Source organism: Staurois parvus, unplaced genomic scaffold (genome assembly GCF_062004578.1).
Source record: "Staurois parvus isolate SC_StPar_1 unplaced genomic scaffold, SC_StPar_1.0 ptg000455l, whole genome shotgun sequence".
Taxonomy (NCBI): Eukaryota; Metazoa; Chordata; class Amphibia; order Anura; family Ranidae; genus Staurois; species Staurois parvus.
The window spans coordinates 247,668-361,497 of record NW_028318251.1 but is presented as its reverse complement, the minus strand read 5'-3'; the positions used below and the strand labels follow the sequence as shown (position 1 = coordinate 361,497).

General features: G+C 47.1%; 1 protein-coding gene across 1 annotated transcript; it reads left to right on the top strand.

Annotated features, from left to right (window-relative positions):
* Positions 1–14,638: 14,638 nt before the first annotated feature.
* LOC149452914 (uncharacterized) lies at positions 14,639–96,236 on the top strand. Its single transcript, XM_089688816.1, has 9 exons — positions 14,639–14,770; positions 26,131–26,493; positions 45,956–46,276; positions 48,869–48,961; positions 56,493–56,597; positions 67,344–67,439; positions 72,725–73,135; positions 87,312–87,743; positions 92,206–96,236. Exons 1-9 carry the CDS (start codon positions 14,713–14,715, stop codon positions 92,280–92,282), a joined length of 1,956 nt encoding a protein of 651 aa, XP_089544942.1. The 5' UTR covers positions 14,639–14,712; the 3' UTR covers positions 92,283–96,236.
* Positions 96,237–113,830: the final 17,594 nt, after the last annotated feature.

The following is a 113,830-nucleotide window of genomic DNA, read 5'->3' as shown; positions in this document are numbered from 1 at the left end:
ATGTGCTTAGGGGGAAAGCCCCCCCCCATGTTCATGGAATGTGGCCTGGTATGGTTCAGGAGGGAGGGAGCTCGATCCCCTTCTTTCCTGGCTTGCTCGGCTGTATGCTTGAATAAGGGTCTGGATTTTGGGGGGGACCCCATGCCATTTTGTAAAAAATGTTGGCATGGGGTTCCCCTTAAAATACATACCAGACCCGAAGGTCTAGTATGCATTTTGATGGAGGGAGGTGGCATGGGGTTCTCCTCAAAATTCATACCAGACCCCTATCTGGACTCACTGGGAACAAGCATTCTTCCAATATAAACTGCCAGGACTGGAACAACCTCAGCAAGGTTTACCGAGCCTTTAGGTCAACTGAAAGGATGAGCTGCAACTAATTGTGTCCCAACAAGAAAAGCTGGGACCTCATTTATTAAATGTGTCTTCACAAACTGTTGGCGTTACCCAAAAAGCACTGATGAGATTTAAAGCATTCTTCTAGTCACCTAAATGTTGCATGAACTCCAATGCTATGCCAAAGATGACAGCTCCAGCTGTTATACTGAGTGCACCAGAAACCCCCAAACCTGAAGTCCAAATGTTAACCATCTCCTATGACTGACTGCCTGGACCGCCTCCTTTACCTAAATATTCACAAGTGAAGCTACCCTGTACATTAATGGGTCAGTAGTGAGTCTATGGAGGAGGTACATCAGGTTCTCCAAAACGGTCTTCACCACATGGCCATGGATTGGGAGTTAATCCCGAAAACACTTCCAGGATCACAAGAGCACCCAAAATATTTATCATTCAGCAAACACAGCCCACTGGTACATATCAACACTGACTGGAAGCTTTAGTCATTTTTCCTAAATCCTAATGTGAATTCTTTGGAGCCCATCAACAGAGGCTGGTTGGTAATCAGAAAGCGTAGGCAGTTCATCCATTGATGGTGGTTCCGCCTGCTGCAGCTGACGCCTACAGTGCACCACCAAACTCCCAAAGGTGTTCCAAAACAGATCCAATTAGCAGAAGGAAATCCATCACCTCCAAATATATACTCCATAACTGGTCCAGTTTACTCAAAATAATTCTACAGCCTCTGTATGAAATCATAAACCGTGTTTTAGAGGCTGATTGGTGATAATTAGAGATGAGCGAATCGAAGTAGGCGAAGTGGAAATCGGAGTCGAATATTGGAAAAATAGCCTACTTCGGACGCGCGAATCAAAATTTTTCCTAAAATGGCGGCGGACATGTGCGGCGACGGAGCGGGGATGTCTGGGAAGGCGCGCAGACAAGGCGCGCTGACCCATAATGCATTCCTTAATGACATGTGATCGCATTAGCCAATCAGCAGCCAGCCAGCCAGCACTGTGTAATGGTCGAGCTATAAATAGCGGCCATTTTAGAAATCTTCATTTGCCTCCAGTCATTCAAGAGAGGCAGACCGCTCTGTATTAGGGACAGAGTTAGGGCCACAGAAACGTTACTTGGGGACAGAGAAACGTTACTTAGGGACAGAGAAGCATTACTCAGGGACACAGAATTGTTAATGAGGGCCACAGAATCGTTACTTAGGGCCAAAGAAACGCTAGTTAGGGCCACAGAATTGTTACTCAGGGACAGACAGAATTGTTACTGAGTGCCAGAGAATTGTTACTTAGGGACACAGAAACGTTAGTTAGGGCCACAGAATTGTTACTCAGGGACAGACACAGAATTGTTACTGAGGGCCACAGAACTGTTACTTAGGGCCACAGAAACGTTATTAGGGCCACAGAATTGTTACTCAGGGACAGACAGAATTGTTACTGAGTGCCAGAGAATTGTTACTTAGGGCCACAGAAACGTTAGTTAGGGCCACAGAATTGTTACTCAGGGACAGACACAGAATTGTTACTGAGGGCCACAGAACTGTTACTTAGGGCCACAGAAACGTTAGTTAGGGCCACAGAATTGTTACTCAGGGACAGACACAGAATTGTTACTGAGGGCCACAGAACTGTTACTTAGGGCCACAGAAACGTTACTTAGGGCCACAGAATTGTTACTCAGGGACAGACACAGAATTGTTACTCAGGGACACAGAATTGTTACTGAGGGCCACAGAACCGTTACTTAGGGCCACAGAAACGTTACTCAGGGACACAGAATTGTTACTGAGGGCCACATAACCGTTACTTAGGGCCACAGAATTGTTACTCAGGGACAGACACAGAATTGTTACTCAGGGACACAGAATTGTTACTGAGGGCCACAGAACCGTTACTTAGGGCCACAGAATTGTTACTCAGGGACACAGATTTGTTACTGAGGGCCACAGAACCGTTACTTAGGGCCACATAAACGTTAATCAGGGACACAGAATTGTTACTGAGGGCCACAGAATTGTTACTCAGGGACAGACACAGAATTGTTACTGAGGGACACAGAATTGTTACTGAGGGCCACAGAACCGTTACTTAGGGCCACAGAAACGTTAATCAGGGACACAGAATTGTTACTGAGGGCCACAGAACCGTTACTTAGGGCCACATAAACGTTAATCAGGGACACAGAATTGTTACTGAGGGCCACAGAACCGTTACTTAGGGCCACAGAATTGTTACTCAGGGACAGACACAGAATTGTTTCTTGAGGGACACAGAATTGTTACTGAGGGCCACAGAACCGTTACTTAGGGCCACAGAAACGTTAATCAGGGACACAGAATTGTTACTGAGGGCCACAGAACCGTTACTTAGGGCCACGTAAACGTTAATCAGGGACAGACACAGAATTGTTACTGAGGGACACAGAATTGTTACTGAGGGCCACAGAACCGTTACTTAGGGCCACAGAATTGTTACTCAGGGACACAGAATTGTTACTGAGGGCCACAGAACCGTTACTTAGGGCCACAGAATTGTTACTCAGGGACACAGAATTGTTACTGAGGGCCACAGAACTGTTACTTAGGGCCACAGAATTGTTACTCGGACAGACACAGAATTGTTACTCAGGGACACAGAATTGTTACTGAGGGCCACAGAACCGTTACTTAGGGCCACAGAATTGTTACTCAGGGACAGACACAGAATTGTTACTGAGGGACACAGAATTGTTACTGAGGGCCACAGAACCGTTACTTAGGGCCACAGAAACGTTACTCAGGGACACAGAATTGTTACTGAGGGCCACAGAACCGTTACTTAGGGCCACATAAACGTTAATCAGGGACACAGAATTGTTACTGAGGGCCACAGAACCGTTACCTAGGGCCACAGAATTGTTACTCAGGGACAGACACAGAATTGTTTCTTGAGGGACACAGAATTGTTACTGAGGGCCACAGAACCGTTACTTAGGGCCACAGAAACGTTAATCAGGGACACAGAATTGTTACTGAGGGCCACAGAACCGTTACTTAGGGCCACAGAATTGTTACTCGGACAGACACAGAATTGTTTCTTGAGGGACACAGAATTGTTACTGAGGGCCACAGAACCGTTACTTAGGGCCACAGAAACGTTAATCAGGGACACGGAATTGTTACTGAGGGCCACAGAACCGTTACTTAGGGCCACGTAAACGTTAATCAGGGACAGACACAGAATTGTTGCTGAGGGACACAGAATTGTTACTGAGGGCCACAGAACCGTTACTTAGGGCCACAGAATTGTTACTCAGGGACACAGAATTGTTACTCGGACAGACACAGAATTGTTACTGAGGGCCACAGAACTGTTACTTAGGGCCACAGAATTGTTACTCGGACAGACACAGAATTGTTACTCAGGGACACAGAATTGTTACTGAGGGCCACAGAACCGTTACTTAGGGCCACAGAAACGTTAATCAGGGACACAGAATTGTTACTGAGGGCCACAGAACCGTTACTTAGGGCCACAGAATTGTTACTCAGGGACAGACACAGAATTGTTACTGAGGGACACAGAATTGTTATTGAGGGCCACAGAACCGTTACTTAGGGCCACAGAATTGTTACTGAGGGCCACAGAATTGTTACTGAGGGCCACAGAACCGTTACTTAGGGCCACAGAATTGTTACTCAGGGAAACAGAATTGTTACTGAGGGCCACAGAACTGTTACTTAGGGCCACAGAATTGTTACTCGGACAGACACAGAATTGTTACTCAGGGACACAGAATTGTTACTGAGGGCCACAGAACCGTTACTTAGGGCCACAGAATTGTTACTCAGGGACACAGAATTGTTACTGAGGGCCACAGAACTGTTACTTAGGGCCACAGAATTGTTACTCGGACAGACACAGAATTGTTACTCAGGGACACAGAATTGTTACTGAGGGCCACAGAACCGTTACTTAGGGCCACATAAACGTTAATCAGGGACACAGAATTGTTACTGAGGGCCACAGAACCGTTACTTAGGGCCACAGAATTGTTACTCAGGGACAGACACAGAATTGTTACTGAGGGACACAGAATTGTTACTGAGGGCCACAGAACCGTTACTTAGGGCCACAGAAACGTTAATCAGGGACACAGAATTGTTACTGAGGGCCACAGAACCGTTACTTAGGGCCACAGAATTGTTACTCAGGGACAGACACAGAATTGTTACTGAGGGACACAGAATTGTTACTGAGGGCCACAGAACCGTTACTTAGGGCCACAGAATTGTTACTCAGGGACACAGAATTGTTACTGAGGGCCACAGAACCGTTACTTAGGGCCACAGAATTGTTACTCAGGGACAGACACAGAATTGTTACTCAGGGACACAGAATTGTTACTCAGGGACACAGAATCGTTGAATTAAAGAGTATGTCAGACAACATGCAGAGGAGTGGCAGAGGAGGCAATGTTTTAGGAGCGAGCAGACGTGGCAGCAGAGGAAGGGGTCGAGGCAGCACTATTCGCAGCCAGAGGCCAGTGCTCCCGGTGTCATCCAGCGGTCGTGTCTCCACCGACAACCCTGCCGTCATCGATTGGTTGGCTCGGTCGTCTTCCTCTTCCCAGGTCACCTCTGACACCTACAGCCAACGGTCGGTGGGTACGTCAGACACAACCGTTAGTTGGCATGGCCCGGGAGCAAGCCCACTGAAATCACGTGTCCTCTACCTGCCCCTGTCCTTTGCTGTTCCCTCACCAAGCGAAGTATCGCATGCTGTGGGCTCAGCCCCACTGTACAGTAAGGAAGAGCTAACAGAGGGCGGTCAGGAACGGGGGGAGACATCCGCCTTTTCAGCAGCCAGGCGAAGAAGTACTGGCGAGGAGAGTGGCTCGGTAGCCGGTCTAGAGACAGGTCTGTCTCCTGACCCAGACGCAGCCGAGGGGGCTAGTAGTGAGGCGGAGACCCTACTTGATGATGAGGAGGTAGATCGCACTTGGCTGCCTCGTCGTCATCAGGTAATTTCTTCCGCATCATCAGGAGAAGAGGGTGCCAGTCGGTGGGTTGCCCAGGAGGCAGCAGGGTCGCATCAGTGTCAGTGGAGCCAAACGTCCACGGAGTAGAGCACCAGCTCCACTGCAGCCTACCACCACGGCCAGTAGTGGTGCCGGTGCGCACGGAGGAAGTAGCAGTCAGCCAGTGAGGAGTAGCGGGGGCAAAGTTTCCTACTCGGATGTGTGGCAATTTTTCGTCAAGCCGCCCGAGGAAGTAAATGTAGCCGTATGTCGACTATGTGGCCAGAAAGTCAAGCGTGGCCAGGGGGCCCATGTTGGGACTACAGCGTTGCATCAGCATATGCAGCGTCGCCATTTGGTGGCCTGGGAAAACCGTGATAAAGATACGGCGGTTCTGCCTGCCCCAGCCCCCGCTCCATCACCCGCTCCGTTACTTGCTCCGTCACCCGACGTCGTCAATTGCCCTCTATCAGCCAGTCAAGGCTCCAACACCTCTGCTGAGGGGAGTTGTCGCTCGTTGGCATCTTCCGCTCGTTCAGATGCTCCTTCTCCTGCTACTCCTCTTCTCGGATTCCGTCAGCAGTCTTTCTTGGAATCCGTTTCCAAGAGACAACAGTTTGCGAGCACGCACCCGACGGTGCAAAAGCTGAACGTCCTCCTGTCCAAGTTGCTGGTGCTGCAGTCCCTCCCTTTCCAAGTGGTGGACTCAGCACCTTTCCGAGAAATGATGGCTTGTGCCGCGCCGCGGTGGAGAGTGCCAAGCCGTCATTTCTTCGCCAAAAAGGCAGTGCCAGCCCTGCATTCACATGTAGAAGAGATGGTGGGCCAGTCTTTGAGCATGTCGGTCTCTGCCAAAGTGCACGGCAGCGCCGACGTGTGGAACTGTAACTACGGTCAGGGACAGTACATGTCATTTACGGCCCACTGGGTGAACGTGGTGCCGGCACAGCCGCACCAGCAACTTGGACAGGTCACGGCGCTTTTGCCTCCACGTTTGCACGTCCTTGGTCCAGCAAAGATGTCCGCCTCTACCACCTCTTCTTCCGCCGTGTCCTCAGCCGCCACCCCCGTGCCAAGTCCCATTACCCGACCGGCATATCACATGTGCAGGGCGCAACGGTGTCAAGCTGTGCTGCACCTGGTATGCCTTGGCGAACGTAGTCACACAGGGGAGGAACTTCTGAGTGTAATGAACAGAGAAATCGACAGATGGCTGTCTCCGCGCAAACTGAAAATCGGAACCATGTTGACCGACAACGGAAAGAACATGGTGTCTGCTCTGCGTCAAGGAAGGTTGTGCCATGCGCCATGCATGGCTCACGTGTTCAATCTGGTTGTCAAGCGGTTCCTAAAATCCACCATCCCACTGCAAGACATCCTTAAAATGTCACGTAAACTTTGCATGCATTTCAGCCATTCATACACCGCAAAGCACACCCTCATTGAGCTGCAGCGGCAGAACGGAATTCCACATCATCGCCTGATCTGCGACGTTGCAACAAGGTGGAATTCAACCCTACACATGTTAGACCGCCTTTACGAGCAGCGAAAGGCCATCACCGATTTCCTGATGTTACAAGCGGATAAAGGTACTCCCCTGTGTAACTTCGATGTCAGCCATTGGCAGCTCATGCGTGACACCTGCCGCTTGCTCAGGCCCTTTGAGGAGGCCACGCTATTCGTGAGTCGGCAGGACTATGGGATGAACGACGTCATTCCTCTGTTGCACGTCCTGGAACAAATGCTGTTAACAATGGCTGGTCAGGGTGCGGTAGACGTGGCGCACAGATCTCAACGCCACATGACCCCTGTGGGGGCAGGACAGGAAGAAGAGGAGGTGGTAGAGGAGGACATTTGTGCTCAGGAATTATTGAGTGAAATGGGTGGTTTTTCCACTCAGCGGACAGGAGTGGAGGAGCAGGAGCATCTGGTAGAGGAGGAGGAGACAGAGGACCCAGACGCACCGTGGCAGTATGCTGTGGAGATGGAGGCAGGGAGTCCCTCGCATTCCTTGGCGCAAATGGCCCATAGCATGCTCGGTTGCTTGCGTAGTGACAGCCGAATAATAACCATCAGACAGAGGGATGACTTTTGGCTGTCCACCTTGTTGGACCCTCGCTACCGTTCCAAAATGGTGGCCTTTTTCACACCTGCTGAGAGGGAGGCCAAAATTACGTACTATAAAAACCACCTATGTAGTCAGTTGGTCTCTGCCTTTCTGCGCCAACGTCCATCCTCAGACACTGTGGGCCCTGTGCGCTCGCGTTCCGCTGCCATGGCAGCAGGGGAGGGGTGGGGTGGTAGGAGCAGTGGCAGCTCCACCAGCAGCGGCTGCCTCAGTCTGCAGTCGATGATGAGTAGCTTTCTTCACCAGCGCAGTGAGGAAACTACGAACCAGCCGCAGCAGCAGCAGCAGCATCAGGTGGACCTGGAGCAGAAGCTCAAACAACAGGCTTGGGCCTACTTGGAAAGCACCCTGCCAACCGAGGTAGACAATCCCCTTGACTACTGGGCAACGAAACTTGACCTTTGGCCCCAACTAGCTGAATTTGCCCTTGAAAGGCTGTCATGCCCGGCCAGTAGCGTGGCATCGGAGCGCGTGTTTAGTGCGGCAGGAGGTATTGTAACTCCGCGGAGGACACGACTGTCCACCCAAAGTGTGGAGAGACTCACGTTTGTGAAAATGAATCAGGCGTGGATTAGTCTGGATTTCAAACCACCAGTTCCTGACACAACTGACTAAATCCGCCATGAATCATGCCACAAACATGTGCCACTTTCAGGTCTCCTCACACACTGCTGGTGTGTTCCATTTTTTGTCATAGGGTGCTGGCAGATTACGGGCCTCCTATAGCTGCTGCCAGGCCCCTAATCTGCCATGGGCCCCTATACCGCCTCCTCATGCTGCTGCCAGGTCCACAGTCTCTCATGCCATGTGCCACTTTCAGGTCTCCTCACACTGCTGGTGTGTTCAATTTTTTGACATAGGGTGCTGGCAGATTACGGGCCTCCCATAGCTGCTGCCAGGCCCCTAATCTGCCATGGGCCCCTATACCGCCTCCTCATGCTGCTGCCAGGTCCACAGTCTCTCATGCCATGTGCCACTTTCAGGTCTCCTCACACTGCTGGTGTGTTCAATTTTTTGACATAGGGTGCTGGCAGATTACGGGCCTCCCATAGCTGCTGCCAGGCCCCTAATCTGCCATGGGCCCCTATACCGCCTCCTCATGCTGCTGCCAGGTCCACAGTCTCTCATGCCATGTGCCACTTTCAGGTCTCCTCACACTGCTGGTGTGTTCAATTTTTTGACATAGGGTGCTGGCAGATTACGGGCCTCCCATAGCTGCTGCCAGGCCCCTAATCTGCCATGGGCCCCTATACCGCCTCCTCATGCTGCTGCCAGGTCCACAGTCTCTCATGCCATGTGCCACTTTCAGGTCTCCTCACACACTGCTGGTGTGTTCAATTTTTTGTCATAGGGTGCTGGCAGATTACGGGCCTCCCATAGCTGCTGCCAGGCCCCTAATCTGCCATGGGCCCCTATACCGCCTCCTCATGCTGCTGCCAGGTCCACAGTCTCTCATGCCATGTGCCACTTTCAGGACTCCTTACACACTGCTGGTGTGTTAAATTTTTTGTCATAGGGTGCTGGCAGATTAAAGGCCTCCCATAGGTGCCGCCAGGCCCCAAATCGCCAATGGGCCCCCGTACCGCCTGGTCACGCTGCTGCTGAGCCCACAGTGTGACCTGGGTCCCTGTACCGCCTCCCATTGCTCCCACTCTACCATGTGCCACTTTGAGGTCTCCTCACACTCCTGCGGTTTTCCATTTTGTCATAGGTTGCTGGCAGATTAAAGGCCTCCCATAGGTGCCGCCAGGCCCCAAATCGGCCATGGGCCCCCGTACCGCCTGGTCACGCTGCTGCTGGTCCCACAGTGTGACCTGGGTCCCTGTACCGCCTCCCATTGCTCCCACTCTACCATGTGCCACTTTGAGGTCTCCTCACACTCCTGCGGTTTTCCATTTTGTCATAGGTTGCTGGCAGATTAAAGGCCTCCCATAGGTGCCGCCAGGCCCCAAATCGCCAATGGGCCCCCGTACCGCCTGGTCACGCTGCTGCTGAGCCCACAGTGTGACCTGGGTCCCTGTACCGCCTCCCATTGCTCCCACTCTACCATGTGCCACTTTGAGGTCTCCTCACACTCCTGCGGTTTTCCATTTTGTCATAGGTTGCTGGCAGATTAAAGGCCTCCCATAGGTGCCGCCAGGCCCCAAATCGGCCATGGGCCCCCGTACCGCCTGGTCACGCTGCTGCTGGTCCCACAGTGTGACCTGGGTCCCTGTACCGCCTCCCATTGCTCCCACTCTACCATGTGCCACTTTGAGGTCTCCTCACACTCCTGCGGTTTTCCATTTTGTCATAGGTTGCTGGCAGATTAAAGGCCTCCCATAGGTGCCGCCAGGCCCCAAATCGCCAATGGGCCCCCGTACCGCCTGGTCACGCTGCTGCTGAGCCCACAGTGTGACCTGGGTCCCTGTACCGCCTCCCATTGCTCCCACTCTACCATGTGCCACTTTGAGGTCTCCTCACACTCCTGCGGTTTTCCATTTTGTCATAGGTTGCTGGCAGATTAAAGGCCTCCCATAGGTGCCGCCAGGCCCCAAATCGGCCATGGGCCCCCGTACCGCCTGGTCACGCTGCTGCTGGTCCCACAGTGTGACCTGGGTCCCTGTACCGCCTCCCATTGCTCCCACTCTACCATGTGCCACTTTGAGGTCTCCTCACACTCCTGCGGTTTTCCATTTTGTCATAGGTTGCTGGCAGATTAAAGGCCTCCCATAGGTGCCGCCAGGCCCCAAATCGCCAATGGGCCCCCGTACCGCCTGGTCACGCTGCTGCTGAGCCCACAGTGTGACCTGGGTCCCTGTACCGCCTCCCATTGCTCCCACTCTACCATGTGCCACTTTGAGGTCTCCTCACACTCCTGCGGTTTTCCATTTTGTCATAGGTTGCTGGCAGATTAAAGGCCTCGCATAGGTGCCGCCAGGCCCCAAATCGGCCATGGGCCCCCGTACCGCCTGGTCACGCTGCTGCTGGTCCCACAGTGTGACCTGGGTCCCTGTACCGCCTCCCATTGCTCCCACTCTGCCATGTGCCACTTTGAGGTCTCCTCACACTCCTGCGGTTTTCCATTTTGTCATAGGTTGCTGGCAGATTAAAGGCCTCCCATAGGTGCCGCCAGGCCCCAAATCGGCCATGGGCCCCCGTACCGCCTGGTCACGCTGCTGCTGGTCCCACAGTGTGACCTGGGTCCCTGTACCGCCTCCCATTGCTCCCACTCTACCATGTGCCACTTTGAGGTCTCCTCACACTCCTGCGGTTTTCCATTTTGTCATAGGTTGCTGGCAGATTAAAGGCCTCCCATAGGTGCCGCCAGGCCCCAAATCGCCAATGGGCCCCCGTACCGCCTGGTCACGCTACTGCTGGTCCCACAGTGTGACCTGGGTCCCTGTACCGCCTCCCATTGCTCCCACTCTGCCATGTGCCACTTTCAGGTCTCCTCACACTCCTGCTGGTGGGTTCCATTTTGTCATAGGTTGCTGTATGGCCTCCCATTGCTGCTGCCTCCACCGCCACACTGTGGCTCCAAACACTGGTTTTGGCCCCGTCACTGGCCAAATGAGTGAAGTGTGCGGTGATTCTAAGATCGACGGCACTCATCTGCATGTCATACTGACTGACAGTATTATTTCTCTTCCCCAGCAGACTCCAAGGGCATTTAAATTAAAGGTACAGTGTTCTGCACTAATATTAAGTCTCTCTGAAGCCTAGAAACACCCTTTTTTAAGTTAAATTCACAGCGAATATATTCGACTCGAATCGAATATTTTCCACGAATTCGCCGAATCAGTCGAATCGAATTTTTGAATACTTCGCTCATCTCTAGTGATAATAATGTAAAGTACCGAGAGGAACTCCTGTAATTTTGAAAAAGAACTCCAAGGCAACTTGGCTGTTTTCAGTCTCCAATACATAAAGGCCATATGCAGAACTGCTATAGAAAAAGGTGCCACACTTTGCAGGAAGCAGGTTTTCATGATATCACCCACTGTAACTGCATATCCTATCCAAGTGAAGGGACGCTGCTCAACCGACCCCAAGAGTCCAATGTTGAGGAATGGCCTGGTCATGTCCACTTCCGTGTTTCGCTCTGCCCACCAGGACTTGGTCACAGAGGTCACAGAGGTGACCGAGCCCCAGTGGGCGAGGTGAAACGTGTCAGTGGGCGTGGCAAGAATGACACCTGAGGCCATTCCTCAACTTTGGACTCCTGGGGTCATTGAGCAGCGTCCATCCCTTCACTTATATTGGCTGACATTGGAATCGCTCGGACTCACGCTCCCCTCTTCTCACTTCCCGATGGGGTGATCTTTTCCCTTCCATCCATAGCTTGGAGTGGCCCCATAAGGTATACTTTTCACTATGCATATCCTATCCGGTGTTGATGTCTTCGCAGGGTGTTGGTGGGACTTCTGCCACCTTCAGTCTCATCCATTTAGAAGCAAAAAACCCCCACTGATCATAATATTATCTCTCACTCTGGCAGTAAGTCAGCGCTGACGATGTGCTGTTGTGAATAGCGGTTTTAACCCCTCGCCTACAGGGCACGTATGCCTCCCTTCCTGCCCCCCCCTGGGCACTTCTACCCCCTTCCTGCCCCCCCCTGGGCACTTCTACCCCCTTCCTGCCTACCGGACACGTATACCCCCTTCCTGCCCGCAGGACACGTCTACCCCCTTCCTGCCCCCCCCTGGGCACTTCTACCCCCTTCCTGCCTGCAGGACACGTATACCCCCTTCCTGCCCCCAGGCCAATTTTCAGCTTTCAGCTCTGTCGCACTTTGAACGACAATTGTGTGGTCATGCAACACTGTACCCATATGAAATTTTTATAATTTTTTTTAGATAGATGGAGCTGTATTTTGGTGGTATTTAATCACCTCGGGGTTTTTTATTTTTTGCTGAACAAACCAAAAACCACTGAAAATTTTGAAAAGAAAAAGGTTTTTTCTTAGTTTTTGTTATAACATTTTGTAAATAACTGATTTTTTTTCCTGCACTGATGTGCACTAATGAGGCTGCAGTGATGGGCACTGATAGACTGCACTGATGAGGAGGCACTGGTAGGTGGCACTGATGGGCATTGACAGGCATCACTGATGAGCACTGAAAGGCAGCACTCATATATGGCACTGATAGTAGGCACTGACTGGCACTGATAGGTGGCACTGACTGGCACTGATAGGTGGCACTGACTGGCACTGATAGGTGGCACTGACTGGCATTGATAGGTGACACTGAATAGTAGCTCAGATGGGCACTGATATGTTGCACTGGTATGACACTGATGAACACTGGCAGGTGGCACTGCTGGGCTACAATGATCATCAGGGCACACTTTTCCTATTTACATGTGACCAGCTGTGATTGGACACAGCTGATCACATGACTGAGCCAAAATCGTTGGCTCTTTCCATTGATCAGTGATCCGCTGGGACACAGTGCACCGTCGATCACCGTGCTGTGCGCTTCTGGAGCCACGCATGCGCGGTGAGAATGGGATCACGTCATATGACGTCGTCCCAGAACGAGAGAACCGCCTTGTACCCGTCATTGTACTATATGGAGGGTGGAAGGCGGTTAAAGCCCAACTCTGGGCACAAGACAAAAATGACCCTTGCAGTGCGGAACTGCTCACGTTACTTTTCACTCCTGCAGGGACCTTTGTGACTAGTCCCGTGAAGCTTCCCCTCTAAGGGCCCCCCCCTTTACATACAATCCAGGACAAATGCCCCCATCCTTCCTTTACATACAATCCAGGACAAATGCCCCCCCCCCCCTTCCTTTACATACAATCCAGGACAAATGCCCCCCCCCTTCCTTTACATACAATCCAGGACAAATGCCCCCCCCCCTCCTTTGCACTGCAGCAGTTCAGGGAGGGGGCAGCACGGTTTGGAGTTCGGCCTTAAAGTGATAATAAACCCCAATCCAAAAATGTCATATATTGCAGTGTATCAATCATTAGATGTGACGGCTGCATTCATTTTCTTTTCCTTGGCTTTTCCCCTTCTGTTTTCTCCTGATCACCAGTAACACACCTGCGGTGTTAGTGAGATACGACTCTGGATGAAGGAGCACAGGAGGCACAGCACGCAGTGGCATTGTCAGTCTGGGGGGAGGATAGTGTTCAATGTAGTAGCAAAATTAGATACAGTAACAGATAGAAGCCAAACTTCAGCTCACACTTAAAGGTTTTATATAAATAATTAAAAGCTGATTTTAAACTGGTTGTAAAGGCTGGAGGTTCTTTACCTTCATGAGTTCTATGCATGATGGTAACAAAAACCTTCTGTGTGCAGTATTCTCCCCAGCCCCCCCAATACTCACCTTACCCCCTCTTGGTCCAGCGATGTGCATTGGGGTCTTGGCTATCCTGAGACTCCTGCTGCTCATTGGCTAAGACAGCAGTGGGAGCCATTGGTTCCCGCTGCTGTAAATCACAGCCAGAGGGGGGTAGGGCTGAGCCAAGGCTGCATGTATGAATGGACACACGGAGCAGAGGCTGGGGAGTGCGCATGCTTGGGTGCCCCTCCATAACAAGTTGTTTGCTGTGGGGGCACACGACAGGAGGGAGTGGCCAGGAGCGTGAGAAGAGGAGGATCCGGGCTGCTCTGTGTAAAACCACTACACAGAGCAGGTAAGTATAGACATGGTTGTTATTTAAAAAAATAATAAAAGTAAGCCTTGATAATCACTTTAATAGCCCCTGCCAGTGGTAAATGGTTTGCCTAATTCCTGTAAACTGATCCAATCTGCTGGAGGGCTCGTGCTTTGAAAAACAACAGACTGGTTTACCAGATGAAAATAGAAGAAAGAAAGCCTAAAGAAGAAAACTAATGCGCTGGTAAGCTACAACGTAATACATGTTTGATTTTGGGTTTAATGTCAATTTAAAGAGCTTTCACTGAGAAACAGAAGGAGAGGCAACATCTTAAAGCTGCAGCTAAAGCAGTAAAACAACGACCCTGTTACAAGTATGTAGCAAATTGTTATAGCTTTGTTTTTTTTGTTTTTGTTCTTTTTTGTACAATTGGTATGTTCTCTTCTATACCGTTGTCTCTGTGTTCTTCTATTTTGGTACATGTACAGTATAACAGGTTATGCGAGCATTATGTGATCAGAGTCTGATTTGTTTGGAAAGTGAAACAAAGTTCAGACAACTCTCACTACTCTGTACAGCTCAGACGTCTTTCACAGTTCTCTTGGACTGGATCCGACACGGATGGAACAATGAGGAACGGGTTGGAAATTCTGCATGTGATCTCCTTTCTTCTCCTCCTGGGATCAGGTCAGTGTCACTCTTCTGTGTATAATGTCCTTGTACCTGAGGATACATTACAGAGCCGGACAATGGAGGTTCTCAGGCAATGCAATCAGGGGCGTATTTGCCTAGGGAGGCACTTTTCAGGGGGGAGAGAAACCCCCTTTCCCACGGAAGCAGGGGCAGATGACCATTTGGGAACTTCAGTAAGGTCAGGGACAGATTGTAAAAAATTGTGATTTCTGTGAAATTTGTGATTTTTACATCTGTCCCTGAATGTTCTACGGACATATAGGGGTTTATTTACTAAAGCTGGAGAGTCCAAAATCAGACTCCCTTCTGCATAGAAACCAATCAGCTTCTAACCTCAGCCTGTTCAATGAAGCTTTGGCAATGAACATGGAAGCTGAATGGTTTCCATGCAGAAGGGAGTCTGATTTTGGAGTCTGATTTCCCCAGCGCGCCTTACCGTAACTTTATCGCAGGAGGTGTAGGGGCGAGAAAGGGGGAAGCAAACAATCTACGGGGGGGGGGGGACAAACGTCAGACTGCTAGCAGATCTGAGCAAAGTGTAGTCTTGTTGATGGTGGGCAGGAGGTGGGGGGGAGACTGTGTTCCCTCGTAGTAAGGCTCCTGGTTCCGAGGCTGGCAGATCGATTTTCTGTGTGGGAAGAACTGCACTGCTTCTGGAGGAAGGACCTGTTGTGAACTTCCCCAATCTCTGCTCAGTACCTGCTTCCCAATACACAGGCACAGCCTCCTCTCATGTAATACCACCTCCTGTGTCTTTGAGCTGCTGGGACACCACAAGTCCCAGCATGCCAGGAGCTGAGCGCAGCAGGAATGTGTCAGACCAAGCTGATTTTGAGATGAAAAGTGCTGCTGTGTGTTTGTCTCTGTGTGTGTATACTGTATATAAAGTGTGTGTATACTGTGTGTGTGTATATACAGTGGGGCAAAAAAGTATTTAGTCCCCACCAATTGTACAAGTTCTCCCACTTACAAAGATGAGAGAGGCCTGTAATTGGCATCATAGGTAGACCTCATCTATGAGAGACAAAATGAGAAAACAAATCCAGACAATCTCATTGGCTGATCTGGAAAGAATTTATTTGCAAATTATGGTGGAAAATAAGTATTTGGTGAATATGAAAAGTTCATCTCAATACTTTGTTATATATCCTTTGTTGGCAATGACAGAGGTCAGACGTTTCCTGGAAGTCTTCACAAGGTTGGCACACACTGTTGCTGGTATGTTGGCCCATCCTCCATGCAGATCTCCTCTAGAGCAGTGATGTTTTGGGGCTGTCGCTGGGCAACACGGACTTTCAACTCCGTCCAAAGGTTTTCTATGGGGTTGAGATCTGGAGACTGGCTAGGCCACTCCAGGACCTTGAAATGCTTCTTACGAAGCCACTCCTTTGTTGCCCGGGCGGTATGTTTGGGATCATTGTCATGTTGGAAGACCCAGCCACGTTTCATCTTCAATGCCCTTGCTGATGGAAAGAGGTTTGCACTCAAAATCTCACGATACATGGCCCCATTCATTCTGTCCTGTACATGGATCAGTCGTCCTGGTCCCTTTGCGAAGAAACAGCTCCAAAGCATGATGTTGCCACCCCCATGCTTCACAGTAGGTATGGTGTTCTTTGGATACAACTCAGCATTCTCTCTCCTCCAAACACGATGAGTTGTGTTTCTACCAAACAGTTCTATTTTGGTTTCATTTGACCATATGACATTCTCCCAATCCTCTTCTGGATCATCCAAATGCTTTCTAGCAAACTTCAGACGGGCCCGGACATGTACTGGCTTAAGCAGGGGGACACGTCTGGCACTGCAGGATCTGAGTCCCTGGCGGCGTAGTGTGTTACTGATGGTAGCCTTTGTTACGTTGGTCCCAGCTCTCTGCAGGTCATTCACTAGGTCCCCCCGTGTGGTCCTGGGATTTTTGCTCACCGTTCTTTTGATCATTTTGACCCCACGGGGTGAGATCTTGCGTGGAGCCCCAGATCGAGGGAGATTATCAGTGGTCTTGTATGTCTTCCATTTTCTAATTATTGCTCCCACAGTTGATTTGTTCACACCAAGCTGCTTGCCTATTGCAGATTCAGTCTTCCCAGCCTGGTGCAGGTCTACAATTTTGTTTCTGGTGTCCTTCGACAGCTCTTTGGTCTTCACCATAGTGGAGTTTGGAGTGTGACTGTTTGAGGTTGTGGACAGGTGTCTTTTATACTGATAACAAGTTCAAACATTGCCATTGATACAGGTAATGAGTGCAGGACAGAGGAGCCTCTTAAAGAAGAAGGTCCAGGTCTGTGAGAGCCAGAAATCTTGCTTGTTTGTAGGTGACCAAATACTTATTTTCCACCATAATTTGCAAATAAATTCTTTCCAGATCAGCCAATGAGATTGTCTGGATTTGTTTTCTCATTTTGTCTCTCATAGTTGAGGTCTCCCTATGATGCCAATTACAGGCCTCTCTCATCTTTGTAAGTGGGAGAACTTGTACAATTGGTGGGGACTAAATACTTTTTTGCCCCACTGTATATACTGTGTGTGTGTTTGTATACTGTATATAAAGCGTATGTATATATATACTGTATGTGTGTATACTATATATAAAGTGTGTGTATACTGTGTGTGTGTATATATATATACTGTGTGTGTGTGTTTGTATACTGTATATAAAGTCTGTGTATATATACTGTATGATCCATATGTGCGCACTGCCAATCAACAGAAGTCGATCTATGGTTTGATTTCTGTTGAAAAGAGCCACTCGATTAGTTGCCAACTGTCCATACATGTCCATAGACAGGAGAAATATGCCCATAAAAAATACTTGGTCTCATTCTGAGCCAGCTGAATGGTGAACTGCTAAGCGTGGCCACTGACCTGGCAGCAGGGCAGGTCTGGGTGTTCACCTCTGCGATGACATCATGGCACCCATCAAACATAGCTTTTGTTCACATGCCTCACTGCCTGATTCGAGGCCGAGCATGGCAGTTCACCATTCAGCTGGCTCCACAATTGCACATGTGCAGTTCAGAGTCAGCAACAAGTGGATTGTTTTTAAAAGCCTTTTCCTGCCAACCGCCTGCTACACCAAGGACCAAGGTGAAAAGGCGTGTGTAAGGTGGCACTGTGGGGGCTCTGCTGCAAGGTATCTCTCTGATGTAAGGGGGGACTCTGGGGGCTGTGCTGCAAAGTGGCATTGTGGGGGCTCTGATGTAAGGTGGGCTGTGATGTATAGGGAACATTCTGAGGAGTTTGATGTAAGGGAGGACTCTGAGGTGAGCATGACACTCATCCTGACTGCTTCACTCTACATTATACTTTACATAGAACTGATGACGTTCTTCTGTAAGGTAGGATCAGTAAGACAGAAAAATCCTTTTTTTTTTTTTTTGGTGCATAAAAACATACCATGGAAATGTTTATTATAAAAACAAATGATCCTTTGAGATTTATTTATTCTGTGAGACTGTCAGTTGTCATCCAGTAATTAGTATTTTGTGGATAAAAGGCCTGTGGTATATGTGTTCAGTGTATACAGCAAACAGATTCTGTTCAATCCTCCTTTAAGACTCTCCCACTGACTATGCCCATTGTTCGCCATGGCGCTCTATGTGTGCTGCAGGCATCATCTCCTTGGTAGGGGCCCCAGAGCATTACTTTTCCCAGGGGTCCATGATGCTGTTAAGGTGGCAATGCCCATGAGAGGCTCCTGGTCCCTTTATTGATTCACCAGCTTTAAGTCTCCTGCCACTCTGCATGTCACCAAGCTCGGTGCCACTCCTTGCAGGCCTGCTGCATTAATGTTGCTTCACAAGAATGGCTGCTGCATAGTGGCCATCTTTAAAACTGGGTCCTCATGATTTCCTATTGCCCGGGGGCCCCATGAGTTATCAGTCCACCCCTGCACGGAAGGGACACTTCCGTGGGAAAGGGACAGTGGCTGGTGTGTCTTACCTGTGTCCGTGACTCCGTGTCCCACATCGATCCGGTCCACAAGGCACTGCTGGAGGAGGGGTGTAGAGGGTGTCCGTCCGGTGTCTTCATCTTCCTGGATCTTGATTGCGATGTGGGTGGGATGAATCTGGCCACACCCCTCGGATCACTGGGCTACCTATGGCAGCCTGTCCCTCCCTCTGCAAGCTCCGCCTCCTCACCGGTGATTGGCTGCCAGATCTGTAGCTCAGAAAAGGTACACAGGTGACCAATCACAGGCGAGGAGGCGGAGCTTGGAGAGGAGGAGCTGAGCAGCAGCGCGAAGATTGAAGATCGAGTGAGGGAGCAGCTGGAGCCGGTGAAGAGGAGGAGAGTGGCTGGAGAAAGAAGACAAGTGATTGGTAAGTGTCTGTGCCTGAAGGAGGGAGCCTGGGCTGGAGCAGGGGTCAGCACAGCAATGTAAGTATAATTGGTGTCAGTGGGAGGAATAGTGCCCCATCATTGGTGTCAGGGGAAGGAATAGTGCCCCATCATTGGTGTCAGTGGAAGGAATAGTGCCCCATCATTGGTGTCAGTGGGAGGAATAGTGCCCCATCATTGGTGTCAGTGGGAGGAATAGTGCCCCATCATTGGTGTCAGTGGGAGGAATAGTGCCCCATCATTGGTGTCAGTGGGAGGAATAGTGCCCCATCATTGGTGTCAGTGGGAGGAATAGTGCCCCATCATTGGTGTCAGGGGAAGGAATAGTGCCCCATCATTGGTGTCAGTGGAAGGAATAGTGCCCCATCATTGGTGTCAGTGGGAGGAATAGTGCCCCATCATTGGTGTCAGTGGGAGGAATAGTGCCCCATCATTGGTGTCAGTGGGAGGAATAGTGCCCCATCATTGGTGTCAGTGGGAGGAATAGTGCCCCATCATTGGTGTCAGTGGGAGGAATAGTGCCCCATCATTGGTGTCAGTGGGAGGAATAGTGCCCCATCATTGGTGTCAGTGGGAGGAATAGTGCCCCATCATTGGTGTCAGTGGGAGGAATAGTGCCCCATCATTGGTGTCAGGGGAAGGAATAGTGCCCCATCATTGGTGTCAGTGGGAGGAATAGTGCCCCATCATTGGTGCCAGTGGGAGGAATAGTGCCCCATCATTGGTGCCAGTGGGAGGAATAGTGCCCCATCATTGGTGCCAGTGGGAGGAATAGTGCCCCATCATTGGTGTCAGTGGGAGGAATAGTGCCCCATCATTGGTATCAGTGGGAGGAATAGTGCTCCATCATTGGTGCCAGTGGGAGGAATAGTGCCCCATCATTGGTGTCAGTGGGAGGAATAGTGCCCCATCATTGGTGTCAGTGGGAGGAATCGTGCCCCATCATTGGTGTCAGTGGGAGGAATCGTGCCCCATCATTGTCAGTGGGTGAAACTCTAATGGGAAGTGGTGGAGCCTAAATAGGAAGGGGTGGAGTTTGCAGATGAAGGGGTGGGACAAATTTAGATGCGGGGACAAGTTCCTTTGACGGAGGGGGTGAAGTATTGGGCAAAGTAGTGATATATAGTTTTTTATATATATATATAGTATATATGTATAAGTGTGTGTATATGTATATATATGTGTTTATAGATGTATCTCCTAGATTGTAAGCTCCCAGAATCAGGGCCCTCCTATCCCTCCTATTTTATTGAACTGTATTGTTGCTGTATTGTCTCCCATTATATTGTAAAGCGCTGAGCAAACTGTTGGCGCCATAAATCCTGTATAATATATACTGTGTATATATATATATATATATACTGTATCTCTATCTATATATCATATTTTACTTATACAGTCTCGCCTTGACATATTCCTACACGGACATAACATGGTGTTATATATTGTTGCACTTCATTTCTTTTCATTTTCCCCCATCCTATTCCCTCTGCCAAAGAAAAAGTAAAAATAAAAAAAAGGGGGGGGGGGGATTATATTCTCTCTCCCATGCAAACTATTGTGCTCCAAACCACCACATATATATTCCCCCCTATTGAAAAAGCTGTCATAAATCTAGGCAATGCCCTTCAAAATGTCAGGCAGGCCTAAAGATCGATAAAGAGGTTCTTCTCACAGGGAGAGTAGGGGGGAGCGAGGTTCTGCACACAGGGAGAGTAGGGGCGAGCAAGGTTCTGCACACAGGGAGAGTAGGGGGGAGCGAGGTTCTGCACACAGGGAGAGTAGGGGGGAGCGAGGTTCTGCACACAGGAAGAGTAGGGGGGAGCGAGGTTCTGCACACAGGGAGAGTAGGGGGGAGCGAGGTTCTGTACACAGGGAGAGTAGGGGGGAGCAGGGTTCTGCAGGACAAAACGGTGGTTGAGGAGAACTATCTACAGGCAGGGCGGGTCTGCCTCTATTATCTCAGTGTGGCAAGCGTTGGATGGCTGATAAAGCCTTCCTCTTGATTCTCTTCCAAGGCATAAAACAACTGCTGTTACTGTGCCTTCTTCTTCTTCTTCTTCTTCTTCTTCTTCGTCGGCTAATATTGCCAAACTGGCAATGAGAGGTCAGCAGAATTATTTCATAACATGATCACTAACTTGCTTCAGGAGGATGATCTTGGTCATGTGCAAGTGTTCCTTGTTTCAGATATTGAGAAGATAGCACAAAGATAGACCATGGATGGAGAAGACATCAAAAGTAGGCTGCAGCTTAAGCTCAACGTGCTCCAGCATTGAAGGGGGGTGGACAGTGGGGGTCACAGACCATCTCTGGGTGTCACTGATTGGAGAGGAGGAAAGACTTGAAGAGGTAGAACAACATGAGAATATTTTGTGTAGGGGAAGGGGCAGGTTGGAGAAGACTGGAGCAAGCAGCTGTCCTCATCCAGCTAGTGGCCCAGCCCCACAGGCACAGGCTACTGCTATCCCCAGTGGTGATTTATTACGCATGAAAAATACATTAAAACTGAACATCCACCAAGGAGGCTGATATTAAACTCCAGAAACTCCATAATGGAGAGGTTGGTGGAGTATGTGGACCTCTATCTCCAGCCATTGTTGGCCTCTACCCAAACATTAAATAAAATAAAAGTGTTGTGCTGCTGTAATGATATCATATACCCAATGATGGAGAAATATTGTAAACCCGTTCTCTTATAATCATATAAGCAATAAAGTCTCATGAATAAAATTAGTAATTCGCTGGAACTATGAAGCGGCTAGCACCGAGGTATAGGTAACAACTCCTTATGGATAAATATATAGAAAGTGCAGCGCTAAAATAAGTGAATGATATTATAGTAAAAATAAAGTGCAAAGTCAATCTGACATATAGCAAAAGAAAATAAATAAATGTTTCAGCGTAACAGTCAAGTGCAGCATATAAAAATCAAATATAAAGGGGAGTGTCCAAGATGGCGACCGGAGCGGACGTCTGTTCTTGAGCTCCGGCGCCCTGAAGTTGAATCCGCTGCCATCCGGGTGACAGCTGGCCTTGCACGGTCACTGGAGGCTCTGCGGACCCTGCCTGACATCTGAGGGAGGGTATCGGACATTTTTGTCCCCCCTCCGGTCATTTGGAACGCCGGACGAGTTGCGGCCTACAGCGGAGCGTGAAGCCGCAGTCTTTCCTGCGGCCGGAACGCGGACGGGACGCTGCTGAGGCCGGGTCGGGACGCTGCCGCGGCCGGGTCGGGACGCTGCCGCTCTGCCCTCCAACCCCCTGCTATAGGGCCAGCTGCTGGGACAGTCTGTGTGGATCCCCCTGGCTTTTGTGTCAGTCCCAGGGGTCACACCAGGCCTACCTGGATTCCGATAGGGCTCGGAGGCCCATTGAAGTGGTTGAGTGGCCCTTGATAGGGGTGGAGGCTTTTCCCATCAGCCCCCCCTTCCATAGAGGGTGAATCAGGGGCTTCTGTGGCCCCCCCGGGCAGGCCTTCACTGTTCTTGACCACCTGGCTTGATTGGCGCAGATCCTCGCGCCCCACCGGCTGCCGAGATCTTGGGGCCTACGCTCGTTCCACCTGGGTGTCACGATATAAGGTCAGGTTCAGAGACCAGTTGCTATATCAGTAAAAGGCTTACCTGAAACCAGCAGTATAGGTACACCAGCGGATCCCCCTGGGAATGACGCAGGCTCACCTGAGGTGCGGGGTCTAAGTATTAACCGGTATTCACCAGAGCTCCTAATGGTGGAGATGGATTGGGCTGCGTGTTAATACCAGGTCGCAGATCTCAGGATCACCCCACCAGGGAATGAGCAGACTGGGAACCAATAGCGGATCAACAGGTTAGGGATCAGACGAAAGCAGAGTCAGTCACAAGCCAAGGGTCGGTCACAAATGGTAGCAGATCAATCGTAGTACGTTAGGATGAGACGAAATCGTGGTCAGAAACAAGCCAAAGGTCAGTAACGGAGGTGTAGACAGCAGCAGGAACAGTAGCGGGATATTGGCTGGAAAGGCACAATAATCTGGCAAGGAGGAAGTGCATGGACATGGCTTTTATAAGGAAGTTCATGGGAGGAGCAAGGAGTTCAAGGTTCAAGAGTAATCAAGGCATAAGGCAGGGTTATCCAAGAATTGTCAAGGGAGCTGTCCAGCATTCCAGATAGCTCAGTGAGAAGAGACGTTGCCTCTCACTGCAGAAGGACCAGGTTCCATCCCAGGCTCTGACACTGGGATTCCATCATCATTCTATGGAGGTTACTGCTACAGCTACATCAGCAGTCTGTTTCTACTCCTCCCTTGTCTCATGCCCTCAAAATCATTGGATTCAGGTGTTCCATTCCCCTCCACAAGTGTATACAATCAAGCCCCTAGACATGTAGACCAGTTCTACAAACATTTGTGAAAGAATGGGTTGCTCTCAGGAGCTCAGTGAATTCAAGCTTGGTACTGTGATAGGTGGCCACTTGTGCAATAAGTCCATCTGTGACATTTCCTGGCTACTAAATATTCCACGCTCAACTGTTAGTGGGATTATAACAAAGTGGAAGCAACTGGGAACAACAGCAACTCAGCCACCAAGTGGTAGGCCATGTCACATGACAGGGTGGGGTCAGTGCATGCTGAAGCGCAGAAGTCGCCAACTGTCTGCAGAGTCAATGGTAAAATACCTCCAAACTTGGTGTGGCCTTCAGATTAGCACATCAGCAGTGTGTAGAGAGCTTCATGGAATGGGTTTCCATGGCTGAGCAGCTGCATCCAAGCCTTACATCACCAAGTGCAATGCAAAGTACACTACCACTGGACTCTAGAACAGTGTAGACATGTTCTCTGGAGTGATGAACCACATTTCTCTGGCAATCTGATGGATGTGTCTGGGCTTGACAGTTGCCAGGAGAAGGGTACTTGCCTGACTGTATTGTGCCAAGTGTAATGTTTGGTGGAGGAGAGATTATAATGTGGGGCAGTTTCTCAGGTGTTGGACTTGGCCCCCTAGTTCCAGTGAAGGGATTTCTTAATGCATCAGCATACCAAGACATTTTGGAAAATTTCATGCTCAGAACTTTGTGGGAAGAGTTTGGGGATGGCCCCTTCCTGTTCCAACAAGACTGTGCACCAGTGCACAAAGCAAGGTCCATAAAGACATGGAGGAGCGAGTTTGGGGTTGAGGAACTTGACTGACCTGCATAGAGACTTGCCTTCAACCCGATAGAATACCTGTGGGATGAATTAGAGCGGAGACTGCGAGCCAGGCCTCCTCCCCCGACATCAGTGCCTGACCTTACAAATGTACTTCTGGAAGAATGGTCCAACCTTCCCATAGACACCCTCCTAAACCTTGTGGACGGCCTTCCCAGAAGAGTTGAAGCGGTTATAGCTACAAAGGGCGGGGCCAACTCAATATTGAACCCTACGGACTAAGACTGGGATGCCATTACAATTCGTGTGTGTGGAAAGGCAGGCGGCCCAATATAGTGTATATGCTTTTCCTTATATATAATCTTAAATGTGTGACTTATCCTTAAAACTTCCAATAAAATTCTTGTATGATCAAATTAAAATTTTCAAGATTTAATTGGGAGGGTATGTGAGGCAAGGTTAACTTTTTGCTAAAAGACTCACTTTAAAGTGTATACATAGTTCAAGCCTTTTTCTAGTTTTGGATGAAGTGGGAAAGGATTAGAACCCCTGCTGTCTGGGGCTCTGTTAGAGAGATATCCCCTTTCTTCTTGTGCCAGTGACAACCTTTTCAACAAACAAGAAGTGATGGAAATCCTCCAGCAACAACCCAGAAAGAAATAGATTCAATTTATTATGTTAAGTGGGAGAAGGCTAGGACCTCTGTCAGCTTATTTCTCTTTCCCTGGTACACATCTTCCCTCACTTCCTGTCTGGTAAATCGTTGTCAGCAGAAGAGGAAATGAGGGAAACATTAATTAGACAATATCTGCTTATCCTGAAGTTTAGATTTAAGATAATCCAATTTGAATAAAACAATGAAAGTAGTACCGAATGCCCCTCCAAACCCGTATCAGTTAGATCAGCACGTAAATAGACTGGTGCAAGACAGACAGGATCAGTTTATCAAGCTCCTATAGGCTTCAACAAAATGGCGCCCATCTGCACACAGACACTGACTCTCTGTTGCATAAACATGAATGAAATGGAGAAAAGATGGCTTCAGCTCCTGTTCTCCACCTATAGGAAACTCCTCAGATGCATTTTGTCCTTTTCAGTGCTTAAAGCAGAGTTCCAGCCCTTGGCCCCCCTCCCCCTAAAAAAAAAGATAAAAGTCAGCATCTACAAATACTGTAGCTGCTGACTATTAATATTAGGACACTTACCTGTCCAGGCATCCAGCGGTGTCCTTACCCCGAGCTGATTCTTTAATCAGCTTCGGGTGCTGGCGCCGCCATCTTAACAAAGGGAAACTGGCAGTGAAGCTCTGCGGATTCACAGCCGGCTTATTACTGCACATGGGCGAAGCGAGCTGCGCTTTGTGAATGGGCCGCAGTCCTCTGAGACCTGTGAAGTGTCCCAGGGAGCTGCAGGGGGTGAACTTCCTTTTCCATTTTCAGCTAGTCTATATTAGGATGAGGCACATTTGTACCTTTTAATTGCCCCCATAGTTACCACCCTGTGTTGGGAGCATCCATTTCCAATTTGCATTTCTGTAAAACAGAAATTTTTTTCCAGGCCCCATCTAGTGGCCAATTTTAATGTTGCTGGGAGAACATACATAATGAATATTAAGCCCCCCCAAAAAAGGTGAAACGCGTCTGATAAGTTCTCTACAGGTGGAGAACAGGAGCTGAAACCATCTTTTTTCCATTACATTCATATTTATGCAATAGGAAGTTGGTGCCTGTGTGCAGGAGGCCACCATTTTGTTGAAACGGGAGCTCACTGTCTGATTATAGCGTGGTCACAGTGTTTCCTGGATGGCATTAGTAGTTTAGTTTCTGTTGTCTTTATACAAGTGATCCTGTACAATTGTCATCACTCTTTTTTGTTCTAATTTTAGGTGATTTTCAAGTTAGGGAGCTGAGAGTCACTGGGAAAGATGGTCCTACTGAAGCCTTAAGAGGAGAAGATGTCACCATCCCTTGTCTGCTGTCTGGTGTCCCAATACCGCTGAATCTAGAGAAACTATCAGTTGTCTGGACTCTCAGATTACAAAATGGAACTGAACGTGAGGTTTATGGTTTTTATAGTTCCCGCCATAAGTCTTCGAGGATCGGATCTCACATGAATGACAAAGACCTCCAACAAGGCAATGCCAGTCTTTCCATACCCAACATTCATATCACAGATGAAGGGGACTATCGCTGCTTTGTTATCTTCACTCCAGATGCCGGCTACGGTACATCTACTCTGCAAGTATCAGGTACACAGTGATAACAGAGTGACTGGGAAAAGTTGGGTCCTTTCAGAGGCACCGTCCCATAAATGTATATAATATACAACACTAAGGATGTCTTACTTTTCATAATGTAGCTCTACCTTCTTCAGTTTTTGGGTCCCCCTAAGCTCTGCACAGCCAGGCGATACGCGTTTTCCACACTTTCATCCACAGTCAGTAAACAGTCAATGAGCTTGGTTTTTATTAGGGTTTAACAACTTGGATGGGGTCTAGGGGTATATGGAAGTGAACAACTTGTATGACAAACATCTTAAGGAAAAATGGCAAGAATCCAGCAAACAGCACAAAAAATGGATCCTAGACTCTCTACTCCTTCAGGAGTGGGACTTCTGAAAAATCAGCATACAGTCTCCACAAGGAGCACTTGGTCCCCTTAAATGAACCTCCTCAGATCCCAGATGAAATTCTCCTCATCCACCTGGCTGTCTTGAGAGTGTCATTAAACAAGGGATTCAGAGATGTACAAATGAAGTAGTCCCAGGGAGAACTAGTTGGGTATGGCACCTGACTGTCCTCTCCCTTCTTTAGTTCAGGGGATGTAGAAGTGCTCACACTGTCCTGTTCCTGTAGCCTAATGGTTAAAGCTGCTTTCAGGACTCACGCTGGACTGGCTCCTTCCCTGCTGACAGGCTGTCTTTCCTCAGTAGACTGTGGAACAGTGGAGGTTCTTCTTTCCAGCTGCAGCCTGTAGGCAGGTCTCCCTCCTCTGGGGCCCCCTCTAAGGCTCCACCCCAGCAATACTTCCTCAAACCATCTTAAAACCCAACTTCCCTGCTGGCCAGGCTCTCTCAAATTTAAGGGCTGACCTAGCCACCATGCCAGGCCTCCTTCCTGAGGATTGGCCAGATTTCCTTGCAGATCAGCCCCTGCAGCCTAACTTGAAGTAACCTCGTTGACTCACTCCCCTGCTGATTCATACCCAGGCTTCTAGCAAGCCTCTAACTAAACACAATAAACAAGCCTATATACACTGTGTGATGAGACACCTAGCTAACAGGTGGGAAGCCTCACTTTCCATATTCACTGTGTGCTGCTAGTAATACAGAGTCATATCAGAGCTTACTGAGCTTCAAAGAGGCCAAATTGTTGGTGCCGTTTAGCTGGCGCCTCTGTGACTGAAGTTACCGATTTATTTGCCACGTTGCGAAGTACAGTATTAAAGGTTATGACGGCGTATACGGTTTCCTGGAAAACGTCATCTGATAAGCATATGCGCGGTCAACAGGTGTCGGGAGTCTCAGCAGCATTTAGGAGGACTGGATGGGGAGGCGAGAGAGCTGCCCACCAGGGTTGGGACTCAGGAGTCTCAGCGGGGGGACTGTCTGGAAGTGTCAGACAGGAGGAGGAATAGGAATTACATGCTGCTGCAGAAGAGAGGAGGCACTGGTAAGGCAGCCAGGCCCAGGCAGTGGTGAGATATTAACTGTATGATGCCCACAGCCCCTAACCATTTTTTGTATTCTACCCGCAGCCTCTAACCTTCTGCTATATCCTACAATATCCTGTCTGCAGCCTCTAACTATCTCCTGTACCATGTCCACAGTCTCTGATCATCTCCTGTACCATGTCATCTCCTGTACCATGTCCACAGTCTCTGATCATCTCCTGTACCATGTCATCTCCTGTACCATGTCCACAGTCTCTGATCATCTCCTGTACCATGTCATCTTCTGTACCATATCTGCAGTCTCTGATCATCTCCTGTACCATGTCATCTCCTGTACCATATCTGCAGTCTTTGATCATCTCCTGTACCATGTCATCTCCTATACCATGTCCGCAGTCTCTGATCATCTCCTGTACCATATTTCCTGTACCATGTCCTCAGTCTCTGATCCACGCCTGTATCATGTCCGCAGCCTTTAACCATCTCCAGTATCCTGTCCACAATCTCTAACCATCTTTTGTATCATATCCACAATCTCTAATCATCTCCTGTACTGTGCCCACAGCCTCTAACCATCTCCTGTATCCTGTATGCAATCTCTAACCATCTCTTGTATCATGTCTGCAGTTTATGACCATCTCTTGTATCATGTCTGCAGTCTTTGACCATCTCTCTGAGAGCATGGAGAGGAATCAAGAGCTGGCCTCACAGGAGGAGTCAGACCTGTGTGGACTGTGGAGAAGAAAATATAGGATGAAACCAGAGCTGCCAAGCTCGAACCTGGAGAGGACCATCTCTCTGAGCCCTAAACAGTGCACCTGAGAGGATGTCTGTGACAGTGCCCCGCCAGGCCAGTCTTGGGGGGTTCCCCTCTATATCAGTAAACCTCCTTACCTTCGTGTATTCACTCTGCGGAAGGTGGTCTGTTGCAACAGTTTTCACTGGAGCAGGTGGTGAGGGAAAACCTTCACATGAGGACCTCCAGGCCTGGACTGGCCATGGGGCACACTGGGCATTTGCACGGTGGGCCAGGCCCCCTGGTTTGTGGCCTGTTGATGACCATGCTGCACAGCGGGAGGCAGGCCTGGACTGGTCATAGGGCACACCAGGAATTTGTCTGGTGGCTGCCCAGTCCGTGGCATGTTGATCACTTGGCTGTAGAGTGGAAGATCACCACTCACCTCTCGCTATGTGGCTATGCCTGTGCCAGGTCTCCCGTCCCACCAAGATGTCATTTGGGACCAGCAAGTGGGTTGGATGTGGACATACCACCTAAAGCTCAAGATTGACATCCCACCCTTCCAATGGTCATTAACACCTCTGTGTAATCGGCAAGAGCTAATTGATGATAGGCTGTCTGTGTGCTGGATAGAGAAGAGGAATCTGGTGGCTATCTTGTGTTTCCCACACAGCTAATAGTGGTGGGATGGTGGCCCAGGCCGGCATCTGTCATTGGCAGTCAATGAGCAATGGGCTGTATGATGGATCTTTTCCTCCAGGTGTGAGCACAGCAGTGTGTGTGTGTGTATGATCTGGGCTGATCTTCCTGGGGATAAAGGTGTGCATAGCTCAGCATTTGTCTGCACATGTGTTTTTTATCTACTTTTACATTACTTAATTACATTTGTTTACACATTGTTTATTGTTTGATGGGGTATGGACATTCCCGACCACCTCTTTCATCAGGATTATAGACATTCCCGACCACCTCCTTTATCAGGGGTATAGATATCCCCGACCACCTCCTTCATCAGGGGTATAGACATTCCCGACCACTTCCTTCATCAGGGGTATAGACATTCCCGACCACCTCCTTCATCAGGGGTATAGAACTCCCCGACCACCTCCTTCATCAGGGGTATAGACATCCCCGACCACCTCCTTCATCAGGGTATAGACATCCCCGACCACCTCCTTCATGAAGGGTATCGACATTCCCGACCACCTCCTTCATCAGGGGTTTAGACATCCTCGACCAGCTTCATTCTACATCTCATCATTATATCAGCAGAGCAGGGGGCAGGAGGAGCTGGACATGGAAACTTGCAGGAAGCGCAGGGGGTAAGAGCAGGCTCGGTGTTCTCTCCATCAAACTCCCCACCCCCCAAACCAACCCATGAGCAATGGACTGGAATTTATCTTCTGCTGTCATAAATATGAGATCATATTTATGGGCCTGGAGACATCTGCTGAAAGCAGTTTGAATATTGATTACAGTTTCGGCCACTCCAGGACTAAATGATTTTCTATGTATCTCTTGCAGTAATTTTCACTGGAACAGGTGGTGAGGGGAAACCTTCACACGGGGACACTTGTGCGTCTGAAAACTGATGCAAGATCGTATAACCACTTCCCGTCCGGCCGCTGTATATAAACAGCTGGACGGTGGCAGTGCAGGGGCGGGTTGCCATTCATAAACAGCGCCCGCCATTTTGGATTGTGTGTTTCCGGACACAGCGGAACACTGATCGCTGTACAGGATTGCTGTGTGGTCCCAATCATGTGATCACTGATTGGCCAATCAGTGATCACATGAATAGGTGTAAGCAAGATGTCACTTCTGATATCATTGTTTACTACGTGTGAAATCTGTGAATGATCACAGAGATCACATGGTACAAGGCTATTTACAACAGGAAATAGACTGCTTTATTTTAACATAGATACAAGATATATATACAGGGCGGGGAAATACACACCCAGACAGGAAACACATCAGCAGGCCGTCCCATGGGGGAAGGGCTGCCGGAAACATTACATCCCATAATACTTTGCTAGAACAATGGGATGCACCATGTGGCAGTAGACAATACACAAACCCATACATCCCATAATAGTTTGCTCTTAAGCAAGACACATAAAAGAACAATGGAACAACCACCTGGCAGTAAACAATGAACAACCCCCACACCCTACCTATACATGCCTACACAATAGCAGGACAGATCACCCTGTACCCCTAACAGGCACAGGGTGACTTACACATAAGCGGGATTTGGGGGGCTGAGACAGGGGTCTCCCCAACCCCCAAAGTCACTCCGGTCACAGGCGGCATATACAGTTTCTGGGAAACCGGCATCTGATAAGCATAAGCACGGTCGTCATGGTCACCTGACTGCAAGAGACAAAAGGACATTGCACAGGATTGTGAGCCGGAATAAGAAAACAACTGCTGCAAAGGTGGCTGCAGAGCTCAATCTCAGTCTTCCAAAGCCCATGTCCACAAACACTGTGTGGAGGGAACTCCATAAGCAGAACATTCATGGGTGGGCTGCATTTGCCAAACCACTAGTGACCGATATTAATGCTTAGAAGAGGAGAGAGTGGTGCAACGCCCAAAAGTCGTGGGCGAGCGACCAATGGAAGACTAATATGCTCTGATGATTCGCGTTTCATACTGTTCCCAAACACCGGCCGCGTTTACGTGTGACCAACATTATCCCAAGCTGAAAGTCAGGCCTGTCTTGTGCCAACAGTAAAGCATGATGGTGGCACAGTTATGGTTTAGGCAACCCTATCGTGGTATTCTGTCAGGACCCATTATCAGCTTGAAAGGTAGAGTCACTACCAGTGACTAGGTACAAATGTTGGCCGACCATTTGCATCCCATGGTGCAGACGGTTTTTCCCGAAGACAGCGCCAATAGCCAAGACGATAATTCTCCAATTCACACAGCTGGTGTTGGAAAATCATAGTTTGAGGATCATGCAGATGAACTCTCGCACCTTCCCTGGGCGTCGCCGGACTTCAATATCATACAGCCACTATGGTCAGTTTTGGAGGACAAGGTTCAGGCTTGTTTTCCACCTCCAGCATCTCTGCGAGAACTGGAGCAATTTTTGAATGAAGAGTGGCATCAGATTCCATTATCTACCATCCGATTTGTCAAATCCCAGGAAAATTCAAACCGTCTTGGATGCCAGCCCCATATTAGGTAACAAGTTCGTCCTATGCATGAATAAACTACAAGTCCTGTCTGCCGCCATAGTATCAATGTGGTATCAGCACATCTATAGTTCATTCACACTGCCTACAGTTTCGGGAACTGTCTGCCCATCATACAGGGTGTGACAGTATGAACGGCAAAGTGATGGATGGACGATATGTGTCACCTCGCATGAGGTCATATTGTGAGGTGTAAGGTGGAGTCCACTCCGGGTTTTTGGGGCCGCAATGGCAGAGGTGGTTCCGGACCAGAGTTTGGGCTCCACTGATGTCCACCCACAGGTGATATAAAAAGGGCAGGGCTGGAGCAAGGAGTTGCTCGTGGCCTGGGACTCAGAGGTATTCTGAGAGAGCTGTGTGTATGGACTATACCTGCAAGAAAAGGTTTGCTGTTACTTTGTTTTGGTGACAGGGAGAAGCCCTTCACCTCTGAGAGAGGAATCATCTGCTGTTTAGTTAGTGCCTGGATGGCAAGGGTTTATTTTGATATTTCTTGCAAACCTTTTTAATAAAACTGACATCCAGTCAGATTTTGACGAAAGCCTGCTGTGCGGTCTACCTTTGTCCCAGGGAAGGAGATCCCCCACCTGAGCTAACCCCCACATATGGTGGAGGATGCGGGCAACTTCCTGAGCAAGTGGGAAGATGGAGGAAGTTATAAGAGCCTTGCTGCAGGCCAACGCAGCACAACGGGAGACGAATCGCCAGTTGGCGGAAGCCCAACAGGCACAACATGAAGCCCAACAGGCACAACATGAAGCCCAACAGGCACAACATGAAGCCCAACAAGCAGACCGAGAGCTCCTTAAGCAGGTGGCCCAACACCTATTGGAATTAAAGAAGGAATCTGCAGATCCGCTGCCAGTGGAGCAGAAAATGGCGCGGGCCAGCTATGTTTTGCAGAAAATGACACCTGCGGATGATGTGGAGGCCTACCTCACAACGTTTGAAAGGGTTGCTGTTCGGGAAGGATGGAAAAAGGAGCAATGGGCAGGACTGCTTGCACCATTTTTGACAGGGGAATCCCAAAAAGCCTATTATGACCTGGAACCAGGGGATGCCCAGGACTATGAGAAACTGAAGGCGGAGGTCCTTGCACGCCTGGGTGTCACCATTGCAGTACGGGCTCAGCGGGTGCATCAGTGGCATTACAGGGCTGACAAACCACCCAGATCTCAGATGTTTGATTTGATACATCTCTCCAAAAAGTGGCTCCAGCCAGAGGTATTGTCAGGCCCTCAGATTGTGGAGCGTGTGGTCATGGATCGATATTTACGTGCGCTCCCTGCCACTTTGAGGAAGTGGGTCGGCCGTGGAGACCCTAAATCTGCAAACGAGCTGGTGGACCTGGTGGAGAGATATGCAGCCGCTGAGGACGTTTTCCATTCACCTGGGCCGTACCCCAATGTCACTAGGGGTGGAAAACTATCCGGAAGATCCGGTAAGACTGTTCCATGGGCCAAAGGCCCAGAAAAAAATGATAAGACTATTGTGTCAGATAATGAGACTGTAGGCTTAGGACCTAGAGACTGGCCAAATAGGTCAGGAAGGTCCCCAAAGCCATTTAGAGGTCTAAGTACTGAACATATAATATGTTATCGCTGCCATGCGTTAGGTCATATTGCTGCAAACTGTCCTTTAGATGATGAACCTATGCAATGTGCGTATTTAGGAAAACGCATGTCTCTTTTTGCACAGGTGGTATGTACTGCAGCATGTCAGAAACGCATGGAAAAGCAAATGTGTGTGATTGCCATTGATGAAAAGCCAGTAACTGCTCTGCTAGACTCGGGTAGTGTTGTGACCTTAGTTAAAGGTGATTTGGTAAACCCTGCAAGCTTACACCCTAGCACGATTGGGGTTATTTGTATTCATGGTGATACACGTAATTACCAGACTGCTCTGGTGGAGATTGATACTCCCTGGGGCCCTGTGACCCATTCTGTGGGGGTGGTGCCCTCTCTGCTTCATGAAGCCATAGTGGGGAGAGATTTTCCCCATTTCTGGAAGTTATGGGATAAGGAGGGGAGTCAGGAGGACCGAGCTCCCCCTGCTGGGGAAACGCCGGAAACTCCTGAACTCACTCCTGACCCCTTTGACTGCGGAGTGGAAGTGGAAACTGTGGGTGTGTCCGAGGAAGGCGTAGATCTTTTCCCTTTCTCTGTAATGGCTGGGGAGCAGGAGGAGTTGGATCCAACCCCAGACATTGAGGATATAGAACAAGAGATGATCGCTGGCTCTAGTGAGAGTGGACAGAATGTGGTGCCTGACCTAGAGGTCAGAAAAGAGGATTTTTGTACGGAACAACTGAAAGATTCCACACTTAATAGAGCCCGTGAAAACATTAAAATGATTGATGGGGAACCAATTGAAAATGATGTAGCGGTGTCTTTTCCCTACATGGCTCTTACCAATAACTTGCTGTATCAAGTGGTAAAGCAAGGGGAGGAGGTGGTAGAACAGTTAGTGGTCCCCAAACCCTTTCGCCGGATGGTACTAGATTTAGCACATGGGCATATAATGGGTGGACACCTGGGTGTAGAGAAAACAAAGGAGAGAATAATCCAGAGATTCTTCTGTCCAGGCTTACATGGAGACGTCAAAGCGCATTGTGAGTCATGCCCGGAATGTCAATATTCTGCACCCTCACCCCATTTTCGCAGTCTGCTAGTACCTCTACCCATAATTGAAGTACCGTTTGAAAGAGTGGGCATGGACCTAGTGGGTCCAGTAGTAAAGTCTGCCCAGGGCCATCAGCACATACTGGTTATACTTGACTATGCCACCCGGTATCCTGAAGCCATCCCCTTGCGTAATACCTCTGCTAAAAATATCGCCAAAGAGCTTATCCAGGTGTTTAGTCGTGTAGGTATTCCAAAGGAGATATTAACGGATCAGGGCACGCCATTTATGTCTAGAGTTATGAAAGAGTTATGCAAATTGTTCAAAATCTCCCATCTCCGTACCTCGGTCTACCACCCCCAAACCGATGGGCTTGTGGAAAGGTTTAACAAGACCCTTAAGAATATGTTAAAAAAGGTGGTGGACAAAGATGGGAGAAATTGGGATTTTTTGCTACCATATCTCATGTTTGCTATACGGGAAGTACCTCAGGCATCTACAGGATATTCACCTTTTGAATTACTGTATGGTAGACATCCCAGGGGATTGCTAGATGTTGCAAAAGGAACCTGGGAGACAGAGTCCACGCCCTATAGAAGTGTCATCGAGCATATCTCACAGATGCAGGATAGAATCGCAGCGGTCATGCCACTTGTTCAGGAACACATAGAGCAAGCCCAGGAGGTCCAGAGAAGGGTTTATAACCGGGGTGCCAGGATCCGTACCTTCAACCCTGGGGATAGAGTGCTGGTGCTAGTCCCCACCGTGGAAAGTAAATTCCTCGCAAAGTGGCAAGGTCCCTTTGAAATTAGGGAGAAAGTGGGGGAAGTAAATTATAAAGTTTACCAGCCAGGAAAAAGGAAACCCGAATAAATCTATCATGTGAATCTCTTAAAACCTTGGAAAGACAGGGAAAGTTTGTTGGCAGTACCAAGCCCCCAAAAGGACGTGGTTCCCGTGGCCCCTCAGGTACCTATAACGGAAACCTTGTCAGTAGCCCAACAAGATGATGTTGAGGAGTTTGTGAGGAAAAATGGAGATTTCTTCTCCCCCCTACCTGGACTGACGACGGTCATACAGCATGACATAGTTACCCAGCCCGGGGTCCGCGTAAATGTCAAGCCCTATAGAATTCCTGAGGCCAGGCGGGAAGCGGTGGCAAAGGAAATAAAGGACATGTTAGAGTTGGGAGTGATTGAGGAATCTCACAGTGAGTGGTCGAGTCCCATAGTGTTGGTCCCAAAACCAGATGGAACCATTCGTTTCTGTAATGATTTCAGGAAACTGAACAGTGTGTCTAAGTTTGATGCGTACCCGATGCCTCGGGTGGATGAGCTCATTGACAGGTTGGGAACGGCTCGGTACATAACCACCTTAGATCTGACCAAAGGCTATTGGCAGATTCCTTTAACGGAAGCTGCAAAAGAAAAGACAGCATTCTCCACCCCCGAGGGGTCCTTTCAGTATAAGCGGATGCCGTTTGGTTTGCATGGGGCTCCTGCATCATTCCAAAGGATGATGGACAAGACGTTGAGACCACATCGCCAATATGCAGCTGCCTATTTGGACGATGTCGTCATCCACAGTCCCGACTGGGAATCTCATTTCTCCCTCTTGCAAGCGGTCGTAGATTCGCTGCGGGAAGCAGGTCTTACCGCCAACCCCAGAAAGTGTGCCATAGGCTTGGAGGAGGCCAAATATCTTGGCTACATCATTGGTCGAGGTCTCATTAGGCCTCAGATCAATAAAATTGAGGCAATTCAAAAGTGGCCCCAACCTGTAAATAAAAAGCAAGTCCGGGCATTTCTTGGAATCACGGGATACTACAGGCGGTTTATTCCCAATTTTGCCACCATTGCAGCCCCACTGACAGATCTGACAAAAGGTAGGGGGTCGGTCATGATCAAGTGGAATCCCGAGGCGGAGACCGCATTTCAAAGTCTGAAACAAGCTCTCTGTGCTCAACCTGTGCTTGTGACCCCAGATTTCACAACAGAGTTTGTGGTACAGACTGATGCCTCTGATGTGGGACTAGGTGCTGTCCTGTCCCAAATCAGAGATGGGGAGGAGCACCCTGTGGTCTTCCTAAGTAGAAAGCTCAACAAACATGAGAGAAACTATGCCATTGTGGAGAAGGAATGTTTGGCCATCAAATGGGCCTTGGAGGCCCTGAAATATTACCTGTTAGGAAGACCGTTCAAGTTGGTTACTGATCATGCCCCGCTCAAATGGATGTGTGATAATAAGGAGAAAAACAGTCGAGTGACAAGGTGGTTTCTCGCGCTACAAGTGTTCAAATTCACAGTGGAACACAGAACGGGGAAACTGCAAAATAATGTAGATGCCCTTTCCCGGGTCCATTGCCTGGTTGGGACAGTTGCTCAGCCGCAGGGGCTTGAGCAGAGGGGGGGGATATGTGACAGTATGAACGGCAAAGTGATGGATGGACGATATGTGTCACCTCGCATGAGGTCATATTGTGAGGTGTAAGGTGGAGTCCACTCCGGGTTTTTGGGGCCGCAATGGCAGAGGTGGTTCCGGACCAGAGTTTGGGCTCCACTGATGTCCACCCACAGGTGATATAAAAAGGGCAGGGCTGGAGCAAGGAGTTGCTCGTGGCCTGGGACTCAGAGAGGTATTCTGAGAGAGCTGTGTGTATGGACTATACCTGCAAGAAAAGGTTTGCTGTTACTTTGTTTTGGTGACAGGGAGAAGCCCTTCACCTCTGAGAGAGGAATCATCTGCTGTTTAGTTAGTGCCTGGATGGCGAGGGTTTATTTTGATGTTTTGTTTATTTTGATATTTCTTGCAAACCTTTTTAATAAAACTGACATCCAGTCAGATTTTGACGAAAGCCTGCTGTGCGGTCTACCTTTGTCCCAGGGAAGGAGATCCCCCACCTGAGCTAACCCCCACAAGGGGTACAGGCAGAGAGCTCTAGGCAGCAAGTGCAGGAGCCTGACATTGCACACGCGATCCACTTTTTCGGGAAGTCATGACCTTTTGCTCTATTCTATTCTATTCTATTTATTTCATTTTGATTCTTATCTTCATTTTATTCATTTTCATGTATTTTCAGGTTTTTATTGTATCCATTATAACTGTTATGTTCTTTTTATTATGATATGTTCATGATATTTGTCATTTAACATTGCTCTTTTAAATAGCCTGCATTTTTTATTCCCCTTTTTTCATCATATTTTCTCATGTTGTTTTTTCATTTTTCTTTTTTTATTTATCCCCTTTTTCATTGGATACACCTTCTTGTATGAAGGATCCCGTTTCATTTCAAAGTAGCAATTGTTATCATGAGATTGTTTTATACAACATTTCCATATGCTCATGCTGCACATTTTGATGGTTTCCCTACCATGATATATACATCTATTCGTTATTCTCATCTCCCATTTTTTTCTTATTTACCCATTTTTGTTTACTATGCCATCTTTGTGACCACTGCTAGCCCCTTCATTCGCTGTCATTAACACTTTATTTGGGCTAGCATCTCCCGACGGCATTCATTCTGCTGTTCCCTTTTCTCATAAGAAAAAGCGCTGAGCAAACTGTTGGCGTTATATAAATCTTGTATAATAATAATAATGTCTTCTCTGGATTGCTTGGGTCTCCATTAAAATGGCCGTGTAACGGAACCGGACCCGACTGCACTTGGGTACTTCCGTTAAAATACCACTTCCCTGTCCGAACACCGACCACAGACACCACAGATTTGAAGTAAACCAGGAAATAGACTACTTTATTTTATTTTTTTTAATTTAAATATTTATTGGTTTTTCACAGTAATAACAAAAACATTTTCATCTCAATCATAATAAATATACAATTATTTCTTATTACTTTATTTTTCCCCTCTTAAAACATTACCCCCTGCCCCCCCCCCCCCCCCGGAACCCCTCCCCACTCTGCATTTTTCACTATTTTTTTTTTTTTTTCCAAAGCAAGCGTATCCTCCTCATCTATCCATTCTATGACTTTCTACTTTTCACTTTCTCACATTTACTACAAAGTTTTCCCATTTTTCCCATTTTGCGGAATATACCTCCAACTTATCTTCTTGTATATAATATAACTTCTCCATCTTACTAATCCAGTTTACTCTTTCTATCCACTCCTCCTCTTTCTGTATTTCTTTTTTCTTCCAATACTTTGGATCAGGCTTTTTGCCGCATTCAAATAGTACCCTAAACCTAATTTCTTATATTTACTAACTGATAACTCTGAACTATGTAACAGGCACATCCCTGGATCTAGCCCGATGTTCGTTTCAATAATGATCTCTATTAAATGTACTATTGTTTTCCAGAATATTTGAATTTTTGGACATTCCCACCAGATATGATACACTGTCCCCACTTCCCCACAATCTCGCCAGCACCACTGTGATTTCTCCCCACTTATCTTACATTCTACACTCGGAACAATGTGCCATCTTGTCAAACAATTATAATTTATTTCTACGTCCCTCAAACTAACATTGAACTAATCTGTTTATTTTTTTTTGTTTTTCTTCATCTAATACCACCCCCATATCTCTTTACCATTTCACTATGTGCATTGGTTTAGTGTTTGTGTTTAGTTCTGTGAGGATTCTATATATTTTAGCTGTTCCGTGTCTCCCATCCCCCCGTGCATCCAACACCTTTCAAACAAATTCCAGTCCCTTTTCATTCTCAGGGGTTTTGGGAGATTTCTCCAAAAACAATTTAATTGGTGATAACGCCACTCGTCTAACCTAGTGAAAATATTTCCCTTTTCCTTTTCCAACTCTTTAAAGGTCTTCAATTTCCCTTCCCCCATTATGTCTCTAAGTTGGACATCTTCCTTTTTAAACCATCTACCTGTTATCTCTTCTCTACCTGGGGGAAAAAATTCTGTATTTCTTAGTGACATTAGTATAGAGTTAAATTCCCATTTCATATATTTGTGTATTTTGTCCCATTCCCTTAACACGTTTACAGTATACAAACTTAATTCCTCCTTCAATCCTCTATATTGTGCCGGTAACCATATAATTCTATTCAAATTGGTTCCACTAAGTGTATTTTCAATTTTTACCCAACTTTTCCCCTCTAAATTGAACGTCCATCTCTTAATATCTGGAACTCCCAGACCGCCCTTCCCTTTATCTCTACTTAATATTTCATGGGACACCCTCGGTTTTTTATTCCTCCAGATATATCTTGTTATCATTCTTTTTGTTACTTTAAAAAAGGCTTCCGGGAGTTTAATTGGGATCATTTGAAATCTATATAAAAGTTTCGGTACGATTATAATTTTTACCAGGTTTATACGTCCTAACCATGATGGAATTCTAAAGTTTTTAATTCCCCCTTCACTTCATTTAATAATGAAATATAGTTTAGTTTATACAAGTTCTTATACGCCGCACTAAGCCTTACTCCCAGATATTTTATATCTTTCTTTCCAAATGAAGGGAAATTTTTTGTATTTTCTCTTTTTCGCTTTTTGGGATATTTATATTTAAGATCTCAGTTTTTGTTGGGTTGATTTTCAAATTTGATAGTTCCCCATATTCCTTCAGCAATTTCATTAAGTTTGGGAGTGTTATCCTGGGATTCCCCACATAAAACAGCAGATCATCTGCAAAGGCCGCCACTTTATGCTCCACGTCTCCTATCTGAATTCCCCTTATATCTCCATTCTTCCTTATTGTTGACAGAAGAGGCTCTAGTGACATAACATATAATAAGGGAGACAGAGGACAACCCTGCCTTGTTCCATTTGACATCCCAATGGGCTCTGTTTTTTCCCCATTTACTATTACCACTGCGGAGGGCTTACTGTACAGCTTTCCAATCCATTCCCTCATTCTAACTCCAATTCCCAGGGCTTCTAAGGTATCCATCATGAAGCCCCAGTCTACTCTATCAAAGGCCTTTTCGGCGTCAATTGAGAGAACCACCATCGGTGTCTCCCCTTTTCTACTTTTCTGTATCAGCATCAGGGATCTCAACCCATTGTCCCTACCCTCCCTTCCTGGGACAAAGCCCACCTGATCTCCATGTATCCATTCAGGCATAAGCTCTTTCAACCTATTCGCCAACACCTTTGCATATAGCTTAGTGTCTGAATTCAACAATGAAATTGGCCTGTAACTCGAACACTGCGAGGCGTCTTTCCCTTCCTTATGTAACAGTACCATGTGAGCCTGTAAAGATTCTCCCCTCATGTCCATCTCTTCTCCCAAGGCATTCATATATTTTTCCAATTTGGGAATCAATATTTCACTAAATTTTTTATAGTACCCTGCTGTGTAGCCATCCGGTCCTGGGCTTTTCCCCGTCCCCATACTTTTAACTGCTGCTTTTATCTCTTCTTGTGTAATTTCTGCTTCAAGGGAGTTTAGTTGATCTTTTAATTTCGGTAATCCTGCATTTTTTAAATATATCTTCCTTTTTTCCCTATTTTCCTTTTCCATATTATTTGCTGCGTCATATGGGTTGATATTATACAACTTCCTATAATAATCCACAAACACCTTTGCGATCTCCTTATTTGAGTGGACCAATTCTCCCTTGGGGCTTTTTATTTTATCTATATAATTCCTATTTTTCTTTTTCCTTAAGGCTCTCATTAGATATTTTCCTGGCCTATCTCCCCATTTATAATTCTCACTTAGCACTTTGTTATAAACTCTCCTTCTCTCCTCTTCCATCAGTCTCTAACTCCTCTTTCTTTTTTTTTTTGTCTTCTGCTTAATTTCTTTTTCCATGCTATTTTTGTGTATTTGTTCCAGGTCAGATATATATTTTAAGAGCCCACTAATTTTTTCTCTCCTTTCTCTTTTCTTTCTTGCCCCAATAGCAATCAGGATTCCTCTTATATATGCCTTATGTGACTCCCACACTATTGCCCTTGACACATCCTCTGTCTCATTCTCTCTGAAGAATCTCTCAATTTCTTTCCCAATCTTCTGTGCAATATCCTTATCCCTGAGAAGTGCTTCATTCAGCCTCCATCCTACCCCATCTGTTTTCCTCCTACCCCATCCCATCCTCAATACAACAGGGGCATGGTCTGAAAGAGTCATTACTCCTATATCTGCTTTAACCATTGACTCTATAAATTGGTTTTCTATCAGTATATAATCCAGTCTTGAATACGTCTCATGTGCATTTGAAAAGAATGTGTAATCTCTATCCTTCATATGCAAAATTCTCCATGAGTCTACCAATTGAGACTCATGGATCACCTTCTTTAATAATCTCAGAGATCTACTCCCCTCTCGCTGCACAGAAGAGGTTGTATCTTTTTGTGGATCCATGCAAAAATTAAAATCTCCAGCCAATATCAAACAACCCTCTTTAAAATCCATCAGTTTTTTTAACACTCCCTTCAGATACTTCTCTGGTTTCTTATTTGGACAATATATATTAGCTACTGTGCACTCCACCTCTTGTATTTTACCCTTCAAGAACAAATATCTCCCCTCTGGGTCCACTTTTCTATCCTCCAATTCGAATCTTACATTTTTTCTGAACCCTATTGCCACCCCTTTAGCTCTCCTAATCGGGGAATCTGCATAATACCATGTTGGGTAATCTCTGGATTTTAACTTAACCTTGGATTCTATCTCAAGATGTGTCTCCTGCAAAAAACCCACCGAAACTGCTTGATGATGTAGTTCCTTAAATAACCTAAATCTCTTCCCAGGACAATTCAACCCCTTTACGTTATACGTGATAACTTGTAGTTCTTTCATCCTTTTTATTTCCCTCTTTTTCCTTTCCAACCGGGGATCTCGTAACTACTCTCCTCCTCTTTTCCCTTGCTTTTATATCTCTCTCAAACCTACAGAGTGTTAACCTTATTATCAATTTCCCTCCCCCCACACCTCCCCCCAACCTCCCCCCTTCCCCTTTTTAGGCAACTATTATACCTACTAATCATTTGTGGGTCTAACACCTCACCTTTGATTTTAAACTAGGGGTCAAACTCCAGCCATGGACGGCTCCTCCTCCCTCCCCCCTCCCCGGTGCCTTCCAGTAAACATTTCAGGTGCCCCTTGAAAACAGGACTAAATATTATTCTTTAGGACTGACAAAAAAAAAAAAGAAAGAATGAGGCTAGGAAGAAGAGAGAGAGACACAAGAGCAAAAAAAAAAAAAAAAAAAACTCCTCTCCCCCCCACCACCCTAATTCCTCCCTCTGACAAACTGCCAGTCCTCTTGTCTCGTTGCCCCTATCTCTCTCTCCTCTTCCCCCCATCCGGCCATCACCGTTCTTTGCAACCCCAGCTTTTCACAAAAATCTCTCATGTCTTCCGGGAATCTCAAATAGGCTGTAACTCCATCTTTCCATCCAATTAAGCATGCTGGGATCCCCCATCTATAAAACACATTCTTTTTCCTCATCTGCTCTAGTAAAGGTTTCAGGGATCTCCTTCTCCACAAAGTCTCCGGTGTAAGGTCCGCATATATCTGGATATCCATTTCTCCATATCTGATTACTGCTTTTCCTTTGATCTTTCTCCAGATTGCTTCTTTATCTCTATAATTGTTGAGTTTAACAATTACGTCCCTTGTTTTTTTTCTTTCCCATTGCCTTGTTGGAGCTTTCCTACTCTCACAATATCTCCCAAGTCAATCACCTCCAGGGCAGGTCTGTCCAATATGGAGTAAAAACATTTTTTTCTTAATTCTTGCAATGTTTCCCCTTTTACATTCTCTGGGACTCCCCTTATCCTAAGGTTGCTCCTCCTATTCCAATTTTCTTGAACTTCCATCTTATATATCAATTTTTCCTGTATTTTCCCCATATTCTTTATTTTCTTTTCTAATTCCACAATATTTTGAGCCTGTTTTTCACTTTTCTCCTCCATTTCTTCCACTCTCGCCAGCACCTGCCCTAGATCCTTTCGAATAGTTGCCATTTCTTGTTTTATTATCATCTCTAGATCTTTAAACATCTCTGCCATTTCTTTTTTATTTGACACTTGTAGTTCACTTTCATTCTCTCTCATCTCCATGGCTCCTATTGTTTGTTGGCTACTGATATTTAGTCCCAGCGATAGTCTAGGGCTGCTTTCCACACTAATATCCCCTTCGCCTTTTCCATTTTTATCTTGAGCTCTTTCTGGGGTCACTTTTCCCTGGGATGTATATTGTTTAATTGTTCCCATTTGGGGCCCTTTTGCCCCACTTCCTTTACTGCTTTTGTTCTTCATTTCTTTCATGGGCATTGCTCTCTTTTATGCAAAGATGGTTCACATAGATAAAAGGTCCCAGCCTAGCCCAATTGATGACCGGTTCTCCTCCTTTTAGGTTGCATAATTAATCTTCCTCTTTCTCTCTCTCCTCTTCTTTTATTTCAGGAGCCCCTGGGAATCCCCCTTATCTCCCCCTCTCCCCTTATCTTCCTCAACAGCACTATGGGACATTAATAAATGCAACAGTTCCAAAGTCTCTCACTCACCCATGTCTCTCGTCCCTTGCTGTGTAGAAGACAGGGGTTTCAGGTATCCGGCTCCTCTGTGCTGATATCCAGCTCCTCTGCGCCTTGGGGGGGATTCCCCTGGGCTGTTTCTCTTCCTTCTCCCGATTCCATAGGGGTCCTTCACAGAGAGGCTCTTTCCAGGGCCTCACCCCTCTGCACGACCAGCCAGGGGGTATTATTAGGGAGCAAGATACAGGGAGCAGAAAGCCGCCTTTTCCCTTACTCCACAAGCCGGCCGGCTTCCTCCGCTCCCAGTGCTCCTTTGCGGTAGTCACGTGACCCGCCTGCTCTTCCTGTCACCCGGCAACCCGGCTCTCTGATCTGCCGGGCTCCGGGCGGACCTCTCTTCACTCCACGGCTCTGCACCTCCGCTCCGCCACCAGACCCCCCCGATTCTCGGGTAACTCTCGGCTTTTACTCCATTTGAAAGGCCCCTGGGAAGGTTTGTGGAGGAGCTTAGCTGAGAGCTCCTACCTCCAGCCCTCAGCTGCCGCCATGTTCAGGCTCCTCCCTTGTTTTCTGTGAGACTACTTTATTTTAACACAGATACAAGAAATATACATTCAAGAGAACAACCTCCCCCCCCCCCCCTCGCATAATGACACAAGGCGGGGCAATCTACATTTAGTAACAGACACACCAATAAACAGTCCCATCAAGAGGGAGGCTGTTGGAGACACCCCCCCCCCCCCCCGAGCCCAGTCCACATAAACACATACATAATAGTTTGCTCCCAAGCAAGACACACAATAGAATAATGGGATGCAACCACATGGCATTAAACTATCCACAACCCCCACATCTCCTAAACATGTCTACACAATATTAAGAAAGATCACCCTGTACATCTAACAAGCACAGGGTGACTTACACATGAGAGGGATATGGGGAGCTGAGACGGGTTTCCCCACCCCTCCAAAGTGAGCTCTGTTCCATGGGCTTTTTGAGCTGTTTAGCTGATATTTTCATGCTTTTACTTGATGCACTTTACTGTTTCACTCAGCTCATTACAGTCATGATGCACTTTACCATATTGTTTGATTTTTTTAGATTTCGCAATGACTTTACCATTCCGCAATATATATATATATATATTTATTTACTTTTTTTTGCCTTGGGGCAAGCTGCACATGCTAAGTTTAATTGTGTATTGCTACAGAGTTTTTTTTTTTTTTCTTGGGAGAGTGCATGTGACCAGCACAGGGCCAATCAGCACTTTCCAGACAGAGATCAGAGGTTCTGCATCCTCCTAGAACAAAATGAAAACTCCTTCTACAAGTTTTAACCAGTGCTCTGCTGGACACTGATAGAAGTCACAAGACTGCTATATACTGCTGATGAGAAAAGGGATTTAGCAGTTTACTAAAATAATTGCATTTCCATATTCTGTCTACTGTGGGAGAGCGGATATAGTGAATGCGGGGTCCGGGGAGAGCGGATATAGTGAATGCGGGGTCCCGGGAGAACGGATATAGTGAATGCGGGGTCCGGGGAGAGCGGATATAGTGAATGCAGGGTCCAGGGAGAGCGGATATAGTGAATGCGGGGTCTGGGGAGAGCGGATATAGTAAATGCGGAGTCTAGGGAGAGCGGATATAGTGAATGCGGGGTCTAGGGAGAGCGGATATAGTGAATGCGGGGTCCAGGGAAAGCGAATATAGTGAATGCGGAGTCTGGGGAGAGAGGATATAGTAAATGCGGGGTCCGCGGAGAGCAGGTATAGTGAATGCGGGGTCCGGGGAGAGCGGATATAGTGAATGCGGGGTCCGGGGAGAGCGGGTATAGTGAATGCGGGGTCCGGGGAGAGCGGATATAGTGAATGCGGGGTCCGGGGAGAGCGGGTATAGTGAATGCGGGGTCCGGGGAGAGCGGATATAGTGAATGTGGGGTCCGGGGAGAGCGGATAGAGGGAATGTGGGGTCCGGGAATTAGTAACACTTTAAGTGGAATTAGCCTTTAGTATAGAAATAATGAATAATTGTGTCTTTCCTTGTACAGTTAAGCCGCAGACGGCGCTGAGCCATGATCAACATATTGAAGATGGAATCACGGGATCTGTCCGTTGTGAAGTCAATAATTTTTACCCAGAAGCTGTGAAGATCCGATGGGTTAAATCCAGTAAAAGTAACAGCAGGAGCTCACCTTGGGACAAGGACGTTTCTTTCACAACACCTTTGGGGAACAGCGATGGGACATTTATTGTGACCAGTGTGCTGACTGTGGAGCCGTCTACCGACGCTGAACCCGGAGATGTATTTTCCTGTATTGTCAGCCACAGATCCCTGGAGGAGGAAATTACTCTCAGCTTTACCATGACAAGTAAGTAGTCTTAAGCCCCGTACACACAATGAGAATATTGGATGAATGATCGTCCGTTTTTTTTTGGGGGGGGGGGGGGTTTGCCTTCTACTCCCATATCGAAAGTGAAGAGGTTGCTAAAGATCCAAAAATTCAAGTGATTTTGACTAGAGATGAGCGAATCGAACCAGGCGAAGTGGAATTTGTTTCGAATTTCAGGAAAAATTCGATTCACGGCGAATCCGAATATTAGCATACTTCGGGTGCGCGAATCGAATTTTCCCCGATCAGCCGGCAAAAAGTGTCCCTGCAGAGAGCTCTGCTATTTCTGACAGTTCCTTCACATGTACAGCGGTTGAAACATTGTATCTATTTGTTTCCATTTAGGATACAGATGTTTTTATTCTGAAACAAATAGATACAATGTTTCAACCGCTGTACATGTGAAGGAACTGTCAGAGAACTGTCAGAAATAGCGGAGCTCTCTGCAGATACACTTTTTTGCTGTACTGGAATTCTTCCTCTTCTTCCTCTTCTTCCTCTTCTTCCTCTTCTTCCTCTTCTTCCTCTTCTTCCTCTTCTTCCTCTTCTCCCGTGACTGCCCAAATGAGTGAAGTGTGCGGTGATTCTAAGATCGACGGCACTCATCTGCATGTCATACTGACTGACAGTGTTATTTCTCTTCCCCAGCAGACTCCAAGGGCATTTAAATTAAAGGTACAGTGTTCTGCACTAATATAAAGGCTCTCTGAAGCCTAGAAACACCCTTTTAATAAGTTAAATTCGCAGCGAATAAATTCGCATCGAATTTCTCCCGCAAATTCGGCGAATCAGCCGAATCGAATTTTTGAATAATTCGCTCATCTCTAATTTTGACCTGTAAGAGGACAGGTCAAAAAGTGGAACTGAGCTCAGGAGGGAACGGTGGTGGACACGCGGTGTGTTTGTTCACACCTATATGGGAAGTGCTGCATGTTTATCACTAGAGATAATAAAGCCGCACACTTTATGAAGGAAGATAAAGAATAAGCGCAATTTATGAACTGTGAACATTACATCACATGTGTTTTTAGCTTTAACCCCTCACCTTCCAGAGGATTTCCTGAGCAGGCCATTATTTTGCGTTATGGCGCTGTGTTATTTTAACTGACAATTGCACGGTCATGCAACGCTGCACCCAAATGAAATTTATATCCTCTTTTTCCCACAAATAGAACTTTCTTTTGGTGGCATTTGATCACCTCTGTGTTTTTTATTTTTGTCACTATTAACAAAAAGAACTACAGTTTTTGTTCTGTCTCTCCAATCTAAGCATTGAAAGTGTGATCTCTGTAACTTACAGTTGTGATGAGATAGCGATAACTCCAATCTTAGTTGAATAACACAGGCAGTGACTCAATCAGATGACACCTTGTAGATCTTTTGAAGTTTATTCCATAAACTGAGAGAATCTTACAACAATGAACATCGGATAGGTCAAAATATCATAATGTGATCTGCTTCATGACATGAGGCTTGAAGCTGAAACTCCTTACTAGGAAAAGGGGTGGGGCTATCTATACAGCATGAACTAAACCAAAGCAAAGGGAGGAGCAGAGGAAAAATGCAAAGAACACTTAAAGGCATATGACAGTCATGTGAAACATAACCGTTTTGAAGAAAAAAAAACAAGTTTTTGACTTTTTGCTATAAAACATGTCCAATAAAAAAAAAATTAAATCAAATTTCGTCATAAATTTAGGCCAAAATGTATTCTGCTAAAAATAAAAAATCTCAATACGTGTAAATAAATTGGTTTATGTGAAAGCTATAGCATCTACAAATGGCGGTGTAGATACTGGGAATAATTTTTTTTTCAATACTAGTAATGGCGGAGATCAGCGACTGCGGCGGGCATTCTGACACTGGTGGGAACTGACTACCTGCCATTGATATCCCCAGTGACACCAATACAATGATCAGTGCTAATAAAAAGCACTGACACTGTACTAATGGCATTGGACAGGAAGGGGTTAACATCTGGGTTGATCAAAGAGTTATCTGTGTGCTGTTTTACTAGGAAAAGAGATACAAAGCAGCATGTCCTTGCTGGCAGGAGAGAGATCTCTGTTTACATACAGCTCGCTCACCTGTCAGCTTTGCCGACGATCACTGAGTGATCGACATCCCCAGTCGCCAATAGTGGAGCGCGTGTAGGTGCGCCCCCTATCCGAAAATGTAAAGTGTGTGTGTGTGTGTGGCCCTGCCACCCTGTAGCAGTACTTCTGATATAGGGCGGAGGGCGAGCGGTTAATATTCTAATCAATAAATGCAGTTTTGTACAACACTCACGTATGGTTCACCACATTGGTCCCTTAATGTAACCTCCTTCTGGTGGACATCTAATTCACAAAAACCTCTCTTTGTTGAGAAGTAGTGTTTGGTTTATGGGACCACAGCTATGTTTAGTGAGCGGATACCTTGAACACTAGTAGCGTCCTATTCTACCTATTCTAATCCAGTAATATAAATGCTTCACCTGCAATGATAAATGTACAGTCAGTATATATAGAAGTGTTGGGTTCTCCAGACATGCAGGACTGAGATAATATCTGTTGTGTTTTTCTTTTATAGGACGGTATCCAGTGATAGATATTTCTATGGCTGCAGTTGTTTTAGGCGTAATCGTATGTTTCACATACTGTTTGATGATCGGTTTTATTCACAGTAAGTTTTTGCTCTTTTATCTGGAAGTAAATAAATGCCGCAAGGTGTGTTTATGTCATTAGAACTGTTATATAACCTCAGATTAGACGTGCAGAACAAAAACATTCATTTAGTTTCAGATCAGTTCATTAACCACTCGCCCTCCTGAGGATTTACCCCCCTTCCTGACCAGGCCATTTTTTGTTGTTGGGCACTGCACTATTTCAACTGGTAATTGCGCAGTCATGCAATGTTGCACCCAAACAAAATTTATGTCCTTTTTTTCACACAAATAGAGCTTTCTTTTGGTGGTATTTGATCACCTCTGCGTTTTTATTTTTTTGCGCTATAAACAAAAAAAGGCCGAAAATTTTGTAAAAAAAACAATATTTTTCAATTTTGGTTTAAAAAAATATCCAATAAACTCAAGTTAGTCATAAATTTAGGCTAAAATGTATTCTGCTACATGTCTTTGGTAAAAAGAAATCTCAATACATGTATATTGGTTTGTGTGACAGTTATAGTGTCTACAAATTATGGTATATACTGGAATTTATGTAGCTTTTACTTTCTGACTATCATATTTCTTGAAGTGTTAAAGTGCCAGGACAGTACACCCCTCCCCCCAAATCACCCCTTTTGGAAAGTAGACACCCCAAGGATTTTGCAGAGAGGCATGTTGAGTCCATGGAACATTTTTTGAATATGACAATTTTTTTTAAACAAAGTTGTCACTTTAATGATATATTGCTCGTGCCTGCCATGGGTATATGTGGAATAACACCCCAAAACACATTCTTCTACTTCTTCTGAGTATGGGGGTACCACATGTGAGAGACTTTTTGGCAACTTAGCTGCATACAGGTCCCCAAAATCCAATGACCACCGCCAGGCTTTCAAAGGGCATATTTCTTCATATCACTTCCCCACTACCTATCACAGTTTCAAAGGCCCTAAAATGCCAGGATAGTACAAACACCACCCCCCCCATGACCCCTTTTTGGAAAGTAGACACCCCAAGGTATTTGATAAGAGGCATGGTGAGTATTTTATAGATATCATTTTATGTCACGGGTTTTTGAAAAAGAAAAAAAGAAAACAATTTTTGTTTTCTTTCTTCATTTTCCAAAATCATGTGGCAACAAATGAGATCTGCAAAACACTGACCATGCCTCTTATCAAATACCTTGGAGTGTCTGCTTTCCAGAAAGGGGTCTTTTGGAGGGGGGGGGGGGCTTTTACTATCCTGGCATTTCAAGGCCAAGATTAGAAGCGTCTGCCATACATCACCCACTCTTGAAGACCAAGCCTTTACTAACACTTTTTGTTCACATGAAAAATCTGTTCTTTTGCTAGAAATTTACCTTCAACCTCCAAACATTTTATATATATATATTTAGTTGTTTTTTTAACGCAGAGGCCCTAGGGAATAAAATGGTGGGTGTTGAAATTTTTTATATCACACAGTATTTGCATAGCGATTTTTCAAACGCAAGTCTTTTGAGAAAAATACACTTTTTAGAATTTTAATGAACAAAAACACAATATATTGCCCAATTGTTTGATAACATATAAAAGATGATGTAATGCTGAGTAAATGGATACCAAACATGACATGCTTTAAAATTGTGCATGCCTGTGCAATGGCAACACAATACATACATTTTTATTATCGATAGGCGATGCTTTAAAAGCCTTTACAGGTCATCAATTTATATTTACACAGGAGTAGCGCTAGAATTACTGCCCTCTAATGATCTCGGTGATACCTCACATGCATGGTGCAACTGCTGTTTACATACCAGCACGTGGTCAACAGTTGCTCATGCATGTGCGTGCTCAGGGGGTGCAAGGGTGTTTTTTTTTTTTTTTTTTTTAGTTCTTTTGTTTTTTTTAATTTTCACACTGTCCCTTTTCATATTTTTTTTGGATCATAGAGATGATTGAAGTCATTATGGTCTCTGATCAGCTCTATGGTCAGCCAGCAGAACTTCCGGCTGCATTCTCGGATTCCCCTGTGGGACTGGAGAGCCCTAGAAAACTGTGGAAGGCAGAAGGAGGGGGTGGGGGGAATGTCCCTTCCCACTGCTCATAAAAACAATTCAGCAGCTAATTGGCCACTAGGATTGCTTTTACATGAAAGCTGATCGACAGCTGAAAAAAACCATATCAGGATGATGTCTGTAGCTGCAGGCTGTCACAAATTAGCTTGCAGCCTCTTGTGTGTTTACTCTTACCTCCATGCTGCTCTTGATTCCTTCACATGTGTGTTGTTCTGTGCTCACCTGTGGGCGTCGTCTGCTATTCCCTGGGTTTTATGTCCTTCCCTTCCATCACTTCCTGTCCCACCTCCTTGTCTGCCTGTCTATTTAAGATGTGCTCAAACTGGGCCACATTGCCTGAGCAACGTTTGTTGTCAGAGCTCTCCTGTGTATCCGTTATTGTATATCTGTGTACTGACCCCGGCTTTGTCCCTGACATTCCTCCTATTGTCTATCCGTGTACCGACCCCGGCTTGTTCCTGACATCGCTAGTTTTCCACCTGACCTCGGCTTGTCTACTGGATCTCCTGTCTCTTCTCCCATTGCACCCTGCTCCTGCAAGCGGTGTCTTCTATCTCAGCTGGGTGTACCTGGGGGCCACGACCTAGTTCCAGCCTGCTTCAAGTCCATCCCCACCATCAGAGGCCCTGGAGAACAAGCAGGCTGGGGCTTAGACTCCGCACCTTAGGGAACCCCAAGCTGTGGTTTTATAGAGCTCACTACCATAGACGTGACAGTTTGCTCAGGCCATGAGCTCTTTGGAGACACCGCAGCCTGTCCTGGAACAATGTCAGGCTTTGACGCTGAGAGTCTAGGTCCAACAGGCCTTCCAAGAACAGATTATGCATTGTCTGCAGGAACTCTCCTCCCGGTTGGATCAGCTACAGGCGGGGTCCACTTCCTTATCCTCTGCTCTGGCTCCTGCTGTTCCACTTTCTGTGGTTTTCCCGGTGGAACACCATCCTACAAGACTCCAGCTGCCTCCACTGCCTCACTTCTCTGGTGATCCCAAGGCTTGTCGAGGCTTCATTAATCAGTGCTTGATTCATTTTGAGCTAGCAACCGATCATTTCCCTACCGATCGTTCCAAGGTGGCTTTCATGATCTCCCTCCTTTCTGGTAAAGCACTGGCTTGGGCCTCGCCACTGTGGGAGCATCAAGACCACACTATCTCCAGTCTCCCAGCCTTCCTGCAAGCTTTCCGGGAAATGTTCGATGTGCCCGGCAGGACTTCATCTGCTGCGGGAGCCCTTCTTCAGCTACGGTAAGGAAGCATGTTGGTTGGTCAGTATGCAGTTCAGTTTCGCACCTTGGCTTCAGAACTTGCATGGAATGATGAGGCCCTTTCTGCAACCTTTTGGCAGGGTCTAGCGGACCGGGTTAAGGATGAAATAGCCGGAAGGAACATACCCACCGTCCTGGATGAGTTGATTGCTCTTAGCATCCAGATCGATATCCGCTTCCAGGAGCAAGATCTGGAAAGGACTCATCCACGTCGCCCTCCAGTGGGTTCTCGTGCTCCTTTTTCCCAGAAATTTCCTGATCAATTTTCCTCTGCAACCGTACCAACGTCTGAAGAGCCCATGCAGTTAGGTTGAATGCACCTTACTCCACAAGAGCGATTGTGCCACCTAAGATTGGGTCTATGCCTTTACTGTGGGGCAGAAGGTCATGTCCTGTCCGCCTGGGAAACTTGGGTCTGGCTCACTGTGAGGGAGGTGATCTAGACCAGAACCTGAATTCTGCCACCTTCTCTCGATTTACCATACCTGTCTCCATTCATTTTGCCCTGAACTCGTACCAGGTTTCTGCTTATGTGGACTCTAGGGCAGCCGGGAACTTCATTGAGCAATCTTTGGCCACTGAATTGGGCATTCCTCTTGTCCCCTTGACGACTCCCCAATCAGTATCTACAGTTGATGACTCTACCTTGGCCTTAGGACCTCTACGCTTCCGGACTTCCTCCATAACCATGCAGGTTGGTGCTCTTCATTGTGAGGAATTCTCCTTCCTGATCCTCCCTAAGTCTTCTAGCCCCATCATTCTTGGACTTCCATGGTTGCAGAAACAATCACCCAATCTTGACTGGAAATCTGGCCAAGTATTGTCTTGGGGGTCTAAATGCAATTAAACTTGTCTCCCTAAGGTGTCCCCACCTCACACTGTCCTCATGGCTGTGGCCACCGCCTCTCTGATGCTCCCTCATCATTGCCAGACCTTAAAGGATGTTTCTTGTAGTAAGGCTGCTCCCCTGCCTACTCCTATTACGGATCCCCTTCCGGTGCTGTCCACCTCTAGTTCCTTACCCTCTTTGCTGCCCAAATCTTTAGTCCCTTTACACATGCTGCAGCTTAGAGCTCCTATATCGCAACCTTCTGGTTGGGTGGAGGTCCCAACATCTGTGACCTCTGTACCATCTGAGTTCCCAGATTCATGTGTCCTGCTTGCTGAGACCCCAAAACTCCCTTCAGCTGCTTTGGAGCCAGCAGTGGTTTCCACATTTAGTAGCTACTGTACCCTCTGTCCCCTGTTTGTCCCCATACATATCCCATAGTGCCCTCTGTTCCTTGTATTACCCCAAGGTTCTGTTCCGCAAAGCCTGTCTTGCCCACTATACGAATCAAAGCCTTCACGCCCACCCCTGTGCCCTCCCTGGCAGCCTCCTCACCAGACCCTTCATCCCGGGTTTTGGTGTCTGCTCCAGCCCAGGTTCCTGTCGTATGTTCCCCTATTCTTACTCCTTCCGAGGCAAATGTTTCCAAGAGCTTACATCTGCCAACTTCTAAGTACAAAGTAGCTGCTGATTCTCATTACCGGGTGAGTCCCAAATTTTTCCCGGGTGACAAAGTTTGGCTCTCTACCAAGAGTATCCATTTATGGGTACCCTCTATGAAATGTGCTCCTCGGTTCATTGGTCCCCTTACCATCCTTCGCCAGGTCAATCCTGTTGCTTTCAAACTCCACCTCCCTTCACATCTAAGAATCCCTAATGTTTTCCATGTTTTTCTTCTGAGAAAATTATCAACAGGTTTTCCCATCCTCATCGTTATCCTTCCCCAATAGCGAGTACTTCAGATCAGTATAAAGTCAAGCAAATCTTGGATTTTAAGTTCATCAGAGGGAAGCTTTTGTATCTTATTGACTGGAAGGGATATGGTCCTGAGGAGAGGTGTTGGATTCCTTCTACTGATGTTTCTGCTCCCCGTCTGGTGGAATTTTTTCATCAGAGGTTTCCCCTTAAACCTGGCCCTAAAAAAGTGGGGAGACCTCATAAGAGGGGGGGTACTGTCACAAGTTAGCTTGCAGCCTCTTGTGTGTTTACTCTTACCTCCATGCTGCTCTTGATTCCTTCACATGTTTGTTGTTCTGTGCTCAGCTATGGGTGTCGTCTGCTATTCCCTGGGTTTTATGTCCTTCCCTTCCATCACTTCCTGTCCCACCTCCTTGTCTGCCTGTCTATTTAAGATGTGCTCAAACTGGGCCACAATGCCTGAGCAATGTTTGTTGTCGGAGCTCTCCTGTGTTCTGCTGTGTATCCGTTATTGTATATCTGTGTACTGACCCCGGCTTTGTCCCTGACATTCCTCCTATTGTCTATCCGTGTGCCGACCCCGGCTCGTTCCTGACATCGCTAGTTTTCCACCTGTCCTGACCTCGGATAGACCTTGTCTACTGGATCTCCTGTCTCTTCTCCCATTGCACCCTGCTCCCGCTAGCGGTTTCTTCTACCTCAGCTGGTTGTACCTGGGGGCCGTGACCCTGACCAAAGGCTGGGGCTTTGACTCCGCACCCTGGGGAACCCCAAGCTGTGGTTTTATAGAACTCACTACCATAGACGTGACACAGGCAACATCCCGGTATAACCACTCAAAGTCCAGCGACGTGCCAGTACATTGCTGGTCCATGTTGGGCATATATGTAACAGAAGAGAACACGGGCATATGATGAATCAGTTCTGTGGATCAACATGACTGCAGTTCATTCATTTGTAATGCCCATGCTGAGGGTTTGGCCCAAAAGAGTTTTAAATTCAGAAACCATAATAGGTTTCCATGTGAATTGTCTAGCAAGAGCTGAATTTGGATGGGTGGCCATGTATTGTTGTGCTTATAAATTGCCTTGGCCCACAACCAACTGGTACAAATATTCCGTGAAAAACATCAGATGGGCTAAATGCTAGTTCTGTCAGCGAACGGGGCCGATCCTACTAACTCTGCGTTTTTGTGGACACTATACAAAGGAGGCACTAGTATAGTTCTATTCATGATCAATATATTGATCCATACAAACACTATACTAGTAATGGCGGTGATCAGCGACCTATAGCTTGAGTGTGACAGTGTGCGGCCAATCTAACGCTAACTGACCCTGGCTGGGAGGGGCTCTAACTAACCCTGAATCTATATGATGTCACTAGTGGTAGGAATACAGTGATCAGTGAAACATTCTATATACTGACACTGTACTAATGGCATTGGCTGGGTGACGGGGTGATCAAAGGGTTAATAGGGGCGATCAAAAGGTTAAATGTGCTAATCTAACCTGTGTGTGTATAAAATGTAGTGGTGCTTTTACATGGTGCTGTTTTCTCACTTCTGTCCCTGGACTGAAGGGTGGGGGCAGCAGGGGGTGCAGTTGCGTTCACACCCCAAAATAGGAAGTGATGCAAGATTATGTCACTTTGCCAAGAGCTGCTGCTCACCTGGGTAAGCGGTTGGCAAGTTTAAAAAAAAAAAAAACTTTAAAAAAACTTAAAAAAATTCTCAATATGGTATTTTTTTTTAAAACTTTTTATTTTTTTAAATACTTTTATCAGAATAGTACAATGTTACCATAGTAACATTGTACTACTGTGTGTGGGCGGGTTGATTAGGGATTTTTTATTTATTTTAATTTTTTTACACTTTGCTTTGCAAGAGAAATAAAGATAATTTCCCCTGCAATGAAAAGCTTGCTGTCAGAACCAAAGTCATTCATGAACTGTCAAAACATGAACTGGGTTTTTGACAGCTCAAGATAGTGATCTGTGATTGGCTGGAGCTGGTCACATGGTACAGGGTGCTGTGATTGGCCCCATGTATCATGTGACAGCTGTGGGGCAATCACAGCTCACTATGAAGAGGAGCAGAGCTGTTATGAATGAGATTCATTCATAACAGCTTTGCCCACATAGTGATCATGTGATTGCATAGCGATCCTTTCCGGGGAAAGGAGGAAAGGAAAAGGATGTTTTTATTCTGCAGACATCTAATCTGAACCCAGACCAGTTCATTCATCACCAGTCAGGAAGCATCCAGGGGCAGAAAATGGAAAAAAAAGCAAACTCTTGCTTGAGGAAAATATAAAGAGCTATCCATTCCTCACATTTGGGGAGGTTAAGATGCGGAGCTGTTAAAGTGAAGGAAACATCGTAGACATCGGTTTATAGTCGGAAAAAGCAGAAATGTTGTTGGGATTGTTTTTCAGACATTCAGAAATACAATTACACTTATTGTGCTTTTCTTTTACAGGATTGGGTCCAAGGATGAAAGTTGTTTTGGGGGTAATCTTTACGGTATTATCTATCACATCATTGGTCTCATCTGGTTTATCATTATACTTCTGGAATATTGATGGTAAGTTTGTGAAAGTCCAGATATGTCCACAATCTGGTATACAATGTAAGCCATGCATCAGCCAACAGGCCTCTTGTACAGCCCCAGGTAGTAGAGTTGGGTGTAACACCAGAATGTTGGTGGACCAGAGGAGCCTTCTGCACGAAGTCCTAAAGGCATGTAGGGGGCGGGTGTTTAGTGATGTCACATGAGATTGTTATTTTGTTCATTTCTTTTGAAACCGGTTGTTTTTTTTACAAAGAAATATCAGTTACTTCACCAACGATCATAGAAATGATAACATGCATGCTTATGATGATCTCAGACCAAAGGCAACACATTTTTGAGTTGGTAAACTCCATGCTCAACAGTACCTCATCAAGTAAGCCTACAGCGTCCTGGGTCCCTTTTACATTTTTCTATTTAATTGATTTTTTGATTCAACAGGTCTGGCAGTAATCAGGCCTGGGTGTGGCAAGTGAAATTTAACTCAACTTTCCAATAAATGCGGTTAATCATAGTTCATTCATGATTTAGCAAGCGAGAGGGGGGGCAATTTTTCACATAAGGCCAGGCATGTTTGTCCCGCTTTTTTCTGAATAATTTAAGTGCGACAAATATGCAAATATTAAAAAATCATTGGCTGGGACTTGCTTACAAACATCCACTTTATACAATCACAGCAAGGGCTAGCGCCCTAAAACTGGATAGCAGCAATGTTGGGCGGTCCGCAAGCAGGTAAGAGAAATACAAACCTACAAACATAAAAACAAACAAAATCAAAGATATAAAAGTAAAAATTACCAAATGCTAGACATGTGCAGAACGAAAAAAATGTGTTTCGTTTTGGAGCGATTGGGAAAGTTAATCATTTTTGTTTTGTTGCACTTGTAACGAAATTTATTTAGTTTAGTTTATTTGTTTTCAACCGGATTCTAATTTTTTCCAATGGATTTGAACTGAATTTGAATATAAAATAATGAATCGATCCAAATTCATTGTGAACAATAGCTGGTTCTATTCTATTTAAAATTCAAATTTTGGAAGGAGGTTATATTCTTTCTATTCTATTTTTTATTTTATTGTATTTTATTTTATACTCTTTTCTATGATATTCTATTATGTTATGTATTCTGTTTTACTCTATTCTATTCTTTTCAAAAACACTAATACACAGTCTTTGAAGAAAATCCGCAATATGTTTACAGTTCAAATTTGTTTGCAAATTCGAATTAGATTATTTTGGACTAAATTTTGTTTCGTTATTTTGGATTCTATGAAATTTGCTTCTGTTACAATTCAGAAATTTGGCTATATCCGAATATAAAAATAATGAAATGAATAATGAAAATTTAGTCCCGGTTTCGATTTGGAGCAAAGCAAATAGCACGTCTACCAAATATTAACAAGTGTGTTCCAGGTTCAGGGAACAAAGGAGAGATCAACCATAGAAAGAGCTGATCAGGGGAAGGAAGTGTATAGGAATGCTTCTTATCTATGCTGATGTGACTTCTGTGAGATAACATGAAAGTCTATGGGACTGAATTCTCACCAGGAACCTTTTAAAAAGTCGCACAGAGGTGTCCGTTTATGACACAGAGAATAGATTCAGAGGATCTCAGCTATTCTCTGGTCATTCACAGTTTATGACACTCAGGAGAACATGTTCAGCCCTTCACTGGAGATCTGTGTTCTCCCTCCAGCCCAGAGCTGGAGAATCGGAGGGACCGCAAACTGAGCAGAGATAATTTACCTCTGCTTAGTAAACTGATCTTTTACTGTAATTGGAGATGAGCGAATCGAACATGACGAAGTGGAATTCGTTTCGAAGATTAGGAAATATTCGATTCGCGCCGAATCCGAAAATTAGCAAACTTCGGATGCACGAATCGAATTTTCCCAAAAATGGCGGCGACATGTGTGGCGACGGAGCGGGGATCACTGGGAAGGCGCGCAGACAAGGCGCGCTGACCCATAATGCATTCATTCATGACATGTGATCGCATTAGCCAATCAGCAGCCAGCCATCACTGTGTAATGGTGGAGCTATAAATCGCGGCCATCTTAGAATTCTCCATTAGCCTCCGGTCATTCAAGAGAGACAGACCTGTCTGTATTAGGGACAGAGTTAGGGCCACAGAGACTTTAGGGCCACAGAATCGTTACTCAGGGACACAGAATCGTTACTCGGGGACACAGAATCGTTACTCGGGGACACAGAATCGTTACTCGGGGACACAGAATCGTTACTCGGGGACACACAATCGTTACTCGGGGACACACAATCGTTACTCGGGGACACACAATCGTTACTCGGGGACACAGAATCGTTACTGAGGGACACAGAATCGTTACTGAGGGACACAGAATCGTTACTGAGGGACACAGAATCATTACTCAGGGACACAGAATCGTTACTTTCTGCTTCACAACCACTATTGAATTAAAGAGTATGTCAGACAACACGTAGAGGAGTGGCAGAGGAGGCAATGTTTCAGGAGCGAGCAGACGTGGCAGCAGAGGAAGGGGTCGAGGCAGCACTAGTCGCAGCCAGAGGCCAGTGCTCCCGGTGTCATCCAGCGGTCGTGTCTCCACCGACAACCCTGCCGTCATCGATTGGTTGACTCGGTCGTCTTCCTCTTCCCAGGTCACCTCTGACACCTACAGCCAACGGTCGGTGGGTACGTCAGACACAACCGTTAGTTGGCATGGCCCGGGAGCAAGCCCACTGAAATCACGTGTCCTCGACCTGCCCCTGTCCTTTGCTGTTCCCTCACCAAGCGAAGTATCGCATGCTGTGGGCTCAGCCCCACTGTACAGTGAGGAAGAGCTAACAGAGGGCGGTCAGGAACGGGGGGAGACATCCGCCTTTTCAGCAGCCAGGCGAAGAAGTACTGGCGAGGAGAGTGGCTCGGTAGCCGGTCTAGAGACAGGTCTGTCTCCTGACCCACACGCAGCCGAGGGGGCTAGTAGTGACGCGGAGACCCTAATTGATGATGATGAGGCTGATCGCACTTGGCAGCCTCGTCGTCATCAGGCTATTGCTTCCGCATCATCAGGAGAAGAGGGTGCCAGCTTTGCAGCGAGCAAAACAGTCGGTGGGTTGCCCAGGAGGCAGCAGGGTCGCAGCAGTGTCAGTGGAGGCAAACGGCCACGGAGTAGAGCACCAGCTCCACTGCAGCCTACCACCACGGCCAGTAGTGGTGCCGGTGTGCACGGAGGAAGTAGCAGTCAGCCAGTGAGGAGTAGCGGGGGCAAAGTTTCCTACTCGGCGGTGTAGCAATTTTTCGTCAAGCCGCCCGAGGAAGTAAACGTAGCCGTATGTCGACTATGTGGCCAGAAAGTCAAGCGTGGCCAGGGGGCCCATGTTGGGACTACAGCGTTGCGTCAGCATATGCAGCGTCGCCATTCGGTGGCCTGGGAAAACCGTGATAAAGATACGGCGGTTCTGCCTGCCCCAGCCCCCGCTCCATCACCCGCTCCGTTACTTGCTCCGTCACCCGACGTCAATCGCCCTCTATCAGCCAGTCAAGGCTCCAACACCTCTGCTGAGGGGAGTTGTCGCTCGTTGGCATCTTCCGCTCGTTCAGATGCTCCTTCTCCTGCTACTCCTCTTCACGGATTCCGTCAGCAGTCTTTCTTGGAATCCGTTTCCAAGAGACAACAGTTTGCGAGCACGCACCCGACGGTGCAGAAGCTGAACGTCCTCCTGTCCAAGTTGCTGGTGCTGCAGTCCCTCCCTTTCCAAGTGGTGGACTCAGCACCTTTCCGAGAAATGATGGCTTGTGCCGAGCCGCGGTGGAGAGTGCCAAGCCGGCATTTCTTCGCCAAAAAGGCAGTGCCAGCCCTGCATTCACATGTAGAAGAGATGGTGGGCCAGTCTTTGAGCATGTCGGTCTCTGCCAAAGTGCACGGCAGCGCCGACGTGTGGAGCTGTAACTACGGTCAGGGACAGTACATGTCATTTACGGCCCACTGGGTGAACGTGGTGCCGGCACAGCCGCACCAGCAACTTGGACAGGTCACGGCGCTTTTGCCTCCACGTTTGCACGTCCTTGGTCCAGCAAAGATGTCCGCCTCTACCACCTCTTCTTCCGCCGTGTCCTCAGCCGCCACCCCCGTGCCAAGTCCCATTACCCGACCGGCATATCACATGTGCAGGGCGCAACGGTGTCACGCTGTGCTGCACCTGGTATGCCTTGGCGAACGTAGTCACACAGGGGAGGAACTTCTGAGTGTAATGAACAGAGAAATCGACAGATGGCTGTCTCCGCGCAAACTTAAAATCGGAACCATGTTGACCGACAACGGAAAGAACATGGTGTCTGCTCTGCGTCAAGGAAGGTTGTGCCATGCGCCATACATGGCTCACGTGTTCAATCTGGTTGTCAAGCGGTTCCTAAAATCCACCATCCCACTGCAAGACATCCTTAAAATGTCACGTAAACTTTGCATGCATTTCAGCCATTCCTACACCGCAAAGCACACCCTCATTGAGCTGCAGCGGCAGAACGGAATTCCACAGCATCGCCTGATCTGCGACGTTGCAACAAGGTGGAATTCAACCCTACATATGTTAGACCGCCTTTACGAACAGCGAAAGGCCATCACCGATTTCCTGATGTTACAAGCGGATAAAGGTACTCCCCTGTGTAACTTAGATGTCAGCCATTGGCAGCTCATGCGTGACACCTGCCGCTTGCTCAGGCCCTTTGAGGAGGCCACGCTATTCGTGAGTCGGCAGGACTATGGGATGAACGACGTCATTCCTCTGTTGCACGTCCTGGAACAAATGCTGTTAACAATGGCTGGTCAGGGTGCGGTAGACGTGGCGCACAGATCTCAACGCCACATGACCCCTGTGGGGGCAGGACAGGAAGAAGAGGAGGAGGTAGAGGAGGACATTGGTGCTCAGGAATTATTGAGTGAAATGGGTGGTTTTTCCACTCGGCGGACAGGAGTGGAGGAGCAGGAGCATCTGGTAGAGGAGGAGGAGGAGGAGACAGAGGACCCAGACGCACCGTGGCAGTATGCTGTGGAGATGGAGGCAGGGAGTCCCTCGCATTCCTTGGCACAAATGGCCCATAGCATGCTCGGTTGCTTGCATAGTGACAGCCGAATAATAACCATCAGACAGAGGGATGACTTTTGGCTGTCCACCTTGTTGGACCCTCGCTACCGTTCAAAAATGGTGGCCTTTTTCACACCTGCTGAGAGGGAGGCCAAAATAAAGTACTATAAAAACCACCTATGTAGTCAGTTGGTCTCTGCCTTTCTGCGCCAACGTCCATCCTCAGACACTGTGGGCCCTGTGCGCTCGCGTTCCGCTGCCATGGCAGCAGGGGAGGGGTGGGGTGGTAGGAGCAGTGGCAGCTCCACCAGCAGCGGCTGCCTCAGTCTGCAGTCGATGATGAGTAGCTTTCTTCACCAGCGCAGTGAGGAAACTACTAACCAGCAGCAGCAGCATCAGGTGGACCTGGAGCAGGACCTCAAACAACAGGCTCGGGCCTACTTGGACAGCACCCTGCCAACCGAGGTAGACAATCCCCTTGACTACTGGGCAACGAAACTTGACCTTTGGCCCCAACTAGCTGAATTTGCCCTTGAAAGGCTGTCATGCCCGGCCAGTAGCGTGGCATCGGAGCGCGTGTTTAGTGCGGCAGGAGGTATTGTAACTCCGCGGAGGACACGACTGTCCACCCAAAGTGTGGAGAGACTCACGTTTGTGAAAATGAATCAGACGTGGATTAGTCTGGATTTCAAACCACCAGTTCCTGACACAACTGACTAAATCCGCCATGAATCATGCCCCAAACATGTTTTTATTTTTAACATAGGCCTCTGTATGGCCTTCAATTTAAGCTGCTTACGCTTCGCCACTCTGCCATGGGCCCCTGTACCGCCTCCTCTTGCTGCTGCCAGGTCCAGAGTGTGTCATGGGTCCCTGTACGGCCTCCCATTGCTGCTGACTTCATCGCCAGACTCTGCCATGTGCCACTTTCAGGTCTCCTTACACTGTTGGTGGGTTCCATTTTGTGATAGGGTGCTGTATGGCCTTCCATTGCTGCTGCCTCCACCGCCACCCTGCGCCATGTGCCTCTGTCGTCTGCTCACGCTGCTGACGGCTTCCGCTTTTTAACCGAGGCCTGTGTTTGGCTTCCGAATACTGCTGCATCCACCGCCACCCTGCGCCATGTGTCTCTGTCGTCTGCTCACGCTGCTGACGGCTTCCGCTTTTTAACCTAGGCCTGTGTATGGCTTCAGAATAATGCTGCCTACACCGCCACCCTGCGCCATGTGCCTCTGTTGTCTGCTCACGCTGCTGCCAGGTCTATACTGATTCATGGCCCCCTGTACTGGCTCCTCATGAACGTGGTTCAGCGGGTTTGCATCACTTAACGGCAAATCGTTGACAAACGCTGGGACGTTCAGTGTTGTGCGCATTAAGCCAGACACCAAAGGGCAGCACAGACCTGTTATTACTCGCTCAAGCATGGCTGAACAAAACCAGTCTCTACCACAAATTGGACCCAGACCTGCCCAGGGTCTCGTAAGTAGATTGCACGGAGGAGTAGAGTTCGTTATTGGAATTAACTGTGAGGGACTTTTAAACCTAGGCCTGTGTATGGCCTTCAATTGAAGCTGCTTCTGCTCCGCCACTCTGCCATTGGACTCTTGATAGTCGACGACTAGTCGTCTCCCCACGCTGCTGCTGGGGGGACTTTTTAACATAGGCCTCTGTATGGCCTTCAATTTTAGCTGCTTACGCTCCGCCACTCTGCCATGGGCCCCTGTACCGCCTCCTCATGCTGCTGCCAGGCCCGTAATCTGCCATGGGCCCCCGTACCGCCTCCTCATGCTGCTGCCAGGTCCAGAGTGTGTCATGGGTCCCTGTACGGCCTCCCATTGCTGCTGTCTCCATCGCCACACTCTGCCATGTGCCACTTTCAGGTCTCCTCACACTGCTGGTGGGTTCCATTTTGTCATAGAGTGCTGTATGGCCTCCCATTGCTGCTGCCAGGCCCGTAATCTGCCATGGGCCCCCGTACCGACTCCTCATGCTGCTGCCAGGCCCGTAATCTGTCATGGGCCCCTGTACCGCCTCCTCATGCTGCTGCCAGGTCCAGAGTGTGTCATGGGTCCCTGTACGGCCTCCCATTCCTGCTGTCTCCATCGCCACACTCTGCCATATGCCACTTTCAGGTCTCCTCACACTGCTGGTGGGTTCCATTTTGTCATAGGGTGCTGTATGGCCTCCCATTGCTGCTGCCTCCACCGCCACACTGTGGCTCCACACTCTGGTTTTGGCCCCGTGACTGCCCAAATGAGTGAAGTGTGCGGTGATTCTAAGATCGACGGCACTCATCTGCATGTCATACTGACTGACAGTATTATTTCTCTTCCCCAGCAGACTCCAAGGGCATTTAAATTAAAGGTACAGTGTTCTGCACTAATATAAAGGCTCTCTGAAGCCTAGAAACACCCTTTTTATAAGTTAAATTCGCAGCGAATATATTCGCCTCGAATCGAATTTATTCGGCGAATCAGCCGAATCGAATTTTTGAATAATTCGCTCATCTCTAGCAGTAATCTCACGAGATTATAGTAAAATCAGCCGTTTTCCACCATTTGTAGACCACTCTCCCTTCATTTGGAGAACTGATCTACATATGCTTCATAAACGGCATTCACAGGAAAACTGTGTTCTCCAAGAATGCCGGAGAACTGAGCAGCGATCTATTACTGCTGGTTCATAAACGGACACCTTAACCACTTGCCCTTCTGAGGATTCCCCCCCCCCCCTTCCTGACCAGGCCATTTATTGCGATGCAGCGCTGCAATTCTTTAACTGACAATTGCACGGTCATGCAACGCTGCACCCCAAATTAAATGTATGTCCTTTTTGTTCCCACAAATAGAGCTTTCTTTTGATAGTATTTGATCGCCTGTGTGTTTTTTTTTTTGAGAAAAAAGCAATGTTTTTGACTTTTTGCAATTAAACATAGATACAGCAAAAAAAAATAATCAAATTTTATCATAAATTTAGGCCAAAAAGTATTCCGCTCTGTGTCTTTGCTAAAAACAAAATCCCAACACGTGTAAATTAATTGGTTTACATGAAAGTTATAGCGTTTACAAATGGCGTTCTATATACTGGGATCTTTTATTCCTCTATTTTACTATTAATGACGGTGATCAGTGACCTATATCGGGATTGCTGTGGTCATTCTGACACTGGGGGTGAACTGACTTGGTGTCACTGACATCCCAATGACACCAATACAGTGATCAGTGTGAATAAAAAGCACTGACACTCTACTAATGACACTGGGCAGGAAGGGGTTAACCTCTGGGACCATCAAAGGGTTAACTGTGTGCTATGTGTGTTTTACTGTGTGCTGTTTTTCACTGTAAGCACACTGCTACGCAGAGCCATACAAAGCAGTGTGCAGGAGCTGACAGGGGAGAGATATGTGCTGTTTATATGCAGGTCTCTCCCTCCATTGGCGATCACCAGATGCTGGCGAGAAATCACTGACTAGGCCCTGATGATTGACAGCCGAGGCCACAATCCGGAACTGCAAAATCACATATATATATATATATATATATATATATATATATATATATATATATATATATATATATGTGATTTTGCGCACCCGTGCTGCCCTGTAGCTGTATTTCTCTTATAGGGTGGCATGGAACTGGTTAAAAACTGCACCAAAAATACTTCTTGGAGGCATTTTCCATTGATTTCAATGGGAAGAGGAGTTTTTGGGGCTTTTTTATTAACTGAACAAACATGCCCCAAAGATGCTGAAAGCAGGAGTATTTACACCGCAGCGGAAGCACAACGCCCAGCGTGAAAACATACAAAGACACACAGAGACACAGACACACACACATACAGTTGTGTTCAAAATAATAGCAGTGTGTTGAAGAAAGTGAATAAAGCTGAAAATCCTTTTATTTCCATCCACACAAATGCATTGGGAACACGACACATTCTATTCCAAATCACAACATGAAGAAAAATACATCAAATTTGTGTTGTTCCTCTAAAAAAATGGAAGAAAAGTGAATATTAGACGGTTCAAAAAAATGGCAGTGTTTGTATTCTTCTTAACAAACTCAAACATTCACTATATAAACTGAGAAATGTCTGAAGATTTTGCTTTCCTTTGAATGACTTCATGAATATTTGGTTGTAGTCGCACTGTTTCTGAGAACTGCTGTACATCTGTGTTGCATGGAGTCACCCAACTTCTGGCCCCTGTGATCAGGTATTCCAGCCCAGGATGATTGGACCACATTCCACAGTTCTTCTCTATTTCTTGGTTTTGCCTCAGAAACGCATTTTTGATGTCACCCCACAAGTTTTCTATTGGATGAAGATCCGGGGATTGGGCTGGCCACTCCATAATGTCAATCTTGTTGGTCTGGAACCAAGATGTTGCACGTTTACTGGTGTGTTTGGGGTAGTTGTCTTGTTGGAACACCCATTTCAAGGGCATTTCCTCTTCAGCATAAGGCAGCATGACCTCTGCAAGTATTCTGATGTATTCAAACTGATCCATGATCCCTGGTATGCGATAAATAGGCCCAACACCGTAGTATGATGCTTCCACCACCATGCTTCACGGTCTTCACAGTGTACTGTGGCTTGAATTCAGTGTTTGGGGGTCGTCTGACAAACTGTCTCCCCCCACTAGACCCAAAAAGAACAATCTTACTTTCATCAGCCCACAAAATGTTGCGCCATTTCTCTTTAGGCCGGTCAATGTGCTCTTTGGCAGATTGTAACCTCTTCAGTACATGTCTTTTTCCCAACAGTGGGACTTTGCGGGGAGTTCTTGCAGATAGCTTGGCTTCACATAGGCGTCTTCTAATTGTAACAGTCCTCACAGGGAACGTCACACCTTCTTTCATCTTCCTGGAGCTGATTGTTGGCTGAGTCCTCACAGGGAACGTCACACCTTCTTTCATCTTCCTGGAGCTGATTGTTGGCTGAGTCCGCCCCATTTTGGCTATTCTTCTATCCATTCCAATGGTAGTTTTTTGCTTTCTTCCGCGTCTTTCAGGTTTTGGTTGCCATTTTAAAGCATTTGCGATCATTTTAGCTGAGCAGCCGATCATTTTCTGCACTTCTTTATGTGTTCCTCTCCAACCAACTTTTTAATCAAGGTACGCTGTTCTCCTGAACAATGTCTGGAACGACCCATTTTCCTCAGAATTTCAGAGAGAAATGCACTGTAACCAGCATGTCCAACATTTGCTGCCTTCCTTCCTTAAATAAGGGCAATAATTGCCACCTGTTTTTCAAAGAATGAATGACGTCACTAATAGAACTCCACACGGCTATTATTTTGAACACGCCCCTCAATGAGTGATTCAATGACACAGAATCAGCAGCATGCATGTCATGACTGTTGGGTCTGTTGGATTTCTATGACTACTACACCTGCTAGGAAATTATTTGCCATGTAGAAATATCATTTCCACCAAAAACAGCGATTGATCCGGTTAGTGATGTCTGACGGCTATTATTTTTAACATAACTGTACACACACACACACACATAGAGAAGCATTTTTCTTGAGGTCTTTCAGGCACTTTTTTAACGCAAAAGATGCTTCAAAAACTCCTCCGTGTGAACGTCGTCTTGCAGTAAAATAAATGCTGTGTGATTGCAGCAATAGGTTTATTATAGTCAGTATGTTGGGGAGTGACTAATATTACATCTCTTCTGATTTTCTTTTGTAGGAACGATACCTGTGATATTTTCTCATCTATTCATCATTTTTGTTTCATCAATGTTGCTTATATATTGGATATATTACTGGAGAGATTTGAGAAGAGGTAAGTGTCTGACAGTTTATACAAACAATTTGGAGTGTAAGGGTATCAATAGGGAGAGATTTATTAGATTAATGGGGATCCAGCCATCCTAAGGAAACAAAACATTTACCATCTTCTGTATATATCATATATAAACTATTGCAGAAATTGTGGGAGGTTTCCGATATGTTTGCCGACATCCTTATTACAGAATTCAGCCACAAACTCCCCTATATAAGTGTGCGATTTGTGAGGAAATGGGATTATTTATTATTTTATTGAGTTGCACCTCTTTATAGATTTCTGTGGGGGCCGTATGGTGAGGAAGACTTACCCAGCTGAGGACTGTACAATATTTCATCTTTTCCCCTCTATTTGGGTGTTTCGCATTTTCTGTCATCCAATCCGGTGGGATCAATACATTAGTTTGTGGTTTATATATATAATAGACATAGACAAGCCACACCTTCTGTCTCTCTCCTCTTTGCTGGTTTCTAGGCGGTGCCAGTGCTTACCTGCGGTGATTCCCGGGGGGGACCCTTCCTACCCCTTTATTTTCGGGGGGGGGATTCTAATGTGGTGTTATTTGGTCATACTGCTCTCAGCAATGCCTTATCTTGATTGAGCTGTGAGTACTATTAACCCCTCGCCCTCCAGAGGATTTCCGCCCCCTTCCTGATCAGGCCATCTTTTGCGATACAGCGCTGCGTTACTTTAACTGATAATTGCGCGGTCATGCAACTCTGCACCCAAATGAAATTTATGTCCTTTTCCCCCACAAATAGATCTTTCTGTGACTGTGGCGGGCATTCTGACACTAACTCACACTGACTAAACACCACTGACATCCCCAGTGACACCAATACAGTGATTAGTGCTAAGAAAAAGCAGTTTGTGAATGAAAATTTAAACTATGAACAATATATATCTAAATATCTAAAGGAAATCCCTCAATATTCAATGCAGTTGTGCTTGATTGTCATGTTGCCAAAGTCATATCATCTTAGTGGCATAACTAGAAGTTTCAGGGCCCAAGCAACCTTGAACCCTGACCCTCAGCCGGGGCCCTTCCCACCAAGCCCGGTGGCGGTACGCCAAGGCCTGGTCGCAAGTGCGACCTTTGTGACCCTGGTAGTTCTTCCACTGCTGTCAGTAGGTTTTTTTAGTTTTTGTTTTTTTTATTTGCCTATTTATTTATTACCATTGTTTTAATTTGTTTATTTTTGTCATTCCATTTTTTAAAAATTATTTATAATAATTTTTTTTAGGAGCCCCATTGGGGGGCTTTGGTGACACAGACCCCTGATGTTCCACCTAGACCAAGAAAGGAGATTGAGGGCACAGTCCTCCTGGCTCCTGCCACTTCTCTTATCCAGGTGTACAGCGGGGATGTAAGAGCCCCCTGCCGCATGAGACCAGGTCGCAATTGTGACCCCTGCAACCCCTGTAGGTACACCCCTGTGTCATTTGAGTCATGTCTTCTCTATCCATAAACTATATACTGTATATAAATTATGAGCAACTTTAGTGCAGACAAAATCAGGAGGAATGCAGTTCTGGCACCTCCAGCACTGAATGTATCTATGCTAAGGGGTGCTGGGGTGTGCTGGACGGTCAATTGATACTTGGTGCTGGGGGATCTATTGTTACTGGAGGGGACATATTTTTGTGGTGGGGGTCTATTGTTGCTGGTGGGAGAACTGTTGTTGCATGGGATGGATCTATTGCTGGGGGGGGAGGTCAATCCTTGCTGGGAGGGATTTACTGTTGAGGGAGGGGTCTATTGTTGCTTTGGATGGGTCTTATGTTGCTGGGGGGGTCAATCCTTGCTGGGAGGGATTTACTGTTGAGGGAGGGGTCTATTGTTGCTTTGGATGGGTCTTATGTTGCTGGGGGGTTGATCCTTGCTGGGAGGGATTTACTGTTGAGGGAGGGTCTATTGTTGCTGTCTGCTGAAGGTTCCATTGATGCTGACTGTAGGGAGTCTATTGTTGCTTGGATGAATCTATTGTCACTTGGAGGTCCATTGTTGCTGGGGGGGGTCTGTTGTTGCTATCTACAGGGAATCTATCTTACTGCTTTTCTTGTTTTTTGCATACAAATTTATTTAGCACCTCAAAATGATTCTTGGTTCTGTATTCTCTTAAAGGGGCAACACTGGGAGGTGGGTAGGGTGTGGAACCAAGGAACAGTGCTTGGAGGTGAGTAGGGGGCGGAGACATGGGGGGGTTTGGAAGGGGGGAGTTCCATGCTTTGTGAAAAAAGCTCTGGTTGTAATAATACTCACATAATCACTCTTTTCACATTACAGTGGACCTGCCAGTGACCTTACATGAATGCATGAATCATTTTCTGCCATATCACAATCTATTGCACTTGGTGATGGAAGGCTTGGATGCAGCTGCTCGGCCATGGAAACCCATTCCATGAAGCTCTCTATGCACTGTTGTTGGGCTCATCTGAAGGCCACACCAAGTTTGGAGGTCTTTAGCTATTGGCTCTGCAGACAGTTGGCGACTTCTGCGCACTGTGCACTTCAGCATGCGCTGACCCCGCCCTGTCATGTGACGTGGCCTTCCACTTGGTGGCTGAGTGGCTGTTGTTCCCAGTCGCTTCCACTCTGTTATAATCCCACTAACAGTTGAGCGTGGAATATTTAGTAGCCAGGAAATGTCACGGATGGACTTATTGCCCAGGTGGCCACCTATCACGGGACCACGCTTGGAGTGACTGAGCTCCTGAGAGCGACCCATTCTTTCACCAATGTTTGTAGAAGCCGTCTGCATGCCTAGGGGATGATTGTATACACCTGTATCCATGGAGGGGATTGGAACACCTGAATCCAATGATTGGGAGGGGATTGGAACACCTGAATCCAATGATTGGGAGGGTGGGGCCAATACTTTTGGCAATATAGTGTATGTATTTAGCAGTATATATGCGTGCTTTTGTTACTCCTTGAAAGGGAGCACCTTCAATAAGTCTCACTTTTTTTCTCTTGTGAAAACTACAAAAATAATAATCAGGAGGGTCCAATGCCTAGTGCATTACCAATAATTTATTCAAAAAACACAGATGCCAAATGGATACTCACAAAAGTAGAAAGTAAAATTGCATATAACACACAAGATGCCACAGCAAGGGGAATCACATGTATCCATGCAATTCAGCTGGACTGTCAAGCTGACGTGTAACCAACATGATGTTGGCTAGCATAGCTCTGAGGAAGAGTAAGCCTCCGAAACACGTCAACTTAACCTCTTGCCGCCCGGCCAATGGCTGATTTGCTGCCGGCAAAATCCATCAGCGTCCCGGGTGGACGCCATATGGCGTCCTTCCAGGAATGGCGGTTTGCGCGCCTGCAGAGCCACTCAGTGACTCGATCTGTCACCGGCCGTGTACCTCGGACACAGCCGATGACAGATCTGAGTACCAGCCCTGTTGCCGGTACCATGTGACCTGCTGTGACCAATCACAGCAGGTCATATGACAGTTGTATACAATGGATGGCTTCATTCATGCCATCCATTGTATACTAGTGTGCCTAGCTGTGAATGGTCACAGTAATCACATGCACAAGCTGGGCCAATCACAGCCCAGCTGTGTCATGTGATTAGCCGTGGCCAAATCACAGCTAAGCACAAAAAAAAATCCCTGAATGAATCGGTCATTCAGGTAAATGCTTGCTTATAGCAAAGTAATTCTTTGCTATAAACAAATTGTGTAACACAAAGAAAAAAAAATACTGATTACTTCTCCAAAGTAGTACAATGTTACTATGGTAACGTTGTACTACTTTGGTCATAGTGAAATATGAAAAAAAAATCTTAAAAAAGAAGAAAAAATTAAAAATAATTAAAAAAAAAAAATTATATATATTTTTTTCATACTGTCAGCAGTTAGTGTCCCTGATCACCGCCATGCCAGTTATATGATGACGCTGTACTGCACTGGTGACAGTATGTAAAAAAGAAAATAGTGAAAATAATTTTTTTAACTTTTTCATTTTCTGAAAAATTATGACAAAAATACAACTTCAAAAATCTTGCCATGCTTGTTTTGAAATACGTTGAACTGTCTACTCTGCAAAAAGGGGTCATTTGGGGGATATCTGTACTGTCCTGACATTTGGGAGATATCTGTACCGTCCTGACATTTGGGGGATATCTGTACCGTCCTGACATTTGGGGGATATCTGTACCGTCCTGACATTTGGGGGATATCTGTCCTGTCCTGACATTTGGGGGATATCTGTCCTGTCCTGACATTTGGGGGATATCTGTCCTGTCCTGACATTTGGGGGATATCTGTCCTGTCCTGACATTTGGGGGATATCTGTCCTGTCCTGACATTTGGGGGATATCTGTACTATTCTGGCATTCTTGGACCTCAAGAAATTAGATTGGCTGTCAGTACTTCAGGATTGATCAATTTTCAGATCTATACCATAGTTTGTGAACTCTATAACTTTCCTACAAACTAAATAATACATCCTAATTTGGGTTATTTTCACCAAAGACATGTAGCAGAATACATCTCGGCCTAAATTTATGGAGAACAATTATTTATTTGTAAACTTTTATAGCAGAAACAAAGAAAAACGTGGGTTTTTTTTAAAAAACATTTTCGGTCTTTTTTGTTAATTTAGCAAAAAATAAAAACCCCAGAGATGATTAAATACCACCAAAAGAAAGCTCTAGTTGTGTGAAGAAAATGATAACATTTTAGTTTTGGTACAATGTTGTATGACCGCGCAACTGTCATTCAAAGTGTGAGAGTGCTGAAACCTGAAAAATGGCCTGGGCAGGAAGGGGGTAAAAGTACCCAGTATGGAAATGGTTAACAGTCCAACTGGGGTTCATGGAAAAATGTGGTTCCACTTGCTGTGGCATCTTGTATTTTCTTTAGCGATTTAACTTTCCACTTCCATGAGTATCCATTTGGCATCTATGCTTTGTGAACAATAAATCGCTGATAATGCACTAGGCATTTGTGTCCTCCTGATTTTTCCTTTTTGTTGTCTTCCCCGGTTGAGGAGAGCAGCATCTACTACACATTCCCGGTGAAGTTCATGGTCCATTGTATATCATACATCATTTGTGGTCATCTTCGGTAGACCTCTGAGCGCTGAAATGTACAGAGTTTCTCATGTGTGTTGTACACATCTTTGTATCTCTTGGTTGACATTTGTGCTATAAGGGAAATGATGAGCAAATTATCCATCAAGATGCCCTTTAATACATTCATAAGGCATATAGAGTAAGATGAACTAGAAATGTATTTGACTTCTTCTCATTGTTTTATAGATGTTCTTACCATATCTAAGATCTCAGGGGATCGTCGTATTACTCATATGAAGAAAACAACTCTAACTTGGCAGATAACACATTTCAGACAAAAGGAAATCCAGATAAATGTATTTCTGAAAAGACGTAATGCCACAAAAAAACAGCTTATTGCCTCCTGGGAACCTACAGAACGGACAGAATCCAATAATTCTATTGTTCTGCCTCTTCTGGAAAGAGATCACCATACATTGTTACTTGTTGAGATGACAAAATCCTGTATAGGAATGTACGAGTATCTCTGCTCCATTACTATCACCCCGAGTGCAGATAAAGATGACGGCGCCATGCTTGGTGTAGAGGTGGAACACGCTTCCCTAAAACAGCCCATCTCTGCATACAGGACTCTGAATGTGTACAATACAGTAGCAGGTAAGTAGTGGGTATGCTGTAGGTACTGAAAAAGGGTTTTATACTTAGTGTTCTTAAACCCAGGATCCTGCATTCACTATATCCGGTCACCCCAGACCCTGCATTCAGTATATCTGCTCTCCCCGGATGCTGCATTCACCATATCCGCTCTCCCCGGACCCCGCATTCAATATATCCGGTCACCCCGGACCCTGCATTCACTATATCCGCTCTCCCCAGACGCTGCATTCACTATATCCGGTCACCCCGGACCCTGCATTCAGTATATCTGCTCTCCCTGGACCCTGCATTCACTATATCCGTTCTCCCTGGACCCTGCATTCACTATATCTGCTCTCCCCGGACCCCGCATTCACTATATCCGCTCTCCCCAGACGCTGCATTCACTATATCCGCTCTCCCCGGACCCTGCATTCACTATATCCGTTCTCCCTGGACCCTGCATTCACTATATCCGTTCTCCCTGGACCTTGCATTCACTATATCCGCTCTCCCCGGACCCTGCATTCACTATATCCGCTCTCCCCGGACCCTGCATTCACTATATCCGCTCTCCCCGGACCCGCATTCACTATATCCGCTCTCACCGGACCCTGCATTCACTATATCTGCTCTCCTCGGACTCTGCATTCACTATATCCGCTCCCCTTGGACCCTGCATTCACTATATCCGCTCTTCCCGGGCCCTGTATTCACTATATTTACTCTCCCCGGACCCCTCATTCCCTATGTACGCTGTCCCCGGACCCCGCATTCACTATATCCGCTCTCCCCGGACCCCGCATTCACTATATCCGCTCTCCCCGGATTCTGCATTCACTATATCCGCTCTCCCCGGACCCTGCATTCACTATATCCGATGACTCGAACAACCTCAGACCCATCTCCCTGTTCCCATTTACATCCAAACTCCTTGAGCGCCTAGTCTACACCCGCCTAAGCTCTCAGCTTAACGACAACAACCTCCTCAACCCCCTACAGTCCGGCTTCCGTCCCCTACACTCCACCGAAACCGCCTTACTTAAACTCTCCAACGACCTGCTAACTGCCAAAGCTAATGGCCACTACTCAGTGCTCCTACTCCTTGACCTCTCTGTGGCCTTCGACACAGTCCACCACCCCCTCCTCCTCAAAAAACTACACTCCCTCAGCCTCAGAGATTCTGCTCTCTCCTGGCTCTCATCCTACCTATCACAACGCTCCTTCAGCGTTACCTCTAATGCTACCACCTCCCCCTCTCTGTTGGGGTCCCTCAAGGCTCTGTCCTCGGGTCCCTTCTCTTCTCAATCTACACCTCCTCCCTTGGCCAACTCATACACTCTCACGGACTTCAACTACCACCTCTATGCCAACGACACACAAATCTATTTCTCAACCCCCCACCTCACCCCCTCGGTCTCTGCCCAAATCACACACCTACTGAGCGACATATCAAACTGGATGTCGCGCCACTTCCTTAAACTGAACCTCTCCAAAACCGAGTTTCTTGTCTTCCCCCCAGCCCAGACACCACCCCCCATTGACTTCTCCATCACATCCACCAACGCCACCATCAAACCCGCCCCACAGGCCAGAGTACTTGGTGTCATTCTGGACTCCAACCTATCCTTCCAGCCCCAAGTCCAATCATGCAGACTCCGCCTCCGCAACTTTGCCAAAATACTCACGTTCCTAACCCCAGAAACCACTAAACAGCTCATCTACTCCCTCATCATATCACGACTCGACTACTGCAACTCCCTCCTCACTGGCCTGCCTCGCCACAGGCTATCCCCGCTTCAGTCCATCCTGAATACGGCTGCCAGACTCATTCACCGTTCCAACCGCTCCATTTCCACCACCCCCCTCTGCCAATCCCTCCATTGGCCTCCACTCAGTGTCCTCCACCCCCCTCTGCCAATCCCTCCATTGGCCTCCACTCAGTGTCCTCCACCCCCCTCTGCCAATCCCTCCACTGGCCTCCACTCAGTATCCTCCACCCCCCTCTGCCAATCCCTCCACTGGCTTCCGATTGCGCAACGGATCAAATTCAAAATCCTAACGCTGACGTACAAAGCTGTCCACCATACTGCCCCGAACTACATCACCGACCTAATATCCAAGTACCGCCCAACACGCACACTCCGCTCCTCACAAGACCTCCTTCTCTCTCGTTCCCTGGTCTCCTCCTCCCATGCCCGCCTCCAGGACTTCTCCAGGGTGTCACCCATCCTCTGGAACTCCCTGCCCCAACCCATCAGATTATCACCTACTCTCCTCTCCTTTAGGCGTACCCTGAAAACCCATCTCTTCAGGGAAGCCTACCCCACCCCCTGCTAGCTTGCTGAGCTCCTCCACTTTTCCTATCACTCCATCCCCCACAGCTATCTCCTCCTGTGCCACTATCCCCTCCCTCCTAGATTGTAAGCTTCAAGGAGCAGGGCCCTCAATCCCCTCATGTTTTGCATTGTATTGGTATTGTTCTGTCACATGTTCTGTCCCCCTTTGTAATGTACAGCGCTGAGCGAACTATCGGCGCTTTATAAATACTGTATAATAATAATAATATATACGCTCTCCCCTGACCCCGCATTCACTAAATCCGGTCTCCCCGGACTCCGCATTCACTATAACCGGTCTCCACGGACCCTGCATTCATTAGATCCAGTCTCCCGTACCCCGCATTCACTAAATCCGGTCTCCCCGGACCCTGCATTCACTATATCCGCTCTCCCCGGACCCCGCATTCACTATATCCGCTCTCCCCGGACCCTGCATTCACTAGATCCGGTCTCCCGTACCCCGCATTCACTAGATCTGGTCTCCCCGGACCGTGCATTCACTAGATCCGGTCTCCCGGACACCGCATTGACTATATCCGCTCTCCCCGGACCCTGCATTGACTATATCCGGTCTCCCCGGACCCCGAATTGACTATATCCGGTCTCCCTGGACCCCGCATTCGCTATATCCGCTCTCCCCGGACCCCGCATTCGCTATATCCGCTCTCCCTGGACCCCGCATTCGCTATATCCGCTCTCCCTGGACCCCGCATTCGCTATATCCGCTCTCCCCGGACCCCGCATTCGCTATATCCGCTCTCCCCGGACCCCGCATTCGCTATATCCGCTCTCCCCGGACCCCGCAGTCACTATATCCGCTCTCCCCGGACCCCGCAGTTACTATATCCGCTCTCCCTGGACCCCGCAGTCACTATATCCGCTCTCCCCGGACCCCGCATTCACTATATCCGCTCTCCCCGGACCCTGCATTCACTATATCCGCTCTCCCCGGACCCCGCATTCACTATATCCGCTCTCCCCGGACCCCGCATTCACTATATCCGCTCTCCCTGGACCCCGCATTCACTATATCCGCTCTCCCACACTACACAGAACATGGAAATGCAATTATTTTAGTAAATATAAACTGCTAAATCCCTTTTCTCATCAGCAGTATATAGCAGTCTTGTGACTTCTATCAGTTTTCAGCAGAGCAATGGTTAAAGCTTGTTGGAGGAGTTTTCATTTTCCTCTAGGAGGATGCAGAACCCCTGACCTCTGTCTGGACAGTGCTGATTGGCCCTGTGCTGATGACATGCACTCTCCCAAGAAAAAAAAACCTCTCTAGCAACACACCCCAAACACAGCATGTGCAGAGTAACTCCACACAAAATGTCTTATTAGGATATGAGGGGGACACCAGAAGGGGAGGATCAGAGAGGACAGGATCAAAGAGAGTTTTTACACAATTAACCCCTTAGGTTCCAGTGTGTATAACAAGCATTCTATAGTGCCTATACAAACTGATTATACTGTTGTAGGTTTGGTAATTGTTCCAGACGAAGGCAAAAAAACAACAAAGCACGATCCAATTTGCTCCTGCAGGGAAACAATTCCTTCTTGACCCCCCGAGAGGCAATCGGATATTCCCTGGATCAACTTTCCCTATAAATGTTATATCCAGTTGTATTCTGTGTATCCAAGAAAGAATCCAGGACTTTCCTACAGCAATCCACTGAGCTGGCCACAACCAACTCTGGAGGGAGTCTATTCCACATTCTCACAGCTCTTACTGTGAAGAAACCTTTCCGTGTTTGGAGATTACATTTCTTTTCCTCCAGACGTAAGGAGCGCCCCCTTGTCCTCTGTGATGACCTCAGGGGGAATAACTACACCGAGTTCACTATATGAACCACTGATGTATTATACATGGAGATCATATCCCCCCTTATGTATTATACATGGAGATCATATCCCCCCTTATGTATTATACATGGAGATCATATCCCCCCTTATGTATTATACATGGAGATCATATCCCCCTTATGTATTATACATGGAGATCATATCCCCCTTATGTATTATACATGGAGATCATATCCCCCCTTATGTATTATACATGGAGATCATATCCCCCCTTATGTATTATACATGGAGATCATATCCCCCCTTATGTATTATACATGGAGATCATATCCCCCCTTATGTATTATACATGGAGATCATATCCCCCCTTATGTATTATACATGGAGATCATATCCCCCCTTATGTATTATACATGGAGATCATATCCCCCCTTGATGTATTATACATGGAGATCATATCCCCCCCTGATGTATTATACATGGAGATCATATCCCCCCCATGTATTATACATGGAGATCATATCCCCCCTATGTATTATACATGGAGATCATATCCCCCTTATGTATTATACATGGAGATCATATCCCCCCCCCCTTATGTATTATACATGGAGATCATATCCCCCCCCCCTTATGTATTATACATGGAGATCATATCCCCCCTTGATGTATTATACATGGAGATCATATCCCCCCCTGATGTATTATACATGGAGATCATATCCCCCCCTGATGTATTATACATGGAGATCATATCCCCCCCTGATGTATTATACATGGAGATCATATCCCCCCCTGATGTATTATACATGGAGATCATATCCCCCCCTGATGTATTATACATGGAGATCATATCCCCCCTTTATGTATTATACATGGAGATCATATCCCCCCTTTATGTATTATACATGGAGATCATATCCCCCTTATGTATTATACATGGAGATCATATCCCCCCTTATGTATTATACATGGAGATCATATCCCCCCCCCTTATGTATTATACATGGAGATCATATCCCCCCCCCCCTTATGTATTATACATGGAGATCATATCCCCCCTTATGTATTATACATGAAGATCATATCCCCCCTTATGTATTATACATGGAGACCATACCCCCCTTATGTATTATACATGGAGATCATATCCCCCCTTATGTATTATACATGGAGATCATATCCCCCTTATGTATTATACATGGAGATCATATCCCCCCTTATGTATTATACATGGAGATCATATCCCCCCTTATGTATTATACATGGAGATCATATCCCCCCCTTATGTATTATACATGGAGATCATATGCCCCCCTTATGTATTATACATGGAGATCATATCCCCCCTTATGTATTATACATGGAGATCATATCCCCCCCTTATGTATTATACATGGAGATCATATCCCCCCCCCCTTATGTATTATACATGGTGATCATATTCCCCCCCCCTTATGTATTATACATGGAGATCATATCCCCCTTATGTATTATACATGGAGATCATATCCCCCCTTATGTATTATACATGGAGATCATATCCCCCCTTATGTATTATACATGGAGATCATATCCCCCCCCCCTTATGTATTATACATGGAGATCATATCCCCCCTTATGTATTATACATGGAGATCATATCCCCCCTTATGTATTATACATGGAGATCATATCCCCCCTTATGTATTATACATGGAGATCATATCCCCCCTTATGTATTATACATGGAGATCATATCCCCCTTATGTATTATACATGGAGATCATATCCCCCTTATGTATTATACATGGAGATCATATCCCCCCTTATGTATTATACATGGAGATCATATCCCCCCCTTATGTATTATACATGGAGATCATATCCCCCCCTTATGTATTATACATGGAGATCATATCCCCCCCTTATGTATTATACATGGAGATCATATCCCCCCCTTATGTATTATACATGGAGATCATATCCCCCTTATGTATTATACATGGAGATCATATCCCCCTTATGTATTATACATGGAGATCATATCCCCCTTATGTATTATACATGGAGATCATATCCCCCCTTATGTATTACACATGGAGATCATATCCCCCCTTATGTATTATACATGGAGATCATATCCCCCCCCCTTATGTATATTACATGGAGATCATATCCCCCCCCCTTATGTATATTACATGGAGATCATATACCCCTTATGTATATTACATGGAGATCATATACCCCTTATGTATATTACATGGAGATCATATTCCCCTTATGTATTATACATGGAGATCTTATCCCCCCCCTTATGTATTATACATGGAGATCATATCCCCCCCCCCTTATGTATTATACATGGAGATCATATCCCCCCTTATGTATTATACATGGAGATCATATCCCCCCTTATGTATTATACATGGAGATCATATCCCCCCTTATGTATTATACATGGAGATCATATCCCCCCTTATGTATTATACATGGAGATCATATCCCCCCTTATGTATTATACATGGAGATCATATCCCCCCCCCTTATGTATTATACATGGAGATCATATCCCCCCCTTATGTATTATACATGGAGATCATATCCCCCCTTATGTATTATACATGGAGATCATATCCCCCCCCTTATGTATTATACATGGAGATCATATCCCCCCTTATGTATTATACATGGAGATCATATCCCCCTTATGTATTATACATGGAGATCATATCCCCCCCTTATGTATTATACATGGAGATCATATCCCCCCCTTATGTATTATACATGGAGATCATATCCCCCCTTATGTATTATACATGGAGATCATATCCCCCCTTATGTATTATACATGGAGATCATATCCCCCCCTTATGTATTATACATGAAGATCATATCCTCCCCTTATGTATTATACATGAAGATCATATCCCCCCCTTATGTATTATACATGGAGATCATATCCCCCCCTTATGTATTATACATGAAGATCATATCCCCCCCTTATGTATTATACATGGTGATCATATCCTCCCTTATGTATTATACATGGAGATCACATCCCCCTTATGTATTATACATGGAGATCACATCCCCCCTTATGTATTATCCATGGAGATCACATCCCCCCTTATGTATTATCCATGGAGATCACATCCCCCCTTATGTATTATACATGGAGATCATATCCCCCCCCTTATGTATTATACATGGAGATCATATCCCCCCCCTTATGTATTATACATGGAGATCATATCCCCCCTTATGTATTATACATGGAGATCATATCCCCCCTTATGTATTATACATGGAGATCATATCCCCCCTTATGTATTATACATGGAGATCATATCCCCCCTTATGTATTATACATGGAGATCATATCCCCCCTTATGTATTATACATGGAGATCATATCCCCCCTTATGTATTATACATGGAGATCATATCCCCCCTTATGTATTATACATGGAGATCATATCCCCCCTTATGTATTATACATGGTGATCATATCCCCCCTTATGTATTATACACGGAGATCATATCCCCCCTTATGTATTATACATGGAGATCATATCCCCCCTTATGTATTATACATGGAGATCATATCCCCCCCCCCTTATGTATTATACATGGCTATAGGTTTGCTTAAGAGAAGTCCCTCATGCAGGTCTGTCTGCTTAAATTATTCCTCACTTCCATTGGCCTGTGGATGGTATTGTGGTGTTAAGATATACCTTATTTGTTTTATTTAAGGAAAGTCTCAAACGCTTGAAATAAATGGTGGATCCTTGCCAGTAATGGTTTCTAGTGGTAGTCCCCCTCCAAACAGTGATCACAGCTTTCATGGTCCTACATTCTGCTGTAGCCTCCGCTCTCCACTTTGAGTACAAATCATAAGCTACCAAACACTAGTGTTGGGCAGAACACCTCCCTGTTCGGCTCGCAGTCAAACATTTGAACCTACCAAAAGTCTGACCGCGAACTTCGAACTGGGACTATTTACTGAGGGGTATCTTACCACATCTGAACATGTGGTGCGATCCTGCTCCGTTACTAAAATCCGGCATGAGTTCCATGATGACGTCATGATGTATTTTAGTAGTGAGACATTCATTCATGTTTCTGCTGTCAGTGGGGTTCCCGGCTCACAGCTTGATGTCAAAAGAATTGTCAGCATTGCCGGAGAATTAAAATATTTTCTTTTAAAACGGCATGGAAGCCCCCCTCCCATCCATACCAAGCCCTTTGGGTCTGGAATAGACTTTGAGGGGAACCCCCCACAACAAATTTTTTTTTTAATGATGTGGGGGTCCCCCACCAAAATACATACCAGACTCTTATCCCAGCATGCAGCTTGGTAGGTCAGGAAAGGGGGGGGGGTATGAGCGAGCACCCCCCCCTCCTGAACAGTACCAGGCCACATGCCCTCAACATGGGGGGGCATGCTTTTGGGCAGTGTTGATGGGGACAAGGGCTTCTTCCCCACAACCCTCTGGGGGTCTGCGGGCGGAGGGCTTATCAGAATAATCTGGAAGCCCTCTTTAACAAGGGGGCCCCCAGATCCCAACCCCCCCCATGTGAATGAGTATGCGGTACATGTACATCGCAAAAAAAAAAAGTTAGTTAAAAAAAGACAGGAGATGGTCTTTGACAAGTGAAAGTGGCCCTGTACCATGTGATCACTGTGACCAATCCCAGCGATCGTAAAAGTGAATAAAAAGGCTGCATGTTGCAGTCATCGGCTCTGTTTTCTTCCAGAGACTAAGCACTTGGGAGAGGAGACTGATCTGTTTCTACTATCAGTGAGTCTGTCAGTGTTTTACAGTGTAACGCAGTGCTACATACAGTGTCCCTGATCACTAACCACACCAGTCACAGTGTCCCTAAATGAGTGCAGTCAGCTAAAGATGGGATAGATGTTCGAGTCGGACTCATTAGCCACATCAGTAACAGTGTTGCCAGACCAGTGTATGCCAGCAACAGTGTTTCTCATCATCACCAGACCAGTGTCAGTGATGCCAGACCAGTGTACACCAGAAACAATGATAGTGTTTCTAATTCCCACCACACCAGTGTAGGTGTCACCAACCCAGCCAGCAACAGCATTGCTGATCACTGGCCACAGTGTCACCAGACCTGTATGAGCCAGCCAACAGTGTTTTTACCTCTACCACACCAGTGCCAGTGTCAGCAGAGCCACAAGCCAGCAACAGATCCTTGTCACACCAGTACAATGTCACCAGAGCCTGACTGTCAGTAACCTGATTGCTAGCCAGAACCATTGTCCTCAGTGCCAACCACTGCCAAACATGTCCCAAATAAAGTACACAAGTGAGGATGTCTTTCAAATTCTGAGCATGACAGATGGGGGTAGCATGAAGGAACTCTCAGATTCGGATTCGAAATATGAACCTGTCAACATCAGCAGTTCAGCGATGGCCACCTATGATTCCCTACTAAGAGTCAGGCATACTGAACATCCTACAGAACTGCAACAGACCAGCACCAGCAGAGAAGTACATACTGATGATGTACCAAACACTTCTCCAGCATGTAGTGGAGTGTTATAACATCGGCCACAAATAAATAGGGCCAGGACATCTCCTGCGCTCAGAGACCCAGATCAGGGATTGGTGGCTTGACCGACCTCCATGTAAACTCATCCACCAATGGATCAAAGGTTGTGGAGCCCTTAAAGTCTGGGGAAGCCTGACCAGTACTGCAGATAACAAAAGAAAGCGCACCAACCTTGCGCATAACCTCAGCGATAAAAGCGGTTTTATTACAATAAGATGTATACTCACAAATGTAGCAAAATTAAAAGCATATAATATCCAAGAATGGATCACAAGAGCCCAAGTAGCGTGCAAATCCCACCGAAAGGGAGACCCTATGTAAAGTCTGACGTGTTTCGAAGGAAGAGCTTCCCCAGATTTTGGCATATTATTTGTAGTATTTTTCACCAGTTCAGTGATATTGGGAATCTTATTTGAAGTCACATTTCATTGTGGTATGAGAAAAGCGTGGCACTGTTATTATGTGGTTGTTATGTAGCACTTTTATATGAGTATGTGAAGGTGTGGGCGGATTTTTGTTTTTACAGTACAAACAATGGCCACTGCCCCCGTCTATAACTGGCCTTCACAGCAAGGGGCACATGGAAGGGCGACGCATGTCAAACAAAAGAGAAAAGTTCCCGGCTCAACTTACCAACCAGCCTGCAAACAAACCCGTCTAACAGTATGCATTAAAAACGTGGGTTCAGTTAGCACACATTTGCAAACACATCTGTAAGCTACAGAGCCTCGTCATAGCACCCCGATATTCTGTAGTCCTAACTCTACATATTTTGAGAGCCCCCATAGTAGAGGCACATGTATTTAATGGATAGACCGAGGGCAGGTGGACCTGGGGGAGCCCACCCCTCCTTAAAGGTACAGGAGCGCACTGGACACCCAGCATGCAGCACAATGGCAGCTAAGGTGTCCAGCACTCCCTCACCAACAATTCAATGGTACAAAAAATGGCCATTGCCCCAGTCTATAACTGGCTGTTTGTTTTTACCCCTTTTTTCTATATTGAGTTGATATTCCAGTTTTATTTAACTGCTCGTGGGTTTATACAGTATTTATATTTAGTTAACCAGTTCCATGCCGCCCTATAGAGTATGTCCGACAAGGGAGAGACCTGTGTATAGACAACACAGATCTCTCCCCTGTCAGCTCCTGCACACTGCTTTGTATGGCTCTACATAGCAGCATGCTTACAGGGAAACAAACACACAGCCCCCATTGTAAAACAACACACAGTTAACCTTTTGATCTCACAAGATATTAACCCCTTCCTGCCCAGTGCCATTAGTACAGTGTCAGTGCTTTTTATTAGCACTGATCACTGTATTGGTGTGACTGGGGATGTCCGTAACACCAAGTCAACTCCCCCCCAGTGTCAGAATGCCCGCCACAGTCCCGCTATAAGTCATCGATCGCCGCCATTACTAGTAAATAAAATCCCAGTATCTATACCGCCATTTGTAGACGCTATAACTTTCACGTAAACCAATTAATTTACATATATTGGGATTTTTTTTTTCTAGCAAAGACACAGAGCAGAATACATTTTGGCCTAAATTTACGATGAAATTTGATTTTTAATTTTTTTTTTTACTGGACGTGTTTATTAGCCTTAGACTCCTTAGCACCCCTAACCACACGAAGCATTAGACCCCGACCGCTTCAACCCTGGCAGAACGACCACACTACAAATCTTAAAAGACGTAGTTGTGCGCTGGAACGATTATGGCGCAAAACCAAATCCCCTCGAGAGTTCTCTCTCTACAAATCCGCCTTCCTCCACGCCACCAAACAAGCCTACTTCGTAACCCTCATCAACACCCTCTCCACCTGTCCTCGCCGGCTCTTCTCCACCTTCAACTCCCTACTCTCTCCCCCCCACCCCCACCCAGTACCTCACTTACCGCCTACAAGATTGCCAATCACTTCCAAAATAAGATCGACGCAATCCGTAAGGACATCGCCAATGCTCAACCTACCTCCCCACCTAGACTCCCTCCCACTATAACCCCATCAACTCTCCCCTCCTCTGACCTCGCAACTGCCCTACCCCCCACCACACCTAACGTCCCACACACTATAACCTCCCCAACACTCCACTCCTTCAGCCTTGCTACCACTGAGGAGGTCACTAAGGTCCTCTCAAAAGCCCGCCTCACCACTTGCCCCCTTGACCCTGTCCCCACACAACTCCTCCGGTCACCCTCCTCCTCCATCCTACGCTCCCTCACCCACATCTTCAATCTCTCCCTCTCTACTGGCGCATTCTCCCCCCCCCTAAAGCACACGCACATCACCCCCATAATCAAAAAACCCTCCCTGGACCCCACCGACCTGAACAACCTTAGACCCATCTCCCTGCTGCCATTTACTTCCAAGCTCCTTGAGCGCTAAGTTTACAATCGCCTAAGCTCCCACCTCACTGACAACAACCTCCTCGATCCACTACAGTCTGGCTTCCGTCCCTACACTCCACCGAAACCGCCCTACTCAAACTCACCAACGACCTGCTAACCGCCAAAGCTAATGGCCACTACTCAGTGCTCCTACTCCTCGACCTCTCTGCGGCCTTCGACAAAGTCCACCACCCCCTCCTCCTTAACAAACTACACTCCCTTGGCATCAGAGACTCCGCTCTCTCCTGGCTCTCATCCTACCTATCCCAGCCCTCCTTCAGCGTTACCTATAACGCTACCACCTCCCCCTCACTCCCCTCTCTGTTGGGGTCCCCCAAGGCTCTGTCCTCTGGCCCCTTCTCTTCTCCATCTACACCTCCTCCCTCGGCAAACTGATACACTCCCAGGGCTTCCACTGTCACCTCTACGCCGATGACACGCAAATTTACTTCTCCACCCCTCACCTCACCCCTTCAGTCTCCGCCCATATCACCCACCTACTGAACGACATATCAGACTGGATGTCGCTCCATTTCCTCAAATTGAACCTTTCCAAAACCGAGCTTCTGATTTTCCCCCCAGCCTGTGCCCCCCACCCTCTCCATCACGACCAACAACGCCACCATCAGTCCCACGCCGCAAGCCAAATTCCTAGGTGTCACCCTAGACTCAAACCTGTCCTTCCAACCCCATGTCCAATCGTTGGCAAACTCATGCAGGCTCCACCTCCGCAACATCTCCAAAATACGTTCGTTCCTAACCCCATACACTACTAAACAACTTGTTCACTCCCTTATTATCACATGCCTGGACTACTGCAACTCCCTCCTCACCGGCCTACCTCATCACAGACTATCCCCGCTTCAGTCTATCCTGAACTCAGCGGCCAGACTCATCCACCTTACCAACCGCTCTGCTTCTGCCACCCCCCTCTGTCATTCCCTCCACTGGCCTCCACTCAGTGTCCTCCACCCCCCTCTGTCATTCCCTCCACTGGCTCCCGATTGCCCAACGCATTAAATTCAAACTACTAACACAGACATACAAAGCCATCCACAATGCTGCCCCAAACTACCTCACCGACCTGATACCCAAATACCACCCAACCCGTAATCTTCGCTCCTCACAAGACCTCCTACTTACTAGCTCCCTGGTCTCCACCTCCCACGCCCAATTGCAGGACTTCTCCAGGACTTCCCCTATCCTCTGGAACTCACTACCCCAATCCATCAGACTGTCACCTACTCTCCTCACCTTTAGGCGCACCCTAAAAACCCATCTCTTCAGGGAAGCCAACCACGCCCTCACCTAACAGCCAATCTCCTCCACTCCTCCTACCACTCCATCCCCCACAGCCACTTCCTCCTGTACCACTATCCCCTCCCTCCTAGATTGTAAGCTCGAAAGATCAGGGCCCTCGAACCCCTCGTGTATTGTATTGTTACTGTATTGTCTCATGTTCTGTCCCCCCACTATAATGTACAGTGCTGAGCAAACCCTTTGGAGCTATATAAATACTGTATAATAATAATTAGCAAAAAGTAACAAATATATATTTTTTTTGTTTTCATAATTGTTGGTCTTTTCTTATTTAAAAAATAAAAAAAGGAAAAGGCGATCCAATACCACCGAAAGAAAGCTCCATTTGTGGGGGAAAAAAGGACACAAATTTCATTTGGGTGCAGGGTTGCATGAACGCACAATTGTCTGTTAAAATAACACAGCACCGTATCGCAAAAAATGGCCCATTCAGGAAGGGGGGTAAATCCTCAGGAGGGCGAGGGGGTTAAACATTTTAGTTTGAGAAAAATGTGTTAAATTAGCGGTTCCTAAGAGAGTGAGTTACACTAAGATGGATCTCCTTAATGGGCACACAGACGGTATTAAAACCTGACTGGCCCGACTACTTTCCATTCCTTTCATCTGTTTTTATTTTGGTACAATGACCTGTGCAGAAGCAGCCAGAAAAGAACGTGGAGTTGATGGCGTGAGCAGAAAAAGCAATAAAAGCTGCAGTGGGATAATGAAACCTCCCCCTGTACATGGTGTCATCCTGACCTTTGGTGACGTTATGGTTACTCCTTCTCCTTGTTTTACAGGTAAGACTATTATATCAGACATCATCGGGGAGACGTGGCTTCCTCATATGGAGGAGACAACTCTATCCTTTCAGATAACCGGATTCAGAACAAAGGATATTCACATAAATGTGTACCTGAAAAGACGTAATGACGTGAAAAAACATCTCATCCACTCATGGGTATCTGTGGACAGTCCATCATATGAGAGCGATTATACAACGTATGATACAACGTTACCGGTGGAAATGGAAGTGGAGACGAAAGTGGAGATGAAAGTAGAGATGAAAGTGGAGATGGCAAAAACAGAAGATGGAAACCACAAATGTTTTTGCAGAATTTCTCTAACTCCAGACGTAGATAGAGATGATGGAGCCGTCCTGTCTGTGGAAGTCGATCACGCTGCCCTGCAATGGCCTGTCTATAGATATCACATTCTGAATGTGATCAAAGGTGAGATCTGATTACCTGCACCTGAATAAAATGTGAGACATTTCTAGATGTACTGTATGAATGTGAAATCTATACTGTGTATATCCACGCATGTGACAGGAAACCCCCAGATATAGTCCAAGTTTGCTTGTCCTGCGATTTTATTCAGCAAGACAGCAAACAAATGCAGTGTTTAGGTGGGAGGGCTTTGTACGGCATGTCAGGACCATCAAACCAACAAAGGTTCTGCTTGTTCAAGCCGCATAAGTCTAGGTGCACATCTATGCGTTTTCTGCAGCGTTTTGCAGAAATGCGCAGCAGTCCATTTAACATGATTTCCTATGGGACAGGTTCACATTTCCGCATTTTCACCCGGTGCATTTTTTTGGAAAGGGTCAGGGACTTTTTTAAACGCAAAATGTTGCGTTTTCAGTTGTATAGACTTGAATGGAGATGCTGCAGAAAAGCATTTTTGATGCATTTTTGATGTGTTTTGCATTTTATTCTGCTCAGCAACAAATTGTAAAAAACACAAAACGTGGCCAAAAACGCATGTGCAGAAACGCAAAACGCACCGCAAAAAGCACTGCAGAAACGAATCAAACGCAAATCGCCTAGGTGTGAACCGCGCCTTAAGCGGTATTAAACCCAAAAGCAAACATTTATTATATTGCAGCTAACCAATTCTTAGATGTCATGGCTGCATTTCTTTTTTTTAGGCTGTCGCTGTGTGCAGTCCACTTTTCTTTGGTATCAAGGGGGTGTTGACAGAGACCATCTGACAAGTTACAGTAGGTGGCTGAGGAGCAGGCCCGGACTGGGACATAAATTAGGCCTGAACATTTTGGACTGAGCAGCACAAAGCCCAGGGACCCTTTCCTCAGAGTTTGGTGGTGGAACGCCAGAGCCTGGTCACAAGAGCGACCTTTGCAACCCTGGTAGTTCCACTAGTGTCAGTAGATTTTTTTATTTTTATTTAATTTTTTTATGATATTATATTTTATTATTTTTTTACATTTTTTTGTAGGAAAAAATGAAGGAGGGAGAGCAGGAAAGAAAGAGGGAAAGAAGGAAGGAGGGAAACAGGAGACAGAGAGAGAGAGAGAGAAAGGGAAAGAAAAAGAAAGGAGGGAAAGAAAGGAAGAAGGGAAGGAAGGAATGAAAGAGGGAAAGAAGGAGGGAAGGAAAGAAAGAGGGAAAGAAGGAGGGAAGGAAGGAAAGAAGGAGGGGGGGGGGGGGAGTATATAGGAGCCCAGGGCATGCAGCCTGCAGGAGATGGATAGGAGAGGCGGCCGGGCGGAACATAGAGGAACAAAGAAATGCACGGTCCTCTATTTGCCAAGCAGCTTCCTCTCCTGTCCAAGCGGCCCCAGCCTTCTGGGGCAAATGCCTGGTGTTCCCTATGGCCAGTTCTGGCCTGCTGAGGAGTGGCCTTGGGATGTGACTGTATCCCAGGTACAGCTTTCTATAAGTATCAATATCTCTGAATACCTACAGGTTACAGTCTGCTAATCTGCATATTATTGTCCCGCATGAAATTAGCTTTGAAATGGATATAAATATGGCATGTTTCGGATGTCTACTTTACCCAGGAGGGACAAGGTGTTCCAGTGCTTCCTGATATCCTCTAATATATGAATGTTTGGGCTTAAAATGCCACAAATTAACTGAGGGGGGTAAATATGTCCTTGTCCTGGCTGTGCTGGTATTATTTCATGAGTTATGAAATATACTGAAGTTTTAGAGTCTTGATTCAGAAGCCACGCTGCCTCCCAGGAAATAAAGCCCACTTAGAGGGCTGCCAGGAGGTGGCATTAATGGGTCAAAAGGCGTTTGGTTTTCTTTGTAAATGTCAGGGTTGCTGTAATAGGGAGTAAAGAAGAAGTTTGTGAAGGAAAAAAAGGAGGTGGGAGAGGAAAGTAATGGAGGGAGGGGAGAGGGTTACGATATATATTAACATATAATTTTTACATATATTTGTAAATGCATTCCAAAAATGTAGATTTGCATTTTTAAAGACATAAAGTATATTTGAAATGTATTTTTAAAAATATTTTTTCATATATTTTGTAATAAAAATGCATTTCAACATACAGTATGTATATATTTATTGAAATATATTGAATATGGCTGAAATTGTAGCATTTCAAATATATGTCAATATTTTTGGGTAGAATAGATAAAATATATTTCAAATATATTTTTCTTCCATGTGGGGGCATTCATACTGTCCTAACATTTGGTGGTATTTGTATCATCCTGATATTTAGGGGTGTGTTTGTACTGTTTTAACATTTGGGGGGGGGGGTATTTGTACTGTCCTGAGATTTGGGAGGGGGGGATTTGTACTGTCCTGACATTTGGGGGGGTATTTGTACTGTCCTGAGATTTGGGAGGGGGGGATTTGTACTGTCCTGACATTTGGGGGGATTTGTACTGTCCTGACATTTAGGGGGGACTTGTATTGTCCTGACATTTGGGGGGGGTATTTGTACTGTCCTGACATTTAGGGGGGATTTGTATTGTCCTGACATTTGGGGGGGTATTTGTACTGTCCTGACATTTAGGGGGGATTTGTACTGTCCTGACATTTGGGGGGGGGATTTGTACTGTCCTGACATTTGGGGGGGGTATTTGTATTGTCCTGACATTTGGGGGGGTATTTGTATTGTCCTGACATTTGGGGGGGGGGTATTTGTTCTGTCCTGGCATTCATACTGTCCTAACATTTGGTGGTATTTGTATCATCCTGATATTTAGGGGTGTGTTTGTACTGTTTTAACATTTGGGGGGGGGGGGTATTTGTACTGTCCTGACATTTGGGGGGGTATTTGTACTGTCCTGAGATTTGGGAGGGGGGGATTTGTACTGTCCTGACATTTAGGGGGGACTTGTATTGTCCTGACATTTGGGGGGGTATTTGTACTGTCCTGACATTTAGGGGGGATTTGTATTGTCCTGACATTTGGGGGGGTATTTGTACTGTCCTGAGATTTGGGAGGGGGGGATTTGTACTGTCCTGACATTTGGGGGGATTTGTACTGTCCTGACATTTAGGGGGGACTTGTATTGTCCTGACATTTGGGGGGGGTATTTGTACTGTCCTGACATTTAGGGGGGATTTGTATTGTCCTGACATTTGGGGGGGTATTTGTACTGTCCTGACATTTAGGGGGGATTTGTACTGTCCTGACATTTGGGGGGGGGTATTTGTACCGTCCTGACATTTGGGGGGGGGTATTTGTATTGTCCTGACATTTGGGGGGGGGGTATTTGTTCTGTCCTGGCATTTTTTGGCCTCAAGAAATGAGATCGGCTGTCAGGACATCAGGATTGATCGATTTTCAGATACATATCCCATAGTTTGTAGATTCTATAACTTTCCTGCAGACTAAAAAATAAACACTGACTTGGGTTATGTTCACCAAAAAATGCAGCAGAATATAGTTTGGCCTAAATACATAAAGCTTATTTATTTGCAAATTTTTTAAAATTAATGAAGAAAACCGCTTTAAACAAATCCATTTCTTATGGGTACAATGTTGCATGACCGCACGATTGTCATTCAAAGCGTGAGAGTGCTGATAGCTGAAAATTGGCCGGGGCAGGAAGGGGGTAAAAGTGCCCGATATTGAAGTGGTTAACGAGAAAAAAAAAAATGCTCACTTATTACGAGGGGCATTCAAGTCAAACCAGGACTTTTCATTTTCCAGGTATTCTAGTGTGGAGGTACTACATGTAGCAGTAAGTGGCAAATGTGTCCTGTTACTGATAGGTGGCATAACATGTTGTGGGCCAGTCCAGAGAGCGTTATTCAAGATGGCGGACAACAGTGTTAATGTGTGCATGGAACAGCGTGTGGTGATTCTTGTGAATGAAGGCGTAAAACCCGCAGAGACATCAAGCTCAGTACGATGATGAGACCCTCAGCCTCAGTAAGACATTTGAATGTTTCAGAGTTGGTCATCCGTCCATCAGTGATGATCCCGGGCTTGGTGGTTCCCAGCCCACAGCAGTCATTCCTGTGTACATTCAGCACGTGGAACGCCTGGTCCTGGATCATCGATCTTGAAATTGCACAAGACGAATCTTTCTGTGTGAACGATGAACGTAATAATGAGGAATGAAGCCGGCTGTCCTAGGATGGGTCAGGCTGACAAATCTTTCTATGCCGAAGCTGTCAAGGCATTAGTTACACGCTGGGATAAATGTAGCAGGGGAGTATTTAAAAAAATAAATGCAGTTTCCAATTTGTTCTTTTATTATATAAACTCAAAAGTCCCGGTTTGACTTGAACGCCCCTCGTTAGGTGAACAATATTGTATTATTGACAAGCAGAGGATAGCAGGCACCTTTAGCCCAATACAGAAAAGAAATGGCGCAGTATTAAAAACACAAACGCCTCCATCCAGATTACCAGATCTATTTGTACCCTGTTCTGTTACAAGAGACTTTAACAAATAACACGTGTGTTCATTTTCAGGAGATAAACCCAGTTTATGGAGAAGATGGAACAAGCGTGTTATAAATGAATCTGTAATATTTATGGAACAAACCTGATCGGGATCTTCGATGTACAACAAATCCCGTGCTGGAGTCCTGGACACATCATAGACTCTGAAGTTGGACTGTGAAAACATTTTGTTATTTTGTGGTTTGGCGTTACTACCCATTAGCTGACACTCGGATTGCTACACACGGCCAAAAACACTTCATTTAAGAACCCCGGGCCTGTGTAGTGCGCTCTGTCCTTCTGCCCCATTGTTGGTCCTCATTATAACTCGCTGGTATTTGTAGCTATAATAGCGGCTGCTGTAAAAAAAACCAAAATAACAAAATAACAATCTGTCCGACACAGTGGGGGGGGGGGGGTATAAACAAAGAGTGGTGCGGGCATAGAGTCTGTGGTACTTATCTAAACCGGTGGTCTCCAAACTGCGGCCCCGGGGCCAGATGTGGCCCTTTGACTGCTTTTATCTGACCCTTGAGGCACTATTTCACCCAGTGATACCAATAATTGGGGCATAATTCTCCCCATAGACACCAATGAAGGGGCACAATTTATTCCAATTACACCAATGATGAGTTACAATTCCTCCCACTGACACCAGCAATCAGGAGCTCTTCTTCCCACTGACACCAATGATGGGGCACTATTCCTCCCACTGACACCAATGATGGGGCATTATTCCTCCCACTGACACCAATGATGGGGCACTATTCCTCCCACTGACACCAAAGATGGGGCACTATTCCTCCCACTGATACCAATGATGGGGCACTATTCCTCCCACTGACACCAATGATGGGGCACTATTCCCCCCACTGACACCAATGATGGGGCACTATTCCCCCCACTGACACCAATGATGGGGCACTATTCCTCCCACTGACACCAATGATGGGACACTATTCCTCCCACTGATACCAATGATGGGGCACTATTCCTCCCACTGACACCAATGATGGGGCACTATTCCTCCCACTGACACCAATGATGGGGCACTATTCCTCCCACTGACACCAATGATGGGGCACTATTCCTTCCACTGACACCAATGATGGGGCACTATTCCTTCCACTAACACCAATGATGGGGCACTGTTCCTTCCACTGACACCAATGATGGGGCACTATTCCTCCCACTGACACCAATGATGGGGCACTATTCCTCCCACTGACACCAATGATGGGGCACTATTCCTCCCACTGACACCAATGATGGGGCACTATTCCTTCCACTGACACCAATGATGGGGCACTATTCCTTCCACTGACACCAATGATGGGGCACTGTTCCTTCCACTGATACCAATGATGGGGCACTGTTCCTCCCATTGACACCAATGATGGGGCACTATTCCTCCCACTGACACCAATGATGGGGCACTATTCCTCCCACTGACACCAATGATGGGGCACTATTCCTCCCACTGACACCAATGATGGGGCACTATTCCTCCCACTGACACCAATGATGGGGCACTATTCCTCCCAATGACATCAGGACCTTTTCTACTCCCAATGGAAACAGTCTGGCCCCCCTAAACTCTGAAGGACAGTAAATTGGCCCCTTGTTTAGAGAGTTTGCAGACCCCTGATCTAAACCAAGAAGATTGAGCAGATCCTGCTTCTTGCTCTGATCCCGCTGACCTGAAACAAGTCGATCTACTTTATTAATGTGTTGCATTCCTCTTCTGTCAGTTTCCTGTACTTGGTGAAGAGTATACCTTATGGCGCGGCTCCAAGCTGTGGATGGAAGGAAAAAGGTCACCCCACCGGGAAGTGAGAAGAGGGGAGCATGAGTCCGAGCGATTCCAGTGTCAGCCAATACAAGTGAAGGGATGGATGCTGCTCAATGACCCCAGGAGTCCACTGTTAGGGAATGGCCTCAGCTGCCATTTTGGCCACGCCCTCTGATGTGTTTCGCCCTGCCCACCTGGGGCTTGTTCACAGAGGCTGTGACCAAGACCCCAGTGGGTGGGGCAAAATGCATCGGGGTGTGACCAGAACAGCAGCTAAGGCCATTCCTTCACATTGGACTCCTGGGGTCATTGAGCAGCGTCCATCCCTTCACAGTTTCTTCTGCTATTACAATATTGGGGAAAGCTTTGTTATCCACTTTGTGATGATCTTACACATTTATACATCCTCATGGAGGGGGGTCTTTATCTGTGGGGCTGCATATATGTACTGCTGTGTTTGTGCTGAGAGAGCACTGCACAGTGCGCTTCTAGGGTAGAGACCAAGCTGTTAGTGACAGCTCCAGGTCTTGTACTAACAATCGGGAACCGGGAGGACTGGTTTCTGATCACCTGATCATTGTGATAGCCTCTGATTGGCTTTCGCTGCACAGCCCGTCCCAGTGTTTTCTCCTCTTGAAGGGAGAAATGGATAATTTGTACACATACAGGATATATTATATAATACATTGTATACATAGTTACATAGTTAGTCTGGGTGAAAAAAGACAAAAGTCCATCCAGTTCAACCATGAAAAAAAAAAAAAATGTTATAATCCTACACCCACAGATGATCCAGAGGAAGGCAAAAAAAACAGTAAAGCACGATCCAATCTGCTCCTGCAGGGAAAATATTCCTTCCTGACCCCCCCGAGAGGCAATCAGATATTCCCTGGATCGACTTTCCCTATAAATGTTATATCCAGTTATATTCTGTGTATCCAAGAAAGGATCCAGGACTTTCCTACAGCAATCCACTGACCTGGCCACAACCAACTCTGGAGGGAGTCTATTCCACATTCTCACAGCTCTTACTGTGAAGAAACCTTTCCGTGTTCGGAGATTACATTTCTTTTCCTCCAGATGTAAAGAGCGCCCCCTTGTCCTCTGGGGGAATAACTACACCGAGTTCACTATATGACCCACTGATGTATTTATACATGGAGATCATATCCCCCTTATGTATTATACATGGAGATCATATCCCCCCCTTATGTATTATACATGGTGATCATATCCCCCTTACGTATTATACATGGAGATCATATCCCCCCTTATGTATTATACATGGAGATCATATCCCCCCTTATGTAATATACATGGAGATCATATCCCCCCTTATGTATTATACATGGAGATCATATCCCCCCCTTATGTATTATACATGGTGATCATATCCCCCTTATGTATTATACATGGAGATCATATCCCCCCTTATGTATTATACATGGAGATCATATCCCCCCTTATGTATTATACATGGAGATCATATCCCCCCTTATGTATTATACATGGAGATCATATCCCCCCTTACGTATTATACATGGAGATCATATCCCCCCTTACGTATTATACATGGAGATCATATCCCCCCTTATGTAATATACATGGAGATCATATCCCCCCCTTATGTGTTATACATGGAGATCATATCCCCCCTTATGTGTTATACATGGAGATCATATCCCCCCCTTTTGTATTATACATGGAGATCATATCCCCCCTTATGTATTATACATGGAGATCATATCCCCCCTTATGTATTATACATGGAGATCATATCCCCCCCTTATGTATTATACATGGAGATCATATCCCCCCTTATGTATTATACACGGAGATCATATCCCCCCTTATGTATTATACATGGAGATCATATCCCCCTTATGTAATATACATGGAGATCATATCCCCCCCTTATGTATTATACATGGAGATCATATCCCCCCCTTATGTGTTATACATGGAGATCATATCCCCCCCTTTTGTATTATACATGGAGATCATATCCCCCCTTATGTATTATACATGGAGATCATATCCCCCCCTTATGTATTATACATGGAGATCATATCCCCCTTATGTATTATACATGGAGATCATATCCCCCCTTATGTATTATACATGGAGATCATATCCAAGTTTTACAATGAAATATTATTTATTTGCAAAATTTTATAAGAAAAACACTTTTTTTCAAAATTTGTGGACTGTTTCATTTATATAGCAAAAAAAAAATATCCCAGTGATGAATAAATACCACCAAAATAAAGCTTTCTCTGTCTCATAAAAATGCTAAATAATTCATATGGGTACAGTGTTGCATGACCGCGCAATTGTCATTCAAAGTGTGATAGCGCTGAAAGCTGAAAATTGGCCTGGACTGGAAGGGGGTGAAAATGTCCGGACTGGAAGGGGGGGAAAGTGTCCGGACTGGAAGGGGGGGAATGTGTCCAGACTGGAAGGGGGGGAAAGTGTCCGGACTGGAAGGGGGGGAATGTGTCCAGACTGGAAGGGGGGGAAAGTGTCCGGACTGGAAGTGGTTAACCATTTACAGAGCTGGTGTCACTCATATGTGTTCGGTGGTAAAGGGATGAGATGGCAGTCCTAGCCGGTGCACAGAGCACATTATTGTGGTAAGCAATGCACTTCAGAAAATTCCTTATGATACACAATTTTTAAAAAAGTAAAATAAAATCAGTGATAGCGCTGCCTGCCGTAATATGATGCCATTTGTGCCGGCTCAGTTGGCACATTTACACTGAATAAGAGCCGACCTTGCTGACCAGCTGCAACCAACACACAGCCATGCACAGTAAGGTGCTCAGATCCAGTCTTGGATTTCATTCATACCTCCTAAATGACCGGTGGTGCAAGTGTGCTGCAAATACCCCGAGGCGTCCCTAGGGTTGGTGTCACCCGGTGCGCTAACACTTGGTGACACCCCCTCCAACGATCCCCGCAGAATGTATCGGATCTGCGGATTGAGCAGAATGGATTGGAGTCCGATCCATTATCCTCCCCAATCCACAGATCCGATCCATCCTGCAGGGATCATCGGCATGCAACCTATATGGGGTGACTCCGGACCCGGTCCCCGAAAAGGTAAGTTGGAAAGAAAGCCGACGATCCCCGCAGGATGGATGGGATCTGCAGATTGGGGAGGATAATGGATCGGAGTCTGATCCATTATGCTCAATCCGCAGATCCCATCCTTCCTGCGGGGATCGTCGGCTTTCTTTCCAACTTACTTTTTTGTGGAGTGGGTCCGGTGTCACCCCGTGCGGTCGGTGTCACCCGATGTGGCACGCACCCCCCGCACCTGCCTCGGGACGCCACTGCAAATACCTCCATTCATCGGCAGCTGCTCAGCCTGTACATCTAGGTGATGGGCTGAACAGAGCCAAGTCTGTGTGTTGCTGTAAACACGTATCCGCCTGTATCTGCACATCCATTGGTTACCTGCAGGTAGGGATGCATGTCTGCCATTGGACAAAATCTCTCAGCATCCAGGGCCGGACATTTGTCCCTAACAGCAGGTAACCAATGGATGTGCAGACACAGGCGCATGCGCAGCTACAGGCGGATGTGCAGATATAGGCGGATGTGCAGATACAGGCGGATGCGCAGATACAGGCGGATGCGCAGATACAGGCGGGTGCGCAGATACAGGCGGGTGCGCAGATACAGGCGGGTGCGCAGATACAGGCGGGTGCGCAGATACAGGCGGGTGCGCAGATACAGGCGGGTGCGCAGATACAGGCGGATGCGCAGATACAGGCGGATGTGCAGATAACCGATGGATGTGCAGATACAGGCGGATGCGCAGAACGGATCCAAGTCAGACATGAGTTCAGGAAGGCCATAGCTGGTGTATATCTGACCGCCTCCCACCCGCCATATAAGGAAATGACGGGCGCAAGGCGGTTCTCTCGTTCTGGGAGGATGTCACATGACGTCCTCCCGCTCTAACAGTGCGCAGTGTGGCGATCAGCGGTGAACTCCCTGGGACACGGGATCACTGATTAGCAGAAAGAGCCGATGACTTCAGCTCGGTCATGTGATCAGCTGTGTCCAATCACAGCCAATTGTATGTAAATAAGGAAATGTCGGTTATCTGCATTTCTCTCCTCCGGAGCCGTCACACTGACAGAGGGGAGGAGAGGAGAGCCGGTGATCGGCATTCCTGAGAGGGGACATCTACACCGATCACCAGTGTGGCCCCATCAGTGCATATCACTGCCACATATCAGTGCCTTCCAGTGCATATCAATGTCACATATCAGTGCCTACCAGTGCATATCAATGTCACATATCAGTGCCTACCAGTGCATATCAACGTCACATATCAGTGCCTACCAGTGCATATCACTGCCACATATCAGTGACTACCAGTGCATATCAACGCCACATATCAGTGCCTACCAGTGCATATCAATGCCACATATCAGTGACTACCAGTGCATATCACTGCCACATATCAGTGACTACCAGTGCATATCAATGCCACATATCAGTGACTACCAGTGCATATCAATGCCACATATCAGTGCCTACCAGTGCATATCACTGCCACATATCAGTGCCTACCAGTGCATATCAACGCCACATATCAGTGCCTACCAGTGCATATCACTGCCACATATCAGTGCCTACCTGTGCATATCAACGCCACATATCAGTGCCTACCAGTGCATATCAATGCCACATATCAGTGACTACCAGTGAATATCAACGCCATATATCAGTGCCTACCAGTGCATATCAATGCTACATATCAGTGCCTACCAGTGAATATCAATGCCATATATCAGTGCCTACCAGTGCATATTACTGCCACATATCAGTGCCTACCAGTGCATATTACTGCCACATATCAGTGCCTACCAGTGCATATCAATGCCATATATCAGTGCCTACCAGTGCATATCACACCCACATATCAGTGCCTACCAGTGCATATCAATGCCACATATCAGTGCCTACCAGTGCCACCTAACAGTTTCAGTCAGTGCTGCCTATCAGTGCCACTTATCAATGTGCATCAGTGCCACCTATCAGTGCCCATCACTGCAGCCTAAGTGAAAAACTTTTTTTTTTTCAAAATTTTCAGCTGTTTTTGGTTTGTTTATCACCCCCCCCCCCCAGAGGTGATTAAATACCACCAAAGACAGCTCTCTGTGTCCCATACAAAGGGGGTGAAAGTTCCCAGAAGGCAAGGGGGTTATAAAGCTCAGGATTTCAGCTACATAAACAGTCAGGGCCGGTTGTCACTCGTGTCGCCCTCTGAAGAGGATCTGTATTCAGGTTGCTGTTCAGAGAACAATTGGCAGGCAGCGAGGAGGGGCTGTGTTGCTTCTTCATCACCAGTTTCACCACATTAACCTCTTCACGCCGGCCGAACGCAAATGTGCGACCTCCCCCCCCCCCCTCCCGGAGTCTGGGCCGAGACGCTGAGCGGCTGCACATTTGCATTCTTTTTAAAAAGAACATACGTGCCGAGAGCGCACCCTGCCCCCTCCCAACACACGTGTCTGGTACTCCCGGCAAGGGCCCGATCTCCTCTTTCATGCGGGACCTTTCCCGATCATGTGACCGCCGTGACGGCATGTCACGTAGGTCACATGACCTTAAACCTTGCCCCGCCTCCCGGCTTCTGAAACCCTTAAAGGGCCGGGAGGCTCCAAGGGGTTGAACCCTGAACCAGGGGCGGACTGACAACTCATGGGGCCCCCGGGCAATAGGGGATCATGGGGCCCCTGTGTCCTTGCCCTAACTCAAAAAAGCCTATGAAAAAGGTACCAGGGGCATCTCATGGGGCCTCCTACTGACCCCGGGCCCTCGGGCAATGCCCGAGTTTCCAAATGGTCAGTCCGCCCCTGCCCTGAACTAGCGGGCCACAATCACTCTTGTAGGGGCCCCTATTCAGCTGAATGGATTGCGCTCAGCAGGTGGTACGGCCCGCTGAACTCTACAGGGGGATCATTGGCACCACTTTGCTGCCACACGTTTTTACCCCCCCCCCCCCCCCATCACAAGTGTAAACTATGCCTTAGAGTTTGAGAAGAGCTGAACCCCCCCAGGAAAAGAAATGATCTGCGGCCCTGGAATGTCATGAAAGGAATACTCTATGGATTAGAGCATTGTCAGCCCAACACATTGAGATGGATGGAACAGGCAGACATGTTCAGGAAGACACACGCACACGTATGTAGAGCTGTATCAGAGAAGACTTTACCTCATATTTTCAGCACAAGGACTGAGGAAGGTGCTGAGCCGGTATTATTACTGCACCACAGGCTGACACTACAATGGAAGAAAGGGGGAGGCTGTTTTCAGGCCCCCCGCACTCATGGATTGTGACATCTGAGGTAGGGGCAGTTTCAAGGCCCCCCTTCCCCTGCTTTCTCCTCAGGAGGTCAGATCACACCTGGTCCAGCTGTGGAAAATCTGCCCGGCAACATCCCCTGTCAGGTGACACAGGTGTGATCCGCCCAGAGCCAAGAGAAGTCAGCTGACCCCTGGGAACATTCTGGAAGGTCACATGACCTTTATCCTGGGGTCAGCTGACCTTTTGGAACCTTTCAGAAGGGTCTTAACCCGTATAAAGAGGGGCTCCGCGATTGGCTCTGAGCCGGTCTGCAGACCCCTGGCTATAATAGAGGAGCTGTCAGCAGGGATCGGGGACATGAGGAGCCGGATGTGCCGCCTGACAGAGAGAGCCGGGGATGAAGATGGAGAAGAATGGATGCAGAGGTGCCGCTCCTCTCTCCACTCCCTCCACACAAGGATGGTGAGTCTACTCCATTACAATGGCTGCTGTGATTGGTCACATGACACTGGCAGCAGGTCGGTTTAGTGATCTGTCATCGGCTGTGTCCCGTGGAAACAGCCGGTGACAAATCGCGCCACTTTCCTGCCCCCCGCCAGCCGTGTGAGCGGCACCTTCTAACAGGACACCATATGACGCCCACTCAGAAGGAGGAGCTTCCCGCCCATCAATCTGCTCTAGACCGGGCCTGAAGGTGTTCAGTAATGAAGTAATATCTTTGTGTGTGGACTGATTGCTGATCTTCTCTTGAAGCAGTTGTATTGGGGTGACAACAGGATCTGTTGCTAGTGAGGCCGTAGTGGGTTGGATGGAGCATGGGGTTCAGGTCAGGTACGGCTGGATTACTCTGAGGGTCTCCCAAGGGGGTGAAATCTGAACAAAGCTTTAACTGGGATCCCTGGGGGCCCCATGCAAGAGAGGCTTTGTGGTTGGCTGCTCCAGCCCTGCAAGAACACTGTCCCCCCAGCTGAGGCCGAACCCTCCGCCATGTTGTGCCCTGCCATAGGCCTCCACACAACATTCCGGGCCATAGACCTTTATATCCAAAGGAAGGAATGTCCACACAAGAAATAGGTTTGCTGCACTTTATTAATGGCATTCAGGAAGCCGCATTACAGTCACATTACAGGACATACATTCCGGAGTCACTTAACATTACACAGTCAGTCACATTTAGCAGACGGTCCGCAGTAGTCACAAATGAAAGCATGTGCAGCACTTCAGCAGTTATCTACCTACAGTCTCTCCTCTGCCCAGGGTCATAGTACTCATAGTCAGGGCCATGGATAAGTGGGTACCACCAGTCCTTCTGTACGGGGCCCAGGCCAGCAGGGGGGCCCAGGCAGCTGGGTGAATCAGTTGTGGGTAGGGAGGGTGATCTGCACGGGGGGGGGGCAACAATTACTGGAACTGATCCCCTGTATGGCTCTCTCTGCCGAAGCTGAAAGCCAGCTCTTCTCTCCCTCCTGCTGGCCCCATCTCCTCTGATTGGCTCCCTCATGAACCAGAGAACTTTGATTAATGGATATTTGGCCCCGGGTGACATTTCCATATGAGTGATGATCGCCCCATTTTTTTTTTTTTATTGAGATGGGGATTTTGTATTAATTTTGAGATCATTCTTAAAAAGACTTGGAATAATGTACCACCGCCTTGTACCGCTCTGTCTCATTCACTATATCCGCTCTCCTCGGACCCCGCATTCACTATATCCGCTCTCCCCGGACCCCGCATTCACTATATCCGCTCTCCCCCCAGGACCCCGCGGTCACTATATCCGCTCTCCCCGGACCCCGCATTCACTATATCCGCTTTCCCTGGACCCCGCATTCACTATATCCGCTCTCCCCGGACCCCGCATTCACTATATCCGCTCTCCCCGGACCCGGCATTCACTATATCCGCTCTCCCCAGACCCCGCATTCACTATATCCGCTCTCCCCGGACCCCGCATTCATTATATCTGCTCTCCCCGGACCCCGCATTCATTATATCCGCTCCTCCCGGACCCCGCATTCACTATATCCGCTCTCCCCGGACCCCGCATTCACTATATCCTCTCTCCCCGGACCCGGCATTCACTATATCCGCTCTCCCCGGACCCGGCATTCACTATATCCGCTCCCCCCGGACCCCGCATTCACTATATCCGCTCTCCCCGGACCCCGCATTCACTATATCCGCTCTCCCCGGACCCCGCATTCACTATATCCGCTCTCCCCGGACCATACATTCACTATATCCGCTCTCCCCGGACCCGGCATTCACTATATCCGCTCTCCCCGGACCCGGCATTCACTATATCCGCTCTCCCCCCAGGACCCGGCATTCACTATATCCGCTCTCCCCCCAGGACCCGGCGGTCACTATATCCGCTCTCCCCCCAGGACCCGGCGGTCACTATATCCGCTCTCCCCCCAGGACCCGGCGGTCACTATATCCGCTCTCCCCCCAGGACCCGGCGGTCACTATATCCGCTCTCCCCCCAGGACCCGGCGGTCACTATATCCGCTCTCCCCCTAGGACCCCGCGGTCACTATATCCGCTCTCCCCAGACCGAGCCGTGTCTTATGTCTGTAGGGAGCAGCACCGATCTGCAGATTTGTTTAATTACAATTGCTAAAAATAGCATCTCAAGTTACAAAATAAAGTTTTATATTGTGTTGTCCTGGAAAACGATCGATGAAAGGTCGTTCTGTATTATGACTCTACAATGGGCTATTGTCTTTTATTTCTGTATTCTTCTCCCTCATTCCCTTTCCTGGACTTCCCATCAATCTGCCGGAGGAGACATTCCATGACATGGACACCTTCTCCACTGGATGTACGAATGTATTCAGAGAGAAATTAAAAAATATTCAACGACCTCCCACTGAGGGAAAGCTGAACTTTTCACATGTATGGATAGCTGCTGCAGAGAGAGCTATAAAGGGGATAGGTTCCGGTCATTGGCCCCCACCATGCTGACTGAACCCAAGAGCACTGTGGGGGGGCGGCATTGAGGCACACGGAGGGCCCTGGGCAACATGGGGAATCGTATGGGGCACAGGGAGGATGATGGGTGCAATGGAGGAGTAAATTCTGGAATCGGTCCCCTGTATGGTTCTTTCTGCAGCAGCTCAACACCAGCGGGAGGGAGAGGAGGAGAAGAAACCAGTCTTCAGCTGCTGAAGAGACAGCCATACAGGGGATCGATTCCAGTAATTGCACTCCCACCGCGCCGATCACCCTCCCAACGCACATACAATTTACCCAGCTGCCTGGGCCCCGTACAGGAGGACTGGTGGTACGCCCTTATCCATGGCCCTGATTACAGGTACTTATGTAGCGCCGTCGATTTATGCAGCACTTTACATACATATTGTACATTCACATCAGTCCCCGCCCATGAGGAGCGTACAATCTAAGGTCCCTAACTCACATTCTAGGGCCAATTTAGACAGGAACCAATTAACTTAACAGCATGTCTTTGGAGTGTGGGAGGAAACCCACACAGGCACAGGGAGAACATGCAAACTCCAGGCAGTTGGTTGGGATTTGACCCAACGAACCGAGTACTGCCAGGCGGAAGTGCTAACCATTTATTCGAATAGACCAACCTGTTATATAGAGAACCCAACATTAGCATATAAGCATTTAATATTGCCATTCAATCATTAGTAAAGGATATTATTATTATACAGTATTTATAAAGCGCCAACAGTTCGCTCAGCGCTGTACATTACAAAGGGGGACAGAACAATACCAATACAATGCAAAACATGAGGGGTGCGAGGGCCTTGCTCCTTGGAGCTTACAATCTAGGAGGGAGGGGATGGTGGCACAGGAGGAGATAGCTGTGGGGAATGGAGTGGTAGGAAGAGTGGAGGAGATCGGCAATTAGCAGGGGGTGGGGTAGGCTTCCCTGAAGAGGTGGGCCTGTAGCTGATAGTCTGATGGGTTGGGGCAGGGAGTTCCAGAGGATGGGTGACACCCTGGAGAAGTCCTGGAGGTGGGCATGGGAGGAGGAGACCAGGGAACTAGAGAGAAGGAGGTCTTGTGAGGAGCGGAGTGTGCGTGTTGGGCGGTACTTGGATATTAGGTCGGTGATGTAGTTCGGGGCAGTATGGTGGACAGCTTTGTACGTCAGTGTTAGGATTTTGAATTTGATCTGTTGTGCAATCGGAAGCCAGTGGAGGGATTGGCAGAGGTGGGTGGAGGACATTGAGTGGAGGACAGTGGAGGGATTGGCAGAGGGGGGTGGAGGACACTGAGTGGAGGTCAGTGGAGGGATTGGCAGAGAGGAGTGGAGAAGATTGAGTGGAGGCCAGTGGAAGGATTGACAGAGGGGGGTGGCGGAAACGGAGCGGTTGGAAAGGTGAATGAGTCTGGCTGCCGTATTCAGCATAGACTGAAGCGGGGATAGCCTGTGGTGAGGCAGGCCAGTGAGGAGGGAGTTGCAGTAATCGAGTCGTGATATGATGAGGGAGTGGATGAGCTGCTTAGTGGTTTCTGGGGTTAGGAACATTAGGAAGGATATAGTAAATTTTATCTTTCCCAGTGGAAAATGTGGATAGTACAGGAACAAAAATGACTTAAAGCTGAAGTCCAGGTATATACAGTTGTGTTCAAAATACTAGCCGTCAGACATCACTAACCGGATCAATCACTGTTTTTGGTGGAAATGATATTTCTATGTGGCAAATAATTTCCTAGCAGGTGTAGTAGAGTCATAGAAATCCAACAGACCCAACAGTCATGACATGCATGCTGCTGATTCTGTGTCATTGAATCACTCATTGAAAGGGGCGTGTTCAAAATAATAGCAGTGTGGAGTTCTATTAGTGAGGTCATTCATTCTCTGATAAACAGGTGGCAATTATTGCCCTTATTTAAGGAAGGAAGGCAGCAAATGTTGGACATGCTGGTTACAGTGCATTTCTCTCTGAAATTCTGAGGAAAATGGGTCGTTCCAGACATTGTTCAGAAGAACAGCGTACCTTGATTAAAAAGTTGATTGGAGGGGAAAACATATAAAGAAGTGCAGAAAATGATCGGCTGCTCAGCTAAAATGATGGCAAATGCTTTAAAATGGCAACCAAAACCTGAAAGACGTGGAAGAAAGCGAAAAACTACCATTGGAATGGATAGAAGAATAGCGAAAATGGGGCGGAGTCAGCTCCAGGAAGATGAAAGAAGGTGTGACGTTCCCTGTGAGGACTCAGCCAACAATCAGCTCCAGGAAGATGAAAGAAGGTGTGACGTTCCCTGTGAGGACTGTTACAATTAGAAGACGCCGATGTGAAGCCAAGCTATCTGCAAGAAGTCCCCGCAAAGTCCCACTGTTGGGAAAAAGACATGTGCTGAAGAGGTTACAATCTGCCAAAGAGCACATTGACCGGCCTAAAGAGAAATGGCGCAACATTTTGTGGACTGATGAAAGTAAGATTGTTCTTTTTGGGTCTAGTGGGCGGAGACAGTTTGTCAGACGACCCCCAAACACTGAATTCAAGCCACAATACACTGTGAAGACCGTGAAGCATGGTGGTGCAAGCATCATGATATGGGGATGTTTCTCATACTACGGTGTTGGGCCTATTTATCGCATACCAGGGATCATGGATCAGTTTGAATCCATCAGAATACTTGAAGAGGTCATGCTGCCTTATGCTGAAGAGGAAATGCCCTTGAAATGGGTGTTCCAACAAGACAACGACCCCAAACACACCAGTAAACATGCAACATCTTGGTTCCAGACCAACAAGATGGACGTTATGGAGTGGCCAGCCCAATCCCCGGATCTTCATCCAATAGAAAACTTGTGGGGTGACATCAAAAATGCCGTTTCTGAGGCAAAACCAAGAAATAGAGAAGAACTGTGGAATGTGGTCCAATCATCCTGGGCTGGAATACCTGATCACAGGGGCCAGAAGTTGGGGGACTCCATGCAACACAGATGTACAGCAGTTCTCAGAAACAGTGCGACTACAACCAAATATTCATGAAGTCATTCAAAGGAAAGCAAAATCTTCAAACATTTCTCAGTTTATATAGTGAATGTTGGAGTTTGTAAAGAAGAATACAAACACTGCTATTTTTTTTGAACCGTCTAATATTCACTTTTCTTCCATTTTTTTTAGAGAAACAACACAAATTTGATGTATTTTTCTTTATGTTGTGATTTGGAATAGAATGTGTCGTGTTCCCAATGCATTTGTGTGGATGGAAATAAAAGGATTAGAAGGATTTTCAGCTTTATTCACTTTTTTACAACACACTGCTATTATTTTGAACACAACTGTACATAGTTACATAGTTACTCTGGCTGAAAAAAGACAAAGTCCATCCAGAAGCGGACTGACAACTCATGGGGCCCCCAGGCAATAGGGGATCATGGGGCCCCTGTGTCCTCGCCCACAATCAAACCACACCCAAAACAGCCTATGAAAGGTACCAGGGGCATCTCATGGGGCCCCCTTCTGACCCTGGGCCCTCAGGCGGTGCCTGAGTTCCCAAATGGTCAGTTCGCCCCAGATCCAGTTCAACCATGTAACATGTTCCCAAAGGTGAACTTGTCCTTTTATGCTGTCAGCTGGTTAGCCTCTAGTGGCTTTGATTTTAGGCACAGTGCCGAGAATAGAGAGCAACTGAGCATGTGCAGAGCAGGGTGAGGCAGTGTATTACTGGATTTTAAACAGTATAGGCACTTGTTTGTAATGTTTTATACCTGCAAAAGGGGCCAGCCTGAAGTGATCTAGCAGGACCTGATTTCCTGACTAAAGTTCCACTTTAAGTGAGACTCCCGAAATCTTTTACTATAGGAAACAATAATGGTGGAATAATAATGGTGGTGCAATAATGGAACAAGGGTCTTTTTTTTCTTTTTAGAATGTTTGTATGTATATCTTTGTATCTTTGGTAGTATTTATATCAATAGCTGTTGATGGTGGGGTCCTTTAGTGTGTGTACCAGGTATCATACCTGACCACAGGTAAAGGAACTTGTTACATTGTCTGCAGGTTGACTCTAGTGCTTTCACTCCTCAGACACAATCTGAGCCGTTCTCCGGCCTCGGACGATACACTTGCTCTATTCTGTAAATTACGGAAGGGGAGGAGAGGAAGGACCCGTGTGGTCGTCTTCATGACATCTGTCTGCTGCATGACATCTGAGGAAATGGCCTTCATTGGAAAAGATGCTGAAGCAGCGCTTTCCCCTCTCGTCGTCTTTCATCACCTCTGGTGTTTACAATTTGTGGTCATGTCTCTGGCCGTATCCTCTGTTGCACAATTATGAGGAATTTCCCACTGGTCTTTGGTCTGGTTAATTTAAAATGGTTGCAAAGGCTGAAGGTTTTTTTACCTTCGTGCTTTCTATGCCCCCAACCTGAGCCTGATCTCGATCCAGCAATGTGCACGAGAGCAGTGGCTCCCTCGGTTCTCTCCTTAGCCATTGGCTCCCATAGCTGTCAATCACAGCCAGTGAGGAGGGGGCTGAGCAGCGCTCTGTGTGTCTATGGACACATTGAGCCAGCTCAGGAGTGAGCATGCACAAGAAGTTCTATAGCAAGCAGCTTGCTATGGGGGCAATCAGCAGTGGGGAGGAGCCAGGAGAGTCAGCGGGGGGACCCAAGAAGAGGCTCGGGGCTGCTCTATGCAAAACCATTATAAATATTGTTACGCACGACGCACCTACATCCCAAAAAGTTGTAGAGAACAAAGAAAAAACATAAGGACTTCCCCATATCAATCCAATATAAATAGTAGAGGAAAGTGGAAAAGCTGGACCCGTAGGATAATCTCACTGGTATTGTTATTGTAAAGTATTGATGTGAATGTAATCAGGGCCGGGACAAGGGGTGGGCAAGATGGAAGACCCTCTAGTGCATTTCACTTGGTCAAGGACTCATAGAGTAGTGACTTCCATCATGGGTAAGCTCCTGACCAAATGAGATGCGTTAGAGGGGTCTGTACCTTAGAGGGGTCTGTACCTTAGAGGGGTCTGTACCTTAGAGGGGTCTGTACCTTAGAGGGGTCTGTACCTTAGATGAAGTGGTCAGTTTGGATGACACAGTGAATTGTTACGAGGCTTTTAATATGGTGAATGGTTCTTCTTCCTTCTTTGGAGGCTTTTCAGAGCTAACAGCCAATGGCTACAAGAATCGGTGGCAGACTTGCCAGCTGACCCATTTAAAGGGATAGACCCTCTTTCTCAGAGCACTGAAGAAGAGGGTTTGTCCCTTGAAACTTGTCATCTGCTCTGTAAAAAGAGGGCTTGTCCCTTGAAACGTGTCAGATGGTCTGAAGAAGAGGGCTTGTCCCTTGAAACCTGTCAGATGGTCTGAAGAAGAGGGCTTGTCCCTTGAAACCTGTCAGATGGTCTGAAGAAGAGGGCTAGTCCCTTGAAACGTGTCAGCAGGTCTGAAGAAGAGGGCTTGTCCCTTGAAACCTGTCAGCTGTTCAGAAGAGGGCTTGTCCCTTGAAACTCGTCAGATGGTCTGAAGAAGAGGGCTTGCCTTAGCTTGGCTTGAACTTCGATGGCTCCACCAAAAAGTCGATGAAGTCGTTGTCACGGGGAGAGTGTTGATCTTAGGGCGAGGAAATAACGGACACATCACGCAGCATTTTACATTTATCACAAACACATAAATCTGACGCCGGGTCCATTATAGATATGCTAAAGGAATAAAAAAAGGCACAATACTTACCTAGTCTGTGAAGTCCCTTACCTCCTCCTCTGTAAGTCCCCCGCCGCCGCTGTATGCTCCTCCTTCTTATCAAGTCCTGTGCTAAGGACCTCATGAGCCGGGCTGTGTGCATCCATATAGACACACAGCCCAGCTTGACCACGCCCCCACTCCCTCCTCGCAGGATTTGACTGACAGTAGCGGGAACATATGGTCCCTGCTGCCCTCGGTACCTCCTGTAAAAGCAGGAAGTGAGGGGAGCTGCGCTGCAGGCAGGATGGCGCCGGAGCCAGGTAAGTGTTCAGGGATGGTGGTGGGCAGATGCCGGTAGTGAGGCATTTGAAAACCCTTTTAGAACTGCTTTCAATATTCGATGTCTCTTTTCAGATTGAGTATTTCCTGAAGAAACTGGCGGAGGCGATGGGCAGCGGCTGGCAGCAGGCTCTGTTTGAAGACTATAAAATCGGCCTCCACAATAAGCCGAGTGGTCTGTCCATCTGGGAGCTCATCGATCTGATTGGAAGCGGGCAGTTCAGTAAAGGCACCGACTTCACCACCGTGTCCATGGCCATCAACGAAGTCTTCAGTGTGCTCGTGCTGGATTTTCTCAAACAGGTAAGGAAACTCGACTTATTTTAGACCCAGTGATATCATCACTGGGTCTCTGTGCTTCTCTATGCAATGCGACCAGATCATGGCTGGTGGGAGGGGCCGGCAGGGGTGCTGTACATAGCTTTCTGAACACATCGCAGCAGCCTGCCGCAGCACTCCTCTCAAGAGCCCTCAGTCCTGATGCAAGCAGTAGACGGGTGCAAAATGAAAACCTTTGTTTAGTTTAATTGCGGATCAGTTTGTTAAGTTACTAATTTCGGTTTATTTATTCATTTTCGACCAGATTTAAATTTACAAATGGATTCAAAATATTTGAATTGAGTTCGTATTGAAAATTTGGAATCGATGCAAATTCATTCAGTTGGTTCTATTCCATTTGAAATTCGAAGTTCGGAAGACAGTTATATATTTTTTCTATTTTATTCTGTTTTACTGTATTCTGTTCAAATCTATTATATTCTCTTCTATTCTGTTCCTTTATTCTCTATTCTATTCTTTTATAATCTATTTTCAAAATTCAAATTTCAGAAGACATCTATATTCTTTCTATTTTATTCTATTCTTTTCTGATCGATGTTTATAAACAATGTTACTTTGTATCTCTCTATCTCCCGTCTGATCGATGTTTATAAACAATGTTACTTTGTATCTCTCGTTCAGAACACTGTGTCACATGATCTGTGCTGTGCAGCAGCTATTCCAACTTCTGTATTTACAGAGCGACTCCTGGCTGTCATTTTGACAGCCAGGACTTGCCTGCGACTGAACAGCGGGGTACAAGGACAGGATGTGCCACTCAGGCTCTGTATACTTGGAGTAAGTTCTTCGAGTGTCCGCAGGTAGTTCGTTTATATTCAGCCTGTCAGTGTACTCAAGACTGACGACATTACTGAGGCGCAGGGGCAGACTGACCAATTGGGCACTCAGGCACTGCCCAAGGGCCCGGGATCAGTAGAGGGTCCCATGAGATGCCTCTGGTACCTTTCATAGACTTTTTTGGGTGTGGTTTGAGTGTGGGCGAGGCCACAGGGGCCCCATGATCCCCTGTTGCCTGGGGGCCCCATGAGTCGTCAGTCCGCCCCTGCTGAGGCAACAATCATAGAGCCATCCTTATATATTTGCCAGAATTTCTCGTTTTCTTTGCTCTGATTCTCCTGCCCGGGATGGTGGGTGCTAAAGCCATGTTGGTTGTCTCTGCAGGGCTATCTGTGGAAGAAAGGCCACAAGAGGAAAAACTGGACGGAGCGCTGGTTCGTCCTAAAACCGAACATCCTGTCCTAACGTGTCCACATCTACACAAGGTTCTCCAGTCTTTGCATCTTTTGCAGATGTGGACACGTATCTGTCAATGGAAATCTGTGAAAGTCATGTTGTGCGCTCTTATGCCTTGTATAGCGTTTTACTCTTCTATTGTCTGTACTTTACCAAAATCTTGCGCCCTCCAGATTGTATCACCATGAATATGTTCTGGACGGAGACATCATCATTGGAGGAATTGTCGATGTCCATTGCCTTATGGCTAATTGGAAGATCCATGAGATCTCAATCACCACCAACATGTTCTGTTTGCAGTACGTACAATTCAGCAATGTCACATCTGACCAAAAGTTATAAAATATTATACGGGGCGATAATTGGATTGTATTGCCCCCTAAACATCCAGAATATCAGATTACTGAAGAAAGATTTCTACCCGAACATTATCCGTGACCTCACTCTGCATATCACAATCACTCACTATACTGAATACATTCATAATTCATAGGAATGACTCCTGTGCGGTAAACCATACATGTGTCGTCCCGGGACGTTCCGCTGTGACACTTCCACACAACTACCACTTGGGTGCAAACCTGCTGAACAAAGGAACAAATCCTGAAGGCTGCACTCCAAATAAAGTCACTCTCATGTAAAAGGCAACAAAATACAACAACCAAACGCCGTGATGAGGAAAGTCAAAGCGCTTTGTGCTGCTTTACCACCAACTAATGACATTGTTAAGCGCTAAAATGAGAAACTTCCTTCTCCTTGTGAGATTCTCAAGGCACATATAAGCGGCTGTGCCAGTACCAGAGAGGCCACCGAGAGCCTGTATTGTACACTGCCATATATACTGGACTATAGGAGCACTCCCACCACTGTCCTGTACACTGCCGTATATACTGGACTATAGGAGCTATCCCACCACTGTCTTGTACACTGCCGTATATACTGGACTATAGGAGCACTCCCACCACTGTCCTGTACACTGCCGTATATACTGGACTATAGGAGCTATCCCACCACTGTCTTGTACACTGCCGTATATACTGGACTATAGGAGCACTCCCACCACTGTCCTGTACACTGCCGTATATACTGGACTATAGGAGCTATCCCACCACTGTCCTGTACACTGCCGTATATACTGGACTATAGGAGCGCTCCCACCACTGTCCTGTACACTGCCGTATAAACTAAGGTATAGGAGCACTCCCACCACTGTATTGTACACTGCCGTATATACTGGAGTATAAGAGCATTCCCACCACTGTCCTGGACACTGACGTATATATACTGGAATATAGGAGCACTTCCACCACTGTCCTGTAATGCTGTATATACTGGAGTATAGGAGCACTTCCACCACTGTCTTGTATATACTGGAGTATAGGAGCACTCCCACCACTGTCTTGTACACTGCGATATATATTGGAGAATAGGAGCACTTCCACCATTGTCTTGTACACTACCATATTGTCACGGACTGCCAGTGCCTCTCCCATCCCCCGCCATAGCACTCCACTCCTCCCTTCCCCCTTGCACATTCTGAGGTCTGTGGGGCTTCCATGGACAGGGCTGGGCCAGCCGTTGCCGAGGCAACCTAGCCGCGTCCCACATGGTCTTCAAAAGACCCGCACAGGAAGCAGCCCTCCTCTCTCTGTTCCTGTCCATGCTGCTGGAATCATCTTGCTCCCAGAAAGATGCTGGGAGGCTCGGGTGAGGGGGACCGAGCCTCCCCAGCCATCCCCCCTGCGCACTCTGCAGACCCCCAAAAGGTCAGGACTGTAGCCCTCTGCAATACCCCAGGGTTGGGAGTCTCCACAGCTCTGCATGAGCCTTCTCTGCTGAGTGCCCTGGGAGCTGCTGCTGAGGGACCCTGCACACTGTCCGTGGCTGTGTGTCCCTGGAGGCTGTCTGCTGCTGAGTGCCCTGGGAGCTGCTGCTGAGGGACCCTGCACACTGTCCGTGGCTGCATGTCCCTGGAGGCTGTCTGCTGCTGAGTGTCCTGGGAGCTGCTACTGAGGGACCCTGCACACTGTCCGTGGCTGCGTGTCCCTGGAAGCCGTCCGCTGTTGAGTGCCCTGGGAGCTGCTGCTGTCTGCTGATCGCTGGTTGTCCCTGGAACGCTGACCGCTGGTTGTTCCTGTCTGGAGCCACCTGCCGCTGAGGGTCTGCAAGCTGCTTACCGTGAGTGTCCTGAACTGTCCCTGTTGTGCGCACTGACCACCCGTGTCCTGAACTGTCCCTGTTGTGTGCACTGACCACCTGTGTCCTGAACTGTCCCCGCTGTGTGCACCGACCACCCGTGTTCTGAACTGTCCCCGCTGTGTGCACCGACCACCCGTTTCCTGAACTGTCCCTGTTGTGCGCACTGACCACCTGTGTCCTGAACTGTGCCTGCTGTGTGCACCAACCACCCGTGTTCTGAACTGTCCCCGCTGTGTGCACCGACCGTCCATGTCCTGAACTGTTTCTGTTGTGCGCACTGACCACATGTGTCCTGAACTGTGCCTGCTGTGTGCACCGACCACCCGTGTTCTGAACTGTCCCCGGTGTGTGCACCGACCACTCGTGTCCTGAACTGTCCCCGCTGTGTGCACCGACCACCCGTGTTCCGAACTGCCCCGCTGTGTGTGCACTGACCACCCGTGTCCTGATGGCATGCCCGGAGTATAGCTACCTGTGGTGCCCCTGAGTGCTTGAGCCATCGCTACCGGTTGAGTCCCCGAGGCCCCTGCCCAGTGGTAGGTTGCCACCTGTTGCCCGAGCCCTTGCCCAGGGGTAGATTGCCGTCTGTTGCCCGAGGCCCCTGCCCAGTGGTAGGTTGCTGCCTGTTGCCCGAGGCCCCTGCCCAGTGGTAGGTTTCCGCCTGTTGCCCGAGGTCCCTGCCCAGTGGTAGGTTGCTGCCTGTTGCCCGAGGCCCCTGCCCAGTGGTAGGTTGCCACCTGTTGCCCGAGACCCCTGCCCAGGGGTAGATTGCTGCCTGTTGCCCGAG

What these genes read in the sequence shown, in the direction of transcription:
- LOC149452914 (XM_089688816.1), top strand. Translation starts at nt 14,713, where the DNA reads ATGAGGAACGGGTTGGAAATTCTGCATGTGATCTCCTTTCTTCTCCTC. An exon ending in TCTTCTCCTCCTGGGATCAG is followed by an intron (nt 14,771 to 26,130) that starts GTCAGTGTCACT and finishes TTCTAATTTTAG; the next exon opens with GTGATTTTCAAGTTAGGGAG. An exon ending in TCTCAGCTTTACCATGACAA is followed by an intron (nt 46,277 to 48,868) that starts GTAAGTAGTCTT and finishes TTTCTTTTATAG; the next exon opens with GACGGTATCCAGTGATAGAT.